Genomic DNA, 144179 nt, shown 5'->3' on the forward strand with positions numbered 1-144179 from the left:
TAAATTTGAAAATTCGGTCCAGCCGTTAGGAGTTCACTAACATACACATGAGCAGGAGAATTATATTATATGGACGGGAATGGGAGTCTAAAGTCTAAACCAATCTCAAATTCACTGGAACACACAAAATAATCATGAAAATCAACCATTCTTGAATCCACCTTCAGACACACAGAAAGTTTCATTAAAATCGGTGCAGCCGTTTAGCAGGCGTTCAGTTACAAGAGACGCACAAAAGAAATATTATATATATTAAGATTTAAAAGTTTTTAGTAGTTTGTTAACTTAAGTATTCTCAAAATGTAAAATATAATGATACAAAAAATTGCTATAAATAATAAAATGTTGCTCTTTCTGTTCTGTTTAATAATTTTATGTCTAAGACCTCATTGTACTGTGACATGTTTTCAAGTTTACCTACCTATTAGTTCTTAAGTTTGTTTTGATGTGTAATAAGCTGTTAAATCTACAATTAGTATTTTTTCATAAGTTACTTTTATGTTTTATTTATATCTGAATAGTTTTCTACTATGTTTCTATTCAATCAAAGAACATTTTACTAAGTTTCAAGATGTATAATATAATATAGTCGCAGAACCAATCAACATAATTATCAAGATTCAAGTGAATATTTGACATAAAGAGTTGAAATAAATTAAAATATAAGTTACTGATATATTTCATTTATTCATTTTATACAAAATAGTAAAATATAAAAAGATATATTAACAAAAACACAGGATAATGAAGTTATTATTTGTAATTATTGCACACATTACATTTTTTACTGTAAGTGCAGACAATGCCAAGAAAAGTAAAGTGAATGAACATTCTTCGATATCCGATAATGAGTTATTTCCATATATGGCAGCCATTTTGAAAAAATCCTCTTACATAAGTGCTGGAGCTCTGATTGATGATAGTTGGATATTGACGGGGGCTGATGCACTGTACACGTAAGTAATTAATAATAATAATAAAGCCTTTATTAATGATTTTCCATTTGATTTCTACATTTTAGTGTTAGTATGTTAGTACGGTTAGTCGACAAACATGATTATTTTATTATTAACTTTTATGTTAGTAAGTTATAATGCATGCACTATGTTAGTTTTCTTGATTATTTTCAAATGGATCCCAGCTGGGTAAAGGCCTCCTCCATTCCTTTCCAGTAATTAACGTCTCATTATCATAACTAATGTAATCGATATTAACTTCGTGAAACACACAAATGATCAAAGAAATGAATACATACAAAACTATCTGCTTGCCGGTTTGTCTGATACAAAAATTAACCGCAAAGTTTACCAAACAAAACATTCTTATTAATCTAATTCAATTTTGGAGAAATCCAGTTCCAAAAAAAGGGCACAGAAAGCATTAATGACAAAATCTTCTTTCAGCTTAAGGGATATTCCGAGACTACTTCGAATCAGACTAGGCAGTTCTAATTATAAAAAAGGAGGAGTACTTTCTCCAGTCAAAATGATTCACATCCACCCACATTTTGATGACAGTAAGCCAGAATTTGATCTGGCATTGGTGAGACTTTCCACAGCAGTGACGTTTTCAATCAATTTGAATCCGATTCGCTTGCTGAAAAAACGAAGAAACTTATTAATGACACATTTCATTGTAACCTCTTGGAGTATAGTTTCACAGGTAAGGTTTTTGACAAGCCGTTGTTCAAGGTACGCCGCCATAGACAAGAGATAGAACGTTACTTTGGTTAGTGGGGCAGAAATTTGAAAATAATGTCCTTATTTGGATTTTTCTTAAATGGTTCTTATATTTTCTAGTCGTAGAAATTTTTAACAAATTCAAGTGAAGTAACGAACTATCTATGGTGTCAGTAACGGCCGTTCTCAATATTCAATCTATCTCTTACTTGAGATTAAAATCGAAACTATCGTTGACTTTTCTGTCCCAATAAACTTATCAACGGTAACTCATCATATCCGTACACGCATCTGTCAATGGGACGACGTATAGCTTATCAGCGATAGAAGTTTGTATGGAAATTGCAATTCACGCGTCCCAATATAAGGCGCTAAGAATGACTTATCGGGTATATTGGGACAGCTTCAGATTATTGACAGCTAATTACTGACAGTAGAAGGTAGTGATTTGTCTCTATCTGTAGATATAATATTGGGAACGGCCCTTAAACGGTTAATGCTAGCTGTTTTCATAACATGGACTTGTACATTGTACTAAAACTTTAGGAAGACCCCAAAACTAACTCACAAGGTCATGAATCTATGGAAGTAGTCAAACGACGTCGTTTGTTGACAAAATCACATTTACATCCGACTGATGCAGAGGAATGCGGCGAACAATTGCAAGAACAAGGAGTAAATGTTATAGAAAGCATGTTATGTCTGGATACATCTGTAGGAATGGATCCTTGTGAGGTGAATATAAGGTTTTTAAATAAATATTTTTCTTGATGCAAGCATTTGATTATGAGTGTTGTAAAGCTTTAGATCTAATAAACTGAAACTCACATTTAATATAACTCGCCCAAGAGAAAATACCAAGTTTTCGGAATGACTAGAACCTGATATAACTTAATATTAATTTAATTTTATGCATAAACATGTCGGTATATTAGACCTAAGTACAAAGGAAATGAAAATAAAAATCAGAAAATCAGTAAATATCTAGGAGACTTAGATCACGAAAACACTGAAAATATTTTGATCCCTTGTTTTGTCCAATTGTCCTCCTATATGTATTACAAAAACACACACAAACATACATACACATACAGCCATGACATGTGTCTCTGTACACATGGCAGTCCGACAAAAGTTCCGACAAGTGCTTTTGCAATGAAAGTTCTGCAGGAACTCTGTCGGTTGGAAAGAAAGCGGTCGGAATAGAAACCCCGCGACATTAGCACGACGGAGGAGCAGTAGCTATTAGAGCCTCCCTCCATGAAGTAATGCCTAGCGGCGATCGTGGGGCAGAAGAGATTGACGCTAGAGAAGGTTTTTTAGTCGGTATGGGTGGAGTATTAACATCGTAAACGACATACCCAGGCAAGCCTACTGATACATAAGAGTATGTTTTGTTCATACATCTGGGAAAAAAGAAACCCCAGACATACACACACATTGTTACTTACTTTTTTACTTTTTATATGATAAATTTCTAGTTATTTAACTAGAAATTTAACAAACTACTTAAAATTTAATTAAAATTTAATTTTTATTTAAAGTTTAATGTTTTACTGTTAATCATAGCTCATCAATCATATCATATTTGATCCCACGATACAGTCTCCGACTCCCCAATTTTTTTTTTATAAATTTGCCGGGTCTGCTAGCTATTTATATAAAATAATGAGCTACCAAGAACTCAGGTCTCATGCATCGGAAAGTGTCTCGATTTTCTTATAGTTCGTCAGTAATGTAAAAAGTTGTAAATATTTTTATTAAATATAAGTATCTTATAGATACTATGATTACTTGGAACATTAATTTCTACGTGTATAGTCTTTATATGATACCTTGCATATTATTATTTTCAACCGTGTCTTATTTTAGCGGGAGACAGGAGCACCAGCTGTCCTCAACGGCGTGCTATGGGGCATTATCTCCTCATGGAAGTCTGAGGACTGCGACACGGTGACTGAGCCCACTTTCGTGACCCTAGTCTCTCATATAAACGTCAGCTCCTGGATTCATGCCACTATACATGGGCACAGATGGACAAGAAAACATGTTGTTGATTATAGAGATAACTTTATATAGACAATTATTTTGTTTTATATAGACCTTAAGTTAACATATTGATACTAAACGCAACAAAAGAAAGTATTATTGAGTTTTTCTCTAATATTAATCTTTAACATAACTCTAATATGAAAAGTTATTTCTTTGTATTGGACATATTATTTAAAGCAAAATATTATAAACCGCCAAAAATGCAACAGTGATTTGAATTGTTCATTGTTAAAGAAAAGTTGTATGTATTTCATAATTGTTTAATGTATTTTGTAATATGCTTTCTTTTCTTTAACATTGAACACGGAACGTGTCGTTTGTAAATATCAACTCAGTTACACCTTTGAAAGAAATATCTGCTTTATTCACCCGTAAATAAGATTCATTTTGAATCATAATTACATATGGTGGACTTGAAATTAGTCCACACATACATCAACTACTGTTCTTAGCAACTTAAGGCTGGGGCGCGCCGAAATAAAGAGAACTCCCCTGTTTGTGGGATAAAACATGCGTTATTATTATAATAATATTTATTTTAATTAAAAGCTTTAGGAGGAACAAACGAGAGTACAGGTCACCCGGTGTTAAGTGATGACCGCTGCCGACATTCTCTTGCAACACCAGAGGAATAACAGGTGGACGCGTTTTTTTGAAGGTACTCATGTTGCATCGTCCCGGAAACACCGCACAAGGAAGCTCATTACACAGCTTTGTAGTACGTGGAAGAATATTCCTTGTTATGCGCACTGTGGAGGACCGCCACACCTCCAGATGGTGGGGATGATATCCTGACTTGTGGCGCGTCGTGCGAAGGTAGGTTTGGCGGTAGGAATCAAGTGAAACAGCAACGACATGCCTTATAAAATTCTTATTATTATTATTATTGGGGATAGTAGCCCTTACCTTACTCAAACGCACGCTCTAGTGATGACTATGCTACGCTTAAAAAAGCGTTACATACAGGATTAATATCCGACTTCAAATAATATTTACGTCCTGGTAGCAGATATCTATCTTAATGTTATGTATCGAATTCGTGGAGTTACACACGTCTTATAAAAGTACACGAGGATTCCACAGGGTAATTAATCTTAAATAGAACATCATCCGTTCAAGAGTGCATCTTTTCTCTTGTGACTATCCTTGTGCTAATTGGGGCGACAGTGCATCATTTATTTTGTGCAAATATAAAAATGAATAATGTGGTATTGCAGGCAGAAAAATTCTTAAATATCCGTCTGTAACGGAACCTGTGCGATAGTAGTGCGATTTATAGAGAGAATCCTTAAACATCTGCTGAATCTGTTACTTAACTACAGACTTAACTTTACAAGAAGGGAACCAACCACCGCAATTTTGAGTAATTGCAAGTCTCTAGATTTAAGGTTCTTTATGATTTTTACTGTTTTGTTTATATTTGAGTATATATGATCAACGGTCATCTGGGATTCCAAAAATGATACAAAATTTGTTTCTCTCTCACTCCTTGTTCCTAGATAAAGATAAATATAATGGTCCAATTATAATTCTGTACAACGGTCATTTTGGACTCCAAAAATAATAACAAATTCGTTCGTTGCCACTCCTAGTTTCTATATAGAAATTTTTAGAAATTTTGAAGATGATACCAAAATCGTTTTCTGCCATTCCTTTTTTCTAGGTAAAGATATATATAATTATCCAATTATAATTTTACACAACGGTCATTTTGGATTCCAAAATGATACCAAATTATTTCTCTACTACTCCTTTTTTTTAGGTAAAGATAAACATAATGTTTGCAATTATAATTTTACTAAACGGTCATCTCAGATTCCAAAAATGATTCCAAATTCGTACTCTGCAACTACTTGTTTCAAGGTAAATTTACATACATAATGTTTGCAATTATAATTATATTCAACTTCATCTTGGATTCCAAAAATGATACTAAATTCATTATCTGCCACTTATTTTTTCTATGTAAAGATATATATACATAATTTTGCAATTATAATTTTACACAATGGTCATCTTAGATTCCAAAATGATACCAAATTCTTTCTCTGCCACTCCTTTTGTCTGAGTAAACATATACATAATGTTGCAATTACAAATTTGTTCAACGGTCATCTAGGATTCCAAAATGATATCAAATTCATTCTCTGCCATTTCTTGTTTAAAGATGTACAAAATATTACAGTTATAATTTTTGTAACGGCCATCATGGATTTCTATCAATCGTCATCTGTCCTACCGAGAGCCTTGGATGCATGATTCAGATTTTTGCAGTTATGTCGCTAATCTATAGATCTTTCCTGGCTGTGGGAAACCAGTGCCTATAAGATGTTTGCTCACGATACCCTCTGATTATTCGAATATTATTTTGTTGACAGCAAAAAGAAACATTGATGTCAATCAAGTGACAATTTCAGTCATAGTGAAAGGAAATTTTGATTAAACCTCTCATCTACAACAACGTTTGATCTTAGAATGTTATTTAGATAATTAAAGTTGTTAAAAGGATTTTTCAATGAATAAAATAAAGTCCGATTAGAGCTAGGATATTCTGGGTAAGAGATTAAGTGAAATATAAGCTTATCTCAATTTACAAGGTGTAGCGTTTTTATAAAATTTTATATTAAAAATTACAAAATTTAAACGAGGAATAAATTGTGATGTTATAGCTATATACATACATTATCCCATTTGCAAAAGTTATACAACCTATACTGAAATTCTATTTAAATTTATATTTATTTTCATTCGTAGGAAATTACTATTTACACCGGTGATTGTTGGATGTCTTGCCTTTCGGCATAGGTCTCCCCCAAACTTTTCTATAATGAGCGGACTCGACCTGCGACCTGCTACTTTTATGTCATATTCCCATTTAAGACGTGGTCTGCCTTTTTTCCTTTAATGTTCTGGCATCATCTTTTTCATTTGTTGCAACACAGTTGACGTAGCCGTTAAAAGTTTTTTATTTAAATAATTTTATGCTTTTTCCGATACCGCATCAATCAAATTGAGAGTGAGTGAGAAGAATAGCTCAAAGTGAGTACAGCATTACCTACAAAATGCCAAGAAGCCATCTATCTACCACATAAGTAGCGAAACACTAACAAAGTAGAGCCCTAACTAGTCCGAGTCATCCACGTCCCCGATCGTCACCCTGGAGACTGCTGCATCCGTGCCGTTGCGCGATCACCAACTTTGTGATGCAGCTGGGCAGAGAATGCCGGGCATAAGGCGAATATTCTGCGCCTCAAAACAGAATCCACTCACTAGGGAGGGTACCCGAACAAAACCGAGACTGCCCGTTGGCTCCGAGGTGGCATCCCCATTAATGGGCTAGGGTATAGGATATAGTGGTAACTAATTGCTTGCTGGAATGTGTGAACGCTAAGTGACGATAGTCGACTAGCTTAAGCAGAAGCAAAAATTCTTAGATACAAACCGAAAATACTCGGCCTTAGTGAAGTTCGCAGAAATGGATTTGGTGAACTGAGAACGTCAAGAGGTCAACACCAATAGTGCAAGTGAGGAGCTCAAGGATGATTTCTTTAGCGCATTAGACACTACACTCAAATAGGTGCAGACAATTTTGGTTGTGAAAGACATAATATGGGCAAATATGGGCTAGTAGTACGCAATGAGAACGGAGAGCGTTTCTTGGAGTTCTGTCAGAACAATGACCCAACCTTTTGGAGGGACTTTGTTTATTCACGGAGACCATCACAAATATACATGGAACTCGCACCCGATGGTATCACTAAGAACCATCTTGACCACCTGGCTATTATCTCTAAATGGAGAACCTAGCCTTTGGATGTGCGTGATCAAAGAGTTGCTGACATTGACAGTGACCACCATCTTGTAGTTGCAAAAGTGCATCTCAAAGTGTCAGCATCACAAACTAATTACGCTACGCCGAAGACATGCCGATGGTTTAATGTTAGCAAACTTAATAATCCAGACATTAGCAACAAATTTAAACTGCAGCTTCGAAATCGCTTTTCGATCCTCGATGCTAACCCCACATCTGTCGATGCTGAGTGAAATCGCATCAAAATGACCTACACAGAGACCAGCTCCGTGTTATTGGACATAAAACTAACACTTAGGCGGAACGGATGTCACAAAGAACTTGGGACCTCAGTGAAAGAAGGAGAGACCTCGACCTGCAACTTATTGCCTCCAATAACGAAAGTGTACATGACGATCTCAGGCAGCAATACCGGCAAATTACAGTACACGCCAGGATGGCCAGGAGGCAGCTACAATGTTGGCAAGAGCACTTTGAGGAACTCTTCCGCATCCCCGTTGACCCTGCAAACAACATCACGCCAACAGATACTCGGACCTCTTAACATTGACTGGTCCCGCCATCCGTACACTTATAAATGGCAAAGCCCCAGGAGCTGATCTCATCACCGCGGAAATGCTTAAAGCGGACATGGTATCAGCCGCAAACGCGCTGACGCCCCTGCTCCGGTGCATCTGGCAAGATGAAGAAATACCTGATGATTGCAGTAAAGGTATTCTTATCACCGTTCTAAAAAAGGGAGACCTCAGCCAATGCAATAACTCGAGAGGCATTACTTTACTATCAATACCCTCCAAGGTGTAATCTAAAGTTCTCATGGATAGGCATTTGACGGTTATCGACCCCCTCATCCGTAGTGAGCAAGCAGGTTTCGGCCCCAATCGATCCTGTACGCACCACATAAAACTTTACGTATCATACTAGAACAGGCATCAGAATGGCAAAGAGAAATGTACCTTACATTCGTGGATTTTGAAAAAGCCTTTGACGCGTTGAAGTGGACCGATGCACGGATCGCCAAAGCACGAGCAACCATCGCACGGCTTCGATCCGTATGGCAATCACGGAAACTTACACGGAGAGTTAAGCTCAAAATATTCCGGTCCAACGTGAAGACCGTATTGATGTATGGATGTAAGGCGTGGAAGGTCACCATGCTCATCTTTCATCAACTTCATGTTTTCGATAACCGATGCCTTCGAAATATCCTCGGTATTTACTGGCCCGACAAAATTTCCAACAATCATCCTTGGCAACGCTGAAGAACCAACATGAAGTCCCAATCGACCAACAAATAAAACGTCGCAAATGGAGCTGGATAGGCCACACACTCCGGAGGGATCCCGACCATATACCGAGGCAAGCCTTAGATTGGAACCCTCAAGGAAAACGCAAACGTGACCGTCCAAAGCAAATCTGGCGGCGGACTGCCATTGACGAAGCGAAAGAAATCGGAAAGACCTGGAGTGAAGTAAAGAGAGATGATCAGGACCGATCGCGATGGAGATGCACTGTGGATGCCCTCTGCCCCAGCTATTACAGGGATACAGGAATTTAATGATTTCCGATACCGAATAATAATGTTGTTTTGCTTTGTATAATGACCTTTAACCATACATCTGCGTCAGAGTGAATGTGCTTTGATAACACAGGTGTTTCAAATATTCTTACTCGACTTACTACGTAGTTCTTTACGTTTACGTTGTTCTTTACGTTAGTTTACTGTAAGTAAAGTACTTTACGTCCATATAAACAATTTTATATTACTCTGTTTAACATATTTTTCAAAGCACAATTTTCATCAAATAAAGCTAAGCTACGAGTTTCATGAACCAGCTCTGTATTTATGTGATGGATCATCACCTATCATCACCTCACAAAGCTATGTACACAGTAATTGTTGCACATATCAGACACGTTACCCTGTATGTATAAAACTAGTTTGTAAGGATAATATGTGTAATGTGGTTGTACTTTATAAATAAATAAATAAATCACCTTCGGATAGCACTGCTTAGTCGTCTTCACAGACAGCAAACTGTTATAAATGCAAAGTGTAAAATAATAACTGCAAAGTGTTATAAATTTCTTTTGGAAGGATTTCAAATTAATAGTTACGATCTGACCATGTGCAAATTTGTTGGCTGCAGTCATAATTAACGGTACCCTGGCAGATTAACGAGCATATTGTATCTGCAATTAACTTATTAAGGAGTAGGTCGTAGTATTGATAATACTCGTCAATATAAAATTTTCAGACTCATGACTTCTCATGTCTACCTCATTTCAAAAATTCTTACCCTACTATATTCTAAAGAAATTTACACAATTGTACAAATAAAGAAAATAAACCCGATTTCCCGAAAGACATAAAAATAAATTAAACCATCCGCCATCAAAATTAGTACTGCATTCCTCGAGTACATACGTAATGTCTACAAAAATATATAATAATCTGCCAGACAAAATTTGAAGTGTGGAAAACAAAAATGAATTTATCAAAATATTAGAAAGCTACTATTCAAAAAGTGCTACTATGCCATTAAATATTTTTTTATCGACTCACAAAAAATATGAATAATATTCCTACTGTAATACTATATAGTATAATCATTTACTCCAAATATTATATTTAAGGAATGTACTCGTATTTATTGAATTACAATAACTTGAAATTGATCCCTGGGAAATTGCTTTGTTGAGAGGAACACAACCAGAAAATTTATTAATGCCCGGAAATCAACAAGTACTTCTTGTCTTGTCGTCTTTTCATCCTCCTGAGCATTCAAGATGTTGCCTGCAACAACAATTTAAACCCTCTTTTTCGGATTTGCTTCTCTGGTGATTATACTATTAATTCACATAAAACGCACCAGTTATTTGTGAGAAGCCTGTGGGGCCCGAAATCAGGAACTATACCATACGAGGTGTTCATATGGACGGAGTGTATAACAAAATAAGGAGTATCAGTTTATCAAGAGATACATCATCTGATCCAACAGCATGTGATTTTAGCTAATTCTTAAATTTATGTTAAAACAATTTTTAAGAACTCAAAATATATTTGGGGAGATAGCGCTATTTTGTGGAATGTTGAGAAATTAAGTATTTATATGATTATATCTTTGGGATTCCTGAGTTGCAGTAGTAGTGTGTACTATCATGTTTAGAAAAGAAAGAAAGAAAAACAAAAGATAATGTATGTACTGAGGTATGCTTATTTATTTTTCCTCATATAACATGATTTTAAAATGTTTGTAATTCTCGACGACTCCGTTATAGACGTCAAGTTTGGATATTTTTGCTTCGTCGCGACAGTACATTTCCTTGTATAAGTTATCCAATGCTGTAATTTTTTTATTTTTTTATTCTTTTTAAAGCGCATAAATGTCAAATTATGATGTAGAAAGGTCTAAGGTATATGATCTATATTAAGTAATTCAAATGGGTTGTATTTTGTCTTTCAGTATAATAAATTAAATAAAAAAAAATATTGTAACGTAACTTTATGAGAAAAATAAGACCCTAATGTTCCCGTCCGTTCTTCTCAGGTCTGAGGCATAAAATATTGCGAGTGTTTAATAAGTGATTTCATATCCTATTTTGAATAAAAATATTTGAATTTGAAGTATGTTCTGAATATAACTTATCAAAGCATGGCTACTGTCGATTGTTACGGAAACGTCAAGAACAAACAATATCGCTCTTATAGTTAGATGGAGTTGGACATACCAGTTGATTTCTGACGGGAATAATATTACGTACGTAAATTGTGAACGACTAAGTAAAGTACCTCCAAAAGTTGGGCTTAACTTTTCCGTTCCGGGAAACTGATCGAGCGGTATACCTCAGATCCGCGTGATTTTGGCGCTCGCACAGAGTTCGGTCAGTGCGTATTATTTTACGTGTATCAATAGATTGCCTATAATTAGGATGATTTTGAGATATTGAAAGCAGCTATAAGACCAAGCAAAATAAACCATCTTATGAACAAAATGAGGTTTTGGTGATGGAATAGTGTGCCATACGGCATTCTCGGTTTACGTGTATCTGAAAAATCTAGTGCCCTGGGAAACTGCCGAATTAGGAAGGTAAAATATGTTTGACTTAACAAATTTTATTCCCTAAATAGATAAATTTATAAAATCACAACTCAGAAGGCACATGACCTTTGCGCTAGTGTCATGGTGAATCTATGCAGCATTCAGCTCTCTCACCGTTAAATGCGTTGCACTGCGCGAAGTTGAATTAAATCTTCTTCTTCATCGCGTTCTTCATTTCTAAAGGTTTCTGTAGGTTGTTGTCTGTAGTTCACGGTTTTCGAAACGTCGGCCGCTAAAGTCTTCCACTCCTTTCGGTCTTGATCTGGTCCGACCAGCTGCTAGGTGATCGCCCTCCTGGTCTTTCACCTTGCTTAAGGTTATTAGTTTGTCTAAATTACTGGAAAGGCAATGTGGCAAAAATACCCCAAGATCTTATGATAGCAAATTGTGAATAGGCTTGCTCGTTCTCTTAGCCGTCCACGGTATGCGAAGCATCTTCCAACACCACATCTCAAGCGCGTCAATCTTTTTCCTCTCTGTCGCATGGATTATCCACGTTTTAAAGCCATAGGGAAAATTTGAGAAGACTAAGGTATTTACGAGTCCCTTTTGAATATATTACAGATCTTCCTGCTTTTCCATATTTTGTTTAGTTTGCTCATCGCACTTTTGACTATGTCAATTGGTCTTCTGATATCGACTTCACTCCCTCGTTTGAAAGTAAAGATCTGAGGTACACAAACTAGCTTACGAATTCCAAATTCGAAAGTACGCCAATCTTGTCAAGTTCACCGGCCCTGTCGATTAACTTTTGTTGACTTGATTATACTACTAATAATACAGGTTGGACTTAGGAATTAAAGATACAAAAATATTATTTCATTCATCTCAAAGATTCACACCTTGGACCATTTAACCACGTCGCCGTGTAACATTAATAAGGAATTATCTTTACACTAAGCCGAAGAACACAAAGCTTAGCGTTGTTCGCCGTATATTATGTTGTATCCTAGTCTTGTTAAAGTAAATTGCGGTTCACCATTTATGACTTTTAAAAAAAAATCTTACTAGATCTCGTTCAAAACAATTATTGGTGGACGTTTGCATGGTAATTAATGTACACCATATATTTTTATTAGTTTTAACATTCTCTTATTTTAGAAGTGACAGGGGGGGGGGGGGGCATTTTACCACTTTGGAATTGTCTCTCGCCTAAACCATGCAGTTTTGAAAAAATATATATTAGAAACCACAATCTTAAAGACCTATCCATAGATACACCACACGAATGAGTAAAAATTTTTGAGTTTCAGTTCTAAGTATGGGGAGCCCCCAAAATTAATTGTTTTTTTCTATTGTTGTATCAAAATCTCAATGAGGTTCACAGAATATGTATTCTGTGAATGAAATGAAGTAGATGTCTACTTACCAAGTTTCAACAATATATATAAATACAGTTCTTATAGTTTCTGAAAAAAGTGGCTGTGACATACGGACGGATAGACAGAAAAACAGACATGATGAATCGATAAGGGTTCTGTTTTTTGCCATTTTTATGCGGAACCCTATAAAAGACAGAAAAGCAAGAATCTCATGCTTATAAAACTTGACAATTTCAAAATAATATAGTCACTCCGGTTTTTTTAACTCGATATTCCGAGACTAGACCACCATGATTGCGCACATCGTGCTGCGAAATAAGTAAGTATCACACAGAATTTTTATATGAAAAATATCCCATGTTACTAAGTGATAATATACCATTCTATTGTTGAAAGCTAATTTAAGATCTTTGAAGTAGTTTTTTTTTAATGAAAAAGAGGCTCGAGATGAGCAGGACGTTCATATAATTGTACGCCCTGCTCATTATTGCGCTCGTCACCTTGAGATATAAAGGTGTCATTTGTCCCAGTAATTTAACTTACTCCGGCGCCCTTCAGACCGAAACACAATATTGCTTACACACATTATTGCTTCACGTTAGAAATAAGCGCCGTTGTGGTATCCATAATCTAGCCGGCATACGGTGACGGCAAAATTAGTTGTAGTTTGCTGAATACGATCATACTTATCTAAATTCAGTAATGACTTATTTAAGACGACTAAATTCAGTCAAGTCTAATAAGCCTGTAACGGCTGAATTCAAATGACTAAATTCAGACAAGTGTCAAGTCAGTGCTTAAGTGTCTTCAACATCCGGCCGCGCTAACATAATTTTTAGTATTATGAAAATCACAGTTATAAGACACGGAAAAGGTCGGAGTTTCTTACTATAGCAAATAATAATGATTTAACACCAGTTTACCGTGACATTAGGAAGCAAAAAGGTAAAATATGCTGTTTTGTATTAAAAAAATGAAGGACGTTGCATCACAAACTCCCACGAAATTTAGGGAAATGAACCCGCAACCAACACAACATAAGACCAAAAAATTGTACGTTTGAATATAATATTATTTATTGTTTTTGTATAAATATATCGTTTTAACGTTATGCCATTATTTCAATATTTGGATATTCGAATATCAGTTTTTTATGAAAATATTTTACCAGATTATTAACCGAATAAGAAGTGAATTAACGGAATTGTACAAAAATATCGTAAATGAGAATTATTTATTTATTTATTCAAGGCTCACCTACACAGAATACACATGACAATTCATAAGGTTTTAACATAAAGTTCAAAAGTCGTGTTCCTGCCATTACAGGTGATCACATCATGCACATAAACATGCAAACAATTTTATTCTCAATTATATAAAAGTAAATTGAAGTTCTATAACGCTAACATGTCAAAACAATATAAAAAGATAAATTAATTCCTCAAATCATTACAAGGTACAATACAGTCACTTCAATATTATCACTAAAATACAATATATTTTGTCAATGCGTTCTTTACTATATATTAGGTCATTACATTACGTTGTTATATATCTGATTATGGGAAACAAACCTGGATAGCTCTTTCTGTAACATTGAAGATGTCGATGATATATCTAAGAGACCGCGAATCTATCAAAGTAATCCGGGGATGACATGCTAGCACAGAAATAATACTCAAGCGAATGACCGTACTCGCTTCGCTCGTGCGTTCAATTTTGCTTTCGTGGGCAATCGACAACTTGTCGCACATACTATTAATAAGGTAATACAAACGCGATGATTTATGTAACTTAAATTATAATTTTATTTATTAAATTAACCTGTCGGACGCGTCAACCTGTCAAACACGTCAACCTCAATTCAGTTTAGATATATCGAAATTTGCGTGTGCCAAGTATAATTTGCATGCGACAAGTAAACATTTCGCTCTCAATGCACGCACGTAATTTAAAAATGGGCAAACGGATATATTTCAACCGCCACAGCGGGCGCCAAGATATTACTTTTTTAATAATCTTGTTAATAATTCTGTGCCTTAAAATGTTCATAAATAAACAGCGACAACCCTAACTTATCTGAATGTCAAATAGAAATTTAATTAGTGGAATAGTACTTGAACTCCTCCATCTCTTTTACAAACGAATTTTGACGCGGCAATCACTGCTGCCTCGATCGTAGTATGACGTGAATTAAATTAATTTAAACAAAGTTTACTTCTCATCGTTTCATGTAAATGTTAATTGAATAGTAGATTAATTAAATAACAGTATATTATTATCTTGTATATATAGATAAGTTGCTCATTATACACAAGACTGTGGGTTGCAGAACGAGCCGCAGGCGAGGGCGTAAATCAGTCGAGTGTCTAGTTGCTCACGAGTTTTATACCCACTTTTTACAATTGGGAGGAAAATATAAACGTGTGTTGTATAGATATGAAAATTTTATTCGCTCAAGTTTCTTTTTGTACACGCGCCAAATGTAAGGAGATTGATAACACATAGCCATACAGGAATACATCACACATATACATCAAAAATATAATTTAAGTAATAAAATGCATATATTTTATAACTAATTACTGTGAAATTTATTATTTCAAAAATATAATGGGATTTTAAAAGCAAAATTACCTCTTTGTTATTACAAAAAAAAAACTATAGGTATTACCCGGTTAAATTGAAAATGCTCTGTTAACTCTCATATAATTTGCAGTTAGGTACCAACTTAACTTACTAGTGTGTAATATTATTGTGCACGTGTGTTGCTAAATTTACGAGCAAGTGTGTTGAAAAAATATAATGAGAAAATATATGATATGCAATAAATTTGTGCATAAATGAGTCATTAAAATATTATGAAGAACTGATGATACTCAACTATGATAGAGATACACAAATAAAATTTGAAGAACAAAATTTTATGAACGATGCAGGACTCGAACCCACGACCTCCGGCGTTCCGTGCCGGTGCTCTAAACAATTGAGGTAACCGGTCGAGTGACGTATCATTATAAAATCTTGTATGCTTTGGATCCTGTAGATGAAGCCACAACCTGAGCGTTGACCAATTTATTTGTGTATTAATCCTAGAAGTGAGGGTTATCACTTTAAAAATATAACAAATTGTTTAGATTTACAAGAGTGACATCTCAAGTCAATTTCTTTATATGCAAATATTGGGGTTGAGCAGGTTATCAACTGTAAAGTGGATCCTGTAGATGAAGCCACAACCTGAGAGTTGAACAAAGCATACAAGATTTTATAACGATATGTCACTCGTACGGTTGGCTCAGTAGGTTAGAGCACCGGCACGGAACGCCGGAGATCGTGGGTTCGAGTCCCACATTGTTCATAAAATTTTGTTTTCCAAATTTTATTTGTGTATTAATCCTAGAAGTGAGGGTTATCACTTTAAAAATATAACAAATTGTTTATGATACAGATATGTAATAATTAAATTATTAGTAATTGTTTGCATATAACTACTGGCAGGTGAACTTGAGCTTTGAGGCGATGATATGTTGTAAGCTTGAATTACTCTATATCATATCAGGACACTGACCAGTATAAGTACTACTGGGGAGGCTGTTCTATATGTTTGACAGCAAATTTTGTGGCTATTTGAAGCGCCACTTGCGAGCATCCGGAGAACTTATTTTGACGTATAATACAAATAACTGCGACACAAGGGTAACTCTGAAGTATTTTTGCATTTTAAATTAATTTCGTTCGTTTTCTGTGATACGTCAGGAATCAATGTAATAACATACACAATTTTTTTGTTTTTGGAAATAGTTTCCCATTATCAATCGATGTTTGTTTAGCTGAGGTGGTCATCACTAGTTTTAGTACCGCAGGCTCTCGCTATGGCCAACAGCGCCAATGGCGAATATCAAACGGGTAAAAAAGCACTTTAACAGCCTCCAGTCCAGTGGAAAATACATATATCAAAAAAGTCTAAGCAAAATGTACTAATTTAAATTTTAGGATGGTTTTTCACATTATCACGTTGTATTTTATTTATAAAATAATATTTTTTATGGGTTGAGGTCTGGCGATTGTGCAGCCCAGGGCAATACCTGGAGGTTCTCCGTTGCCAAGTATTGACTGGTTCGCCGAGCTGTATGTGAACGCGAATTGCCATGCATTAACGTAAAATCGGAGCCAAAGGTTTGTGCAGATGGATGGTCTGAGAATATCCTCAACGTAATTTGTAGCGTTTATGTTTTCATTTACAAAAACGAGCTCAGTTCGCCTGTTCTTCATAATACCCGCCCATACCATAACTGTTGAGCCGCTCGATGGATGAACTTCCTGAATGCACCTGCACCTTTCAGTATTTCTGGGCCAACGGTACACTCGCACGCTTCTTGTATCAGGCCTAAACCCGAATCATGACCCATTGGAAAGTTTTCCATGTTCTTCGTTTTCTACACCATTAATTTCGACGAGCGCGATTCCCGTGACGTATCGGGCACCTAATTGGGCGTCGAGCTCGTAGGCCGTACTCATGCAGTCGATTTCGCACAGTTTGGGGACTTACATCAACACCACTTGAATTTTGAAGCCTCAAACTTATTTCTCGAGCGGTTAACATCGGCTGGCGTCTTGGAGTCAGTTGTATGTACCGGTCTTGCCGAGTGGTTTTACTCCTTTTACGGCCTGTATTATTCTAGCGCTGCCAAAGACGACAAATAACACTTCTATGAATGCCAAAATGCCGAGATACCTGAGATTGACTACTTCTCGCTTGTAACGTCCCTACAGCTCTTTGCATTTCATTTGCTGTCAAATGACGTCGCTCCATGACGTAAAGAATATCTAAAAATTCAATTTTTTCTTACTTTATATAAATGGTTGGTAATATTATAAAGTGAAGACTAAACGTAGCAATAAAAACGCACTTAAATTCAAACAAATTGATTTATCTTTTAATTTTCATTTAATTTTATGAAAAAAAAGCAAAACATAATCGAATTTTTTTTTACAACCAGCCAGTATGTCCTCAATAACAAAAAAGTTTACAAACCTATGCACTTTGAGTGATTAAATATTTAGAAATTAGTTAATATAAATGGTGAATTTGTAATATCATGCATGTTGCTTAGACTTTTTTGATGTGTGTAGTAGAGGTCAGTGCTTCAGGAATACTGCAGTAGTCAGTATGTCGTTTCATGTAATTGCGCAGTCAAATGCCAGACATCAACGTTATGAAGACAAATATTTCACATTTTCCCGTGATGGCAGGTGGTAAAATACTTCTACTGTTATCAATCTGAATGATTTCTCTTACGTAACATATAGCATAGACTATAGAGGGTATAAAAGTAGCCCGTCTTGAAGTCAAGCCAATCGGATTGGCTTGAAGTGAAACATTCCGTCGCCTTATTGAACCAATTGAGGCCAATTTAGCTTTCCTATTCAGATTGCCACGAATGTGAACATCGTTCGATTTATCAATATAGAGTGTTTTTAAATTGAGGGGTTACTTTAGTAGTGAATACACAATTCAGTTTTCTAATTTTGAGATTAAACTTGACTAAACTTAGCGCAACACATTCCAAAACATTACAAAAAACAATTCGATTTTTATAAAAGTTTGTCCCTATTCTCGTCTACATAGAAGAAGATTAGAAACATACCCAGTGCTGTTATCTGCAAGGCAATAATATTTTATAAATGTAGACAACCTTCAGCTGTCATTATCATCATCCACTAAACAACAGTGTACTCAATATTCCTTCTACCGGTAGCTCAGTGGAGATAATTGTAAAACATCATTTGAAATTCCCTCATCACTTTTAAAAACTTGTAACTTGTCTACAGAGATAAGCCCACCTTTAACGTCATTAATAAATCAGTTTTTAGGGTCGGGTGAATTTTATGACCTCCAATACGTGTAGTGATACGATTTAAAAAAAATAGATGCATCTATAGACCCATTGCTCTTCTGTTAGCCATAATTGTTGTAATAACTATGTAGAGAAAAATAATTAATCGGATTTAGAAAAGACTGATCAACTTTATTATCAGATTATACCTTCGTACAGGAAGCACTAGAAAATTTAAGAAACAAAGCATTATTTGAATATTCCTTGATTTAACTAAGGCATTTGATAACGTTGATTTAAAATAATCATTATTTATGTAGAGCTGGTACTCTTGGTAAGGATAACATTTGGTTTCAATCATATTTAAATAAGCTAACTCGCTATGTGCAAATCAAGTATAATAATGATGAAACGGGAATAATAGAAAAAAAACCTGTCACGATTTAAATTGGGCTCCACCCCCCAAGGTAGTGTGCTCCGTCCTATTTTTTATATTCGTAAATCAACTACCTAAATAGCTCGAAACATGTGGGTGCTTTAGGCAGAAATTTTTTTATTACTGTTTTTAGCATCAGATTGTTTTAATGAAAACAATAATTATATCAAATTCAATTAATATCATCATGATTGATTATTACAATTCCCGCAATACAATCAATTATGTCATACACGTTCACATCACATCAGAACAGGGAAACTTGTACGCAATACAATTATTACTTAACTAATACGACAGTATATGGGGAATTGCTCCGAGAGAATATTGAAATATACATTATTCCAATCGTAATTACCTTATCTGAAGGGCGAACACGTTTGACGTCTTGTTATTAATAAACGGGGTGAACATCAGAAGACTTTGTACACCAAATAACAAAGAACGAGCAAAATACAAATATGTTAAGGAGTGTGTTCGCTGATTTTATGAAATGCAGCAAAATAATGGTTTTACTTAAGACAGGAAGTCTTTTCATGCTGCTGAATTTAGGCATTTGCATTGCTCCATAGCAATATACCATAGGACATAGTTCTATGAAAATAACTGAAATCCCAGGTTGTATCCCATGTTGTCAGGTCCATAACTCAGCTACTTATATTATAGAAAATATAATAAAGATGCCGCAAAAATGTATAACACAAGCATTCTATTCAAATGTTAGCTGTGTAATCTGAATCTATGCGGGTGTATTGAGAGCAGCCGTCGCACCAAATGTAATAAAATTACACAAAAAGTTCAACCTGGTCATGATGCTTTTTCTATATTTGATTTTCTGCTGAAGCGGCAGGCTAGTATTAGAAGAGTCAACAACATAATAAGAACAACATAATAACCTTTTGTGAGAAGCAAACATCGCTAAAAGCTTTTGAATGTTTTGCAACAATACTCAAGGCTGCGTCTTTTTAAGTAGAGTTTAACAGTAAAATTATCTGTTTTTTAAGCTATTGCATAGCTTCTATTGCGGGCCTTGAGCGTGGAGACCAAATCCAGAAATTCCGTAACGAAAATAACCTAACACTTACTTACTAGATGTATATAGATATTTCGCCACGGTCATTTCAGTTGCCGTGGAACAGCGGTTATATCTTTTTGTGCAGAAGGTCCCAGGTTCGAGCCTGGGGTACGTCTTGATTTTTATTTAATTTCTTTATTTTTTTTTATCAGGTATTTTTATTTTTATGACATGCATTTTTATTTAGTTTCACCTGTCCCGTTGTGTGTCTGTAATCAAATATTGCAAGTAAAATTTTACTCACTTCCCGTTTGCTTTTTTTTTTGTTAATTAATTTTATTAAAAAAAATACTGCATAAATAAAATAAATAAATAATTATAATTGCATAAGTTGATAAAAAATGCTATGAAATAGCTTTACCGCGGCAGTCCCCGAGTGCCACACGTCTTTTATTTTTTATTTTTGAATAAATAAATAATAAATTTATACTTTGATGTAATAATTCTGTTGCAATTTAACTTAACGTTTGTTATTGTGTTCGTTCGTTAGGAACTGTCTAATATTGCTACTAAAAAATTTATCTTATGTTATTATCAAATGATTGAAATGATAATTTATAATGTTTTAATGCGTTCTTACTTACTAGACTCTAGTTTGGCTTGCTAATATAGATTGTTAATTTTCGTTTTCTAAGCTTTAATTTTGTTCTTTTTTAGTTTCAAAGTTAGCATAAAAAAGTATGTTAACGTTAGATGTACTTTCTTACGTAATAAGGCACTTACTGCCCGTCTGCAAAGCGAATTATCCTGGTGATGCTTGTCGAAGAGAGAAGATTACTTGGGTAAGGTTTTCAACTTAGTCGTGGTTTCATAAACAGACACCGTCTTTCATATATGCAGGATTTTTTACATAGTGATATAACCTCCACTGATTATTTTTATTTGAAATATCCTCTATATAGAAAGAATAGTCCTCTATATATTTAAAAAGTATTTATTATTAGTTCAACTTGCAATATAATGTGCATAGAATCTACGGTGAACAATTTGCTATTGCGTGCAAAATTTTACAAAATATGAATATGAAAATTTTTCATTAATTCAAAATTTTTGCCCACCTTCAAATGTCTCTTTAAACTTATACCATATCCTCCTCGGAATCACATTGGAAATTATATTTATAACCGCAAGGGAAAGCCGTTTATAATTAATGATAATCGAATAACGTAATTATTGAGGTGACAACCTTGACTTTCTTTGTGTGACAAAGGGTGACTTCAAAACTTTGATTTTGACATGTGACACGGGTATTCAATTAAACGTAGATTGTACTCCGTATTGGCTTCTGATGCCTGTGGATTGTTGCGGTTCTATATGTAATACCATCTGACACAAATTTTAGCCCAAAGGCAACTTACACAAAGGTATTTATACAAAATGCTGCCATTTCTCAATTAACATTAATTGCATCTACAAATATCTTTGTCGGGGATCCAGTGCTTTGTGAACGGCTCGATCACCTGGCGTTGCCTAGAGAGGTCGCTTCATTGTGTGTCTTCATTACTACGGGGAGTGTTCCGAAGAGCTGTTTAACCTGATTACTGCCGCCGAATTCCACCTTCGCACGACACGCCACAAGTTAGGATATCAATCCCACCATCTGGATGTGTGGCGGTCCTCCACAGTGTGGTTTTCAAGGAACGTTAATCCACGTACAACAAAGCTCTGAAATGAGCTTCCTTGTGCGGTGTTTGGAGGCGATAAGACATGGATACCTTCAAAAAAAACCACGTGACCCTTCCGTAACGGCCGGCTTCTGTAACTCCTCTGGTGTTGCAAGAGAATATGGGCGGCGGTGATCACTTAACACCAGGTGACTCTGGTTTGTCCTTCTTTTACATAAAAAAATATTCATTTTTTACCCAGAAATTAGTGATAGTAAAAATTTTAATAGAAAATGAATAAATAAAAACGGAGGTAGAATCACTTACCTTCTATTACTCTTAACTACTGACTATTGTCAAGGAGAAACTTTGTAGTTTTCTTAATTCTTCAGTTGCGTAAGTTATGCAAAGTTTTAGTGATCCCTTAAACTTCGCTCGAGCCTTTGAAAGATGAAGTTTTTATATTATTAAGATAGTTTAACTTGTAGTGCTTCTGATATGCTTAGTACTTATAATGTTATTGTTAGATGTTATCACTCTTGTGAAGACAGAAAAATCTGTGGACATGAATTTGTTTCACCGAATGTTCTTTTTGTAAGTAATGACATTATGATTTAGAGCAGGAGCAGATACTATACTGGTCGAAGTATTAAGCGACATTATCTTCGCTTTTTTTATGGAAGAGAGGTCAAACGCGCGTACGGGTCACCTGGTATTAAGTGATCACCGCCGCCACATTCTCTTGCAACACCAGAGGAACCAAAAGAGTGCTGCCAACCCTTTAAAAAAGTGTACGTTATTTTTTGTAGGTACCCATGTCGTATCATTCTGGAAACACCAAACAAGAAAGCTCATTCCACAGCATGATCGTACAACTTGTGACATTTTTCATCATTCAAGGCTACTGGAAACCCAAGCGCTGGCAGCTATTTCGGCCAACGGATCAGCCTTGCTTTCAAACGCGGTAATGCTGCCAGTATTCTTAGTACGCTTCCACGTAATGATAGTTTTAATTTTATGTAGTCGTAATATTGTAAATATAGTTATAAGATTTGTTTTGTTTGAATATTGTTACGTTTACGATTATTGTTATTTTTGGAGTCGGTGTCAGTCAGGTAGGTTTGAAACTACATGTAGTACAATAGGTGAGATGAGACCGAAAAAATAAATTAGTGAGTTTTAATTTCAGATCCGAGAATCAGAATTTTTTGTGCTCTGTGCTCATAGAGAATTACCTAATAGTTAGTAAACCTTCGTGTGATAGGCCTGCGCGTTAGTAGTGCTCTCTGGGTTTCCACGGAAGACCAGCGTTGTGGATTCTTTCGAAACCACTACAATGCTGAGTTGGGGGCCCATTGGCGTCATTATTATTAGTTATTAATTAGAATAGTATAACTTTAAGAACTATTATCAGATTGTATAATGACGTCAATTTTCTTTCTTTTTTTCATTCTTTCTTACTAGTATATAATTTTATCAAGTACACAGATAGTTGCGAGAGACTTAGGTTAGGCTCCAGCAAAGCCATAGGAATCCAGGTTTTTCTACTTCTTTTCTCTAAATAATGTTATGTTAATGTTTCAAAATAATAATAATATTGACACACTTTTACACAAACTATCTTGCCCCAATCTAGGCCTAGCCTATAGGCTAGGCCTGGTTAGTACAGTATGGGTACAAGACAACGATATATTTAATACAATATACTTACATAAACATACATAAATACATATAAAAATCCATGACTCGAACCCGGGACCTCAAGCTTAGTATGCAGGGTCACTAACCACTGAGCCTTATGGGTCGTTAAAATATTCTATTCTAGAATCCTAAAGTTACTGTATATATTCAGGTAGATTATAATACCACATTTTCTGGTGACGAAGGTATTTAACCAGTGTGTGTTGCCAGTGATGACTTACGGTACGCGGACGTGGTGGCTAACTATGGGCCTGTTGAGAATCTTATGGTCGCTCAGAGGGCAATGGAGAGGGCTATGCTTGGAATTTCCCTTCGAGATCGAATCAAAAATAAGAAGATCCGTAGGAGAACCAAAGTTACCGACATAGTACAAATGATTGCGAAACTGGAAGTGGCAGTGGGCAGAGCACATAGTTCTACGGACAGATTGTCGAAAAGTACTCGAATGGTGACCACGTACCGGAAGACGCATTACTGGTAGGCTCCCACAAGATGGACCGACGATCTGGTCAAGATACAGGACCGATCGTCATGAAAATCTTTGGGGGAAGCCTTCGTCCAGCAGTGGACGTCTTTCGGCTGATGATGATAGATAATTGATATAGGAATACAAAAAATCTATATGTAAATGAAAAAATATATGACTTAAAAAGTCTAATCAATTATAAATTTAAGAGCAAAACTAAAAGTGTCGTTAATACGGCTTTATTTCACATTTTCAATATAGGTATCCGTTTCAGCTGTTGCTCAATTTGTTTTGTAGTCTTATCTTTGATGTCGGGAACTGCCATGAGACAGTAGACTGCGGCCAATAAGTTGATACCAGCAAATGTGTAAAACAGTGCATGTACTCCCATCAGGTCCTCGAAATATTTGATGGTGTGAATATGAACCAAGCGGAGTATTTCTGAGTATGTGTAGGTGAATCCTAGAAGCGTTGCGGCGACCTGAAATATAGTTTCAGTTATTTAATTGTATCAGGGTTGTAGAATTAGGTGTAAGTGATCACCGCCGCCCACATTCTCGCACCACACCAGAGGAATCGCAGGAGCGTTGCCGACCTTTAAGGAAGGTATACGCGCTATTGTTAGAGGAACCCATGTCGTATCGTCCCAGAAACATAAGGAAGCTCATTCAGCTCTGTAGTACGTGGAAGAAAGATTATTGAAAATCGCACTGGGAGGACCGCCTTACATCCAGATGGTGGAGATGATATTCTTATTTGTGGCGTGTCGTTTCAGGGATCAGGTGAAACAGCTCTTCGGAACTCTCACTCTCCGTGATAAATGCTTTGGAAGACACACAATTAAGCAACGTCTCTACGCAACGCTAAGTGATCCAGCCGCTATCAGAGCACAGGGTCCCCGACAATTTGAACTGCTCTACGAAGTGATATAGCCGTGATAGACATGCTGCCTTGCAGCAGATTAATAGACTACCAACGAGTAAGTAGTGATTTAGTATAAATTGGAACGGTGGATGTGAAATGTCGCATAAATATGGAGTATTTCCAGAACTTTGGTCAAATTTAACTTCAAGTAGTTATACTTTAAAATTGGATTTAAAATGACTTATTGAATGTACCTACCAACGGAAGCAAGTAATTCTGGGCATATTATTGGTATTATTAAATAAAATATCGTTACAAAACAATATCGTACTTACTACTGAGAGCGGTCACTCCATTTCCACATTTATCTGTGATATTAAGAAAGTGATTTATGTTATAATAACCTTTACCACACAAACGTGTTTAACAATTCTTTTAGGGTATGTTCCGATATGCACTGCGACCACTGTTCAGTGTGACGTCAATTTAGTATACCGTAAAGCCGTTCCTTTATAGCCAGTTATTTTTTTATTTTTTTTTATTTCTTAAATTGAATTTATTATACTGGTTACTATTTAAAACGGAACGCAATCCCGTATACTGTCAGCCACATTTTTTGACGCAGCATTTAAATGAGTGTATTAAAGTTTTCTAGTTCATTAAAGAAAACTGTTGTTGGAGTACTGTCAAATTAAAAATATTTGGGATAAAACTGAAGTATTGTTTATAAAACGTTAGGCACTCGAGTGGTTTTGACTGATCACGTGATCATAGTACTGCGAATACCTTACCTCGAAAACGTTAGTGCTCACAGTAGAAGATGGCGGCGATTTATGTCGTCATATATTTCCCTAGGGTACTGCGGCAGTATACTGGCAGTCCATAACGGAACGAATTTTTGTACAGTGATAGAACTGTGCAGTACTCGCAGTGCATATCGGAACATACTTGCATTTTGTAATACATTCGTACTCGTACATTACGGAACCGATTTTAAAATTTGAATGGAATATGAAAATTTCAACAATAACTGCAGTTTAGTCCAAATTAAGAGATAATATAATAGATTTTATTTCGTTTGATGACAACTTTTATATGAGAAAAATTTATGACGCACAGTTTGACTGTAAAGCTAAAATATTAAAATATTAAAATATTAAAATATTACATGAACAAGGAACAAAATAATTTTCTGTAATGATGTACCTAGTAATTGAAATTTTATTTTTTTTTTGTTTTAACGGGCGTACGGGTCACCTGGTGTTGATTGATCACCGCCGCCCACAATCTCTTGCAACACCAGAGGAATCACAGGAGCCTTGCCGGCCCTTAAAGAAGGTGTACGCGCTTTTTTTGAAGGTACTTATGTCGTATCGTCCCGGAAACCCTGCACAAGGAAGCTCATTCCACAGCGTGTAGAAAGCTCCTTGAAAACCGCTTTGTGGAGGACCGCCACACATCCAGATGGTGGGGATGATATTCTAATTTGTGGCGTGTCGTGCGAAGGTGGAATTCGGCGGCAGGGATCAGGTTAAATAACTCTTCGGAACCACAGGGAGTAGGTAAATGCGGTAGAAGACACACAATGAGGCGACATCTCTGCGCAATGCCAAGTGATCCAGCCTGTGAACTCTGTGAACAGAGCATTGGGTCCCCGACAATTCGAGCTGCTCTACGTTGCACGCGGTCAAATGGATCGAGCTGATACTGGGGTGCGCCAGACCAGAGATGACAGCAATACTCCATGTGTGACCGGACCTGCGCTTTGTAGAGCGCTACAATGTGGGCCTGCTTTGAAGTATTACCGTGCTCTATTAATGATGCCCAGCTTCTTCGAAGCCAATTTGGCTTTGCCCTCCAGATGGCCACGGAATTAGCAATTGCTCAAGATTTCGAGACCCAGTATTCTGATACTAGGCGAGGCTTTAAGGGAAGTATTGTCGAAGAGCGGTGACACGGCAAATGGGGTGTTTTTAGTGATAAACTCGCATACTTGAGTCTTCTGGGGGTTAAATTGGATAAGGTTCAATTTACCCCATTCCGCGAATTTCTCAAGAAAGGCACAGGTTGACGATTTCCCGAGAGAGACCTGCATAGCAATGTATGTTGAAGGTCTCCAACATATCATTGATATGCAGAAGAAACAGCGTGGGATATAGCACACAGCCTTGGGGCACACCAGCGTTGACGGGCTTTGGGTTCGAGCAATATTCATCGACATGTATGCTGCGCCCAGTGAGGAAGCTGGAGGTCCACTTGCATAAGCTCTCGGGAATCCCAAATGGTGGAAGTTTTAAGAGGAGCGCCTTGTGCCATACTTGATCAAAGGCCTTTGCTATATCCAGGCTAACTGCCAGGCCTTCCCCCTTGCTTTCAATAGCCGCCGCCCATCTATATGTTAGGTATACCAGAAGATCACCTGCTGAGCGACCATGGCGAAAGCCGTACTGGCGGTCATTGATCAACTGGTGACCCTCTAGGTATATCAAGAGCTGGCGGTTAATTATTTTTATTGTCTCCTTTTTTTTGGATCGGATGGACAATGGCTGACTTGCATGAGTCAGGGACTACGCCTTTTGAATAAGAGTGCCGGAATAAACTCGTTAGTACCGGCGTCAACTCAGGGGCACACTTTCTAAGCACGATTGGAGAAATGCCATCCGGCCCGCTAGACTTCCTGACGTCCAACGAAAACAGAGCTCGCCGAACAGTTTTCTGTCTGAACTGTACTTGAGGCATTGAGCTGTGACACCGCGGGATGGTCGGCGGTGTGTTTCCGTTGTCGTCAAAAGTCGAGTTGGAGGCGAAAAGAGCGCACAGTAGATCGGCTTTCTCTTTTGCTGTATGGGCCAGGGTGTCATTTCTCATGCGCAAGGGCGGCAGAGACAGCTGGTTGAAGTTACCAAGAGCAGCTAACGACAACGACCAGAACTTGAGTGTTCCAGTCGGGTAACTGGAAAGCTGCTCGCCGATTTTGACAACGTGCTTCGATTTCGCTCGGGCAATTTGCCACTTAAAGAATCTGGAAACACGGGTATATTTCCTCTTTAGAACCTTGCAGTTTGGATCCTTTAAGCTCAGCGCCGCAATCCAAGTTTGATACGCCTGTTTTTTGTTGTCAGATGCTGCTTTGAATGACGCATGGAACCAGGCCTGTGATCTGCCACCGATCTGTACCGCAGAGCTTGGTATAAAAATATCCATGCCCTGCAGTATCACATCGGCGAATAGAATAGAATAGAAACACTTTTTTTTAGGAATAAAAACTCATACCTTCAATTTACAGTATAAATCTTAAAATTATAAATTTAATGAAATGAATAACGAAAATTATTAATCTATAACAAATTTTTACGATGGCTTTTCATAAAACCAGATTTTTGTATTATAAACGGAATAGTATCTGCTGGGTCAGCTAGTTAGTATAAACAGTGCAATATAATCGCGACATGTGAACATACGTATAGAACTACTTAGCCTTATCCATAAAAAATAAATTAAAAATAAAACTACATTATTAATACATCCAAATAAATCAACTTTCCATAACATCATTTCGAAACAACCTGTAAGTAATCTAGTAGCCCCGAAACCTACTTCTTCTACGCCGTAGCCTTCAGAACTCGTAGTTGAATAAACGCCCACATAAGGATGATAAAATTTTTGTTTTGTATAAATCTATAATTTGTTTGCTTGAAGATTTCAATTATTTTATTAGTGATGGTAGTTACGCCCTGCCCATTACAATGCAGTGCCGCTCAGGATTCTTGAAATACCCAAAAAATTCTGAGCGGCACTACAACTCCGCTCGTCACGTTGAGGCTTAAGATGTTAAGTCTCATTTGCCCATAAATTCACTAGCTACGGCGCCCTTCAGACCGAAATACAGTAATGCTTACGAGTTACTGCTTCACGGCAGAAATAAGTGCCTTCTGTATTTTAATATTAAAACAAGGAAATCATATCTAAAATTTACCTCAAAGTTTAGCATTTCAACCATAATTACTATTGGTAGAGCCCACACCATTCCGTAGGCGAAGACCAATATGCCCAATGACGTCACCGGCAGCCATCTTGTTGACGTCACGGTTAGATCAGCTTGCGTGAATACAGCCACCACTCCCATCGAGACAACCATTAGTGCGTAGCCGAAAGTTAGCAAATACTGTATTTGGATAATTAATATGGATTAATTATGTACCTAAAACATTTTGATACGGAGAATTGAATGACCTTGTTTGTTCTGAGCACATTAAGGCTAATCAACAACTTCAAAAAAGCAGCCAAGTGTGAGTTGGACTCGCCCATGAAGGGTTCCGTAGTAACTTTGTTCAATGTTTAAATATTAGTGTATTTTTTGTCAATTAAGTTATTGATATAAGATTTATGAAGCATTAAAAAAAGCTACTCACTAGATCTCGTTCAAACCAATTTTCACTGGAAGTCTGCATGGTAATGTACTTCATATATTTTTTAAGTTTTATTATTCTCTTATTTTAGAAGTTACAGGGGGGACGCACATTTTAGCACTTTGGAAGTTTAGAAAAAAATTATATTATAAACATCAATATCATTTTTGAAAAAACTTGATTGAATTTGTTTTATTTTCTTTTTTTGTGTGAAAATCTTAATGTGGTTCACAGAATACATCTACTTACCAAGTTTTAACAGAATTGAATTTTCCAACTCCCGGAGCACTTTCTCTATTATTTAATAAACAATTTGTAATATTTTAGGGTGATATCCTCACTTCTGGGATTAAATTCACACACAAAATTTATGACAGATCGAATCTCGCATCGACTCGAACCCACCACTCGCATTCCGTGCGAGCGCTCTTCCACTGAGCCAACCGTTCGAGTGACGTATCGTTCATAATTCTTGATATGAACGCCGAAAAGAGGTCTCCGTGCCGCCTATATTGTATGTAGCCTAGTGCTTATAGTTACAAACTTTCTTAGGGTTAGTATCACGATTTTGAATTAGTTCACAAATATAGTTCATAAAAAAATATTTAAATATTTGTAAAACGATTGTGGTTATTTTTATCGCTATATTTTAACAAAAGAATCAAATTTTGATATTTTAAGTAATTTGGCGTTAATTCTCGGATAATATAAAAATGGACCGTAAATTTTTATGATGGGATTTATCTAGCGTTTGTGCCTTAAGTTTGTATGTAAATTATTTTATTTAAAATGAAAGGCTTAGATTAAGGATTGGTCTCCGCTGCGCTCCAAGTAGATACCGTACTACCTAAGAACAATAGCTTTCTTATTACGGCAACTTTATAGTGTAGTGTGTATTGGCTATTTGTAAAGATGCTTGTGTGGGTGACATCTTCCAAATTTTGTAACTTATTAAATAATATTAATTTAACTAATTAATAAACTTTATTAACCTAAGATTCAGTTCAGATGCTTCATAATTAAAAAAATATATATTTAAATAAGCTTATAGTAGAATACTTACTTTTCTCTCAAAAAAATTGATAAGTACCACAGTGGTGGTACCACCAGTAAACATTGAAAGTGGTATCAGAATATTTTTTGGATCAGTCTGTGTTTTAAGTTGGATGAGTGTCTTGTTCTGGTCCAAGAATATGACTTAGTCACAAAGAATGGTAACAGAGTACCGGACGAAACCTATTTTCATTGAGTCGAGCCATATTTTATTTTTCACTGAAAACAAGGTAATTATTACAGAAAATTTTGAATCAATTTATTCTTGGATTTTGCTACTTTTGGAACAATCCTTATAACCAACCGTTAGCTAAAAGTCATCAATAAAGCTGGTTAATTAGTTTTCAAAGTTAAACACAAATCTAAATGTAAATACCTAAGTATGAGAAAAAAAAACACACATTCAAAAAATTATCACGAAAAACATGTGACGTATTCTGTTGATTTTATTTGATTAATTTTTAGTTTATCGCCCCTCGTCCCTCATTCTACGAGAACAATTGGAATTTTACATTGATACATTTATATTATCAATACGTAATGTGTAATTTTTTTATGACGATAAAAGACGAGACGAGCAGGAAGTTCAGCTGGTGGTAATTGATACGCCCTGCCCATTACCGCTGTGGATTCTTGTAAAACCAAAAAACGCTGAACTCTTCACCTTGAGACATAAGATGTTAAGCCTCATTTGCCCAGTAATTTCACTAGATACGGCGCCCTTTAGACCAAAACACAATAATGTGTACACATTACTGCTCCACGGCAGAAATAGGCGCCGTTGTGGTACCCATAATCTAGCCGGCATCCTGTGCAAAGCCAGCTACTGGTAGAATTCATTTATTCCTATTCCACTGAGAGGTTATTATTAAATTGCAAAGCTTATAACGCAGTAAATCTCCTGTTTTCCACTTTACTGAAATCACTCTTTTTCGTAATTAAATGTAGTTAGCAATGAGGTGAACGTAAAATATAATAAAGTTAATGCAGTTTATAATTCATTTTGTTTTGTTTTTAAGCTTAATGTAGGTATAGAGACGCTTGCGATTTTATTAAACGTAAAGATATAAGCAAACGTCACAGACTTACATATTCTCAAGATCGTTAAATTTCCATTTGATTTAGCTCGTTCACTTTCATCTCTCAGTCTGTTCAGTTCATTCAACACGCTGCTGTCTTCTTCAGTGAGACACTTCAATTTCGCAATGTTTATTTTAGCTTTCTACAACAAACATGACTTTATTTGTACAGGGACATAATGGAGTTTTTATTTTCGAACTTCATCAATTTTGATTTATTTTTTGGCGTTCTCGGGGGATCAAAAGTATCAAAATCATTCAAGGCTTAAATTTTAGATTTGTTATCTTGATCCTTTACAGTTAAAAGTAAAACAAAACCGCTGAAGTAAGAGTTAAACGTCCAATGGTTTCATTATACGTAGGTCACACTAAAAGTTTTGCGTTGCTTATAAAAACAACATGTTATAACAGAAATATTATGTTTATTGCTCTTCAAAATACTCTCCCTTACATGATATTCATTTTTTCATGCGATCGAACCATTTTTTTAAACAGGAGGACCACTAATCTGAAGGCATGTTTTCTACGTGCTGATAGAACGCTATCACTGCCTCTTCGGAATGGGAATTCTGTAACTAGATACAACTATATAACTATTAATATTTGTATTCCGTATTAATCCATCTTATGATTTCATTTTTTAAGAGATGTATGCATAAAGAGAAGAAGATGTTATAATATAAGATATACCGTAAGACGCAGCGTTGGTAGGCCACCCACAAGATGGTCCCAATCGCCGGAACACGTTGGATGAGGGCAGCGCAAGACGGATCGTCGTCGAGATCTTTGAGGGAGGCCTTTGTCCAGTAGTGGACGTCTTCCGGCTGCTGATGATGATGCACGAAAACAGAGAGAGGCTGAATGTTAATGTTTCCAAATGTATATTACTGATGGTTAAAGTCACTTAAACATACTACTAAAGTTGCAAATTAATAATTAATAACGACATGCTTACTCATAACAATTTGTTTGTCTGTAGTTGCTTGCCACTTCTTCAAAAGCTGAAACCTTACCGAAGTGGCGGTAAATATGGGAAGAAAAGAAAACATTTAATATTCATAAGTGTCATTTCCTCGACCAACATGAATAAAGCGATTTTGATTTGATTTGATTTTGTATTGATAATGAGAATGAGTAATCCCAAACACTTATTTTAGGTCTCACTGTAGTTTCATTGATTATCAATTTTTCGCGCACCGTCGTCATTAAACGTTCTGTAAGTAATTAGCAATCTATGTAAAATTCACTTGTCGCACGGATGTAGGTACGCAATGAATTTTCACTGTGATAATCCTTTATTTTATCACAATATTGTAATGTATCTACTAACGCGATCAATACTATCGCTATAAAAATCTTATCGTAATGTATTACTTCAGTTTTTTTTTTATGGAATAGGAGGACAAACGAGCGAACGGGTCGGGTCACCTGGTGTTAATTGATCACCGCCGCTCACATTCTCTTGCAACACCAGAGGAATCACAAGAGCGTTGCCGGCCTTTAAGGAAGGTGTACGCGCTTTTTTTGAAGGTACCCATGTCGTATCGTCCCGGAAACACCGCACAAGGAAGCTCATTTCACAGCTTCGTAGTACGAGGGAGAAAGCTCCTTGAAAACCGCACTGTGGAGGACCGACACACATCCAGATGGTGGCGTTATGACCACACACGTTTCAATCGAGACGGAATAATAAAAGGTTTCATGCGAATCACAGGTGTTAAATACTAGAGAGCAAAAAGGTATTTACTTTTTTTGAAATGAAATGAAATTCTTTATTTTGCTTTGGAATAGGGTATGTCCAGATCTTTAATCTTACAATGTGTCCTCTATCCAGCTTATATTAAAAGCATGCAAACACTTAACACTTATTTAAATATTCATTAATACTACACAAATTATTTTCAAGCAGCAATTTAAAGAGTCTTTGTATAAACATTTTCTTTGACAGTATTTTCAAGTTCTCAGGCAATTTTTTATATAATTTTATGCACACGTCATGGCTAGTTGTAAGAAAAAGCGTTGTTTTAGGACAAACTTTCAAAATCAGTATAGGCGGCTATCTTGTTGCTCTAGCATTCACCTCAACAGCTGACGTGAAAAGATATCTGTGGTTATGTATAAATTTGCAATTTTTAAATTAATCAATTCCATTGTTTCGTTTAGATTGAAATAAAGTCTAACGTGTTATTGTTGCGTTCAGAATACTTTGTTGTCATAGCATCTATTTAGGTAGGATTGGTTGAAGATTTAAGATAATGACAGATGAGAAACAGAAAAGATATTGAAAATCAACGATAAAATTCAAATTAAACTCAGTAATGCCACGAGTAAACTCAGTAACAGTAATGCAATCAAAATATTGCTGGAGATTGTGATATCTCCTTGATTGATTCAATATTTATAAACTAATTCTAATTTGTATAGTCAACATAATATAGTAATCCTATATTGAACATACTTAACTAATACTGGAGACACACACAAGCAGCCTGTGTATTGAATGGAGGCTTTTTTGTTGAATAGGAGCGTATTGGACACCAGATTGTAGATGGTCACCACCGCCTTTCAGGTGCACTTTACTTGAAGGTAAGAATGTCGTTTCACTGTCGTCGTTTGAAGGCAGCTCATTCCACGGTTTGGGTTAACGTGGGTGAGAGTTACTTGGAATTTTCTACTAGCTTCAATTCGCCATTTCTTGAGCCAGTTTTCAATTTTGTCTAGTCCACACTGGAGCTTTTAAGAAGCATGGTTGCAATTATTGTTCATTGCAAGGATAGCTTGGATACTGGTGAAGGGTGCAATGTTGGGATTCGGGGGTTTTAGTCTTTCACAGACAGTTCACGGTATTATGGCCTGTTCAATTCTTCACAATACATTTCAATAAAGTATTTTGCTAAGAGATATCATGTCGCCGCCCAAAACGGTCTGTTTGGTTACTTCAAGACATTCTTATAATGCTCGCTCAGGCAAACCATCCCTTACACAAGACTACGACCAATATTTCACCTGTTCGTCCTCCTTGGCATTACTTCTTTAGAGTTTTGGAGTATACACAATGTCAAACCAACATAACTATTTTCTTCTTGATACTACATAAATACACTTCTTGTTGGCTTATATGGAGGAACCGCAGATAATTTTAAATATTGACTATTTATATTATTACAAAAATTACGTGCAAAGTACCACCCGCATCACGTTGACGTCTGGCATTCCACAACCGCGCGTTTTGCAAGAAATTTCTTGCTTCGCATAGCCACATTTTGTAATCAATTACCGGCTGCGGTTTTCCCGGACGGATACGACTTAGCGACTTTCAAGAAAAGAGCACACTCCCACCTTCAAGGCCGGCAACACATCTCTTGACACCTGATGTTGCGGATGTCCATGGGCGGTTGCCTCACCTCTCCCCATCCCGTGAGCCTCTTGCCCAAATAAATATTGACCGTCTACGACGTGCGTCAACCGAAATATTACCATTACTTGTCAAGACGGATGATCAATGATAGTAAAATATTTAGTGTATAAACGAAATGAAATTTATTTATTTGTTTGAGTCGTGGTAACATAGTTCTTAACGATTGCTAGATACACGGCACAATTTGCATAACGGCATACAAATGATTGATTGATACAATTATTATATTTATTCGTTTTGAGAAACGCCCGAGAAGAAACCCGCAGATGCGTTGGTACGACGATATCAAAAGACTGGCGGGATTCAATAATATAATATAAAATAAACATTAGTTTGAAGATACTACTGCCTAATAATTACTTTTATATATTATTGTTTATTTTCGGCTAAAAAATATTTTAAACTGTAGAAGCATTTATTTTTGTCATATTTTAATTTTTTATGCATTATAGTTTTAGGTAACATTCTAAGATTTTTTTGAAAGATGTTTAAAGACCTTTATACACATTACATTTGCTTTGTTTTGATGAAGCGCTGTTTTATAGTATGGCTTCAAATGGCGAGTTAGATCTCTTAATCCTAATACTCGTATGTAATATTCCTGCTGGGTAAAAACTTTACAATTATTGAACATACTAATTTCTAATATACAAAGACTAGGCAAACAAAGCCTATTTATAAATGAATTACAATTTTTAACTTCAAACATTTAATAGCACTTTACTTACTTTAGCATAATTTACCAGTGGGAGGCCTCTTTGCACAGGATGCCGGCTAGATTATGAGTAGGTACCACAACGGCGCCTATTTCTGCCGTAAAGTAGTAATGTGTAAACTTTACTGTGTTTCGGTCTGAAGGGCGCCGTAGCTAGTGAAATTACTGGGCAAATGAGACTTAACATCTTATGTCTCAAGGTGACGAGCGCAATTGTAGTGCCACTCAGAATTTTGGGGCTTATCAAGAATACTGAGCGGCATTGCATTGTAATGGGCAGGGCGAATCAATTACCATCAGCTGAACGTCCTACTCGTCTCGTCCCATATTTTCATTAAAAAAAAGCATGAAATCAAGTATCGTATGTTGTATCCTTAATTAAATATTCACACATATGTAAATGACTTTTCGACTGCTTCAGTGTCACTATTCAAATTAAATAATGTTTAGGTACTTAATTAACTTTTTCTTTATGTCAGTTTCATTCTGTATTACATCATGACTGGTTTACAGTAGGTAGTTCTCGCACGTTTAGCAAAGAACTGAGTATCTTTAAGTAACTTCGAATAGATGAAAATAAATATAGCTGTTGAAATGCAAGGACATACAAACTATCAGTGGATATATGCAGGCGTTGGTAAGATTTATATTTTGTTGTATAAACTATGAAGGTCTGTAGCTTCTGTACCGCTTGAGTTATAAAATAATCATACCTCGATGTAGTGCCACGCATGAGAAGATATATTACAGCATATTACCGAAGGTCACACAGGTATTTTTATAGGGTATAAATAAAAAATAAAATTGTCTGTTTGTTATATTGAAATGAGCGTTTTTTACTACATGTATATGATATGAATATAAATAAAGGGTACATACACCAAATTTTTTTTTTTACAATTTTTGTCTTTGTGTCTGTCTGTCTGTTCCGGCTAATCTCTGAAATGGCTGGATCGTTTTTGATGGGACTTTTATTGGCAGTTAGCTGATGTAATAAGGAGTAACTTAGGCTACGTTTATTTTAGATAAATAAAGTAATGTTGCAATGTCCAAAAAACGGTCTAACTCTAAAAATAATTTATATGGCAAAACAACGGTTGCCGGGTCAGCCAGTGTAACATACAATTATATAGTATTATATCGTATCATGGGTACATTCTCTTTATTTTTATTCCAGTTTTTTTAAGGAAGAGGAGGCACGGATCGACTGAAGTTAAGTGATCACCGCCGCATTACATTAAGCTGCGACAGCAGAGGAATCACAGGAGCGTTGCAAGCCATTTAGGAACCTTCCTACAAAACTATGCAAAATATGCACTTTTTTTTTTGGTATCCACGTTGTATATTCCTGGAATCATTGCTAGAAAGCTCATCTACGGTTTGGTCGTAAGTGGGAGAAAGTTCCTTGAAAACCGCGCTGTGGAAGAACGGCATACATCCAAATTGGTGAGGATGATAACCAAGGTAGTAATTTTCATATCAAAGATGCACCTCACTCTGGTAACCCCGGATAATATAATGGACGCCATTTTTAAAAGGTGGAGTAAGATTTGCATATATGCAGTTTTTACCATATTTGGAAAAAGTTCGATATTTGATTGCGACAAGCTCGCTGTAAGAAAACTAATGACCCTGTACTTATTTTTGATTATTTACGAGAGCGGCACTGAAAATTTCGGGAATCAAGGAAGTGACACAACATTACTATTTAAAAATGTATTTATTGCTTTTTGAAGTATTCTTCACGAAATTTGACACATTTTTCCATACGATGGAACCAATAATTAAAGCAACCATTCCATTCGGAAGTTGGGGTCTCCAAAATGGCGGTTTTGTAGGCGTCCACAGTTTCTTCAGGTGATGAAAATCTCTGACCACGCAATTTATTCTTTATTTTAGGGAAAGTATAGAAATCATTAGGGCTTAGATCGGGGTTGTACGCGGATGGTCTAATAACTCTATGTTTTCTTGCTCTAAAAACTCTTTTGTTCTGCGCACGGTGTGAGAACTCGCATTGTCGTGATGGAGGATGATGCGGCGGTTGCAGTTCTATTTACGGAGTTCAGAAACGACCTGTGGCAAACAAATGCTAGCATACCATTCTGCATTAACCGTTCTTTGTCTCTCAAGAGGAATAGTCGCAATATGGCCGGTTTTGGAGACAAACGTGGCCACCATTTTTTTTGCAACACTCCGTGAACGTACATTTTTTGTTGGCCTTAACTCATTTTCGAACACACAAACTCGAGACTGGTTTTTTGTTTCGGGTTCGTGCGCATATATCCAGGATTCGTCACCTGATACGATGTTTAATACAGCATTTGAGGATCCTGCGTGGAATCTTTCGAGAGTTCTGACGCACCAAGTAACGCTTTTTTCTCTTCACAGAGCAAATGCGGTATCCATCGGGAAAACAACTTTTTGCATCTAATTGTTCATGCAAGATTATTTGTATTTGACTCATGCCAATGCCTAAAGTGGCCTGAATTTCGCGGTATGTCACATGTCAATCTTTCTCAATCAGCTTTCGCACAGCATCAACGTTTTCTTTGGTGACTGCAGTTTTTGGACGACCTTGACGGGGATCATCACTGAGCTTGACACGTCCACGTTGAAATTCAGCAAACCAGCGATAAATTGTGGTTTTGGATGGGGCTTCATCACCAAATGCAGAAATCGTCCGGCCAACACACTGTTTTTGTGTTAAACCACTTCGAAAGTCATAAAAAATCATCGCTCTAGAATTTTCTCGTATCACTTCCATTTTCTCAACGACTAAACAAGATTGAAAAGACCTTGTGACAAGACCGAGAATCTTTTTTAAATCGATTTTTAAAACCAAGGAGATTTCAATTGAAAAAGATTTTAATATGACAGGAACAGTGGAAATATTCCCGATACTTTTAGTGCAGCCTATGTATTGAAAGGTAAAGAAGCCCGATAGTTTTTGGAGAGATTAGTGCGACAAGAAAAAAAGTAGAGGAAAATGGTCAGTCAGGCTTTAGAGAATTTGGCAAAACCCGAATTGGGTAACTCAAAATAAGGTAATGCTATGTGTAGAATGGGTTTAGAAAGGCATTGTTTATTTTTTTTTCCTTTATAAATTTGGATCACTACTGCCAAAACCTGATGAGATGAAGGATGAAGTTGAGAGATCGCACTTGGAATTGATTATCAATCAACAATAAATAGACAGTCTTTCATCACTTTAACGTGTTCAACGTTGACACAAATATCTTTAGCCACTCATTAGAAATTATAAAAGTTAAACTAGGAGTCCTGCCTTTGCGTCTTCAGATATTATTATATTACACCTTTGATCTCTTCAGAATTCTTTAGGCTGTGTCAGGTGAGCATCAAGAGAAGACTACCAAAACTGTTTCCTATTTTTATCAGAAGCCTCAAAGTTTCTACAGAAACAGTATCATGTCAATCCAAACGTGATCAAAGAAAATGGAACAAAATATATAATATTGTAATAAAAATCAAATTAGAATTGAAACCTTTGACTGTAGTCAACATGAACGACACGTCCTTTTCGATTATGTTTCCTTTTTTATCACGGGGAGTTTTCCGAAGAGCTGTTTCACCTAATTCCTGCTGCCGAATTCAACCTTCGCACAAACACGCCACAAATTAGGATATCATCCCCACCATCTGGATGCGTGCCACGGTGCGGTTTTCAAGGAACTTTCTACCACGTTCGACCACGCTGTGGAATGAGTTTCCTTGTGCTGTATTTCCACGATACGACATGGGTACCTACTTTTTAAAGGGCTGGCAACGCTTTTGTGACTCCTCTGGCGTTGCAAGAGAATGTGGGCCGTGGTGATCACTTAACACAAGGTGACGCGTACGCCGTAAAAAATATAAATATTTGTATCCTTTCACGTAAGCTTCCATTGGATTCTTGCTGTACGGAATGGAAGCCGGCTGGTTATCTCCAATAACGAAGTCACTCCAATCGGAACACTCTCCGCTGGGGTACCCGCTGTCCAATTCAACCATATCACTGTGTGCTAGCGTCACGGCTATCTCATCGGCAATTACCGTCCCTCTGTACTCCTACCTGGTCGATAAATATGGACGGAAGTGGATTATCTTTGCTATTACTATTCCACAAGCGGTGAGTACTGTAGGTATATAAATGTCATTAAAACTGATTTATATTACTGCAATAAACAGCTTTAGTTATGTATTATTGGATGTAGAAAAAATAATATCCACCGAAGATGACCTCTCTAAGGTGACCAAACAATGGCAGTGACCGAATAAATTATATCGTCGCCGCCATTTGCAACTGCACCGAGTTTATTCGATTCTATAAAGATAAAATTCTATGATTCTGGGATTACGCCATTTTTTATGAAAATAAGGGACGATACGAGCAGGTCGTTCAGCTGATGGTAATTGATACTCCCTGCCCATTTAATGCAGCCGTTCAGTTCTTGAAAATCCTTTTGGGATTTTCAAAAATTCAGCGCGGCTCTACAATTGCGCTCGACACCTTCAGTCATAAGATGTTAAGTCTCATTTGCCCAGTAATTTCACTAGCTACGCCGCCCTTCATATTAAAACACAATAAAGTTTACTCATTAATACTTCACGGCAGAAAAAGACGCCGTTGTGGTAACCATAATTTACCCGGCATCCTGTGCAAAGGAGCCTTCCACTGGTAGATATTTAATGTGAATGCTGTAATAAAATATAACTTAATGTAAGAGAACAGGAAGTCATCCTACAGTTTTGCCTGAACTTGCAGGCTAGACAAAACTGTAGGAGGCGTGTCTTTCCATCACCAGTCGAGTTTGAAGCAAAGAGTAGTATCTGGAAAATGTAATCCTTTTTCTTTTCCACATAGAATCGCAAGTCTTTCGCCATACATTGACCAGGATTGCGTTCCGCCAACGATCGGCTAAAGTTAAAAATATAAAATAGGTTAAAGGTAAACAGGTCTTGATTTCAATATGACATATGCTCCTCCTAAGCTGTAACGATATAAAGTAATGTACCTAACAATTTTTTATGTCTTTCCAGCTGTCCATTCTAATTAGAATAATGTTCCCAAACGTTGTAGTACTCTTGATAGCCAGGTCTGCCGCTGGTGTCTCCGCTAGCGGGATTTTCACTATATGCACGATATACACTCGAGAAATCAGCCAGTCAAACATGATCGGAAGGCTGGGGTCGCTCCAAGTTGTGCTCCAGTTCACAGGATATTTGATAATTTACCTCATCGGAGCATTCTTTGAATATTTCACAGTATTATGGATATTTCTGGCTTTTCCAATTACAATGGCAGTTTTGATGATCAGCGCGCCCGAAGCGCCGGCTTATTTGGTGAAGAGAGGAAAGATTGATGTAAGTTTATGTTATACTATAAAGTAAATTTAAAATTATACATATTACATTTTATACCAGCCTATTCATTAATATTTAAAAAAATATTGCATTAAGCATTATTTTGCGAAAATCCAAAATTATGTAATGAGCAATCTTAAGTGAGTGAGTTAACGAGAGTATCGTCGCCCACTCGAGTTTGGCGAGTAAACAACTCCCATGATACCTCGCGTAGCGGGCATCTCCTAGGATGCCTCGCGTAAAGGGCATCTCCCAGAATGCCTCGCGTTACGGACATCTCCTATGATGCCTCGCGTAAAGGACATCTCCCAGGATGCCTCGTGTAAAGGCGAAACACGTATCGAATTGATTAAAGCAAAGTCTAACGTTTCCTATTTACCCAGTCCTTCAGTCGGGATTTCAGCGTGGGCTATAAGTTATTACCCCAAACTCTAACTAAGCCCTGCTGCGGCTGGGCTTTAGGTGAATTCTAAGACTCACTAATATTTTTCTAATCTATAATATAAATGTACGTACTTATTATTTTATTATTTATTTATATTTATTATAATTTATATATTTATCTTAGCGCCTCTATTGAAATGGCCTGAAATGATGAAGTCCTTTCTGAAAGCACCTCGAAGTACTACAAAATGAGAAAAATATTTTCCTTAAACGGTTAACCCGTCTGCGTAACAATTACGAGTATGCCGTAGGTGGAGGTCTACTAACGAAATTACTTGCTTTCTCGAAGTCTTCGAGAGCTGGAGAAACTCAAGTGAATTGAATCTTTGAATTTCAGGATGCTTACAAAACAGTCGCTTTCCTGAGAGGTGTAAAGACTGATGACATGGTCGTTGTGAATGAAATAGATGAAATGCAAAAACAAGAAGAAGAATTCAGGTCTTTGTCCAAAATTGGAATGAGAACTATTAGTAAGTAAACATTCGAGTGAAAGTGTCTTGAATTTGCTCAATTAAAATTGATATTCTATGATTTTTTTAATATAATTGATATGCCCTGCCCATTACAATGCAGTACCACTCAGGATTATTGAAAAATCCTAAAATTCTGAGTGGTACTAAAATTGCGCATGTCACCTTGAGACATAAGATGTTAAGGCATATTTGACCGAAACACAATAATGCTTACACATTACTTCTTCACGGAAGAAATAGTCGCCGTTGTGGAACCCATAATCTAACCGGCATTAAATAATCAAGAAAATGCCCTTAGACGCCATTACGACATGATATGCTAACGGGCGTTCCCAATATTCAGTCTATCTCCGGTTGTGCCCTACTTGAGATAAAAATCGTAACTATCGTTGACTTTTCTGTTCCAATAAACTTATCAACGGTAACTTACCTTATCCGTACACGCTGCCTGTCAATGGGAGGACGTTTAGCTTACAAGCGATAGAAGTTTGTATGGAAATTGCAATTCACGCGTCCCAATATAAGGCGATAATAATGACTTATCGGGTATATTGGGACTCCTTCGGATTATTGACAGCTAATTACTGACAGTAGAAGGTAGTAATTTATCTTTATCTGTAGATAGTATATTGGGAACGGCCGTTAATGTGTCAATTTCACTTCTCCGATTACAGTAAGAGACAAATCTTGGCGACGAGGACTCATCATCATGCTTGCCACCTTCACACTTTACTCGTGGAACGGAGCTTTCGCAATTCTTACTTATGCGTCCGCCATTTTGTCGTCGACCGGAAACGTGTTTGACATAAGTCCACAGTTACAGACCATAAGCTTTCCTATCGTGATGATCATTGCATCGTTATCACTGACGGGCGTCGCTGAAAGATTTGGACGAAGGGTGAGTATTAAGAGTGAAAGATGTGAGCTAGCTGTTAACGTCGCTCCAGGCAGCGCGCTTCGACTCCTAAGTGTCCGTTTAACAGAACGGCTCGGAAAGCATCGGCCGGCGTTCTACTTTTCACACAGACTCGCGCGAGTTATATAATATATATACTAGCTGACCCAGCAAACAAACGTGGTATTGCCATATAAAGTAATAAAAAAAAAATTTGGCTCATAAAAAAACGATGCAACCGATTCTCAGACCTACCTCATATATCGTAATACAAATTATTATTGTATTCGACTGCCATCTTGCAACGCTATAGCGGATTTGTGGATGGATATAAAAATTGCGATACAGAAAAGTTGTAGATTGTAGAAGGGCGAAAATTTGAAGATCAATGTAATTTTCAATGCAAAAAATAAATATAAAATATTTAGGGGTGGGTCACCCTTATCATTTAGAGGTATGAAAAATAGATGGTTTCTATGTGCTTTGATAAATAAAACAAATGGAAAAGGATACACAAAAAATCAATTTATGATATATTTATTAAGCTAACCGGTAGATTAACTAAAGTGATTTAATAGCTGAAAGCAGATAAGAGACAGCATCTTGAGTGAAGGAAATGCACCAACGCCTTTTTTCCGTGTTCTGTTTATTTACTGTCGATAACTGAGTGGTGCATGTTATATTCGTTCACTGTTCTGGAACCTTTCATGAAAGTGCTTAATTTATTATGGTTTTAGTTTTTTTATGTAATTAAGGGACGCGACGAATAGGACGATCAGCTGTTAATTGATACGCCATGCCCATTACAAAGCAGTGCCGCTCAGGATTATTGAAAAACCCAAAAATTATGAGCGGCACTACAACTGCGCTCATCACCTTAAGACATAAAATATTACGTCTCATTTGCTCGGTAATTTCACTAGCTACGGCGCCCTTTAAACCTAAACACAGTAATGCTTCTACATTACTGCTTCACGGCAGAAATAGGCGACGTTATGGTACCAATAATCTAGCCGGCATCCTGTGCAAAGGATCCTCCCACTGGTAAAACCAGTGGTTAGTTACCTGGGTACTAAATATACCTACTTTTGTTTTTTTTTTCCTTTATTGTTCACAATTAAAAGTATTACAGAGAAAATACATATAAAGTCACCCACAAGAAACCATTTAAGGTTTATCCGTGGGGACGAGATCGCTCTTAATTACTTACATTATTATATTAAATTCTTATACCAATTATATTAACACGCCTTATAATATACGTAATAACATTAAAAATTGTGTGTTTAATAAATAATTTGTTTAAATGAAGGTTTTGTTAGCTGCCGGCTTCTTGTTTTCGGGGCTCGCTCTTACAGCACTGGGTGTTGCCATGTTACTGAAGCAGCATGGCCACGTGGTACCAAGCTGGCTACCGATCACATCCATGCTGGTGGCCGTGGCGATGTACGCGGGGAGTGTGCGACCGCTGCCCTATATCATTTCAACTGAGATGTTCAATTTTCAAGTACGTATGTTTCATTATTTTAGTTACAATGCATGAAAATTATACTTTATTATTTCGAGACGACCGTCAATGACGTCTGCCCACCGCATGAGTTTTTTTGTTCTAAACGAAGCTTTTCCGCTCAAAGTCACGCGTTGCAAGTGTAAGTACCTACTATTACATTTGGCTCGGGACCGACTTCAAACTTATCAATAGGTAGAACATACAAATAATAGTAATTTATTAATATTAAAGGTAGTAATTAGGTTTGCATGAAAGATGTATTAAATTAAATCCTTATAAAGTTATTTTACACTTTTAAGTTTTTGAAGTCGGTTCTTTAAACGTAGTCATTTTATTATATTATAATGTTGGATTTTAGAGAATCTATCACCACTTCGATAAGATACTATGCCTCAGAGGTGAGAAGTAGCTTTCCAGCTACCCGACCGGGACACGCAAGTTCTGGTCGTTGTCGAAAGCTGCTCTTGGTATCTTCAACCAGCCGTCCATGCCGCCGTTGCACATGAGGAATGACACCCTGGCCCATACGGCAAAAGAGAAAGCCGATCTCCTGTGCATTCTTTTTGCCTCCAACTCGACTCTTGACGACAACGGAAAAACACCGCCGACCATCCCGCGGTGTCAGAGCTCCATGCCTGAAGTACGGTTCCGACAGAAGACTTAGGCGAGCTCTGTTTTCGTTGGACGTCAGGAAATCGAGCGGGCCGGATGGCATTTCTCCAATCGTGCTTAGAACGTGTGCCCCTGAGTTGACGCCGGTGCTAACGCGTTTATTCCGGCACTCTTATTCAAAAGGCGTAGTCCCTGATTCATGGAAGTCAGTCCTTGTTTATCCGATCCCAAAAAAAGGAGACAGTTCGGATCCGGCAAACTACAGGCCTATTGCTATTACCTCCCTACTCTCCAAAATCATGGAGAGCATAATTAACCGCCAGCTCTTGGTAAACCTTGAGGGTCACCAGTTGATCAACGACCGGCAGAACGGCTTTCGCCATGGTCGGTCGACTGGCGATCTTCTGGTATACCTAACACATTGATGGGCGGCGGCTATTGAAAGCAAGGGGGAAGGCCTGGCAGTTGGTCTGGATATAGCGAAGGCCTTTGATCGTGTATGGCACAAGGTGCTCCTCGCAAAACTTCCATCATTTGGGCTTCCCGAGAGCTTATGCAAGTGGACCTCCAGCTTCCTCACTGGGCGCAGCATACAGGTCGTTGTCGACGGTTATTGCTCGAATCCCAAGCCCGTGAACGCTGGAGTGCCCCAAGGCAGTGTGCTATCTCCCACGCTGTTTCTTCTGCACATCAATGATATGTTGGACACCGCCAACATGCATTGCTATGCAGACGACAGCACTGGTGATGCCGTATACACGGGTCATGCAGGTCTCTCTCGTGAAAACGTCGAGTAGTGCCGGGAGAAACTTGTGTCTTCTATCGAGTCCTCTCTCGAGAAGGTCGCGGAATGGGGTAAGTTGAACCTTGTCCAATTTAACCCCCAGAAGACTCAAGTTTGCGCGTTTACCACTAAAAAAACCACATTTGCCGTATCGCCGCTCTTCGAGAACACTTCCCTTAAAGCCTCGCTTAGTATCGGAATACTGGGTCTCGAAATCTCGAGCGATTGCCAATTCCGTGGCCATCTGGAGGGCAAAGCCAAATTGGCTTCGAAGAAACTGGGCGTCATAAATAGAGCACGGCAATACTTAAAGCCGGCCCACATTCTAGCGCTCTACAAAGCGCAGGTCCGGCCTCACATGGAGTATTGCTGTCATCTCTGGTCTGGCGCACTCCAGTATCAGCTCGGTCCATTTGACCGCGTGTAATGCAGAGCAGCTCGAATTGTCGGGGACCTAGCGCTCTGTGAACGGCTGGATCACTTGGCGTTGCGTAGAGACGTCGCTTCATTGTGTGTCTTCTACCGCATTTATCACGGGGAGTGTTCTGAAGAGCTGTTCAACCTGATTCCTGCCACCGAATTTCACCTTCGCACGACAGGCCACAAGTTACGATATCATCCCCACCATCTGGATGTGTGGCGGTTCTCCACAGTGCGGTTTTCAAGGAGCTTTCTTCCTCGCACTACGAAGCTGTGGAATGAGCTTCCTTGTGCGGTGTTTCCGGGACGATACGACATGGGTACATTCAAGAAAAGCGCGTACACCTTCCTTAAAGGCCGGCAACGCTCCTGTGATTCCTCTGGTGTTTCAAGAGAGTGTGGGCGGCGGTGATCACTTAACACCAGGTGACCCGTACGCTCGTTTGTCCTCCTATTCCATAAAAAAAAAAAAAAACATACGAGTGCAAGTACCCTAGCGGGCTTTTCAAATAGATAAAATTGGATAATAATAATAATATTTATTTAATTATATACTCGTTGTGTTAGAAGGCCCCTACAAGATGGACCGATGATCTGGTCGAGATCGCCGAAATAGAATGGACGAGGACAGCGAGGAGCGATCGTCATGGAAATTGGGGGAGGCCTTTGTCCCGCACTTAAAAGATGATGTACTTATGATAGGTATTTAATTTCAGGTCCGTGCCAAAGTTATGGGCAGCATCGTCACGTACGGTTGGGTCATCGTCGCCACACAACTGTTTGCTTACGGACCCCTGACCGACACGTGTGGCTTGCACGTCACTTTCATCTGCTATGGAGTCATTAACTCCCTCGGTGTTATTATGTGTTACATCATGCCTGAGACGAAAGGGAGGACAGATCAGGAAATAAGACAAGCGTTGGCACACCCAAAAACCAAAACTGTTCGTAAGCCCACGTAGCGTTTATTGCCTTCATCAACACGAGTACCACACATTTTTTTTTCTATCATATAACCGATAACACGTTATTCCTCAATTTTGCAATCAATCGACAATGACGACGAGGATGTAACACGCCAAGCTGCAGATGCTTCTCTGAACTGATACCATCTCACAACTAAAATCTAGATATTGTTAAAATGTCTACTTTGTCAGGATTTAAAGAGCATTTAACATTCCCCACGTAGCACTCTAGTATGCCATGTAGATTTAGAAATAGGTGTAAAGTACAGGAGAAATGGCGAACGAGATTTTTACTCATTTGGCATTTGCAATCTCGGAAGAACTTCATTCTTAACGCTCCTCCCCTGAAGCCATTAAAGCAGTACTTGTGCACATTTGCAAAATTCTTTGGAAATTTTGGAGCAAACGGGGCTACAAATAACCTCGGAAACAATCATAAATTAATTGCTGTGACATCCAGCAGTGTGGACACTTCGTGTATTTTAAATTTCAATAGATAGCATTTTCCTCACCTTTTTTACTGTCTAGGTACTCATTTGTGCTTATTTTATGTCACGTGGTAACATAACATAGCACAATTCTAATAGAACACAACTACTATTGGACGTAATTCCAGAAAAACGTTTGCAACCTCAACCATGTCGAAATTGAGTTAAGAACACAAAACTGGTCACGTGATTCATATTAAAGGACTGACAAAAATGGCAGCCCTACTGTCTCTCTTTAAATGACATCATGACTTGTAGCCCAACCCACATGTACGGAATACACTAATACTTATTAAACTTTGAACACGAATTCCCTAAAATGTGATGTTTGTGGCTTGGAACGTTTTTCAGGAACTACCGTCTTAATTCTTAAACAATACAAATATGGAGAGCTTGAACAGTAAATATTGTGTTTGAGAATTCATCAGCAATAATATTATTCTTACCAGATCCAAGTTAAAACTGATATCGAAATCTTGAGTTGGATAACATTAAAGCAATATGATAAAGTAGGTCTTATTACTTAGTCTTAGTCTTTATGAGCGAACTGAACTAGCTGACCCGGCAAACGTTGTATTGCCATATAAATTTTTTTAGAGTTAGACCGTTTCTTGGACATTGCAACATTACTTTATTTTTCTAAAAATTTTATTATTTATTTTATTCTAGAAATTTACAAAAATAAACGCAGCCTATGTTACTCCTTTATTTTTCTTTAGAAAATTTAATTATCTTATCTTAAAGAAATATTAAAAGGCAACTATAGCCTGCATATGAAAAAAATTGTGATTGAGTTGTATTATGCCATGCCTGCTATATGGCTGTCAAACCTGGGCATTCACAAAAGAAATAGAACAAAAAATAGAAAAGACACAAAAAGCAATGGAGAGAAGCATATTGCGGATCAGAAAACTACAAAAAGTACGTAGTGAGGACATTAGAAAGAAAACCAAGCTTACCGATGCACTAAGACACGCGCTAACATTGAAATGGCAATGGGCTGGCCACATTGCACGCTTCACAGATAGAAGGTGGACAATAGAGACCACCAAATGGAAAGGACCACCAGGTAAAAGATGCTCTGGTAGACCAAAGCAGAGATGGGCAGATGACATCGTGCAGTCGGTGGGGAGAAACTGGATCGATCAGGCCAAGGATAGGGAAAAATGGAAAAAGTTGAGGGAGGCCTATACCCAAAATGGGGTCCATAACCAAAGTTATATAGAATAAATAATTAAACTGGTCACTCTAAATAAAATTAACACTAGATTTTAAGAACTTTAAATTACTAACATTTGTTTGTATATTATGGGTTATGGAATAAATGGCTTATTATTATATGTTACTCCTTATTACATCAGCTACCTGCCAATAAAAATCCCGTCAAAATCGGTCCAGCCATTTCAGAGGAACAAACAGACAGACAAAAATGGTAAAAAATGTTTTTTGGTGTATGTACCATAAAAATATTCATATACATGTAGTAAAAAACCGGTTATTTCAATATTACAAACAGACACTCCAATTTAATTTATATGTATGTATAGATAATACCTAATGACATGTATTTCGACCATCGGGAACATGGACAGGATGGGGTTAAGATCTTTATTCGATTCCATTATTCCAACAATAGTGACAGGCTATATATATTATTTGGCAGGGGAAGTAGAACCGTAGAGTTAAGCTGTATTCCAGTCCAACTTTATTACATGTTTAAACCTATGAGTACCACAACGGCAGCTATTTCCACCGTGAAGCAGTAATGTGTAAGCATTACTATGTTTCGGTCTGAAGGGCGTCGTATAGTGAAGTTAATGTGCAAATGAGACTTGACATCTTCTGTCTCAAGGTGTCGAGCGCAGTTGCCACTCAGAATTTTTAGGATTTTAAATAATCTTGAGCGACACTGCATTGTAATGGGCAGGGCGTATCAATTACTATCAATTGAACGTTCTGCTCGTCTAATCCCTTATTTTCATTTAAAAAAAACAAAGATAGGACTTGGAGTGAAGTGAAACGTTCAGCTCTTGACCAGCCAAGAATACGGAGCACTGTCCTATCTTCTTGCCTATCTTCTGCCCGAACTAGGGGATACAGGGTCCAGATTCAAATAAGTCAAAGAGCTTGCAGCTCATCTGAAGATATCACCCATCTCCAAACCTTCCACAATCAAAGGATAAGAAAAAACGTTGCTGATCTTTAAAAAACAATTAATCATGTCCTCCATTTATACCAAACAGCGCCCTTTCCGCGAATTGTACTTAAAAATAATTTCAGTAAGTACTCGGAAAATCCCAAGAGATTGAATCAAGCTGTTGAAACCAAAAGTTGAGCACATTGTGAACTCGTAATGAAGTTACTCTTCAAGGGTCAAGTTACGCTAAACTTTGTGAAGATAAGTTCTAATAATGAGAAGTCCGCAATGTTCTACTCCTTCATAGTAACTGTAAATTTTTATTGCATCATCTTGTATAAATTATGTGAATGTTTTACAATAATATTCTGATTGATTTGACGACCCATATAGCCGAAAGGTTAGTCACCCTGACTACTAAGCTAGAGGTCCCGGGTTCGAATTCCGGTAGGTGCAATCAATTATATGATGAATTTGGATGTTTGTTTCCGAGTCATGGATGTTTATATGTATTTATGTATGTTTAAGTAAGTATATTGTATTTAATATATCGTTGTCTTGGACCCATAGAACAGGCTATGCCTAGTTTGGGGCAAGATAATTTGTGTAAAAGTGTGTCTATTTTATTATTATTTAAGAATGTGACACTGAGTTTCTTAGCAATTTTCTCATGAAAGTTTAACTTTTTACAAATGGTGGTATTGATGGTTAAATTTTTGGATACACCCACTTTGATTTAAAAGATGATTTTTGATAGAAGAATTGATTTATTATCTTTCTGCTTTATCTATAATTAAATATGACAATATGTGCTCACGAGAATTGATAATTGGCGGTTGGTTGATAAAACGTCCTTTCAAGCCCAAACAAGCAGATGCGTAGAAACGTCGCTTCAATGTGTGTCTTCTACCGCAATTTATCACTAATATTATAACTTTCTTCCACGCAAAACCAAGGTGTGGAAGAAAGAGAAAGAAAGTTCCTTAAAAGTCTCACTGTTATTCCTCCACATCCACATTGTGAAGATGATATCCTAATTTGTGGAATTTGAAGACAGGAATCAGGTCAAGCAGTTCTTCGAAACACTCCCCGTGATAAATAAGCTTCCTTGTGCGGTGTCTCCAAGACAATACGACTTGAGTACCTTAAAAGCAAGCGCACCCTTTTTTTAAAGGCCAGCAATGCTCCTGTAATTCCACTGGTATTGCAAAAGAATGTGTTCAGCGGTGATCACTTAACACCAGGTGACTTGTACCTCGTTGGTCCTCCTCTTCAATAAAAAAAGCTGTATTAGTTCAACAGTTAATTTTTATACTCAATCGCAGTTTTTTTTTATCAGATAAGGGACGAGACGAGCGGGACGTTCAGCTGATGGTAATTGATACGCCCTGCCCATTACAATGCAGTGCCACTCAGGATTCTTAAAAAATCAAAAATTCTGAGCGACTCTGCAAACGCGCTCGTCACACGAGACGTAAGACGTTAACTCTCATTTGGCCAGGTATTTCACTAGCTACGGCGCCCTTCAGACCGAAAAACAGTAATGTTAGACATTAGTTCTAAATTGGCGATGATAACGACGAGATTAATATTTTAACCCATTTTCTGCTTATGATATTTGAATAAACTTATTATTGGCTGTTTGGTGATCACTATTACAACTTTCTGTGGACTATTACTATGAATATTTTTTTATACAAATGGGGGAGCAAGAGACTCACGTGGTGGAAAGTGTTGAGGTGACCGCCCATGGTCATCTCTAACACCAGGGGTCACGAGATGATTCGGTCGGTCTCCAAGTTTTGTTTCTCTAAGTTACAGATAAGCATTGTCTACGTGTATTTGGAAAAAAAATACCTCGGGTCGAATTCTATTTACGATTGAATGACGGATGGCAAATAATCTGGATTATTTAGAATCCGTCGTGTACTTTCCAGAACTCTTTTGTTAGAAATACACACATTATTACTTGCAATATAGTCTACCAATGTATTAAATATTATTAATTGTATTATCCATTATATATTTTTTAGGTTTTCAATATTGTTATAGAGAATATAATATAAAATAGATGCTACCCTAGTGGCAATCATACGTAAAGTAAATTAACTTTATTATTTCTTCCTTCGAGTTTTAAAAGGGTAAGAGGAAAAAAAAAAAGCGGAATTTTTTTCTTTCAATAATTATGTATATGATGAATATGGATGTTTGTATGTATTTATGTATGTTTAGTAAGTATATTGTATTAAATATATACAGGCTGTGCCTAGTTTAGGGCGAGATAATTTGTGTAAAAGTGTGTCAATATTATTATTATTTTTATATTTGGTAATTTTTGTCAGCCTTTAGCTGGTTTGTTTGCATTTATGGGTCAAAAACCAAGTAAATGCAGCGTGTGGTGTGTTAAATAATGTATTTGGTGGAATGTCTTGTTCGTCAATTTGCAAGAACTTACTTACAATTCGGCATGTATTTAAGATGACGGCTCTTTGTTAGGCGATGTAAAAAGTGGTTTGATATAACACTTGTGGTGGAAAGGACTATTGGAATTACATATACCTACTTTATTTGGTTCCAGATTCTAGTCACTTAATCCTTTAGTTATTATTATTATTATCTACATTCTATTCCAAATCTAAAAGTACCCGGTTCACTTTATTTCGGGAAAGCTGAAGAAACTAACCAAAACAGGAGTTGTTTACTAGACTTGTATGCCCCACTTTGAGGTAAATAATAGCGTAGGTTACAGTCACAATAGAAGGTCATAAGCTTTGATATTTATGAGCTTACTATTGATGTGTTATTTTAGGGAACTTTTCCACAGATCGGTTACTGGAAAATATGCTTTCTGAGTCTTAAGTCAAATAAAATGAATTTAACTTCATTTCACCAAATGAAGCAATGATATTAATTCGGCACTTGGCTATTTGGTTACACAATAATTGTACTTCTCAAAAATTGTAGACAATATTAAAACTAAATTAAATTACTTAATATATTATTATATGACCGCTATAGCCCAGTGGTTAGTGAACCTGCCTACTGAGCTAGAGGACCTGAATCCCGGTAGGTGCAAACATTTATATATAATGAATATGAATGTTTGTTTCCGAGTCATTGATCTTTATAAGTATTTTGTATGTTTAAGTAAGTATATTGTATTAATTATATTATCGTTGTCTTGTACCCACGGTACTACTTTGGGGCAAGATAATATTTTGTGTAAAAGTGTGTCAACAGTTATTGTGACAGTAGGTATGTATTTCTCTTTGTGAAACCACGCGCTTTTCTCATTCATTTTAATTAAAGTGTTCTTGATTACCGATTTCAATCTATTAAAGGGCAATTCTTGCAGGCAAATTGGTATTTTATTATAAATGCGGAAACCCATACCCACAAAAGAAGAATGTACTTTTTGCAGACTGTAATAGTCAGTAACAAGTTTATCTTGTACGCCTCAATTTTTTTTTTATGGAATAGGAGGACAAACGAGCGTACGGGTCACCTGGTGTTAAGTGATCACCGCCGCCCACATTCTCTTGCAACACCAGAGGAATCACAAGAGCGTTGCCGGCCTTTAAGGAAGGTGGAGGCGCTTTTTTTGAAGGTACCCATGGAATTTGATATGACTATACCATCGAGAGAATTGCCTGAAGGTTAGGTTAGAAATGCCTTCAATACTCGATCAAACGCCTTTTCTTATGAAAATAAGGGACAAGACGAGTAGGAAGTTCAGCTTATGTTAATTGATACGCACTGCAATTACAATGCAATGCCGCTCAGGATTCTTGAAAATCCCCAAAAATTCTGAGCGGCACTACAGCTGCACTCGTCACCTTGAGACATCAGATGTTAAGTCTCATTTGTTCAGTAATTTCACTAGCTATGGCGCCTTTCAGACCGAAACACAGCAATGCTTACATATTACTGCTTCACGGCAGAAATAGGCGCCGTTGTGGTACCTATAATCTAGCGGGCATCCCATGCAAAGGAGCCTCCCACTGGTCTTCGATATATCCAGTCTAACTGCCAGGATTTATTACTTCCGCATAGTATTTTCTTTGATTGACGCAAGTGTGACACAATTATAATAATATAGAAATAAGAATCATCTGCAAAATTTAAGGAAATTGACATCTTGACTGTTGCATCTCAATATATTTTTGATAATGTAACGTATGTTCATAGGCACATAAGTGAATGTGCCAGAAACTGACATAACCATAATGTTAACACCAGGAACAGACATAAACGACGTAATTGACCGCGTGTAACGTAGAGCAGCTCGAATTGTCGGGGACCCAATGCTCTGTTGACAGAGTTCACAGGCTGGATCATATGGCGTTGCGTAGAGACGTCGCTTCATTGTGTGTCTTCTACCGCATTTATCACGGGGAGTGTTCCGAAGAGCTGTTTAACCTGATTCCTGCCGCCGAATTCCACCTTCGCACGACACGCCACAAGTTAGGATATCATCCCCACCATCTGGATGTGTGGCGGTCCTCCACAGTGCGGTTTTCAAGAAGCTTTCTTCCTCGTCCTACAAAGCTGTGGAATGAGCTTCCTTGTGCGGTGTTTCCGGGACGATACGACATGGGTACCTTCAAAAAAAGCGTGTACACCTTCCTTAAAGGCCGGTAACGCTCTTGTGATTCATCTGGTGTTGCAAGAGAACGTGGGCGGGGGTGATCACTTAACACCAGGTTTACGCTCGTTTGTCCTCCTATTCCATAAAAAAAAAACTTTAATGCCTACTACTCGGCTAATTCGAGTTAGTGAGTCTTTTGTGGGGCGATCTATATGCTTTTACAACAAGATCCCAGAAAATTTTCAAAACAAATGTATTACAATATTCTAAAGTTACTATAAGATAAATGACTTTCTTAATGATACCACTGATTGGGAATGGAGCGACCGCACTCAGGCTATTAAGTTATAAGTTTAATTGTACGATTTTACTTTGTAACCATATTTTTTATGAAAACAAAAGTTGCCCGATGAGTTTGTTGCACCCGTTCCTCTCAGGTCTGAGGCATACTTTTTAGATTGGGTGGTAGTTTTGACTTTCAACTAGTTACATCACATCCTTTTTTGAATAAAAATATTTAAATTTAAATTTTGAATATACTATTTAAAGGAGGCGTTTTTTTCATTTGCTTTTGCATAAGCTCATAACAAAAATATAACGTAAATAACTTATGTAAAAATACAGCTACAAGAACAGGTATTGTTATCCTTACAGGAGTATTTTATATAAAATATTCTTTGATTACAACCTCCAAAGACCAACTTCCAACTTGCGGTGGCGTCGTCTACCGGGTCGTCTCCTTCTCTCATTATTTATTTCTGAATTATATATATATTATTTATTCTCAATTATTTTGAACGGCACTGGCGCATGGGAAACATATATAAAAAATTTCGTCAGACATGGGAAGCAATAACATCGTCGACATTAACAGAAAACACCTTTATCAACAAAACTTAAGGGTGACAATGTTATATGATAACGTTGCTGTATATAGTGTTGTGTTAAACCTCCTGGAGATGCAGGTGTAACGGCCGTTCCCAATATACTATCTACAGATAGAGATAAATTAATACCTTCTACTGTCAGTAGTTAGCTGTCAACAATCTGAAGCTGTCCCAATATACCCGATAAGTCATTCTTATCGACTTATATTGGGACGCGTGAATTGTAATTTCCATTCAAACTTCTATCGTTGGTAAGCTATACGTCATCCCATTGACAGACAGCGTATATGGATAATACGTAACTCACCTTGAGTTACCGTCGATAAGTTTATTGGGACAGAAAAGTTGATATGAAATGATAGTTACGATTTTTATCTCAAGTAAGAGATAGACTGAATTGGGAACGGCCGTAAATTATTTGACAGCATAAAACAAGCCTTAGTGACGTGAGCTCACCTGAATGTATGCGGTAGCTCGCTTTAATAAACCTACTTTTACATCCTTTGACCCAGATACTACGTCTAACTATAATTTAATCCTTGATGCGCTAGAAAAGTTGTTTGAATTAATTTATACAGCATTTAGTGACGGCAAAGAATTTGTATTATTGAATAAACGCAAATTTAATAACAAAAATTCAATAAAAAGAACTGATTTACTTACAAAAATAACAATTTCAACAATTGTTTTTTAAAAACTTTTTATTTGGTTTATTTTTATGAAAATAAGGGACGGTGATTGATACGTCCTGCCCATTACATTACATCCCGAAAATTCTGAGCGGCACTATAACTCCGTTCGTCACCTTGAGACATAAGATATCAAGTCTCATTTGCCCAGTAATTTCACTAGCGGCACCCTTCAGAGCGAAACACAGTAATGTTTACACATTACTGCTTCACGGTAGAAATAGGCACCGTTATAGTACCCATAATCTATCCGGCATCCGGTGCAAAGGAGCCTCCCACTGGTAACTCACTGGTAGTCTCATTTAAGGCGACACTAAATGCCAGCGACCTTGAGCGATTTGAGTTCACGGCTTCCGGCCGCCATCTTTGTAACAAAGCCAATATTTTCAAAATTCTTGGGTAGAAAACAGTTTATATGCTTACAATCCTCGTTATTCATTACTAATCTGAATAAATATACCTACACAAAAAAGTACAAGCTATAAGAATAAGAGTTGTACTAAAAAAATGAGTCATGCCATGCCAAAAAACTTGTTTAACTGCAAGGAAAAGTGGTAGTTCAAAAAGGCTCTGGAGTGTTAAGTATAACCAACAGCAAGCATTAGCAACCTACACATAAGACTTAATGATATGTCCAAAAGGATTAAGTAGTGTTCATAACTCGAAATGCTATATTTTCACCAAAAAACTTGTCTGAAAACACCTTGTTTGCGTGTTTTCTGTTTACTCTTCGCCTTAAGGTGATTGTAGGGCGAGTGGTTTGGATCTCATTATTAAATAAATGTTTTTTCCCCTATATAATCTAACCTGCATTTCACAATTATAATAAGTATACATATAACGGCTTCAACTTAAATAAAAAAGACTAAAATAAATGTCGAAATATATTATGTACAATTAATGTCATTATGTCCAAAGCATAGTGTTTTAAAAACGCGTTTGATCCTCAATAAAACCTTCACAAATAAATTAAAATCCATTTTCACTAAGCACATTGCACATAAACCTATTTTCTCCCACTGGTAATAAATGCTTAATGTGTTTTTCAGAGATTTCAGCACAATACTGTGCAGTAAACATTCGAGGATGCTTAAAATTTTACTTAAGATCTAAACTGAAAACAAAACATTTTTAGTCCTATAATGGTACATTAATTACCATGAAGAGAAACATAGCGATTTCTATTAGGGCCACAATACGCCTACTGGAACCGTCCTTTTTTTATTTATTATTTTTTTAAGTAGCATAAAATTTGTATAAATATTGCTATAATATGTTAATTGCGATCTAATCACTATGTACTTCAAGCCTACCCTGATACACTCGAGATTAATTTGATAGAACAAAAATACAAATTAAAATAGTGAGTAAAATTTATGAACGATGCGGGACTCCAACCCGCGACCGACCGAATCCGAGCGCTCTTACCAAGCGAGCCATTGCAAAAGACTGGAGTTAGGCTTCAGCTAAGCCAGAGGCTATATCCTAGGTTTTTCTATTTCAGACGATACATTTCATTGTTTTTCAAATTCAAAGGTATTATCATCAGCCGGAAGACGTCCACTGCTGGATAAAGACCTCCCCCAAAGATTTCCACGACGATCGGTCCAGTACTGACCTCATCCAACGTAGTCCGGCGATCTTGACCAGATCGTCGGTCCATCTTGTGGGGGACCTACCAACACTTCGTCTTCCGGTACGTGGTCGCCATTCGAGGACTTTACTGCCCCAATGGTCATCTGTCCGACGAACTATGTGCCCTGCCCACTGCCACTTCAGTTTCGCAATAATTTGGAACTATGTCGGTAACTTTGGTTCTCCTGCGGATTTCCTAATGTCTGATAGTATATATAGCCCTCTCCATTGCCCTTTGAGTGACCATGAGCTTTCTCATAATGCCCATAGTTAGCGACCACGTCTGGGTACCGTAAATCATCAATGGCAACACACACTGGTTGAAAACCTTCGTCTTTAAACACTGTGGTAAAAACAGGAGATTTTACGGAGTTTCCCGAACGCTGCCCATCCGACTTGGGTTCGACGAGTGACGTACTCGTCGACAATTTCGAGAGTATAGTTCCCTATTATTATGGGAGTAGGTGTGATATGGACATTTGACATGATCGTCGTCTTGTCCATGTTCATTTTGAGACTTACTCCTGTGGAAGCTGTATTGAGGCCATCGAGCATATGGCTTAAGTCTTCCATGGTCAGCCATAAAAACGATTTCGTCTGCGAATCGAAGGTGAGTGATGTATTCGCCGTTGATGTTGATGCCCAGTCCATTCCAGTCCAGGAGCTTCAAGACATCTTCCAACATTTTTCAGAGGCATAATCTTTTATTATATTATGTAATTAATGTTATTTTTATGTTTCAAAATATTATATCTAATCCTTAAGTTGCTGCTGTATTCAGGTAGATAATTTTTTTATGAAATTAAGGAATGAGACGAGCTGGACGTTCAACTAATGGTAATTGATACGCCCTGCCCATAACAACGCAGTCCTGCTCAGGATTCTCGTAAATCCCAAAAACTTTGAGTGTAACTACAACTGCACCCGTCACCTAGAGACATAAGATGTTAAGTCTCATTTTCCTAGTAATTTCACTAGCTACGGCGCGCTTCAGACAGAAACAATAATGCTTACACATTACTGTTACACAGCAGAAAAAGATTATAATATCTATACCAACTGATTTGAATGATTCTTTCAGTGTTGGGTAGTCCATTTATCGAGGAAGGCTATAGGCTATGTTTTTTTTTTCAAAATTAGGGATCCGTAATATAATCGCTATTTTGTAACACAAGGTGTACAATCGAAAACCTATTTTTGCGTGCGCTGCAAAAACTATTGACAATAGAACAAAATGATGTACAGGCTATAATTACTTACTTATTATTACTTATAAAACTATCGCGTGAATTATACTTTATATGGCAAAACAACGTTTGCCGGGTCAGCTAGTATTAACATAAAAGATAATAATAGGAATAAAAAAAATATATTTGTAAATGATAAAATATATGACTTAAATAATCTAATCAGTTATAAATTTAAGAGCAAAACTAAAAGTGTCGTTAATACGGCTTTATTTTACATTTTCAATATAGGTATCCTTTTCAGCTGTTGTTCAATTTGTTTTGTAGACTTATCTTTGATGTCAGGAACAGCCATGACACAATACACCGCAGCCAACAAGTTGATACCAGCAAATGTGTAAAACAGTGCATGTACGCCCATCAGGTCCTCGAAATATTTGATGGTATGAATATGAACCAAGCGGAGTATTTCTGAGTATGTGTAGGTGAATCCTAGAAGCGTTGCAGCGACCTGAAATATAGTTTCAGTTATTTAATTGTATCAGGGTTGTAGAATTAGGTGTGAGTGATCACCGCCGCCGTACGTGGAAGAAAGATCATTGAAAATCGCACTGGGAGGACCGCCTTACATCCAGATGGTGGAGATGATATTCTTATTTGTGGCGTGTCGTTTCAGGGATCAGGTGAAACAGCTCTTCGGAACTCTCACTCTCCGTGATAAATGCTCTGGAAGACACACAATTAAGCAACGTCTCTACGCAACGCTAAGTGATCCAGCCGCTATCAGAGCACTGGGTCCCCGACAATTTGAGCTGCTCTACGAAGTGATATAGCCGTGATAGACATGTTGCCTTGCAGCAGATTACTAGTACCAACGAGTAAGTAGTGATTTAGTATTAATTGGAACGGCGGATGTGAAATAACGCATAAATATTGAGTATTTCCTGAACTTTAGTCAAATTAACCTTAAAAAAGTTATACTTTAAAATTGGATTTAAAATGACTTATTGAATGTAAAACCTATCAACGGAAGCAAGTAATTCTGGGCATATTATTCGTATTAATGGATAAAATATCGTTACAAAACAATATCGTAGAATAAAATTTATTAACCTGAGAGCGGTCACTCCATTTGTTATCTGTGGTATTAAGAAAGTCATTTATGTTATAGTAACCTTTACCACACACATGTTTAACAATTCTTTTAGGATATGTTCCGATATGCACTGCGACCACTGTACAGGGTGACGGCGCGTACACATAGAACATCCGTTTTACAGGTCCGTTTAAACGTATATGTTATTAGCGTATGTAGTTGTATGAGCGAGTTCATACAGAATAGAGTATTCCGGATCCAGTAAAAAATACTGATCCGACAAAATAAGCAGCAATCCGTTTTACAGGTCCGTTTAAACGTATATGTTATTAGCGTATGTAGTTGTATGAGCCAGTTCACACAGTATTCCGGATCCAGTAATACTATACTAATCCGTTTTATCGGATTGAAACCGCACGAGGCTTTGCACGGGGGTGCGCGGGGTGCGATGTGCTACACACAGCCGCCATTTGCCGGTTTCATTCCTAGAGTAGTGCACGTGTCCAGTGCTATCATAATCATGGCAAGCAAGGCGTTTGAAAAATATGTTGAGCAAGAAGTTTTGATAAATTGTGTTGAAAGTAGACCAGTTCTTTGGGACAAAACACTGGAGATTTATAAAGATAAAATTGCAAAAACCGCAGCTTGGCGCGAAATATGCGGTATTCTAAAGGAGGATTTTGAAGCTATGGAACAAAAAGAAAGACAAGAATTTGGTAAGTATTTATTTTATATTGTAATGGAGACATTGTTTTTTATTTTAAATAGCTTCATTCTGCCAAGAAACTGACCCAGATTCGGACACGAAATAGTTTTCGAATTCCGTTCGAACTGAATTTGCAGTTCGACCACCTCGTAGCGTTTCATCATCAGGTAGGCTATTGAAATGAAATGCTTCAGATTCGGATGTGTTGCCATCCTTTAAGCCCTCTTTTTCCCTTATAAAGTTGTGTAGAACGGTACATGCCTTAACTATCCATATAGCTGTTGTTTTGTTGACGTCTAGAGGCCGGTGGAATACTCTCCACTTATTAGCAAGAATACCAAATGCACATTCAACGTATCGTCTAGCTCTGGTCAAACGATAGTTATATATTCGCTTATTTACGTCTAAATGCGTCCCGCTAAATGGCCTCATTAAATTTTCGTGTAAACCGAAACCTTCATCGCCGATTATGACGTAGGGAACTCTCGTTTCTGAGCCTGTTATTAATGGGCAAGGTTCTGGTATTTGTAAACTGCCATCTAGCATCATTTTCCAAAATGTCGACTCCTTGAATATTGATGAATCGCATTTTTTTCCATACGACCCAATACTAACATATAGAAAACGATAGTCAGAGTCTACGATCGCTAATAATATGATGGAAAAAAAGTCTTTGTAATTTAGGTACATTGAGCCACTTTTTGCTGGTTTTCGAAGTCTGATGTGTTTACCGTCCACTGCTCCTAAACAGTGGGGAAAATTTGCTTTTGTGTCGAATCCATTTGATATATGCTCCCATTCACTCACTGTTGTAGGAAGTCGCATAAACTCGTCATTCAAGTTGTTCCATATGCATCGTGTAACTTCCTTAATAATGTTGCTTATAGTTGACACACCGACACGAAAGACGTAATGAAGTTCTTGAAATGTACACCCAGACGCTGCATACCTAAAAAAAATAAATTAATCAATTACTATATTATTACACATATATTGACTTCCCATACAAAGTAACGTTAGTGACTGTAAGGGTTTAGTTTTAGTTAATTTTGTCTATTACTGATTATGTATATGTCTATGTTTCGTAGAGGTACTTCTCTATGGTCAGACTATTAAAGATGGCTTGATGAATAAGTCTTGTTTTATTATAAAACTATAAAATATTATAGTGACCAACAAATTTTGTATGGAAAGTCGAAATTTTTATGAGAGTTTTTAGCAAAGTCGTAAATCAAAACTCATACTTATACAGGGTGTTTTTGACGTCATAACGCAAACTTCGCGAAAAGGCTACACTTAATGCCACTAATCAAATTGTGAAAGTCATTCATCTCGCTAATGATCGGTTACAGAAATTGTCATTTTCGAGCGCGCAATGTATTGTGAACACCGCGATTTCAACGCGCGATAACGTACCTTTGACCACAGAACAATAATGGACTAAGCAGAATAGCGGCTTCTTTTGAGAAAGCGCGCGCAATCCAAAATGTTCATAGTGGCGCAAAATGAAGTAATAATAAGTATTGTTTAGATTTTAGCTAGAGGCGGTACGAATAAAGCGCACGGCTCGCGACTTTTGTAAAAGTTCAAATGAAAGGTCATCGTTCTGGGGTACGATGACCTTTCATTTGAACTTTTATAAACAGCTGAGAAGACACCATTTCTAGTTTTATTTACATTGCTACTTTTAGTGAAAGTAGTGAATTAATTACTTTTTTATTAAAAATCTCATTGGGTTAGGTAAGAATAACGATTATGAAGAGTCTAAAGTAAAAAAAACTCCAAAAAAAATGAAAAAATTAGGAAAAAACCGACGAAAAATTCCAACACGGGGGGGTCCAGAATCATGTCCTGGAGCCATGGTATCCGTTTGTGCGTCGACGTGCCTAACACCCTGTATATATAGTACATAAATAAAATAAAATTAAACTGAACTGAACTAAATTATAAAATTACCTAATTAAAATAAATTGATTTAAACATTAGTAATACTTTTTTGCTTCCCATTATTTACTGACCGATTAGTTCTTGCACTGTCAATTTGACTTATCCACTGACCAATATGGTAATTAATTACTGACAAGTCTATTCTACTTTCTTATTCGCCTTTCACTTACTAAGCTATTGACAACCATCTTATATTATTATTTACTTGCTTCAGGAAAATATGTTATAAAAAAATGGAATTCGACTAGAGATGCCTGGATACGAACATTGAGTGAGAAAAAGAAATTGAAGAAATCTGGAGCTGCTGCCTCAAATACCAAGCCTTACAAATATCACAATCAAATGTTATTTTTGAAAAAAGTTGTCACCCCAGGTGATACACACGAGAACGTCCCTGCTAATGACAACATCACGGAAACAGTAGAAAGTAATAAAGACAACGAAGATGAACCTGATCAGATTATGGAACAAAGTGGTAGTGACAGACAAAAGGAAAGACAAAATTTAGCCCCGCCGCAACGCAAGGCAATCAAAAGAAATGTGAATGAAGTAGACGCCAAAATGATTGAATACGTGAATGATCAGTTAAAAAAAAGTAAAAATGAGTTTGAAGATCCCAATTTATCGTTCTTCAAAGGTATTTTGCCGCAACTGGCTTCACTTAATGGCGATCAAATTTTAGAATTTCAGTCTGGAGTGATAAACCTTTTACAAAATATTAAAAGTAGAAGATATGGTCAGTCAAACTACGAGTGGCCTCCATATTCACAAAGTTCTAGCACTCCTCACTACCACACCCAAGGTTATTTTAGTAGGCCACATCATCTTGACTCTACATCAGTAGAAGGTTCGCCATCAGTAGAATCTACATTCAGCCAGGAGTCAGACTTGCCAGATCTGTCTATGTTTTGAAATAAATCTTCATTTTTGTAAACCTTTTTGTCATTTTAAATTTTAATTGATAATAACAAAAATTAAAGTTCTTACCTTAAAAATATCGCTAGTTTTACTTCAGGGCACAAGCTTTTCCTCCAGTTTGTGTCTTTCTTTTTTAAATCCTTTTCTAATCGTTTAAGAAGGTCATCAAAAGTAGACGTCGTCATTCGGAAATAAGTAAAAAATTTAGATTCGTCTTCTTTCAGCTGACGCACAACAGCACCACGACAAAATCTTTGCCTTAATAGTGGATGTATCCAATAACGCCGGGGCTTCCTCCGCCGCAGACGACGATAGTACCAATACAACACGACAACGTCCATTCTCGTAGAAAGTAGGCGATACACTGAAGAACGAAAGTCCAGTAGCGTCGGATCTGTTAAAATCGGTCCTGTAAATGCTGTGTGAATATTACCTCCAGTAGCGTCGGATCTGTTAAAATCGGTCCTGTAAATGCTGTGTGAATATTACCTCCAGTAACGACGGATCAGTTAAAAAGGATCCTGTAAAACGGATGTTCTATGTGTACGCGCCCTGACGTCAATTTAGTATACTGTAAAGCCGTTCCTTTATAGCGTTTATACTGGTTACTATTTAAAACGGAACGCATTCCGTATACGGAACAGTATACTGTCGGCCGCATTTTTTGACGCATCATTCAAATGAGTGTATTAAAGTTTTCTAGTTCATTAGAGACAACTGTTGTTGGAGTACTGTCAAATTAAAAATATTTGGGATAAAACTGAAGTATTGTTTATAAAACGTTAGGCACTCGAGTGGTTTTGACTGATTACGTGATCAAAGTACTGCGAATACCTTACCTCGAAAACGCAAGTGCTCACAGTAGAATATGGTGGCGATTTATGACGTCATATATTTCCCTAGGTTATTGCGGCAGTATACTGCCAGTCCATAACGGAACGAATTTTTCTACAGTGATAGAACTGTGCAGTACTCGCAGTGCATATCGGAACATAACCTTGAGTTTTGTAATACATTCGTACTCGTACATTACGGAACCGATTTTAAAATTTGAATGGAATATGAAAATTTCAACTGCAGTTTAGTCCAAATTAAGAGATATAATAGTTTTTATTTCATTTGATGACAACTTTTCTATGAGAAAAATTTATAACGCACAGTTTGACCGTATAGCTACAATATTAAAATATTACATAAACAGGGAACAAAATAATTTACTGTAATGATGTACTTAACAATTGAAATTTAAAAAAAAATGGTTTTTAATAAACATGATATATTTCCGAGAGATGAAGATGTATAAATTCACCATTATAAAAGAAAAGACAATGTAATAACGCCTTTTAGTGTCTAATGTAGTAGATATTGTCATTCAGAAATAGGCTTTTAGTATATTTCTTACGTCTTTCATAGGTTTAGATATTAGAATAGATTTTTCACCTGTATCACCTGGTGTTGAGTGATCACCACCGCCCGCAATCTCTTGCAACACCAGAGGAATCACAGGACCCTTGCCGGCCCTTAAAGAAGGTGTACGCGCTTATTTTGAAGGTACTCATGTCGTATCGTCCCGGAAACCCTGCACTAGGAAGCTCATTCCACGGCTTTGTAGTACGTGGAAGAAAGCTCCTTGAAAACCGCTTTGTGGAGAACCGCCACCAATCCAGATGGTGGGGATGATATCCTAACTTGTGGCGTGTCGTGCGAAGGTGGAATTCGGCGGCAGGGAGCAGGTTAAATAGCTCTTCAGAATACTCCCCGTGCTAAATGCGGTAGAAGACAAACAATGAGGCGACATCTCTACGCAATGCCATGTGATCCAGCCTGTGAACTCTGTCAACAGAGCATTGGGTCCCCGACAATTCGAGCTGCTTTACGTTGCACGTGGTCAAATGGATCGAGCTGATACTGGGACTTGCGCTTTGTAGAGCGCTACAATGTGGGCCGGCTTGAAGTATTGCCGTGCTTTATTAATGACGCCCAGCTTTTTCGAAGCCAATTAGGCTTTGCCCTCCAGATGGCCACAGAATTTGCAATTGCTCAAGATTTCGAGATCCAGTATTCTGATACTAGGCGAGGCTTTAAGGGAAGTGTTGTCGAAGAGCGGTGACACGGCAAATGGGGTGTTTTTAGTGATAAATCGTAAACTTGAGTCTTCTGGGGGTTAAATTGGACAAGGTTCAATTTACCCCATTCCGCGAACTTCTGAAGAAAGGACTCGATAGAAGACACAAGTTTCTCCCGGCACAGGTCGACGATTTCCCGAGAGAGACTTGCATAGCAATGTATGGTGAAGGTCTCCAACATATCATTCATTCGAGTAATATCAATCGACATGTATGCTGCGCCCAGTGAGGAAGCTGGAGGTCCACTTGCGTAAGCCCTCGGGAAGCCCAAATGATGGAATTTTTAAGAGGAGCGCCTTGTGCCATACTTAATCAAAGGCCATCGCTATATCCAGGCTAACTGCCAGGCCTTCCCCCTTGCTTTCAATAGCCGCCGCCCATCTATGTGTTAGGTATACCAGAAGATCACCTGCTGACCAACCATGGCGAAAGCCGTATTGTCGGTCGTTGATCAACTGGTGACCCTCTAGGTATATCAAGAGCTGGCGGTTATTATTCTCTAGATTGATTTTTGAGAGCAGGGAGGTTAAAGCAATAGGCCTGTAGTTTGCCGGATCCGAACTGTCTCCTTTTTTTGGATCGGATGGACAAGGGTTGACTTCAATGAGTCAGGGACTACGCCTTTTGAATAAGAGTGCCGGAATAAACGCATTAGTTTTGGCGTCAACTCAGGGGGACACGTTCTAACAGAGCTCGCCGAAAAATTTTTTGTCTGAACTGTTCTTCAGGCATTGAGCTCTGACACCGTGGGATGGTTCTTCCTCTTTAGAATTTTGCAGTTCCCTTAAGCCCAGCGCCGCAACCCAAGTTTGATACGCCTGTGTTTTGCATTCAGATGCTGCTTTGACTGACGCATCGAACCAGGGTTGTGATCTGCCACCGATCGGTACTACAGAGCTTGGTATAAAAATATCCATGCCCTGCAGTATGACATCGGCGAATAGAATAGAATAGAAACACTTTATTAGCAATAAAAACACATACCTTCAATTTACAGTATAAATCTTAAAATTATAAATTAAATTAAATAAATAACGAAAATTATTAATCTATAAAAAAAATTCACGATGGGTTTTCATAAAACGAGCTTTTTGTATTATAAACAGAATTATGTCTGCTGGGTCAGCTAGTTAGTATAAACAGCGCAATATAATCGCGACATGTGAACATACGTATAAAACTACTTAGCCTTATCCATAAAAAATAAATTAAAAATAAAACTACATTATTAATACATCCAAATAAATCCACTTTCCATAACATCATGTCGGAACAACCTGTAAGTAATCTACTAGCCCTGAGTTAACGTAGGCATAGAGACCTACTTCTTCTACGCCGTAGCCTTCAGAACTCGTAGGTGAATAAACGCCCACATAAGAATTATAAAAAAAATTGTTTTGTATAAATCTATATTTTGTTTGCTTGAAAATTTCAATTATTTTATTTTTAAATTTAGTACAATTGTTAACCGACTTTTTTTTGTATGAAAATAAGGGACGAGACGAGCAGGACGTTTAGCTGATGGTAATTACGCCCTGCCCATTACAATGTAGTGCCGCTCAGGTTTCTTGAAATATCCAAAAAATTCTGAGCTCTGAGACCGGTAATACAACTCCGCTCGTCACCTTGAGACATAAGATGTTAAGTCTCATTTGCCCATAAATTCACTAGCTACGGCGCCTTTCAGACTGAAATACAGTAATGCTTACGAGTTACTGCTTCACGGCAGAAATAGATGCCTTCTGTTTTTAATATTAAAACAAGGAAATCGTATCTAAAATTTACCTCAAAGTTTAGCATTTCAACCATAATTACTATCGGTAGAGCCCACACCATTCCGTAGGCGAAGACCAATATGCCCAATGACGTCACCGGCAGCCATCTTGTTGACGTCACGGTTAGATCAGCTTGCGTGAATACAGCCAACACTCCCATCGAGAGAACCATTAGTGCGTAGCCGAAAGTTAGCAGATACTGTATTGGGATAGTTAATATGGATTAATTATGTACCTAAAACATTTTGATACGGAGAATTGAATGACCTTGTTTGTTCAGAGTACATTAAGGCTAATCAACAACTTCAAAAAAGCAGCCAAGTGCGAGTTGTACTCGCCTTGCTTTGCTTGGTAATGTACTTCATATATTTTTTAATTTTTATCATTATCTTATTTGAGAAGTTACAGGGGGGACGTACATTTTAGCACTTTGCAAGTTTAGAAAAAATTATATTATAAACATCAATATAATTTTAAAAAAAACTTGATTTTCAGTTCTAAGTATGGGGAGCCCCTAAAATTTGTTTTATTTTCTTTTTTTGTGTGAAAATCTTAATATGGTTCACAGAATACATGTACTTACCAAGTTTTAACAGTATAGTTCTTATAGTTTCGGAAAAAAGTGGCTGTGACATACGGACACACAGACAGACAGACACGACGAATCTAAAAAGGTTCCGTTTTTTGCCATTTTGCCCTAACCCTAAACGTATAACGTAACTTAAAGTTACGTAACGTAACGCAACGTATTAATTATTGATAAAGCTCCTAAAAATATGAGCGATGGCAAATTCGTTTTGGAATGACGTATACTCGTAGAAACATGTATCGAAAGTATGTATAAAACATTGTAATTGTTATTAATATATTAAGATGAAAAAAAGTATTTAGTTTTTTCGTTGATAACCCAAAAATACTATTAATATATAAGAAATAAATCTTAGAAGGAATAAAAATTGAATTTTCCAACTCCCGGAGCACTTTCTTTATTATTTATAATTATAAAGAATTTGTAATATTTTAAGGTGATGATAACCCTCACTTCTGGGATTAAATTCATACCCAAAATTTATGACCGATGCGAGACTCGAACCCAACACTTGCGTTCCGTGCAAGCGCTCTTCCACTGAGCCAACCGTTCAAGTGATGAATCGTTCATAATTCTAACGCTAATAATGAACGCCGAAAACAAGTCTCCGTGCCGCCTATATTGTTGTGTAGCCTAGTGCCTATAGTTACAAACTTTCTTAGGGTTAGTATCACTATTTTGAATTAGTTCACAAATATAGTTCATAAAAAAATATTTCAATATTTATAAGAGGATTGTGGTTATTTTCATCGCTATATTTTAACAAAAGAATCAAATTTTGATATTTTAAGTAATTTGGTGTTAATTCTCAGATAAAATAAAAATTTACCGTATAATTTTTATGATAGGATTTATCTAGCATGACTGCTTTAAGTTTGTGTGTAATATTTTATTTAAAATGAAAGGCTTAGATGGTCTCCGCTACGCTCCAAGTAGATACCGTACTACCTAAGAGCAATTTTCTTTAGCTTTCTTATTACGGCAACTTTATATTAATAGATATTCATTTAGGTTATTAATAAAATTTATTAACCTAAGATTCATAAAAAAATATATATTTAAATAAGCTTATAGTAGAATACTTACTTTTCTCTCAAAAAATTTGATAAGTACCACAGTGGTGGTACCACCAGTAAACATTGAAAGTGGTATCAGAATATTTTTTGGATCAGTCTGTGTTTTAAGTTGGATGAGTGTCTTGTTCTGGTCCAAGAATATGACTGAGCCACAAAGTATGGTAACAGAGTACAGGACGAAACCTATTTTCATTGAGTCGAGCCATATTTTATTTTTCACTGAAAACAAGGTAATTATTACAGAAAAAGTTTGAATCAATTTATTCTTGGATTTTGCTACTTTTGGAACAATCCTTATAACCAACCGTTAGCTAAAAGTTATCAATAAAGCTGGTTAATTAGTTTTCAAAGTTAATCACAACATCTAAATGTAAATACCTAAGTATGAGAAAAAAAAACACACATTCAAAAAATTATCAAGGAAAACATGTGATATTTTTTGTTGATTTTATTTGATTAATTTTGATTAATTTTTAGTTTATCGCCCCTCGTCCCTCATTCTATGAGAACAATTGGAATTTTACATTGATACATTTATATTATCAATACGTAATGTGTCATTTTTTTATGACAATAAAGGACGAGACAAGCAGGAAGTTCAGCTGGTGGTAATTGATACGCCCTGCCCATTACCGCTATGGATTCTTGTTAAACCAAAAAACTCTGAACTCTTCACCTTGAGACATAAGATGTTAAGCCTCATTTGTCCAGTAATTTCACTAGATACGGCGCCCTTTAGACCAAAACACAATAATGTTTACACATTACTGCTTCACGGCAGAAATAGGCGCCGTTGTGGTACCCATAATCTAGCTGGCATCCTGTGCAAAGCCACTGGTAGAATTCACTTATTCCTATTCCACTGGGAGGTCATTATTAAAGGCAGGATAATTTGCAAAGCTTATAACGCAGTAAATCTCCTGTTTTCCACTTAACTGAAATCACTGTATCTCCCGACCTCTTTTTGGTATTTAAATGTAGTTAGAAATGAGGTGAATGTAAAATATAATAAAGTTAATGCAGTTTATAATTCAATTTGTTTTGTTTTTAAGCTTAATTTAGGTATAGAGACGCTTGCGATTTTATTAAACGTAAAGATATAAGCAAACGTTGTCACAGACTTACATATTCTCAAGATCGTTAAATTTCCATTTGATTTAGCTCGTTCACTTTCATCTCTCAGTCTGTTCAGTTCATTCAACACACTGCTGTCTTCTTCAGTGAGACACTTCAATTTCGCAATGTTTATTTTAGCTTTCTACAACAAACATGACTTTATTTGTACAGGGACATAATTGAGTTTTTATTTTCGAACTTCATCAATTTTGATTTATTTTTTGGCGTTCTCGTGAGATCAAAAGTATCAAAATCACTCAAGGCTTAAATTTTAAATTTGTTATCTTGACCTTTTACAGTTAAAAGTAAAACAAACCCGCTGAAGTGAGAGTCGAACTTCCAATGGTTTCATTATACGTAGGTCACACGAAAAGTTTTGCGTTGCTTAAAAAAATAACATGTTATAACCAAAATATTATGTTTATTGCTCTTCAAAATACTCTCCCTTACATGTTCAGCATTTTTTCATGCGATCGAACCATTTTTTAAAACAGGAGGACCACTGATCTGAAGGCATGTTTTCTACGTGCTGATAGAACGCTATCACTGCCTCTTCGGAATTGGTAAAAGTGAAACCTCTCATCAAATCTTTGATTTTGGGGAAAATAATGAAATCACAGGGTGCTCGGTCGGGGCTATGTGCAGGATGGGTGATGAGTTGTATTTTTCGGAAGCTAAAAATGACTTAGTTTTGTTGGCCGTGTGTGAAGAAGCGTTGTCATGATGTAGGAGAACGTTGCGTGTTCGCGAATTTTTTTTAACACCCTGGGTAAACACATGGTAGAATACCATTCGGCATTAACACTTTTTTGATCTTCAAGTGGAATCGTGCCGATGGGACCCGTAGCTGAGAAAAAAATGCAATCATTTTTTTACCAACGTTTCTCACCTGCCTCACTTTTGTGTACATGATTGCTGCTTTTTTCGGGTTCAAAATAAATCCACGTTTCGTCTTCTGTGACAATGTCATAGACAACATTAGAATGTCTGTGGTCGTACTTTATTAGCATCTGTGATCACCATTTCACGCGAGACCGCTTCTGCTCCGCTGTCAGTTCATTAGGGATCCAACGACAACAAAGTTTCCAAACTTTCAATTCTTCATGTAAAAATTTCTGAATTTGGCTCATACCAATCCCCAATAGTCCTCAAATTATCTCATATGATATTGGCGGGTTTTCTTCAATTAGCCGCTTACCAGTAGCCACATTATTTTCATTGGCGGCAGTTGAAGGACGCCCTTTACGAAATTCGTCATGTTAAGAAACCCAACCTCTCTCAAATTCAGCAAACCATCGCCTCACGGTGCGGCACAGTCTTGCGGAAAGAGAGAACTTTTAAAATCATAACAAATCATCACACTAAAATCTTTTCGACTTCCATTTTCATTGCGTACGTAGAACTTTGATGTGTGATAAAAAACAATTGACAAATGATTTCTCGCCATTTTTTTTATTACTAAGATGGTTGCAAAATTTCGAAAAATATAACATTCGAAATTTAAATATTTCCGATTAGCTAGAAGTGCAAAACTTTTAGTGTGCCCCATGTAGTATATGATATAACATTACGTACTTTTTAACTTTTTTTGTTAAATATAATTTTATAGTTTGCATGGCGTTAATTAAAGAATATTTTAGTTTCTACTATACCATATTTGAAAGCAGCAAAAAAAATAAACACAATCAGTAAAAATTTTAGTCCTCTAACTTTTGTAGTTGATTCCGTTGAGAGACAGCGGACCATAAAAAATCACACTTGAGATTGACTCCATTTTTATGTCAGAGCAGTTTATAATAATAATAATAAATCATTTATTTCAGGCATTTTACCCATAAATCTACAAACAATCTTAACTTAAATTACATTTTACTTTGATTTTAATTAAATTACAGATAAAAAAGAAAAGTTAATATATTATGTCATAATTACAATTAAAAAAGAAAATAATTAAATTATAGAAATAAAAATAAAAAAATTGATATAGTCTAATACAATTCAATGATGTTTAATTTAATTTCAGTTCTTACATTATTAAAAAAAATATATATTATGTCAAATATATAACATAAATAAATTGTCACAGGTCACAGATATCATATTTACAACAGTCATACACAGAATTAATTATTATATTACAGCATTTTCTAATGCGGTCCATAAAGGAAGCGGCTCTTTTTCTTAACACGGCATAGAAATCGTCAACCCTATTCTCCGCAAACATGCCCGACGCGCTAAAGCGCCACGGTAGTTTAAGCATTGCTCTAAAAGCGTTATTGTACTGCACACGTAGCGTATGGTAAGCTCGTTTTGTATAGTTTTTCCACAAGTAACTGGTATAGAACGACTGGCAATAAGCGCCGAATAAGGTTATTTTGACAGGTACACTACACCTAGCGAATCTGCGGGATGAATGTTACTTGTGGCGGCAATGGACCTCCTTTGTCTTTCAATGTCATCATCATCCTTCAAGTTATTTCTTATGATGTGCCCCAGGTTTTTAAATTGAGAAACAATTTTGAGCTGAGATCCCGCCAAAGTAATAGCTGGGTTTGAAATCTGCGACCCGTCGTGCCTGAATACCATAATTTCCGTCTTATCTACTTTATACTTTAAACCATGAGTTGAGGCGTACTGTTCACAAATATTTATAAGTTTCCGTAAGCCCTTTATAAAGGGACTCAGCAGGACCATGTCCTCCGCGTAACTCAAGTTATTGACAGGTTGATTACACATATAACAGCAGACTTTGGACCCGCTTATAAAGCAATGATCTAGATTGCTAGATATTGTACTTCAAAATATTATTATTTCTAATCTCATCTTAATCACAGGGCACAGTACCGCGCATGACCGCGCATGACCACGAACAAACGAGGCAGTAACACCACGGCACCCCGCTCCACACTCAACGTGGACTGTTGCAATATCAGGGGAATTCACTCCAACTTAAACGCCGTCAACCACCACCTTGAGACGGCGAAGCCGGCCTTCCTTACGGAGACGCAGATAAGTCGACCTAGCGATACGTCATATTTAACGTACCCCGGGTACAAAATTGAGCATAATTTTTGCCTCATGCTGGGGTATGTGTGTACGTTAGGGAGGATATCTGCTGTCGCCGTCTCGGCAATTTTGAGGGTCCTGTCCACTCTCTGGCTCCGCGTAGATTTAGAGGACCGCGTCCGCATCTATGCGTGTGTCTACAGGTCCCATAGTGGTAACGCAGAAACCGATCATCTCTAGGCTGCGTTCAAGCGGCAATTGACGACGTGCTTGCACAGATCCCCTCCGCTGAAATCGTAGTCTTGGGTGATTTCAACGGGCACAATGCCGAATGGCTTGGATCACGTACCACAGACTACGCAGGGCGATCTGTGCATAATTTTGCATTGGCGTACGATCTGTCCCAATTGGTTGAGTCGCCAACGCGGCTCCCGGATGTGGATAGCCACATGCCGTCCTTATTAGATCTTCTGCTGACTAAACATCCCGATGGTTACCAGGTCATTGTCGACGCCCCTCTCGGTACGTCCGACCATTGCCTGGTCAGGAGTGTAGTGCCTATCCGACGCCCACGTCGCAGACCACCAGCGACCCGCCGCGTTTGGCACTACAAGTCAGCAGATTGGGATAGGATGCGTTCCTTTTTTGCATCCTACCCTTGGAGCAGGGTTTGTTTCCCTTCGGATGATCCTAGTGCCTGCGCCGTTGCAGTAGCCGATGTGATACTACAGGGCGTGGATATTTTTATACCAAGCTCTGTAGTACCGATCGGTGGCAGATCACAGCCCTGGTTCGATGCGTCAGTTAAAGCAGCATCTGACTGCAAAAAACAGGCATATCGAACTTGGGTTGCGGCGCGGGGCACAAAGGATCCGAACTGCATAGTTCTTAAGAGGAAATACAACCGTGCTTCCAGATTTTTTAAGCGGCAAATCGCCCGTGCAAAGTCAAAACACGTTGTCAAAATCGGCGAGCAGCTTTTCAGTTACCCGACCGGAACACGCAAGTTCTGGTCGTTGTCGAAAGCTGCCCTTGCTAACATCAGCCAGCCGTCCATGCCGCCGTTGCAGATGAGGAATGACATCCTGGCCCATACGGCAAAAGAGAAAGCCGATCTCCTGTGCGCTCTTTTCGCCTCCAACTCGACTTTTGACGACAACGGAAAAACACCGCCGACCATCCCGCGGTGTCAGAGCTCCATGCCTGAAGTATAGTTCAGACAGAAAACTGTTAGGCGAGCTCTGTTTTCGTTGGACGTCAGGAAGTCGAGCGGGCCGGATGGCATTTCTCCAATCATGCTTAGAACGTGTGCCCCTGAGTTGACGCCGGTGCTAACGCGTTTATTCCGGCACTCTTATTCCAAAGGCGTAGTCCCTGACTCATGGAAGTCAGCCCTTGTCCATCCAATCCAAAAAAAAAGGAGACAGTTCGGATCCGGCAAACTACAGGCCTATTGCTATTACCTCCCTGCTCTCCAAAATCATGAAGAGCATAATTAGCCGTCAGCTCTTGGTATACCTAGAGGGTCACCGGTTGATCAAGGACCGACAATACGGGTTTCACCATGGTCGGTCGGCAGGTGATCTTCTGGTATACCTAACACATAGATGGGCTGCGGCTATTGAAAGCAAGGGGGAAGGCCTGGCAGTTAGCCTGGATATAGCGAAGGCCTTTGATCGTGTATGGCACAAGGCGCTCCTCTCTAAACTTCCATCATTTGGGCTTCCCGAGAGCTTGTGCAAGTGGACCTCCAGCTTCCTCACTGGGCGCAGCATACAGGTCGTTATCGACGGACATTGCTCGAACCCAAAGCCCGTGAATGCTGGAGTGCCCCAAGGCTGTGTGCTATCTACTACGCTGTTTCTTCTGCATATCAATGATATGTTGGACACCTCCAACATTCATTGCTATGCAGATGACAGCACTGGTGATGCCGTATACACGGGCCATGCACGTCTCTCTCGGGAAATCGTCGACCAGTGCCGGGAGAAACTTGTGTCTTCTATCGAGTCCTCTCTTGAGAAGGTCGCGGAATGGGGTAAATTGAACCTTGTCCAATTTAATCCCCAGAAGACTCAAGTTTGCGCGTTTACCACTAAAAAACCCCATTTGTCGCATCACCGCTTTTCGACAACACTTCCCTAAAAGCTTCGCCTAGTATCGGAATACTGGGTCTCGAAATCTCGAGCGATTGCCAATTCCGTGGCCATCTGGAGGGCAAAGCCAAATTGGCTTCAAAGAAACTGGGCGTCATTAATAGAGCACGGCAATACTTCAAGCCGGCCCACATTCTAGCGCTGTACAAAGCGCAGGTCCGGCCACACATGGAGTTTTGCTGTCATCTCTGGTCTGGCGCACCCCAGTATCAGCTCGATCCATTTGACCGCGTGCAACGCAGAGCAGCGCGAATTGTCGGGGACCCAGTACTCTGTGAACGGCTGGATCACTTGGCGTTGCGTAGAGACGTCGCTTCATTGTGTGTCTTCTACCGCATTTATCACGGGGAGTGTTCCGAAGAGCTGTTTTACCTAATTCCTGCCGCCGAATTCCACCTTCGCACGACACGCCACAAGTTAGGATATCATCCTCACCATCTGGATGTGTGGCGGTCCTCCACAGTGCGGTTTACAAGGAGCTTTCTTCCACATACTACAAAGCTGTGGAATGAACTTCCTTGTGTGGTGTTTCCGGGACGATACGACATGGGTACCTTCAAAAAAAGCGCGTACACCTTCCTTAAAGGCCGGAAACGCTCCTGTGATTCCTCTGGTGGCAAGAGAATGTGGGCGGCGGTGATCACTTAACAACAGGTGACCCGTACGCTCGTTTGTTCTCCTATTCCATAAAAAAAAATCGCCAAAGTATATTTAACAATAATAATATACCTTCATCATATTTTTAAAAAACATTCCTAAATAAATAATACGGTAATTATATTTATTTATATGATAAAGTGATGCAAATTTATGTCATTCATATTTTATTTACGAAGAAATATCTGTTCCGGGTAGCCTAACGGCCGTTCCCAATATTCAGTCTAACTCTTACTTGAGATAAAAATTGTAACTATCGTTGACTTTTCTGTCCCAATAAACTTATCGACGATAATTCACCTTATTAGTACACGCTGTCTGTCAATGGGACGACGTATAGCTTACCAGCGATAGAAGTTTGAATGGAAATTGCAATTCACGCGTCCCAATATAAGGCAATAAGAATTACTTATCGGGTATATTGAGACATCTTCAGATTATTGACAGCGAATTACTGACAGTAGAAGGTAATAATTTGTCTCTATCTGTAGATAGTATATTTGGAAAGGCCGCTTAACATTTCGATATTTTGCTTTTGCCGATTGTGTAGAGCCTTTCACTACGACCTTCATCTTGATTCTACAGGCAATTGTATAACTATGGCATTCGTGAAGGTATCTCAGTCAGAATTGGAGCTCTTCTGTCATACTGTATTTTTTTTTATGATAATAAGAGACGAGACGAGTAGGACGTTCAGCTGATGGTAATTGATAAACCCTGCCCATTACAATGCAGGTCGCTCAGGATTCTAAAAAAACCCAAAAACTCTGATCGGCACTGCAATTGCGCTCGTCACTTTGAGACATAAGATTTTAAGTCTCATTTGCCCAGTAATTTCACTAGCTACGGCGCCTTTCAGACCGAAACACAGTAATGCTTACACATTACTACTTCACGGCAGAAATAGGCACCGTTGTGGTACCCATAATCTAGCCGACATCCTGTGCAAAGGGGCCTCTCACTGGCAGACATAATATATTAGTATCTACAAATTTAAGCATACAAAGAACAGTGCGTGTTTCCAACTTTTAAAGGAAATTGTCAACGAAGAAGGTATAGATAGCAATAATTCCTTCTGAACAAAGTCAATAAAAGTCATAACAAGACTTTAAGTATCTCTAAATGGATTCCGTTGGAATTTTTATATTAGTTACATTACTATCAATTAATTAAAAAAATACATATTTAAGAAATGGTTGAAGTCCAATATTCGACTATTCCGTAATAATATTAAAAGTCGAGTCATTTTTTAATAAAGCTTTTAAACATAAGTTAAGGATTGGTCTCCGCTAGATCCAACTAGATACCGCAATACCTAAGAACAATATAGCTTTTTTATTACGGCAACTATTAACTTTCAAATTTTGTAACATACGCTTCGTGTTACTTTTCATTGAAATTCAATTGAAATTAATAAAATACAAAATACTTACTGATGATATATGATCCCAGTGTCTTTCTTATTTCTTGTACAATACAGACGTACGTCATTGTTCTTGTAGTAATATTTTTACAAAGTTTTACTACGCTCAGAACATGGTGCTCGTCAACGTCATACATTGTTCGAGACTGCGGTATCTACTTGGATAGCAGTGGAGACCAAACATTACTCTGAGCAATTAAATTTAGAGATCTAGATGATGTATTAACATAACATAGGCTAGGGCTTTGCACTGCAATACAAATAAAATATAGACATCTCACCTCTAGCTTACCAGCCTTTACCAAATAACTCGGTGATTCAATCACCAGAAATACTGATACTAACTCCATCAATACCAGCGCTGTCATTGTGTACATCATCTCTTCTTTATTCAACACCAGCCTCGACAAGTAACCGAGTGGTATCAACATCATCATCAGTGATACCATTGAACCCCGCGATTGCTTTGGTGATATTTCCTTCACATATACTGGTATGATGATGAATAATCCAGCTTGTGTAATTCCGGCTAGGAAGTGAAGGATGATGAAAGCGACTTCGTTTGGTGTCAAGAGTAGAGGAATACAGCAAATCTGAAAAATTATTGCTTTGCTTAACTAACTAACTAAGCTTTAACTTTTATAGAATTCAACAATATTTAAGGATCATTAGTAATTAGTAACTAAGTAAAGACTACCCATCTTACTTTATCAAGAGTTATTGATATATTATATATGACGACCTGTATAGCCGAGTGGTTAGCGATCCTACCTACTAAGCTAGAGGTCCCGGGTTCGAATCCCGGTAGGTGCAAGCATTTATATAATGAATATGGATGTTTGTTTCCGAGTCATGGATGTTTAAATGTATTTATGTATGTTAAATGTATGTTAATATGAATTCATGTATGTTTAAGTAAGTATATTGTATTAAATATATCATTGTCTTGTAACCCATAACACAGGCTATGCTTAACTTGGGGCAAGATAATTTGTGTGAAAAGTGTGTCAATATTATATTATATCCTTAGATAATTTATGCGTCTAGATAGAGTCTCTTGCTATTAGATAACCGATAAAAACCGGCCAGGAATATTAGTTTAGTGTGTATGACAAACTACGTCTGACACTCGCGATTTGTACGACACTTTGTGTTAGTGTGCGTGGATTGCTCTAAATAGAGGTTAAGTTCTAAAAATGTTTTTTTTGACATTTTCGCAGCTGTCAAAGTCTATCTAGACGTATAAATCGTCTTAGTTTATACCTTGAAGAAAATGAGTGATTTTTTTAAATCGGAAGTGTCACTTTGTTTTGAATCCATGAGTGATTGGCGGAATTCTTAAAATTGTACATGCAGTGTTTTTAGTTTCTTTACACGGCTAATATCATTTGGTATAGCGAAAATCATGGAGAAGACTACAAATGCAAATGGAACTTTTTATCAAATCAATAGCAAATTTTTAGGGATCTAATGATAAAAAAATCCAGCTGATCTGATGAAGTCGGAAGAAAGTCAAAGGAACTCCTTACTAAAACTGTGTCCAAGTCGTATACGGGCTTAATGCAATAGTGATTCATATTGTTACGTTCTAGTTTCGACCCACATGCATACTTAAAAAGAGAAATGTATATCTCCTTTCAGAAAAAAAACTTCAAAGATATAATATATAAAATCTAGATTTAATCTTGGTTACTAAATATAAGTAGTCTGTAAAACCTTCTAACATTGTAAGTAAGTACAACTATCATTCGTTATATACAGGTTGTCCCAAAGTTATGGGACATTAAGGGAAAGTACCTTAAATATCGAAGATAGGCAATAGCCTAAAAATATTACTGAAAGAAGACTTAATGTTATTTTTAAAAGTTAGTACTTCTGCATTCAAAGATTTACTAAGAATTACTTGCCTAGTCTGGGCATCGAATCGAATGAAATGTAAAAAAAAACACCCCTACTTTTATAATTCCAATCGAAAGAATGGCCAAAAACTAATAACTCTTCTTAAGTAACATAGTATTTTAAAAGAAAGGAACAACGTAAAATAAATGTTTTCCTACTTGAATTGGTACGAATGGACCGATTAGATGGCCGGCCAGATCCACGGACTTTACACCATTAGATTTCTTCTTTTGAGGATACGTGATAGATATGCTATCCTAAAAACGATACGAGAACGTGGGCGAGTTACAAACAGAATTGTGCCATATCATATCGAGTATTCACCATAAAATGATAAGAAAATCAACAGGCAGAGGACTCATTAAAAGATTGGCGATTTGCGTAAGACAAGAAGGATCACATTTTGAGCATTTAATTAATTAATTTACAAGAAAATACCCACTTAATTGACTACTTTCTTTTAAAATACTATGTTACTTATGAAGAGTTATTAGTTTTTGGTCATTCTTTCGATTGGCATCATAAAGAGTAGGGGTGTTTTTTTTTTACATTTAAGTTGGTTCGATTCCCAGACGAGGCAAGTAATTTTTAGAAAATCTTTGAATGCAGATTTACTAACTTTTAAAAATAACATAAAGTCTTCTTTCAGTAAAATAGCCTATCTTCGATATTTAAGGTACTTTCCCTTCATGTCCCATAACTTTGGAACAACCTGTATATAGTGATACGTTATATTCAAATTGAAATTCAAATATTTTTATTCAAAATAGGATGTGACATCACTTATTGAAAGTCAAAAACTACCACCCATTCCAAATTGAATGCCTCAGACCTGAGAAGAATGGGCGCAACAAACTCAGCGGGCTTTTTGTTTTCATCGAAAAAATATGTTTACAAAGTAATATTGTACAATTAAACTATTATTATTAATTAATTATTATCTAATAGCTTGAGGGTGGTCACTCCATTTCCAATATGTGGTATCAATAAGAAAGTCATTTATGTTATAGTAACCTTTACCACACAAACGTTTTTTAACAATTCTTTTGAATGACGTAGTATCTTTGTTTTGAACATCTTCTGGGATTTTGTTGTAAAAGCATATGCATCGCCCTACAAAAGACTTACTAACTCGACTTAGGCGAGTAGTAGGAATTATAAGTTTATGTCTATTCCTGGTGTAAACATTATGGTCATGAAAGTTTCTAGCAAATTTACTTATGTGCCTATAAACATACATTACATTATTAAGAATATATTGAGAAGCAACAGTCAAGATGTTAATTTCTTAGAATTTTGCTCTCAACTCTCGATTCTTTAGGACCTAGGTTATAAATAGCGCGAATAGCCCTCTTCTGCAGCACAAATATTGTATAGGCAGCATTGCCCCATAGCAATATACCATAGGACATAATACTATGCAAATAACTAAAGTATACTAGTCACGCCGTATCTATGTCAGTTAATTGTCTAATCTTTTTAACCGCGTATGCTGCAAAACTAACTCTGTTCGCCAATCCTTCAATATGGAGGCCCATTGTAATTTGGAATCTAGAGTTATGGTGGAGGACCTATACCTAGGTAACACTGAAAACGTTTAGAAAATGGTAAACGGCTTAATGTAGAAATTTGCCAATACTTTTATTGTTTTTCGAAGTAATCTCCGTTCCTCTCTACACATCGTCGCATTTGATGGAACTTCTTCTATTGCATTTTCGTACGCTTTCACCGCATCTTCAGGGATCGTAAAGCGAATACCTCCAATTTCATCTTAAGTTCTTGGGAATAAATAAAAGTCGCAGGGCCCCAGGAAAGGACTGTATGGCGGATGACTCACTATCTCGACACCTGCCCTAGTCAAATATTCAACAGTTAGTTTTGCGGAGTGAAGTGAAGCATTGTCGTGGTGAAAGAGGATCCTGCATCGAGGGCGCTGCTGTCGAATTTTTTCCAAGACAACAGGCAAACAGCGATTGACATACCAGTCTGCAGTAACTGTCCTTCCATCTTCTAGCACAACAGTCGCGAAATGACCTTTCCAACCAAAGAATGAGGCAATCACCTTTTTTCCTTGACTTCTTCACTTCTTTACCTGAGTTGGCTGTTCCTCGAAAACATCCACTGAGCTGGTTGTCTTTTGGTTTCGGGTTCGTAGCAATATATCCAGCTTTCATGACCTGTGACGATGTCAAATACAGCATTTGAGTCACCGCCGTTGAACTTATCTAACATTTGGCGATACTAGTCCATGCGAAGGTGTTTCTGGTCGTCGGTTAAAGTATGGGGAATCCATCTGGTACAAAGCTTCCTGACACCTACAATAATGTTTTATGCTCGTGTTATATTTTTTGAACTTGACTCATACCAATGCCTAGGCCTGCCCGTATCTGCTGATAGGTCTCTCTTATCTTCCTCTATCATGCGTCGCACAGTACTGATGTTATCTTCAGTAGTCGCTGTTAAAGGACGTCCCTCATTGAGATTGCTACATGCATCGAACAGCACCAAAGACTATTGTTCGTCACTCCATGGTAAGTGCTCCAGAGCCCACGAAAGCCGCCGACCGCGATTGGCACGTCGCAATGCTGGAAGCTAAAAAGACGTAGCTGTCTAGGAGCACGAAGACCCACTTCATGCAACCTCCTACGCACAGTTTGGTCGCTCACCAGCAGCAGGTGGTCCGCCTGGAGCCTTTGTACTAGTTGCATCGCTGTGATATTGGGTTGTCTTCTGGCAGTCATTTGAAGAAAGCGATCCTGTCTCTGCGTAGTAGCACGATATCTATCCGTGTGAAAATCAGCCACATCCCCAGTACTGCGATAACGTGACCACAACCTTGATATCAAGTTTTGGCTGGTGTGTAGAGCCTCAGCCACAATGCGTTGAATAGCACCATTTTCTAACATGCCCACTGCTCGTAACATTTCATCTCGACTCAAATGGCGTCGTGACATGACTCTAAAAACTCCCACGGTACGTTACATTCAAAAATAAAAACAATAAAATCCCTTTTTATCAATTAAATTATTAAAACAGGTTTAATTTTCTATAACGTAACGAACTACAAACAGTTTTGCCGCCGTGTTTTTTCTTCATGGTTTTTTATTTTTAAATTTTAAAAATAGAATAAAAAAGGTTTCAATGTGTATATAAACTTTTTGGAGACTTATAAAAAATATAAAGTCGTAAATAATTTAGAACTAAGATATCCCTAGATTCTGTTGATGTGTGTATACGGTACGTACACCAAAATAAATTTTTTTTCAATTTTGGTCTGTCTGTCTGTTCCGGTTTATCTTTGAAATGGCTCGTGGCAGGTAGCTTATGTAATAAGAAGTAACTAAGGCTACGTTTATTTTAGAAACATTAAGTAATGTTGCAATGTCCAAGAAACGGTCCAACTCTAAAAATATTTTGTATGGCAAAACTACGTTTGCAAGGTCAGCTAGTATTATATATAACTCCAGTGTCCTGATGTTTGTTCCCAGTGAAGTCCTAAACTAATGAACGGATTTTAATGGGGATTACTTCATGGAGTGCAGTTTAGTCCAACTTGAGAGATAGGATAGTTTTTATTTCGATTTGGGACCCATATTTATTTTTATTTTCAATATTTGTTTTGTATGGACATATTTTCTATGAGAGAATTAAGTGACGCACGGCTTAACAGTTCCACTGTGAAACAATTTCATTATAGCAACAAGGAGCATTTTTTACGAAATAATTCTTGATGTTTTGAAATATTTTTTGCAAATTCCTATAAAACAGTATTTTTTTACTATCTACAGAATAACGTCTGTTGGGTCAGCCAGTAAAATATAAAATATATAAGTTTCTGTTCATTAGTGTTATATTTCATTTTTATGTCAAAAACAATTTTTTTATGTAATATTTCTTCGGGATTTTGTTAAAGGCTTGTTAGTTCACTAAGCATTGCAGTGGTTCACGTGTCTTCACAAATAAAAAAAAATACCAGTGGGAGGCTCCTTTGCATAGGATACTGGTTAGATTATGGGTCCCTCAATGGCACCTTCTTCGGCCGTGAAGCCCTAAGGTGTAAGCATTAATGCGATTCGGTCTGAAGTGGGCCGTAGCTAGTGAAATTACTAGGTAAGTGACACTTGGTGAGACTTAACAGTGCTTAGAATTTTTGAGTTTCTCAAAAATCCTGAGCAGCACTGCATTGTTATTGGCAGGGCGTATCAAAAACCATCAGCTGAACGCCCATAAAAAAATTATATGCCCATTGTGATAAAGCGCTCTACGAATGAGATACATACTGCGATATTTCTTTCAAGAGTTTCTTGCGCCGCTTCTTCTCTCTCAGAGCGCCATTTGTTTCCAAAGCGGTAGTAGTATCTAGTAGTTATTAGAAATGTCATCAAAAAGAATTCTAAATGAATCAATTTTGAGAAAATATATGCCTTTTATGCCTTTTAATATTTAACTAAAATGGTATTTTTATTCATATTAAAACTTTATTAAAGAGTGTTCAATACATACCGTTATATTATAGGAAGATGGTATCAATTAATATCTTAGAAACATGTACTGACCCGGCAAACGTCGTCTGTCCATATTTATCAAGTACCCCGGGCGCGCTCATTGTATGAATTGACATAAGTGATGCATTGACTGAATGATTATATTTGTATTGCGCATAGGTATTCCTAAGTTTAAAATATAGATTCCGGATAAGTTATCATCAAATTTAAATTCAGATATTTTTATTCAAAATAGGATGTGATATCACTTATTGAAAGTCAAAAACTACCACACATTCCACAAAGTATATCTCAGACCTGAGAAGAACGGGTGCAAAAAACTCAGCAGGCTTCTTTTTTTATTAAAAAAAAATATTGTTACAAAGTAATATCGTACAATTAAACTAATTATTTTAAAGCCTGAGGGCGGTCGCTCCGTTCGGAATCTGTGGTATTATTAAGAAAGTAATTTATGTTGTAGGAACCTTTACCACATTAACATTATCTATATTAATTAATTGCTAATATTTATAACCACGTATGCTGCAAAACAAAGTCTGATCGCTAATCCTTCAATATGGGGGCCACGCTGTAATTTGGAATTGACGTGACCCCGTGGATAGAGTAATGTCAAGAAGTATAGCAGATTCTCTCTGCTCTCCGTTCAACAAAACACTTGCATATTTTGACATTCTTAGCGCTAAACCAGTCAGGTAGAATATGATTTACTTGGTAATATATTAATTGGTTTCTTTTCAATTTAAATATCAGTGAAGTGTAGTCCGCAAACAATACTATCATATGTTTTTTTCGGAGGAGAAGAGGAGCGGTCCCTGAATAGAGCCTTGTGGTATCCCCATACTGAGAGGAGTTCCAGGAGACCTCCTGTCTTTCACGTCGACCATCTCAATTCTATTGTTTAGATATAAAATCAGAAGATCGAGTGCAGTTCCTTTTATGCCATAGCGACATAGCTTCCTGACCAGCCTTGAATGTTGAACCCGATCAAAAGCCTTAGCCATCAGCATATCATATACTTAAGCCCTCTCAGAAACACGCTGCATTTATGGTATAAGTATTATTCCGATCTGTTTCTGTTTCTGCAGTATACCAGAATGAAAGAAATTCATTATTAGTATAGATTCTATCATATAATACTCAGTAACTATACTAAAGAAATGGCAATAAATAAGAACATGTTTTGAAAATAATACAAGATAATTTAACAATAAGCAAAATGTCTCACTTATCGTCTCAGCAGATAAAAGTGATTCACAGCTTATACAAGCAGTGAGTTTACTATTTACATAGTTCATGATGTCAAGAATACAATATGCTTTGTCAGAATTCATAAAGGAAACAATCTTATTTCTGTTATTTTACATGTGAGTACAGATTAATACGGTTCGATTTTATTTGATCAAATACTAAATCGCATATTATCATATACAGAACTATTTAAGGCGGATGAAAAGAGATACAAAGATTTATTGAATAAAGTTGCCTCCAGCAGTAGATTTGCAGTTATATCGGTTATTTGGAAAATATTTTGTCATAAGCACCTGTTGCTATTACATATGTCGTAATATTGATAGATTTTATTATCGGAAGCACAAAACGATGTCAAAGTTTTAAAGCCCGAGAACGGAACCAAAAATAGTACAATAATATCGCGGGTAATATTCCCATTTAAACTGTAAACAGATGAGAATTTATTTCTTAAGAAATCTCAAGAGCAATCTGCAGCTAATTAGATTGATGATAGCTAGATAGATGACCAGACAATTTAAGCTAATGTAAGACGTTATTTTTGTACTTTGCCAAGCCTCATATAAATATATACATACAAATCTGATTAGGGTTAAATAAAGTGATAGAGATGATGCCTGGGTTTTGTTGTTTTTTTTATAAGTTGTAGAAATTTAAGATACAAATACTTATTTTCGCACTCGTTTCAATGAGAAACAGGAAAAGTTTTCTAGAAGCTCTATCGTCATAAATAATATATTTGATAAAGTGGGGATCGCCCATTTATGAAACTTATATATCATAGATCGATTAATTTCAAGAATTGAATAAGCTAATGAATATATACAAACCCCTTGCAACATAATAATGGTATAAATACCAAACTTTCTTCCGAGCCGGTCGAGACTCCAGGAGTGTATTGGGGCGCTGATGGCGGCTCCGAGGACCAAAAGCGTGGTGCTGAGTGGAACGTCATAGTAAGAGGTGAAGTGTCCTGAGTGAGAGGATATTGTCAGGGTGTTGGCCTCGACTCCGTGATTAATGAATGGTAGACTAACTGAAACAATAATTTACGAGTTTAGCCAGCACATGTTGCCTGGAAGAAATCGCTTTTAAGTGACAAGATACAATTGATTTATGTTATATTTGATTATTTTGTGGTGTGCAACATAATATTAACAACATTTTAACGTGTAATTTTACTTTTGTCCTATTGTTAATGAGATAAATTGACGAAACTATTAAAAAGTTCGCTGATGGTAAGTATTACGCCCATAGCAGTGTAGTGCGCTTTGGATTATTGATTGAACTCAAAATTCTGTTGTGACATGTTCACATTAAATGGACCAAAATAACCAACATTAACCGCAATCGCCAAAAAATGGTTATTAAAAAAAAATACAAAAAAAGCAACCGCCTTCAAAAACTATTCCAAAACAATAGATTTAATGTGCACTAAAAAGTATAAAAATAATTGCGTATTTTTATACAATCTAATTAATTAATCTTATTCTACTACTATTCTTCTATTACGATCATTGTAATTTTTGGAATCGGTGTCCTTCCGCCGCAACCCGCTCTCGCCTCTCGCCTCCTCACGACTCAAGCACATCTCACCTATAACTATGTATGTAGTAACAAACCTATCTTGGATGACACCGACTCCAAAAAATACAATAATCGTAACTAGAATACATTAATTAATTAGATTGTATAAAAATACGCAATTATTTTAATACTTTTTAGTGCACATTATTGTGCACACTATTGTTTTTGAAGGCATTTTTTTTTTGTTAATTTTTTTTTAATTTATAATTTTTAGTGATTTTGAAGTACACTAACTAACAATTTGTCTAAATATGTGTAAATATACAAAATTTTTCAATGCAACTATGAACGTAAGTACTTTGCAATTTGATTACAGACAGTGTTCCGTTACTTTGTCATGGATTCCGTAATCAGAACCAAATCAAACTCTCACCAAACTATCTTTGAAGTATATCCTTTCCAAATTTTAAAAAATAATCGTCGAAATCGGTTGGAGCGATATTGAGTTATTCGTAAATTTATCCCCCACTTAGCTATACATATGTTTAGCAAAATTTAAGACTTTTATAGTTGTCTCGTGGATTGCACTATCAGATCTGGACCAAATTACAATGGGACCACTCGGGAAGCACCAGCTTTCAAATAAAAAAATATTATCAAAATCGGTTCACCCAGTCGAAAGTTTTGAGGTAACAAACATAAAAAAAAATACCGATGAATTGATAACCTCCTCCTTTTTTGAAGTCGGTTAAAAAATGGAGGAAATCTGCTTTATTTGTTTGATGCCCATAATTTCTAAAGAAAATGTGTTAGACTTTTTTCTGATTTTTCTGACGATGTTTATCACTTGCCCTATAGTCACGTTTCTGCTTAACGTTAAATTTTGGAATACCCTGTATGTATATTCTAGCGCCATTTACAGTACGTTCACTTACTTTTTGAGAGGAAAGTGGCAATTGACAGTTGAGTACTCAAAGTTGCATCATCGTGTTTGAAGTGTCCTCTCTTATAGGCTATATACTACCGTCTTACTCATAATAAATCGCTTATCGTAGGTATATAGTACTTATAATAGTTAAAACGTCTTTTAAACGTATCGATGGATCGATAAAATGCTTTATTCATAATAGTTTGTTGATCCTCCGTTAACTAATATGGGTCTATCGTAATAGAACGTTTCCATTTCAGAGAAAAAAAACGTGATTTTAATCTATTTATCGAGGTTTTGTCTCTGAACATAAACAAATCTCCATATCAAAAGGCAGCAAAAATTATTCATATTTCAAATTTACGCGGGCAATTTCATCAAACGCTGGGGCCATATGGGGTATTAACGGTGATGTTAGGATCATTTTATGAGGTTCTATATGTTCGAGTTACATGGTTCAATTCCGATTTTTGTTTTTATTGATATTAATTTTTCTTTAGGCGTTAAGTTTATGTAGCTCCAGCATAAGCTAACTAACACCGAAAAACAAACGTTAAATACGTCACTTATGAATGACGACGTCCGCCATTTTTACTTATCGAGGGCTTATAGCAAGTTTCTCAAAGACTCCTAGCTTCTATAAGATACATGAACCCATAAAGGGTGAGATTATGATTGTTTAAATACAATGCAATGTTTAATACAATTCTTAACAAGCATATATTAACGTTTCGTGCCTCCGATAGGTAATTACGAATCAGACAAAATATCTTTGCGTCACATATAGAATTTTACCCTCCCAGGTTATCTATGATTAGATTACGCAATACCGTATAATAAAATAAAATCATAATAAAATAATGTTGTAACTATCTTAAAACCGTGTCTAAAAGAGACTTGTGGGAGGCTCCTCTGCACAGGATGCTTGCTAGACTATGGGTACCACAACGGCTCCTATTTCACCCGTGAAGCAGTAATGTGTAATCATAACTGTGTTTCCGTCTGAAGGGCGCGTAGCTAGTGAAATTACAAATGAGAATGAAATCCTGAAATGTAATGTCTCAAAATGGCGAGCGCATTTGTAGTGCCGCTCGGAATTTTTAGGCTTTTCAAGAATCCTGAGCGTCACTGCATGGGCAGGGCTTATTAGCTGAATGCCTTGCTCGTTTCGTCCCGTATTTTTATAAAAGAAAAGACAGCAATTCACTTGATCATGGAATACGGACCTTAGTGATCTGATTCGATTAAAAGTAAAAATATATATAAAAAAGTATAATGTATTCTTATATTAAACACTTGTTGCCCTCGGTGGCATAAATCGTCTGTACGGTAGAGATGTCGTGTACTTATATGTCAATCACTAATCGATTTCCCGTTGAATAAAGAAAATACATCTGCATTCAAATTGACTACTTATAGCGATAGAGTGTATATTTTGCTTAATGGGTGTAATTTAATTATTCTTAAAAACATATCATTTAAATAAGTTCAATGACTTTTTTTTTTTTTTTGAGAGGAGGAAATCCTGTTACGTATTTACGCCCCGGAACGGGGCGTAATATGTCAGACTCGATTGTCCGCGTAAGCGGACACCCCATACCGACTAAAACCTCCTCTGTGCTGTTAGCAACCCTGGCTTTCACAGCGAAGTAGGACGTGGGCCCTGGAGGCCGCAAAGACTACGCAACAACAGCCGCAGGGCGTCTCCTAAGGAGACTCGAACCTCAGACCGGCTGTGTGCTTGTGGGAAAGTTCAATGACATAGGCTGCAAAACTTGTAATTTATCTTAAAAAATAATAATAACGGGTTGCAGTCCGGGAGTACCGGCAGAGTTGTAAACTTGAACATTAACGTTGTGCATTTTAACTTTGTGAATAATTTCGCACGAATTGCTTTATTTATCAATATGAAAGTACTTCGACTCCGCAATCACAATGCTTCAATTACTGGTCCAATGACCGTACGATTATTAAGTTGAAATAGCCGAACTATAATTAGTTAGGCTAGGGTTACTATGGATGCGAGTTCTGACGAAAATTTGTCCTGACGAGTAGGTACGTCCGACGTACGACGTCGTGCATGTTCTGACGCGTTCGTCGTTGCCAGTGTAAACACTGTCATTGGATACCAGGCATTTTTAGAAGTATAAATCTCTCATCCATAATTTTCAACTACTGTAACCCATATTTTTATATAAGAAAGACCGCTGAGTTTCTTGCGCCCGTTCTTCTGAGGGAGTCTATTTTGAATGGGTGGTTTTTGAAGTTCAATTAGTGATTTTGAATCCTATTTCAAATTTTGTCGGTGACCCAGTGCTCTGTGAACGGCTAAATAACATGCCATTACGTAGAGACGTCTCTACATTGTGTGTTTTCTACGGCAATTATCGCGAGGAGTGTTCTGAAAAGCTCTTTCACCTGATTGCTGCCGCCGAATTCCACCTTCGCACGACACGCCACAAATTAGGATATCATCCCCACCATCTGGATATGTGGCAATCCTCCATAGTGCGGTTTTCAAGTAACTTTCTTCCACGTACAACCAAGTTGCGGAATGAGCTTCCTTGTGCGGTGTTTCGAGGACGATACGACATGGGTACCTCAAAAAGAGCGCGTATATTTTTTTTAAAAGGCCGGCAAAGCTCTTGTGATGCCTCTGGTGTTGCAAGAGAATGTGGGCAGCGGTGATCACTTAACGTCAGGTATGACCTGATATTTAAGTGCTCACTTATACAGTCCATGCTCTCTCGTAATACCACTAGAATTACCAGAGCGTTCCAGCCAATTACATTATCATATTGAGCTGAAAATACCGCCCAAGTAACTTCGTTTCAAATATTGTAAGTAAACATAAAGCTCAGAAACAATACAAAATAATTTCGTCCATAATTCCCAGTAATCGTCTGCCGACCTTTCACTGTTGATACTTTTCAAATGGGCCATTTAACAACATCGTTTAAAAGTTCAACCATTAAATACATTGGCTTGTTAATTCAGAAAGTGTTATGACACAAAAGCGAATAACTCCATGCTTTCTACCGTGAAATTCCTTCAAATTGAAATGAATTATAAAAATAAATGATGATATCTTGGGATCAGCGCATCAAATAATTTATTAATTATTTAAGAAAAAATTTAGTATTTTCGCTATGGACAATAGAGTATTGGGCCAAATAAGGTTAGGTTTTAAATACTTTAACAAAAAGTAGCTTATTATAATTACTTACGTATTTGATCATGATAATGCAGTGTAGGAAAGTATAATGAACTAAGTTGAATGACATAATTACAATACGTGTAACAATATTAGATTAAACAAGACATTTGCAAATAGGTATCAATCCAGTAGTAATGAACTGGTACCCTATCAATAGAAAATTAAATCGAGGCAGGCCTAATAAGAGATGACATAGTAGAAACACCAGGAAAGATGTGGACAAGAATTGTAAGAGATAGGAACGAATGGAAAAAATGGAGAAGGCTTTTACCGCTAAAGGTGGTCCTTATATCGAAAATAATAAGTAACAATACCAACAAATACTTTTATAAAGAAAATCTACGTTAAAAAAAACCGACTTCAAAAACCGAAAAGTTTAAAATAACTTAATAAAGATTTAAATTAATGAAATGAAATGAAATGAAATGAAATGATGTATTTGTATGAATCGTGGTAACATAGTTGTTAACAATTAATTGGTGTACAGCACAATTCGCCAATATATCGGCATACAAATATTTGATTGTCAATATTGGAATATCATATTTAATTAATACTTATACGTTCTTAATACACATTACATAGCTTTAATTCAATGAGATAATATAAAATAAACATTAGTTTGTGGGTACCTCTCAAAAATTACATTTGAATACTATTATTTTTGGCTAAAGAATTCTTTTAAACTATAAAAGCATTTATCTATTAGCCATAATTTTAATTTTTTATGCATTAATGTTTTAGGCATCTCTCTTTGGAAGGTGGTTAAATACCCTAATACACATAACATTTGCGTTATTTTGATGAAGCGCTGTTCTACAGTATGGCATCAGAAGGCGAGTTGGATCTCTTAATCCCAATATGGAATAGTCCTTTGCTGGTTTAAAAAGTTCACCATGTTTTTTAATGAACATACAAATTTCTAATATATATAGACCAGTAAGCGTTAACAGACGGTGCTTTTTGAATAATGGTCTACACGATTCTAGAGGACTGACATTGCATAAAGCTCTTATACATTTTTTTTGTGCCAGAAAAACATTTGAAATATTAGTGGAGTTTCCCCATAGTATTAACCCGTACCGTAAAACTGACGCAATATAACCGTGGTATGCAGTAAGTGCAGCATTAAAGGATACAGTTTGTCTGAGCCTTCTTAAAGCGAAAACGAACTTATTTATTTTGCCTGCCACTGTATCACATTGAGCTTTCCAGTTACAATTGCAATCTAATATAATGCTTAAAAATTTTATTGTGTTTGTTTCTTTAATCGTTAGGTCACTGTGTGTTATATTTAGAGATTTATGTATTGTTTTATAATTAGAAAATTGTATATATTTAGTTTTTGTCATATTAGCGAGTAAATTATTCTCATTAAACCATGTCAATATAGTTTCTAAATTTTTATTAATAGTCATATTATAATTATTTATCGCTTTATGCTCGTCAGGAATAATTATGGATATGTCATCTGCAAATAATACACAGTTATAGTCAACCACATCGGGTAAATCATTCAAATAAATTAAAAACAGTAAGGGTCCCATAAGACTTCTTTGAGGAACTCCAAATTTACTAATTAAATAGGGTGACTTGTATGTAGTCATCTCCAGTTTCTCATTTATGTTATTTATTTCTACAATTTGTTGTCTATCGGCTAAATAACTTTCAATCCATTTTAGAGCAGGGCCTCTTATACCATATTTTTCACATTTATATATTAAGATATGATGATCAACAAAATCGAATGCTTTTGACATATCAAAAAAGGTTGATATTACAGGTACTTTCTTGTTAATACATGTAGTTATTTCTTCAATTAAGTAATAAGCAGCCAAAGTAGTTGATTTGTTAGCTTGAAATCCAGTTTGTTCTTTTTTTATAATATTATGTTTATTTAGAAAATGCATTATTCTTACATACATTGCTTTTTCCATTATCTTTGAGAAAATAGATATAAGAGTAATTGGCCGATAATTATTGATATCGGTTTTAGTACCCTTTTTGAGTAAAGGCTTAATAACAGATAACTTTAAGCTTTCTGGAAAGACACCCTGTGAAAAGGATATATTAATTAAGTAAGTCAAAATATGAGAGATATTGTGCTTGCAGTGTTTGAGTTTATGTGTAGATATGGAATCATAACCTGTTGCCTTTGTATTTTTAAGAGAATTTATTATCTTTATTACTTCGTTTTCGGAACATGGAGAGAGAAATATACTATTATTGATTGCATTTATTTTGTATTTATATTGATTATTCCAATTATGATTACAATTTTTAGTCAAATCAATAAAGGAATTATTAAATGTTTTTGCAATGTCTGATGGATTTGTTATATCAACGTCGTTATAATGAATTAGGTCAATACAATTTTTAGCTATCATATTATTATGACTACCTTTTTTCTTTATTATATCCCATGTAGCTTTAGTTTTATTTTTTGAGTTTTGTATATATTGATTATTTAGGTGTCTCTTAGAGCAGTCAATACAAGACCGTAATATTTTGCTATATTTTTTTAACTTTATCTTACTTTCATGAGACTTTGATTTGTAGTGATTAAATCTCAACTGTCTTTTCTTAATACAAGCTACCTTAATACCTTTTGATATCCATTTATTATTGCCAACATAATTGGACATTTTCTTATTATATATGGGAAAGCAAAGATCGTATAACAGGCAGAAAAAATCATGAAAATTTTTGAAGGCTGTATTGGCATTTGACTCATTTAATACATCGATCCAATTTAGAGATTGTAAGTACATATTAAATTTATGTATATTCTCTTGACAATAATCCCTAATTTTTATAGACCAATTTTTCGGTTTATTTATAAATATTTTCGGTAAACTTACTAGTTGGCATGATTCATGATCCGATAGAAAAAGTTTAATTACTTTGCCTTCCGCTGTAGGAATATTTGTCGCTATTATATCTAGGCATGCTTGTTGTCGAGTTGGTTCCGTTATATTTATATTAATATTGAAATTACTTAATAGATTTTGAAATAATTTTGATATCTGATTTTCTTTTAATATATCAATGTTAAAGTCTCCGGCTAATATAATCTTTTTATTATTATTGATGGTTAATTTATGGAGAAGTAGTTCTAATTTTTCAAAAAATAAAGTAATATTTGAGTTTGGTGTCCTGTATATACAAACAATGTAGCAATTTATCGCTCTTACTTCAACAGCACAACATTCAAATATTTTTTCGGTTGAGTATTCAGTACACTGATCGAGAATCTTATAATCTAGAGATTTCTCCAATAAAATACAACTACCTCCTCGTCTTTCATTCAATCTACAAAACGTCGAAACGACATCATAATTTTGCAGTATGAGATTAGAGTCTTCTCCCCTTTTTATAAAAGTTTCAGTCAGACAAATGATACTTATATCTACTTCTATTTCAGACAACGCTAGCTCAATCCATTCTAGCTTATTTAAAACACCAGCAATACATCTGTTATGCAAACATTTACCTTTAATATTAATAACATACTATCTATTGATAGGATGTAAGTCGGTTTCTCGGGTTGTTTGGTTTTAGACGAATCTATCCCGCTCAAAGTCACGCATGGCGAGTGTAGGTACCTGCTATTACACTTGCTTGGACCGTTAGGTTGGCGCTTGAGCAAGAAAATTAATATTGCTACTTTAATTTCTTGTTTGTCTGCAACCGTAGATATATTATACTATATTTGATTATCTTCATATGTAAAATTATACATATTATGACGAAAAAATTTTTATATTGTGAATCATAGTATTTTCATTGATTAACTCGAGTGTTACACATTTAAATAAAACACTTTTAAAGGATTAAAACGCGTGTAATTGTAACGGTTTTACATTAGATTTTATGCGTAAAAGTTACATTTTTATTTTAGTTAACCCGACGTTTCAAGACCCTTCCAGATCTCGTTTTCAGGGGCACTGCTGTGAATCATGTCTTTAATGGAATGAAAATTAATGAATGAAATTATTAATACTAATGACATTATTTAAAAGTAACTAAAGTATAAAACGGACTGCTGTGTTTTGGTGTCCAATGGGTGTGACGAATAATGACAATGAGATCAATGATGCGACACTTCTACAGTTCAAGGAAAACTACAAAGGTACTTCCTAATTACACAGAATTTATCAAATTATAATATGACTCAATTAAATATTTTTTATGGGTTAAAGGGCGTGTAATTGTAACTGTGTTTACAAATTAGGTGCTTGCGCATTGCGCATTTTATTATTATTTATTTAAACTTTGCAGGATCAGGTTTTCAGGGAGCTGCTGTTGACTTGAGTTGAGATGAGAATTTTAAAATATTTTACTTAAATAAATATACTAAATATGGCTGGCGGTATTTTGAACAGAAAAAGATAGAATGTACGTACAGTGTCTACTATGCAATTCAGTCATTACCCGCAGCGATAAAATCCCCAGTCCAAATGTGTGAGCATACATTATAAACAACATTTCATCAGTATTAGATTAAGAAATTAATTACATGAAATAGTATTACGACCCCAACATCTTTGGTCCTTCGAGCCGGATATTAACTAGTGACTAATGATTGCATTATTTTTATGAGAGTATTTCAAAATCATCCATTGAACATCAAAATGTATCACCCATTTGAAAGAGATATAACTCAGACCTGAAAAGACCGGGGCATTCATTCTACGGCCTTTTTTATCCAAAAAAAAAATTTAATAATAAAATTCATTGATGAAAATCCTGGACTCTATTTTTTATGGCAATAAGGGAGGAGACGAGCAAGACGTTCAGCCGATGGTAATTGATACACCCTGCCCATTACAATCCAGTGCCATGTGCTGGGTTTCGTTAAGAACATTTAATGCTCTAGTAAGCTTTATTATACAAACATATGGTGTAATAGTAAAGCTTAATTAAAGACTCACTAATATGATTAAAACGAGTAGTCGACAAAACAAGCTTATGTTTATTTCTAGTTATAACATTATGATTATCAGAGTTTCTAGAACAACATACTTTCTGTCATGAAAACAAACAGTATGAGAATAATATTAAAAAAACACATACGTATAAGTGGTAGAGCATACTGCTTCCAGCTACAGGTTCGGTCCTCTTCAACACTCTTAGTTTTTGTATCCTCCATCCTTCACACAACACGCTGCTTCCGAATCTGTCTGAAACTGAGCACAGTATCAATCCGCCATTATAAAAACTCGTTATTATTTATTTTACAAAAAATGTAATTGTAATTAAGAGATAAAACAGCCTTACTGTGCTATAATTAACAGATAAACAGTTGTTTGGTTGAACAATTTAACAGTAGGTTATGATGCTCAGATTAAAAATATATAGATGGAACGCGAAGCCAATTTTGTAAATCGAGATAAAAAATAAACTAAAAAAAAATATTTTTACATTTGTCTATGATTTCATCTTCAAATGTATCTATACTGTTTGAAAACTACTCTCATCGTGTAGCAACTAATAATTGAAATAAAATTGTATATACATAAATACATATTAAGTATACATAATTATTAGTATGACTATCGAGACACTAACAATATTAATTGAGAGTAATCGGTACATTAGTCTTTGTTTTAAATATGTAATAAAATATGGTGCTTATTTCTTTTTAACAAATTTCTCTATAAGTAAATTAAGTTTGGATACACCATAAGCTTACGATAGTTAAGCGCAAGCACCAACAGGTCAAAGTGTCCACCATTACGCTTTGTACTTCCGCGCCCTTCGATTACCATGTGATTTGTGACCATGCATTACGTAATAAATATTAATAATCACGTTAAGATCAATATATAGGTTTAATCAAAACAAATCTTATAACAATATTTATAATACTACGACTACATAAAATTAAAACTATCATTACGTGGAAGCGTACCAAGAATACTGGCAGCATTACCGCGTTGGATAGCAAGGCTGATCCGTTGACCGAAATAGCTGCCAGCGCTTGGGTTTCCAGTAGCCTTATTGAGGCGCGAAGATAGTATTTTGAACATTCTCCGCGCTTCTGGGCCCCACGGGCCAAGTGTCTCGACACCAAACGGCACAAATATGTATGACTCACTGAGACCAACATATTTGCGACGCTTGCTGTCTTCGGCAGTCGAAGCAGCAGCCCCAGCACCAACTGACGTAACTTGGACATGAGAAGGAGCCAGAGTGTCGACGCAAGTAGCGTCCCACACCAGCGCCCTTCCCCGTGCCCAAGCCACCAGCGTCATTCCATCAGGACGCTTGCCATCGCGGCGGGTAATACCATTTGGCTCTAAAACAGCTGGTATATTAAGAGCGGCAAATGCCCTGCGGATGACTTCATTAATGCTGGTGTGACGACTGATACGGCCTGCCGATTTTAGGCAGGATAACCCGTGGCGTCCAAGAGCATCTACCTGAACGCCACATCTACATTGATGTGGTTCATTCAGTTTTATACCTAGCCGGAGTGATACGCATATTGACAATGTCATATTGTCAAGTAGCGTTCCAATCGGCACAGAAGGCAAGGCTTGTAACCAAAATCCCGACTCATTTTCTGTCACGGCCAAAAGACGAGCACGCTCTGTTATGTCAGTAGATGAGATCAAATGATCATCAAAGGCTGACTTACAAAGAAGTGCGTCCCATGCTTTTTGACACTTTAAAACGTCTGGAAAATTTTGAATGTTTGCAATATTTAGCCAAGCATTGTTAGCTTCGTTCAAATACACAATCTCTGAGTTACCTGGTACATGATTTACAATTCTAGTAACCAAAGGCTGAACTGAAGATAGAAATGCTGGTAAGGCAACGCCCGAAACTTTGCGAGTACCCAAACCACCAAACCGTATCGGTAAAGAGGCTTGAGACCATGCACGATCTGTAAACGCGCAATTCAAAACGGTTTCTAAAATATTTTAAGTGAAATATCAATCACATCAAGCAAATTTGGAAATTTCCATAACGGGCTAGACCTTAAGAGGTACGTATCACGTTAAGTGAATAATTTTAAAATAGTTTAAAGTTAATAATTTAGTTTGCTAATTAACTATTTAATAAATATTAATTCAATTAATTCTGGTGGGCTGGTAGCAAAATTATTCACTAATTAATAAAAAATTGTAAGCCCAGATTTTTAGTAACTGTAAGTGTCCTATTATTATTTAGTGAAGCATATTAAAGGAAAGTAAGCGATTATTAATAATAATAATAATAATAACAGAGCGTATTGACAAAACTATAAAAAAGCGCCTATTTCTGCCGTGAAGCAGTAATGTGTAAGCAAGTATCACGTCAAATCACCAGTAAGTATTTTGTATTTTATTAATTTCAATGTAAAGAAGCGTATGTTACAAACCAATCCTTAATCTAAGGCAATATAATAATAATAATAATAATATTGACACACTTTTTACACAAATTATTTTGCCCCAAGTTAAGCATATTTAGCCTGTGTTATGGGTTACAAGACAATGATATATTTAATACAATATACTTACTTAAACATACATACATTCATGTAAACATACATAAATACATTTAAACATCCATGACTCGGAAACAAACATCCATAGTCATCATACAAATGCTTGCACCTACCGCGATTCGAACCCGGGACCTGTAGCTTAGTAGGTAGGATCGCTAACCACTCGGCTATTCAGGTCGTCTTATTTATATAGTTATTTATTTATTTTAATATAATTTTCCTGTTTACATATATCAAACTTCAGTTGTTAAGATGTTTAAAACGGAAATGAGTTTTAATATTAAACGCTTACAATAGCAAACAATGTGTGTTTTCCTTTTTGAAATAAAATAAAATTAGTATTAAGAAAAATATAAAGCTAATTTCAAGTCTCAGCATATGTTACAAATCTTCAATAAGTTTAATAGGGGCTTGTAGAAGAAAGGTCTTATTTGTTAAATGAATAATTATTATTACATTAAATTTTAAGTAAATATATTAGACCTGTGTTATCCCGATATTTTAATACTTTCTAAATATATCAATATAATATTTCCAATTATTATATATTAATTTAATTTATCAAAAAAAAAAATCATCATTCGATGATTTTTTTTTTATTCCCTCGTAAATATTTTATCATTATTGCATGAAATTACGTTTATTATCCAGTTGGAGTACACTGACTATCAAATATATCCAGACTTATTAGATCGTACGAAAACTCATTAAAATAACAAAAATACCTTAGTACTTACTTGAGTACAGCTATATTTACAATATACAGCTAAGTACTGCAAACAGCGTAATAAAAATAATCATTTTCACAATTAGCACACAAAATAAATAAACTATAAACACTCCGTCTATGTATTTTAGTCCGAATTTCAGTTGTAAAAGATAAAACCGGTTGTTAAAATATAAAAATGTATCGGAGTCAGCACACAGTACGTGAGAGCTGTGGCGTACTTGATAAATACTCCGACGCTGTTTCGTAGACGGCTGCCTACTTGCTCCCGCGCTTGGTCGTCCTTCACACCGATTGATCTGTTTACGAATGCATGTTTGATCAAGATCAAACTAGGGTTGTCAACAGATTTTTATTTCTAAATATATATTCTAAAATAGTAAACTTGCATTCTGTAGGTTGATTTGGTCAACTTAAAGTATACATTGTACGTATGTTACCGAAACCAAAAAAAATATCTTATTATTAAAAATAACATTTAGTGTTTATTTCACTCCAATTGTATCCTACTATTTTCTTAAATAAATGTATGAAAATGAATAATAATATTTAAAAAAGTTATGTGTCATGAAAATTATAATTTTCTGTATGTGGTCATAATCACACGCCCACACGCAAAAACACACACTTACATACACTTGCGAGGGTAATAAGAACACTTTTTTTTTAATATTACATTTTATAGAAAAGATAGCAATGGCTCCCACTCAACCTTAGGGAGGAAGGGATGGCTGAATAACAGCGCTGCAAGGAAACATAAATCCATGATTCCATGTCAGGTGAAGCTGAGCCTATTCCTTTTGCCTATTGTATCATCCCGTAGCCTAATATAATTTTATATTTGTTCCTGGTGTTAACATTATTATTATGACAGTTTCTAGCAAATTCACATATTATGTAGGGAGGTAGGAGGAGTACATAACATTTTAATGAATATATTTTACAACATTTGGATAATTTCTACTACTAATGTCGCTCTGCTGCAGCCGTGGGAGCCGTGTAGCCGTACCAGTGGGAGGCTCCTTTGCACTGGAAGCCGGCCAGATTATGTGTACCACAACGGCGTCTATTTTTGCCGTGAAGCAGTGTGTTTTGGTCTGAAGGGTGCCGTAGCTAGTGAAATTACTGAGAAAATGAGACTTAACATCTTATGTCTCAAGGTGACGAGCGCAATTGTAGTGCGGCTCAGAAACTTTGGGTTTTTCAAGATTCCTGAGTGGCACTGCATTCTTATGGGTAGGGCGTATGAATAACCATCAGCTGAACGTCCTGCTCGTCTTGTCCCTTATTTTCATAAAAATAATATCTTTAACGAATCTGCAACCGTTTCTTATTTCGATAATAGATAATTTTTAGTCTCGCAATTTTTCATTTATTTTGTGCTTCTCAGTTTGTCAACCCTAATTAAAATGAAAATTATTAAGGTTAGTTTATTTTATTTCTGCAATATGTTAATGTATATTATTTTGAATAAATGACTTCTAGTTGTCAGATTGTATGATTAACTGATCCGTTTGATTCAGTGTTTGATCATTTTATAGCATTTTACATTGTGAAAGTTAACTAAGGAGAGCATCATTCGAGAATAGTTTTATTTTTACTTCTACCTTATTCTATTACTTAAAAAAACTACATTTGTAAAAAGCGACATTAAAAACTCAAAAGTATAAAATAACTTTTTTTTATAGAAAAAGGACAAACGTGAGTACGGGTCAGCTGGTGTTAAGTGATCACCGCCGCCCACATTCTCTTACAACACCAGGGGAATCACAGGAGCGTGGCCGGCCTTTAAGGAAGGTGTACTCGCTTTTATTGAAGGTACCCATGTCGTATCGTCCCGGAAACACCGCACAAGGAAGTTCATTCCACAGCTTTGTAGAACGTGGAAGAAAGCTCCTTGAAAACCACACTGTGGAGGACCGCCAGTCATCCAGATGGTGGGGATGATATCCTAACTTGTGGCGTGTCGTGCGAAGGTGGAATTCGACGGCAGGAATCAGCTGAAACATCTCTTCCGAACACTCCCCGTGATAAATGCGGTAGAGGACACACAATGAGGCGATGTCTCTACGCAACGCCAAGTGATCCAGCCGTTCACAGAGCACTGGGTCCCCAACAATTCGAGCTGCTCTGCGTTGCACGCGGCCAAATGGATGAACCTGATACTGGGCTGCGCCAGACCAGAGATGACAGCAATACTCCATATGTGGCCGGACCTGCGCTTTGTACAGCGCTAGAATGTGGGCCGGCAATTAATAGAGATTTAATTTAATACACCTCTTATGCAAATCTTATACATTTAATATTGATAAAATACTATTATTTTTATGTGCTACCTATTGATATTGACACGGGAGTGGGTCAGGGATTGGAAATAATTCTCCGCTTATAGGAACGAGTCTTTATTTGCGTTCACTTTTTCTGAACTTGCACTTCGCCGGTCTGCCGCTGTTCCTCTTGGCGGTACCTTCAACGCGTCACACCGCACCGAACACTAAGTCTCTTCTATCTTCTTCTTCTTGGAACACTTCCACTTTTCACTACTTCTTCTTTTCTTCTTCTTCTTCTTTACACTTTCGAGTCATAACTAGAACTGTCGTAGGCCACGCCTAGTACGGCTTATATACCCCCGGATCGGTTCTATTTTCAAAATGATTCTCCCATTCCATCTTTAAATTTAAATTGTACTAGAAAATTCTTTTAACTATTTTAATCCTGCTTACACATTTTCCATCCCTTTTTTTCTGTTCGATTGATTCTGAACTTACTAGAAATTTCCATTAACTTTACAAAACCCAAAAAAGCTCCATACACTGGTAGGTGTATCGAACCCGGGTCTACAGCGTCTAAAGTAAACACTTTTCCGCTAAAGCTATGAGTATTGCTGACGGAGCTGTTAAAATTATCAATGTCTTGAAGTTTGACAACTCTCGTCATGTACGTTGCTGCACGATATGACGTTTGACAACTCTCGTCATATACGTCGTAGCGTTGCTACGCGACAATATGGTTTACGTCGGATTACCCGCTTGGGTTGTTTGGTTCTAGATGAATCTATCCCGCTCAAAGTCACGCGTGGCGAGTGTAGGTACCTGCTATTACATTTTGGCTTGGCATCTACTTCATTAGTGGCTTTGCTCACTTTGTGACTATGCCTGCGGTATCTAGTTGACGTAGGTATACGATATACATTTCTCTATTATCATAGGAATTAATGATCTTATATTTTGTAAACTGAGACGCCTTGTGATGACTTCAAGTCATAAAGTCTCACTGCACAAGAAGAGGTAGATACCACTAGCAAAATATACTCTACAGATTTTGATATTTTATTAGTTAAAAATTTTATTTTGAATGTGATCGCCACCTATATTGCTACATTTTTCTACTACATCTTCAAGAAACGGCAAGACAATTTACATAATATATTATAAAAGCATCTGTGGCGCAATAGGTAAAATCGTTGACTCGCTCACTGTAACCCGTTTCTATCTTCGCCAATCATTCCATCCATTTCAGCTGGAATACGTCCACTGCTGGATAAAGGCCTCCCCCTAAGATCACCATGTAGATCGGTCCTGCGCTGCCCTCACCCTACCAATTCAGGCGATCTTGACCAGATCATCGGTCAATTTTTTGGGGCTACCAACACTACGTCTTCCGGAAAGTGGTCGCCGTTCGAAGACTTTACTGGCCCAACGGCCATCTATCCGTCGAGCTATATGCATTGCCCACTGCCACTTCAGCTTAGCAACTGGGCTATGTCGGTAACTTTGATTCCCCTACGGATTTTCTCATTTCTCTCCATTGCCCCCTGAGCGACAATGAGCTTTTCATAAGCTTTTAATCGATCTTCGCTTGCCAGGTGCCAATTTGTTTGCGGTTTTCGAATTCATACGTACCTTTATTCGACGCTTCATAACGTCGGCAACGCTCCTGTGATTCCTATGGTGTTACAGGAGAGTATTGGCCGCGGGGATCACATACCATAAGTGATCGTCATGTACGCTCGTTTGTCCTCCTCAACCATAAAAAAAGCGGCCTCGTGCGACTCGGATTCGCCCATGAAGAGTTCCGTAGCAGCAAGTAGCATAATATAAAAGTTATATCGAAAGGAAAATGATAATTAATTTATTTGAAAATGATATTAGGTTAAAACCAGTTATTTATCTTTTCAGCATTAAAATTAGCTTACCTTTAAAAATAAATCAGCTTAAAGCTCCTGTGATTCCTCTGGTATTACAAGAGAATGTGGGTGGCGGTGATCACTTAAAACCAGGTGACCCGTACGCTCTTTTGTTGGAGGACGAGGAGGAGAAGGAGGAAGAGTCTTCTATAAAAAAAAATCATTATATTTAATTAAAAAGTAAATTATGGTTAATGATAAATTACTATCTATGATAAAAATATAATACGATGGTAGGTATGTGTAACATTTTATCCCGATGTTTCCAGTGATTATCCAAAACAATATAATTTTAACCGCAACCGCAAATAGGACGCCATGTCCGGATATCTTCATTTAGCTCATTGACGACGCCCAAACAACATGTTCGCCTTGAAGCTAAATAGCTGCTACATCTTGAAATTATTGTTTAATTTATTTTTAACTTCCCGCTAAGAGTATTGGAAATTTTCAAAAATTCGGGATGATTTTTTTTACCCCGTTTTTCTAAAATCGAGTTTACCTCAAACCTTGACGTTTTAGGGTCCTAGGAAGCTCCAGTGACTATTCCCGCGATGGTGTCCGTACGTCTGTATGCATGTATGTGTGTGGGTGTATGTATAGATGTATGTAAACCTTTTATCACTTTTGAACGGCTCGGCCGATTTCATCGCGGTTACCGCCATTCGAAAGGGCTTGACTAAACTTAGATTTTGATATAATTTGGACCGATTTGGATCGATAGATTTAAAATATCTCAAAAAACTACGATATTCTTTGTTTTAAATTATTTCGTAAAATATGCTCCCTGTTGTTATAATGAAATTGTTTCACAGCGGAATTGTAAAACCGTGCGTCAAATTCTCTCACAGAAAATATATCCATACAAAAAATATTGGAAATAAAAGTAATTATGGGTCCCAAATCGAAATATAAACTTTCATATCTCTCAAGTTGGATTAGACTACACTCCATGAAGTAATTCAAATCTGTTCATTAGTTTAGGAGTTCACTGGAAACAAACTGATACTGGATTTATATAATATATATTAAGATTTGTGATAGTGTATCGATGTTAAAGGGCGTGTGGTAGCTTTCTTACATCTCGAGTGTACCCTAGTTTAAAAGACCATGAAGATGCATTGAAATTACAATGCTACTGGTATAATTTATTTTTACTTTCATATCAAGAAGTCAGTTAATTTCATTATAATAATAATATTTTATGTTATGAGTGGCCACAGATGCTTTTATTTTATTAGTGTTGATTAAAACTAAGCTGTCCAGCTCGGTTTATATGTAACTAGTAGAGCTAAAATGGTACGGAACCTATTTGTGGACTGCTTAAGAGCACTGTCCGACACACTCTGAGAAAAAAACGTCAACAAGAAGCACTTAAACGCTGGAACAACTCAACAGGCCTAAAATATTCCAAAGCACTGACTATGGCATTCAACAATAGATACGCGAATGAAGTCCAATCATTGAACAGGAAAAATCTATACATACTTACTAGGATGCTAACTGGGTACTGTCACCTAAGCAAGCACCTCAGTGTGGTCAGAATAAAAAGCGATAAAACATGCTGATTTTGCCTTGAGGTTGATGAAACGCCTCTTCACATCCTCTGTGACTGCGGCCCACTAATGCATAAGCATAACACTATCATTGGTAACTACACCCTGCTCCGAGGTGCTGTTTGTAATACTCGCGTCAAGAATATACTGCGGTTCGTAAGGGCGGCAGGGCTTGACGACGAAAAGCGCGAACTCCTTCCTTACAGACCCGCAACGCTCTTGTGATTCCTCTGGTGATACAAGAGAATCTGGGCGGCTGTGATCACTTAACACCAGGCGACCCGTACGCTCGTTTGTCCTAATCCATCAAAAAAAACTATGCTGGCCTTTGAGGAAGGTGTCTTCTTAGTTGGACACTCTTATCAGAGTGGCCGTGGTTGCGCTGCCGAGGTACACGGGTGGGGTGTTCGGTGAGTCGATATCCTTTCTGAGGGTAGCTCTCCTGGCGATGTGCTTCTATTTCTGAACGTTAGAGGCGCTGCGAGTACACTGGAGCATGGTGGACTCAGTAGCCTTTGTGATGGCGTCTATCCAGCGGGTTGGCGATCGACCGCGTGCTCACTTGCCTTCCACCTGGCCCTGAACCACCAGTCTCTCCATCGAGTTCTCATTTCTGGAGACATGACCAAAGAACATCTGTATTCTTAGTTGCACTATTGACGATAGTCTGTCTTTAATACGAAGCTCTTTGATGATGGATACATTGTACAAAATGCCATCCACGGGATCCTTATGAGGCGTCTGAAGTCTGATGGAAGGTGTACGTGCTTTTTTATAGCCAGCAAGTATGTACATTCAGTGCGTTGTTTTCGTTCTCAATTCGTATGATTGATGCGTATTCTAAATTTAAAATGTTATTAGTCACTCAGTGACGGTAAGAGACTTTTATACACTGTTATCGGTGAATCAAATGCATTTTTTCGTGTGACATTGGTAAAAATTATTAATATCAAAGCAGTCCAAATACTGTGTGCTGTATTTATACAATATTATTGTATTGTGTATCCTTTATCTTCACACCTCGTGCACTCCGTATTAGACGTCTGAACTACATCGTTAAAACAAACGCTTATGTCTGCAATATTTTACCCAAGTAATGGTGCAAGAAGTCTCGAGTTTCTTAAGTCTTAAGAGTACCTCGTGAATGTTGTGAGTATGGTGATTATTATAACACAGGGTAAATTTCAAGGTCTTTATTGTTATAAGGTGACAACCATATTCTTCTTCTTCGTGTGCCTCTCCTTTGCTAGAGGTCAGCAGTAAATTCTTGAAATTATACTTCTGTAGGCGCATTATAAAAAAATAATGACAGTGAAATTTTAAGATGCGCGCCCATCACTGTAACACAAAAGTAACAGGTTGAAGTTGGTTCCTAAAATTTTCTGACGTTTGAGTCATTCGTTATTTTTTTTTTTGGTTTCTTCGTCCATTATTAGGACAGGCAAAGGGTTCAAGCCCATACAGCCGTTATTATTACTTAAATTGTTCACTGAAATTGTTCTTTCTAAAAACGTAGAATATCACGAGGAATAAATCATTTTAATGATTTGTGCTTCGTTTGGCCAAAGAAGTATAACTTCTTGCATGCATACATAAGTACACACACACTTTTTTTTAAACTTCTCCTTGTCCATGCCTAGGCGGAATAGTTCTTCGACTGTCTTGAAGCCAGTCCACTCCCTTATGTTTTTGAGACCAGACTTCTTTCTTCTTCATACAATCATATTATAGAAATGTGAAATATCTTCAAAATGACATACAAACATCGAGTACGGGGAACGAAATATGTCGGGAAGTGGACTATAACGAAACCATTAGGACTATACGTACTAGAAAAGCTATTCCGACCAAATTTTCAGTGTGGACAAGCCTAGCTAATATTGTTAATGCGAATGTGAGATTGTCGGTATCTTATGTTGCGATTATGGTAAATTCAGTACTTTAAAAGAAATATTTTTATGACGATTCAAAAGCGCTTAATTTAAGCCCAATTAAATAAAGAACAATGGCGAACCTCCATACAAATTTTTGTTAACTTATTTTTAAGCGTATTGGTATGAAAAATATGTAATAATATAGAGCTTGTATTGCTCAGTTGATTGACGCTAAGAATAAGACTGTAGCAAGTCTAGAAATAAATATATTCCAGTTTGAAGTTTTTGAGGTTATGCCTGACCAAATAGCATCATATGAAATAAAACAAAATATACACAGTATTTTAGATATATAATAATCTAAAGAGTTTATAGAAGCAACCAGGCGACTTGTTCGATTTGTACTTGAAGTGAGTTAATACTTGCCATTTCCATTAAATCTTACTTTTAGGGAATCATGAGTGTAAGTATTATAATTAAATGGGGGCTCGTATACTGAACGAGAAGGTGGACAGTTGACTGCGATTATAAAGCCATTTTATATACTAGTTGAAGAGATGAGTGTGTGTATTTGTATAAATAAGTGTTGTGAAAGGCACATACGGGCACCGGTTTTTAAGTCTTTAAATAAAACAAGAATGGTACAAGCACTTGTGATAGTCAATGAAGGTTCGAAGATTATTTCTAGCTAATGAAACGTCGGTTCACAAACCCTAAGCGGACGATGTTATAACAATAATCGGCAAAAAACCAGTTTCTCTTAGTTTAATTCTCTCTTATGTATAAAAGTTTACTACCTATAGTGGGTTAAAAAAAACAAAGTTGTTACTATTATATTTTTTTATTCTTCATCTTCTCTTATCACAATATCATCAAGAAATTCTGCAGGTGCTGTAATATTTTGTTGATGTCTGGCCCAAACAAGTGTCATAGTATGCGCACAACAGCCCACGGTCCGTCTACCAACTAAGCAACTACAGCAATATTCTACTATTCCTGCTCGTCCAGCCAGATTTGTTGACTTTGACTTTTAACGTCGACTTTGACTTTTGACTTTGATTTAAAAAAAAACTATTGAACTGATCATCAGGAATATTTGAAACACATTGTCAGGGTTACAAAAATTGTCATAAGGATACAGTAAATCAAGAAAATCAAAATTCTTTCCCAGTCACAAAAAATTGAAATAACATCTTGACAATTTGCCGGAATATTTCGGAAATTTATATGAACCACAGAGTAGGAGAGGATACCTACATTGTGAACATTTCTTACTTGATAACGGATTAAACACCATCTACGATAGCAAAGACACTAAACATAATATAAGTCTAAGTAATGAGCATAGGTTATATGAGAATAACTTTGTGTTTTTTCATGTATTTCAGGGGCGATCGGGTTGGAGCGTGTGGCAGCTTTGGTCGTGCTTGCGATCGACCGTATGGTGCGTAGAGTAAAACTCGCGGGCGGGGCCATAATATATTAATAACAATTAAAAAGGTTGTCGAACAAGACTTATATACTTAGAGTTAGTTTATCACGACTTGTTTTTTGATCGATATGGTTATGAAGTGATATGTACTTCTTTTATTTATTTTGGTCAATATTTTAACATATTATATCCTGCCAGATTTCCTAGAATATTATATGGGAATCCCAAAAGAATAAAATGCTATTTGGAAGCCAGGGTTCCAAATAGCTATGCCATATTCAAGATTGCTTCTAACTTTTTTTACTAGCTGTATTTTACGGACGTGGATGACAACCGAGCGTTCGGATCACCTGATGTTTAGTAATGGCCGCCGCCCACATTCTACTACAGGGGCGTTGCCAGGCTTCTTATAAAAGCGTATGCATTTTTTTAAAGTAAGTTATCCATTGTCTCTTCCTGGTAAAACTGTACAAGAAAGCTCATTGAATAGTTTTGTTGTATATGGAAGATAGTTTCTTTTAAATTGCACTTTAGAGGAGCGCCAGATATCCAGATGGTGTGGATAGTATTGTAATTTCTACAATGTTATCCGAAGGTGAAATTCGGTCCCATCAGGTCAGTCGGTCAAATCCCATGATAAATAATTTCTACGCTATCGACAAGACAACGGTGTCTGTGTAAGACAATATCTTACACAGACACCGTTTTTCTTATAGGTACAAGGGAAAGATACCAAACCATATAGATTTTATAATATTATCTATAAGATAAATAACATGAATTTAAGATCACTTCAAAATTTCGTAAATATTTCAATCGTTAGAACTGTTTTACTGTAGCAGTTAATGGAATACGTAAATTTTGCAACAATCTCGTCAATTAAAATTTTATAGCCCTTAAAACGATTTTATATTTCTTTTAAAAGACGTTGAGAGAAATTATGAAAGAAAATCAAAGTCGTTTATTGTCAAATTTTGCGCTTATACGTATACTAAATAACGTATTAAGTTTTTATTTACAGCGAGTAATAGTATGTATATACACAAATAAAATTTTAAAACTAAATTTCATGAACGATGCGGGACTCGAACCCACGCCCCCTTATTTGTGTATCAATCCCAGAAGTGAGAGTCATCACTTTAAAACATAACAAATTGTTTAGTATCTTTATGAATATAGTAATATATATTTTAAAGGATTCGTTTGTCGAAGCACAAACGAAAATTTCTTTACGCGTAATACGACATCCCATTTAATACGCCTCTAATACGCCAATAACAGAAGTCAAGGACTCCTGTGATACGGCAGGGGTTTCCTGGATATTCTTCCATTGATGACAATGTGGCAACCTACGAAATTAAATCAATTGAAGATCTTATTGAGAATGTGAAAAACACACAAAAAGGAGTCCTAAATGAGAATGATAAAGACGGTCAACTCCGATTTTGTCAATCGCCCAAACATTATCAGCTATTAGTGATATAAGACGCCCTGCAGCTTCTTGAAATCAAAGCGAAGACGCACTGCAAATGTTAAATTATGTTGAAAATCTTGTAATTCCTAATGCATCAAAATTGTTAAACCAAAATCTTTAAACGAGCAATTCTTGTATATATATATATATATAATCTGAATCTCGGAAACGGCTCCAACGATTTTCATAAAATTAAGTATGCAGGGGATTTCGGGGGTGATAAATCGATCTAGCTAGGTTTCAATTTAAAAAAAATGGTTTTATCCATGTTTGAATGAGAAACAGCTACAATAACATTAGAATACAAAGGTAAATTTCGCCACTATATACAAGACTATTATAGCTCAGATGGGACATTGGGTGATCCGGAAAGCAGAAGACCCCGGTTCGAATCCAGATGTCCTATTAGTTTTTTTTTGTTCAAGTTTTGTACATTCTTAAAAATCCGAGCAAGGCTCGGTCGTCCGGATATTATATATAATGAAACATGAGCTTTAGGTTAACAGCTTTGAGCAATTATACCTAGGTAAAACTGAAAATGTTTAGAAAATGAAAAATGACACCAGCCCATGCACCTTCGTATTTTTTCCGGTCGTCGGTTAAAGTATGGGGAATCTATCTGGTACAAAGCTTCCTGACGCCTAAACTTGACTCATACGAATGCTTAGGCTTGCCCGTATCTGCTGATAGGTCACTCTCTCTCTTCCTCTATCATGCGTAGCACAGCACAGTTGTTATCTTCAGTAGTCGCTGTTAAAGGACGTCCCTCTCGCGGATCATCATTGAGATTGCTACGTCCACGCTTAAACTCGTTAAACCAATTGTCAAAAAATGCTAATCGCAGCCTATCATAGCTTTGTTGTTGAGTAAGCCCACATCGAAAGTCATAATAAATCATTGAGAGAAAATTTTCTCGAGTTAGGTTCATTTTCACGTGTAACAAGAGTTTTAGATTTGCCGCCAATTCACAAAAACAAATGACAAATGAATGCAATATAGGGTACATTAGGTTACCAAAGAATTCTTAAATTGAAATTCAAAAAAAGATTTCATTAGCAATGTTTCTAACTGGCCAGTTCTAAAGATTTACATCTCATAAGTATTATGTATGTTTTTGAAGTTGATCTTATCATCACCTTCAAAAGTTTTGATAGACCGAGGATTAGGATAATTATTAATTATATGACAAAATTTTGTGTTTTATTATTAATACGATAGTATAAGCCAATAAGATACAGTTTCATTATCGCTTGAGGACAGGTGCAAGGTTATCTTTTTCCTTAATAACATAGTTCATGGTACGATCGGCAGTATAGAGCTAACAGAATTATTTTTACAATTACAAGTGCCATCAGTTCGCACTAGACATACGTCTCTTTTTCAAATCCCACTGAGTCACACCAATTATTATGAAAATTAGCCAGTTCCGCGGTCATCTGGAGGGTAAAACCAAATTTGCTTCGCAAAACCAATAGCAAATACTTCAGGCCGGCCCACATTCTAGCGCTGTACAAAGCGCAGGTCCGGCCACATATGGAGTATTGCTGTCATCTCCGGTCTGGTGCACCCCAGTATCAGCTCGATCCATTTCACCGCGTGTAACGCAGAGCAGCTCGAATTGTCGGGGACCCAGTGCTCTGTGAACGGCTGGATCACTTGGCGTTGCGTAGAGACGTCGCTGCATTGTATGTCTTCTACCGCATTTATCACGGGTAGTGTTTTGAAGATCTGTTTCACCTGATTCTTACTGCCCAATTCCACCTCCTCACGACACGCCACAAATTAGGACATCGTTTCCCCCAGTGCGGTTTTCAAACTTTCTTCCACGTGCTACAAAGCTGTGGAATGAGCTTCCTTGTGCACACCGCACGACGTGCACACGTCCGGGACGGTACGACATGGTTACCTCAAATAAAACGCGTACAAGGTGTACGCGATTTATTTGAGGTACGGTAACGTTCCTGTGATTCCTCTGGTGTTGCAAGAGAATGTGGGCGGCTGTGATAGCTTAACACCAGGTGAACCGTGTACTCGTTTGTCCTCCTTTTCTATAAAAAAAAATCGGTAATCTTTTGCACTCTATGCAACTATATTACGCAATTTAACACTACTGTACTTTTTAATAACAGTAAACGTTGCTTTATAAGGACTGTAAATAAAATTAAAAGGTAGGGTATAAATTACTAGTAATTCACAAACACACACACACACACAACCAAACTCGCACAAGTATTTCTACAATAATATTATTATAATTTAAGCTCTGTGGATTTTGTGATGTAATAAATAAATAAAGACTAATTTTAGTGAGTGAAATAGACACGATTATGACAGACAACGAACCTAATTTTGTATCCGATCAGAAATTCTTATAAACCTATTTATAATTTTATTTGTAGCACTGTAGAGAAACTGTATTAAACACTGTAAATGTTTGTAATTTTAATCATAATTTTATATTAATAAATGTAATTTTTTATGTTTACCCTAAAGGACTTGTGTCCAAAGCCGTTAATAAATTTAAAAAGAAAATCATATTAATAGCGCATACACCTTCCTTTAGGGCCGGCAACGCTCATGTGATTCCTCTGGTGTTGCAAGAGAATGTGGGCGGCGATAATCACTTAACACTACCATAAAACCCGTACAAAAAATATTTGATATTATGTTAGCTCAAAACAGCATCTTTTGTCAAATAAGGAAATAATTATTTGACAAAGGCCCCTTTGAAATTATTCCATTTGGTTCTATCTTAACCCATCGGTACCACTTTTCGCCAGCTATTGCTATCATTTCATCTTCTAATCTTTTGTATTATCCGCCACGTCTTCTTTTCAGGGTACAACATCATTGTCTTGTTCCATTTCTCTACGGGGTTTTAAGGGGATTTTAATTATATCTCAATATCCTAGATTAAGGATTGGTCTCCGCTGCGCTCCAACTAAATATCGCACTAGCAGCTTCTTAACAGCTTTTTATTACGGCAACTATTAGATGCTTGTGTGCGTGGCATCTTGACACTCAATGGCATCTTTCAAATTTTGTAACATACGCTTCGTGTTATTTAACATTGAAATTAATAAAACACAAAATACTTAAAGTAGAGTATTATGCAGAAATCCATAATCATTATTAAAGTACGTGTTTCGCCTCGAATTGTTTAAAGACGAATATTGGCGGAATTAACACTCAAGAAAACTCAAAACATAAACAAAAAAATTAAAAATACTTACTGATGTTAAGTGATCCCAATGTCATTATTTCTTGTATTATGTATTATCTATTATTTTTACAAAGTTTTACTACGCAATCCGATATTTTAGTTTCAATTATTAGCAAAGTTTAACAGAACATGTTGCACGTCAACGTCACGCATTGTTCGAGGCTGGCTGGAATAGGTACGCCCAGTTGAGCGTAGTATTCGTTGCCGCAGTTTACGACTACGCCTGCGGTATCTAGTTGAAGCGCAGTGGAGACCAATCCTTGCTTGCAATGCATTAAGCATTAATCTTAATCTTAATATATATAAATTACGTGACACGTTGTTTGTCCGCGATGAGTCTAAACTAATGAACGGAATTTAATGGGGATTATTACTTCATGGAGTGCAGTTTAGTCCATTTTGAGAGACAGGACAGTTTTTATATCGATTTTGAACCCATCGTTATTTTAATTTACAATATTTGTCTATGTATGGAAATATTTTCTATGAAAAAAATTTTTGAACAGTTTGACAGTTCTGCTGGAAAACAATTTAATTATAGCACAGATAAATATTTTACGTAATTCTTGATTTTATGAAATATTATTGACAAATTCATAAAAACAGAATTCTATTTATTATGTACAGAACGTCTGGCGGGTCAGCTAGTATTATAATATATATATATATAATATTGTGTACTCAAATGCAGTTTTTCTGTAAATTTTGAAACTACCATTCCGACAAACATTTTTGATTTTGTTTTGGTGAAATATCTATGCATCATAAATTTCTAAGCATCTAAGATTGTAAAATTAATTGATGTTAATACGTCATCCAGGAAAATGAATATTTTACAGAATTAATGTCTTATATATTTCATTTAAATCTCTATAGATATATAATATGTAACCAGATTGTTATGTTATACATTTTTGCAGCGCTTTAAAATTAAAATTGTATTCTAATATCGAGATTCATCAAAGGTACCTTGCTTAATTGAGTAACGGGGGAATATAGTTGAGCAGATCATAATTATATTGAGCGTAACACGACTAACGAAACAAGCTTGAAATAGAAGCACGTAAGTCGGAAAATCTGCGCTGAGAGGAAATTGAATAACTTCCTACTAACCAACTTACGTACGTATAAATTGGTACTCACTACGTTTAAACGGATTTTTTTTTAATATTACTAAAATGTTTCATTTAAAATCGTATCAGCTGTTATTTTAACATTTATGACGCTACAGATATCTAAAAGAAAATTAATCAAATTTAATTTGTGTAATTAATGCCAGAACTGAAGGTTATCCCTTTAAAAAAAACAACAAAATGTTTTCATTTGAAAGAGCGACATTTCAAGTCAATTTCCTAATATACAAATATTGGGGTGAATAGGTTATCAACTGTAAATGAAGATGTAGATGTAGCCACAACATGAAATTTATATCACACTAATGATTGGCTCAGTGGAAGAGCGCTCGCACGGAATGCGAGAGGTCGCGTGTCTCGCATCGTTCATAAATATATATATATAATCGTTTTCAAATATAATTTGTGTACAGATATCAACAGATACCTAAATACAAACTATATGTACGGCACGCTATGATGGCCTCTTTGACGTTTGTCCACTCATGAAGTTTCGTATTTTTTCGAAATTATTTCATTAAATAAATTGAAATTCCTTCAAAATAACGAGATATTTGAAAAATAATGCAGTTGTACCCACCCGGCGCGGCCTCTCGTTTCAAGGTTTGACATATGGCCGGCGGAAGCGTCGTGCTTATAAAAACTATCACAACGAGGAAATATACTATAATTATTATACCTTGAAAGAAAACAGCTTGGACAAAGAAGACTAGTTATAGAGTGAGATGGAAAAAATTTTTTGAGGATACCTAGGTATTAAAATTTTTAAACTTTGTTCCACTAGCCCTCCCAAACCGGCAGTGCCCCAGGGCACTCTTCTTCGGCGTTACACTCTTGTCAGAGTGGTCGTGGTCGTCACGTCGAGGTTAGTGGCCTGTTTCACAATGCGACGCCACTCGTCGCGAACTGCCGCTCTTCTCGTACATTCATGCAGAGTATCGTCGACAGCTTGCCTCACTGACAGGTGGCCCGTCCACCTCATCGGGGACCTGGCTCGTAGTCTAGTGCCCTCGACTTTATCTGCACTATTAAGCGTTCTATGGAGTCGCTTCCACGTCGTGATACATGCCCGAAGAAAGTGAGAATGCGAGCTTGTACGGTAGTAGATAGTCTCTGTTTGATGCCGAGCTCCCGAAGAACGGACTCATTGGTTCGGAATTCCGTCCACGATATACCGAGCATTCTTCTCCAGCACCACATCTCAAGAGCATTGATCTTTTTCTTCTCACTTTGTCGTAGGGTCCATGTCTAAGCAGCGTAGAGGAATATGGGGAATATGAGAGCCCTAACAAGTCGTATTTTGGTGGTTTTGGTGATATGGCGATCCTTCCATATTTTCCTCAATTTATCCAAAGCCGATTTGGAGATTGCCATGTCGTTTGATTTCGTCTATGTAGCCCCTATTATTTGCCATCGAATATATATTGCCATATTGAAATCAGTGCCCCCAGGTATATGTAAGTAGGCGCTACCTCGCACTTTGCTACTTTCTTAACATCTGGCGAGTTGTTCTTATCACGGTCGACAATCATTACTTTGGTCTTGCTGCGATTTATTCTGAGGCCAAAATCAAGACTAACGTTTTCCAGTCTGTGTAATAGCTCTTCTATATCAGGGATGCTACTTGCGGAGAGGGTGGTATCATCCGCGTAGCGTAAGTTCGATATTTTTTGTCCTCCAATAGTGATACCGTCTGTCCAACCTTCCAAAGCAATTCTCATAATCAGTTCTGTGTAGATGTTAAACAGTAATGGAGAAATTATACATCCTTGTCGGACTCCTAGGAGCACTGGGGTGGAAACTATTGGATAGATTCTCATCGGTTCTTACTGAGGCCGTACTATCTTCGTAATGGTGCCTAAGAAGTGATACAAGATGTTTTGGGGTACCCATTTCTAGGAGAGTATTCCAGAACTTCGACCACTTGACAGAGTCGAATGCCTTGGAGAAATCAACAATAGAGATATATGTAGGTATATTGAATTCTCGCGATTTTTCGATTATCTGGCGTACGGACAGTATCTGCTCCCATGTACCCTTTCCTTTTACGAACCCAGCCTGCTCTAGCGATATTTCTCTCGGAAAGGATTTCAGACGCTCATTGACGATGTGAAGAAGGATTTTGCTAGCATGATATATTTATTTCTTATAAACAAATCACATATTATAGGTAACAAAATTATTGTACATACACAAACACATTCGAGTTTTACCGTGTACAATAAGGTCTACGGAATACATTTAATATTATTTAAATTTAAAGTTTATTACTTAATTAACTACTTAAATTAAATTACTTATTTTAAAAGAAAAGCATAAACATTTAGTTGATAAGAAATTTTGTGAACAACAAACATTACAAACTAAATAATTTACAAATACCCTCAATACACTACAAGTATTGTTGCCTTATATACAGAGTTATTATTTTATTTACAAACAATACAACACTATAAGAACGACGAGGTGGGTTTAAAATATTTTTTTATTTCTATATGAATTAAAACATTACTTAGTTGAGTTTTGACATAAGATATTGATTTAATTTAAATTTCAGGTTTTTCACTGTCAGGTCCTGCTTAACGACTTTGGGCAGTTCATTTATAAGGTTAGGAACTAGATACTTGAGCCTGTTCTTATCATATATATTTGAAAATCTTGGTAAGAGTTATTTAGAGTCTGCCATACTACGAGTACATAATATATTGCTTTCGTCTTTCTTTTTAAGTACTTTGAGGATCTCATTATAGTACTCTTCCTTTAGTAGTGTCATTTTTATTTTTTCGTGACAAGGTAGGATTTTGCAATATTCAAATAGTTTATGGTAATTATTGGAGATTTTTTTTGCGCCCAAGCGCAGGTCCTCCATATGTTGCTGCACAGCGCGTGGAAGATTTGTAAACCATACTCTCTTGACGCCTTAATTGTCTCTATAGGGATAGAATCTCTTCCTATTGCCTTGCGATTTTTGAGATGTTTAATGGCTGCTCTTACTTCATCTTCCAGTATGTCAGGCTCCAGTTCATCGGTATTAGGCTCAGTTGAAGGAAAATATTGCGACTGCGGATCACTAAACAGAGACTGACAGTAGGCAATAACGTCCAGTTCTGTTACCTTTTTTCCCCGGGCGTTCTCTATAGCCCATGTTTTGGACGAGAGGGTTTTCGTGATGGACTTGATCTTGTGGTGGAGGTCTCTGGATTCGTGCTTATCAGCATGAGCTTCGACTTCGGTACATATTTTTTGAAGATGAATGTTCTTATCTCTCCTGCATGCCTCCTGAATACGTGCTGACTTTGCGTTAAGGTCTCTCACGTTAGCTCCTGAAGCCTTCATCAACCTTCTTTCGTCAACAAGGGCTAAAGTACTGTCACTCATCCAGTGCTGTCGTTTACGTATCCCCGCAGGTGTTTTTGATTCCTTGACAGCTTTGGATATGAGAGCTTTCACCTGATCCCAACGTATGTCTGAGCTCTCTGTATATGGATTCAACTGAGTCCATTGACTCCACTTTCTACTGTTAATCGCCTTTGATTGGATGGTTTTCGAGCTGCTCTTAGTTACAGCTTTATTTTAGAGATCAATAGTTGGTGGTCTGATCCACAGTCAGCTCCAGGAAGCGTGGGCACTAGATTGCATCAAAACCGAGTGTGCCGTACGGAACCCTACTCCCTCACCAAGTTCTGACCCTTATTTTGTTTTTAAGATGGTTTATGGTTTTTTTGCATGGTCTTATAGCTTGTTTCAATAAATAAATTTTAGATATATTTACTCAAATAATACGCATTGACAGAACGCTGCGCGAGCGCCAAACTCATGCCGATCGAAGGTATACTGCGCGATTAGAATTTCCCAGAAAGGAAAGGCTAGAATTGTAGGCAGAAATATATGTATAAATCTATCTTTAGCAGTGGCACATCAAATAGCAAGAATTTAATCGCACACAGTCGCTTCACCGTAGAACATCAACACTAAGAAAGTAATCATTCGCTACAGACAATATTCGCTAAGCTGAGTAAAGTTGATTTATTTCTTTTCGCATTGCCTGTCGCCGGTAGCAAAAATAGATTATTTTTGATCTACCATAGGGAGTGAATAACATAACATATTGCAACAACGGTTAGTAAACGTCATCAAGCTACATCAGTTCGTAAAGGGGCTCTGATATGGGGAGAGAAACAGAAAAGAAACTCCCAGCCCATCTTACTCGTATAAATCATATAACAACTTAGCCTACTTATAATATTATACAATTTTAGGTGACCAGATTACCAGACAAGAACCATACATCATTATCCTCTATATAATTTACTATACGATATTACAATTAACTTCTAATTAAAGCCTACTTACATCCGGAACTGTGTAGTCAGTCCCACACTCACACATATGAAAGCTGTATATCAATCCAGCTTAACCATAACCAAATACTCTCAGGACGTTGAAGTAGACAATAATTTGATTAACTCAATGCTATTACACCTATTTGACATTTTTGTTTGGTTATATTTTCCATTCGAGATTGGACATAGAGTTTTATATTGAACTGAATTTCTGAATGCGTTTTTATTCAGTCAATAGGAAATAGCCAAGCGAATGAAACGTTAGTGCGCCAATAGATTAGATCTTAAAAGCTTTTAATTGTTTTCTATAACTGACATTGTAAGGGAATTACTTAGCGAGTTTTTGAACTTTTCTCTATAGAAAAGGAGAACAATCGATAGGAATCACAGGAGTGTTGCCAGCCATTAAAGAAGGTGTACGCACTTTTTTTGAAGGTACACATGTCATATCACATCCACAGATTTGTGGTACGTGGAAGAAAGGTCCTTGAAAACAAATGGTGAGGATAATATCCTAATTTGTGGCATGTCGTGCGACGGTGGAATAAGACTGCCAAAATCAGGTGAAACAGCTCTTCGGAACACTTCCTGTGAGAAATGCGGTAGAAGACACACAATGAAGCGACGTCCCTACGCAAGGCCAGGTTATCGAGCCATTCACAGAGCACTGGGTCACAATCCGACGACCTCTGCGTTACACGCGGTCAAATAGTTGGAGTTGATATTGTTAGTAATCCGTACATTCAATATTATTAAAAAGAATTATTGATGTTTTTTCTACAAACAATGCCAAAGGCAAAAATCTATGCATAGGAAAAACAAAAAGTTGTGAATAGAATAAATTATACTTTTAAAAGATCATGAACAAGATTCCGAGACAACATAAAGCCTACAATATAATCTTACAAGATGCAGCTTTCGTATATTTAATTTTTTATAGCGTTCACACCAACGATGTCGCGGGCAGTAGCTAGTAATAAAGATAAACTGAGTGCTACTCTTTCAATCTACATCGGAACAATTATATTATTTTGAACTTTACAAAGCTATGATAAATATCAACATGTATGTCAGAATTTCTAAATAATATTGAAAATAAATTACTGTAATAAAATATTTAAAACTATACAACTTATAGAAAATCAAAACTCATAATTTTTATAGCAAATTTAAACGGGTTATAAGCATATAAAACATTAAGCTTGTACTGTTCGGCTTGGTGCATAAAATATGAATTCTTATTAATCTATTATAACAGCGGTTCAGTTAACGGTTGGGTCCAAATCATTAAGCGATTGCTGCTATGTACATTATTTTCCGAGAAACGTATCAGCATTGATACCATTGAAATCTAAGTATAAAAATTATAGAAATGTTATAACTTGACATATATACATGACATTACTATATATTATTCGCTTGCAACGCTTCGGATATAGAGGGATGTGTGCAGCAATGTTGAACAAAATGACGGCAATACGAATAGATTAAGAATCGCAAAGTATAATGATCGGCATGAGTATTTTATTTAATTTAAACACCTATTCGCTGGTGGTCTTTAAGTAAATTGTAAGGCTACATTTTCATTTATCACTTCTAGTCCATTCTTATTACATTTCTATGACGGAAACCATAGAAAATTTTTCTTGTTATTTTTGCTACAATAGAATGACGATTACTTCATAAAGACATAACTATACATTTATTTGTTCTTTCTTGCAACGAGAGCAATGACTCAATATAATAAGATGTCTTTATTAATTAAATCGCAACAAAACGCTACAGCTTTTAATTTAAGGCATTATAGCATTTTTATCTCTCACCTAGAATATCCTAGCTCTAATCGGTCTTTATGGTCTTAACAAGACAAGTTTAACGTTCGTTTATTACTTTTGTAATATATTTCAAAAATATTGTGTTAAGTGCGAAATATTATAACGATTTATAAATTTATGTAAGTATAGAAGGCTTACCTATTAGATAACTTATAATACAATATATTCTATGACCTATAATTTAACATTTCTTATATTTATAAATATAAGTAATAGATATGCACACCAATAAAATAATTTAATTAAATAAAATATATTTATATTATAACACTTTTTACACTAATTATCTTGCCCCAAACTAGGCAATGCGCGAGCTATGGTTGCAAAACAACGATATAATCTATATATATAAAAATGAATTGCTGTTCGTTAGTCTCGCTAAAACTCGATAACGGCTGGACCGATTTGGCTAATTTTGGTCTTGAATTATTTGTGGAAGTCCAGGGAAGTTTTAAAAGGTGAATAAATAGGAAAATGCTGCCAAATTAAATAAAAACATTATTTTATTTATTATATACAGAACAACATCTGTCGGGTCAGCTAGTATTTAATACAGTATACTTACTTAAACAAACATATACATATCCAAACTCCTCATAAAAATGTTTACATATACCGGGATTCGAACCCGGGATCTCTTGCTCAGTTGGCAAGGTCACAAGCCACTGGGCTATATAGGTCGTCTATACATATAATGTATATAATATATTATATATATTTATTTCTCTCGTCAAATTTTTTTCGCGTTTATATCTGTTTTTGTTTTCATCATAAATGATGTGGAGAAACCAGCAAATGACACCTGTAGGTTTACGTCTGCGATACCAGAGAGACATAGGTGAAGTGTGCTCTGACCTTCAAGGCAGGGTCTTACAAGTTTCAAAATACTGTAACTGGTATATGATGTATCGATACTCTCACGTCCAGGCTACTTCAGGTGGTGCTGGGGCTTTTTTTTAATGAAAATAAGGGACGAGGCGAGCAAGACGTCCAGCTGATAGTAATTGATACGCCTTGCCCATTACAATGCAGTGCCGCTCAGGATTCTTGAAAAACCCCAAAAATTCTAAGCGGCACTACAACTACGCTCGTCACCTTGAGACATAAGATGTTAAGTCTCATTTGCCCAGTAATTTCACTAGCTACGGCGCCCTTCAGACTGAAAGACGGTAATGCTTACACATTACTGCTTCAAGGTAGAAATAGACTCAGTTGTGGTACCCATAATCTAGCCGGCATCCTGTGCAAAGAAGCCTCCCACGGTGAGCACTACTGTATCAGCTTTCGAATGCAGCAATCTTCACAAATATGCGAGTTACAGTATATTTGTGACAGTTGGGTAAATAAATTAAAAAGGACATACTCAAAGGCGCTAATAGCGATTGGTATTCCTGTTATACTTTCGAGGTGGCACAAACAGTTTTTACATGTCAAGTCAAGGGAACTGAGTTGAGCAAACATTCTCCCTCTCCTCTATCTCCACCCAGCGTTAGCAACTTAGAAATTTTCGACTTTACGCCTTGTAGTCCAACATTAAACGTCGTATAACTCTTAAAGTACGGACATTAGAAAAAATTGTTGTAAACAAAAGTTATCAGCCGAGTTATCGGCCCTAATTCGTAAATATTAAGTTCTACAAAAGTTTTAGTCCTAATGTGCATAGTTTCCGAGATATCGCCCAAAAACATTTTTCTCACAAGCTCTACTTGGATCGTTTTGTGATTTTATGCTCACCAAGGCTTACAAAAAAAATGGATCAAAAATTTTGTGCCACGTTAAAATCTACTTTTACTGTCCAACTTGATTTAAACCGCTTTTGTTGTTTTTTTCTTTGTAACTAGACTTCACACGTACCGCAATTTCATGGGGGATGTTACTGTTATAATTACTGTTACTGCAAGTTATTCCATAATAATTTCCTTTCATCAAATTGCTTGATTTTTTTTAAGAATTCTAATAATACCCTCTCTTGTTAATTACTGTATTGACGATTATAAGTAGTTTTTTTTTCGTAATGAATCTTCTACGACGGAAATCAAAAATATATTATGGCGAATAAACAAACAAGTTGGATTGTAAAAAAACTTCAAATCTTGGAAAAGGTAATTTGTCGCAGAGAAGTAAAATAATATGTTAGAAGCGATGGAAAATATGGTCTTAAGATCTAGGCTGATATAAATTACTAAAGCCTTGTTATTCAGTTATATAGTTAGAAGAGTTTTCACTTCAATAGTATGCATATTTCTGTCTCATTCTTTGCCGGGTTCATCCTACACATTTTGTGTCTCTTACCTGTCGTTTTCTCCGTTGCATCCGGTTTGAAATCACAACGATTCTAAAGAAGTTTCACTTCAAAATTACAAATAATTTCATTATCAACGGAGTCCTAAGTCACATTTTTAGAAAATTAAAAAAATAGATTTAACAAATACATAAGCACACTAACTTATTAAAATATGCTAAGTGCTTAGTACCTCTAATATAGTAATGTTATAAGTGCAATAAATCAACGTAGATTGGCTGAGCCACAGTTGAGGCAGTACGTACTCAGCACTTACTCAACTGTCAGTCTGTAGTACTTGAAGTGAGGTTGCAACTGAGCCCGTTCATCTTCATATAAATCTATGCAAATTTGTTATAACACAGATTGCATAGACCTACAAAGCAAATGTGTGGGTATATGAGTATATTACATGATCAGTTTCGGAATGTAATGAAAAAGGCATAAAAGGCATTCATTTTCTCAAAATTGAATCTTTTAGAATTCTTTTTGATGTCATTTCTAATATACTAGATACAACTACCGCTTCGGAAGCAAATGGCGCTCTGAGAGAGAAGAAGCGGCGCAAGAAACTCTCCCAGCATTCTTTTTTGCGCTCTTTTCAATAAAAATATACAAAATTGTAGTCATTTCTATCGCTACAAAATAATCACAATCTAGTCCCAGGCTGTCCGATCATTTAGATATTCAGCTGTGGATTAATAGGATTTACGACAAAGCCATTTTTCTACAAAACATTTAAATTTATTTATAGATAACGCCTGAACAGTGGCTGGGACTTTATTAAAGCTTTTATGTATCTTATGAAGCCTACTAGAATTAGTTAAAAGCAATCCCTTATTTCTAGTGTTATAATAATGAAAATCACTATTAATATCAAAGAGGTGACAATTTTTGTGAACGTATAGTAAATTTTCATAAATGTACTGAAAATGATCAGTCATAATATTTATTTATTTATTTTTTTCTTTGAGAGACTGTCTATAACCAAGCTGATATATAGCATGAACAGCTCTCTTTTGCAGAGCAAACACTATATCAATGTCAGCAGCATGACCCCTAGTAAAATACCGTAATTCATGATGCTGTGAAAATTACTGAAGTACACTAATCAAGCGGTTGCAACACTCGTGTACTCTCTAATCTTTCTAACGGCATGAAAATGGGAAACAGGTTAATAATGCTAAAATAAATAGAGGACTTGCGAGCTATAGTTTTTAGTATTCAGAAACTGGTATTTTTCTGAATTTGGCTGAACAATCTGAGGCATAATAGGTAGAGTCGCTAACTGCCACCCTGGTGCTCCCGGTTCAATCCTTACCACGGACCAATGTGTTTTCTGTTTTCGAAATTCATAATGGGTGTGGTATGGGCTGCGGTGATCACATACCATCACTAATCCTAAATATGAATGCTTGTTATTGCCCTTTTTTTAAATTGTTCCCTCTCTAATTAATCCCACCATGGATACTAACAAATACAGTCTCAGTGTTTACTGCTTTCTTAGTCAATTAGTGAAAAGTCAGTAGATGAGACATGATTAATTAATTGTACGCGAATTGACTTGATTGGTTGGTGCTTGCTGTTGGACCCAAGGCTCGAAACATGTTTTAAGCTTACCTGTTAAAGTGAGTCTACCATTAAGTTCCGTAGTAGTAGTAATGAGATGAGCATATTAACCACTATAAGACTTGAAAACTCGCTTCTTGCTGTGTAGGTGATAGGTGCTGAGACTGTTGCTTCGGAGCGTTAGAACACCTAGCATATCAACATGAAGCAGACGCTTGCGTTGTATAAGTCGTAGCTGATCCAACGTAATGCGGAGTTGGTAATTGATTTGAGGAACGGGGGGGGAGAAGTATTCTGCATTTAATTACATCAAAACACTCGAGAGAAGTGCACTCTAATACGCCCGAGCGTTGTGAGACGTACAAAATTATTCACTAGCGAGCATTAACATGGATAGGCGTAAACAGTGAACAGCATCCGCATCTCCCCGCACGACCTGCGCCTCCACTCGCCAACTGGTTCAAGATTTTGACAGTTGGTCCTGGTCCTTCGAGCCGGATTCATAGGTCGCTGGTCTGGCTCGAAGGAACGAATTGGACGGGCCTGTAATTTGTAAGAAGAGACTCCTTGGCTATGATAAGACTTATAATTTTACAATAGGTATGTGATATCTTGGAACAACGTTAAACGACGCTGAAGCATTGCTGGATTGTCTGCCCGGTGAGTGGTACCTGCGTCTCCCCTCGCGCCTTTTCCCTTCGCTCGCTAAATGGTTTAAGACTTGAATAATTAACTTAAACATTTACTAAATAACTTTTAATGAAACTTTCAACCGAGCTTTCTCTAAGTCTTTGCCATTAATAAATTGCGCAGTGCACTATATATTCAAAAAAATTTTTGGGTTGTAAAAAGTAGATGCAACCGATTCTCAAACCTACCAAATTTATCGTATTACAATTATTGTAAGTATTGATCCATTGCCATCTTGCAATCCGCTATAGGATTTGTGGATGGAACAGAATAATATATAAAAATCGCGATACAAAAATAGGAGTTGATCGTAGAGAGTTGAAAATTTCTGGTTGTGTGTATTTTTTAATGTTGTATCATAAAATAATAAAAACAAAAAAAGTACGCACAAAAAAGTTTAAAAATATTTAGGACCACCTTTAATATTTATGGAGATGAAAAATAGATAGTAGCCGATTCTCAGACCTACTGAATATGCATATTAAATTTGGTAAAAATCAGTAAAGCCGTTTTGGAGGAGTAAGGTAACTAACATTGTGACACGAGAATTTTACATATAAGATTATATTAATAGATAATTTGATTTCGTTTGCTGTAATATGTTTGTAAACTAAATATTGAACATTTTCCTATTAAATAAATATTCGTAAAACTACAAATTACCTTAGTTCATCGTCACAGTGGTCGCACGTTCTTGAGACAGTGACAAGTGTTTTTATGTAGGTATATTATAAACAAGTTTAGTGTGAGCCACGCAAATATTAAACTACCTTCAATATTGAAACCATTTTTAGTTTGCTTATTTTATGCTTAAGATTAGTTTATTTAAGTATTTATGTTTGTTAAATATGTAAGCATTCTTATCCGTTGGAAAGAGAGGTCTTCCCTAACACAGGTTCACCAATAAAATCGACGACCTCTGGCGTTCCGTGCCAGTGACAGGTTGTGGCGTTAGAGACCTGAGGGCCTGCCATCAACTTTTAATAAGCGATGCGATTCCGATGCAGTTTGGTTAAGGTACCGAAACTGAATCGCTAAAACTCGTACCATGAAGTGCCTTTTACTGAATGACGTTTGGATCGCTTATGAAGAATGAACGAAATAAATTTTGTCTGTGGTCCGCGATGTGAGAAAGAGATTACGAATTAAATGTTTGCTTAGGTGTTTTCGTAAAAATAACGAGTTATGAACGCACCTCCAATGATGTTTGTTTTGACAGGAGCACAGAGTACATTTTTTTTAATTCGTTCTCCCGAACAGGCTATAGCCCGGGCCCTTACTGCCTTGTCCTTAGTATTTTTATTTTATTATTTATTTTCAGAATTTTGTTTTACAAAAAAGTCCAATAAAGTATTGTCATCTCATCTTTCAACAATAAAATTTTCCTTTTTTGTATGTTTTCACTATTTTTAAAAGTTATTAACAACACGATTCACTAAGGAAGTAGCAACTTTGATCGAATCGCTCACTTTGACACACTTTCTATCCAGTTTAGTTTGAAATATTACCTCATGATACGAATGAATGAACGAACTAAATCAGTTTGCGATTCAATTGACATCATTTTTGACATTCAATTGACATCATTGCAATTTAATCAGTTGATCTGACGTCAACCCTAAATAGATAGCTCTAATCACGTCGTGGTACGAAATAGCAAAGCAGTTAATTTTAGGTCGTCAATTGAATCGCAATTAGAGTTCATGGTAGGCCCGCTGAGAGTTGAACAAAGCATACAAGATTTTATTACGATACGTCACTCGAACGGTTAGCTCAGTTGGTTAGGGCACTGGCACGGAACGCCAGAAGTTCGAGACCCGCATCGTTCATAAAATTTTGTTTTTCAAATTTTATTTGTGTATTAATTCTATAAGTGAGCTTAATCACCTTTAAAACATAACAAATTGTTAAGATTTACAAGAGCGACATCTCAAGTTAATTTTCTAATATGAAAATATTGGGGTTGAGCAGGTTATCAAGTGTAAAGTAGATCCTGTAGATGAAGCCACAACCTGAGAGTTGAACAAAGCATACAAGATGACGATACTCGAAAAAAAAAGAAAATTAATGCCACAAATTCTTATAAAATGATCTATTAAATGTAAATATTTCATGTTTCAACACGACTTTTTGGTGGTGTACGAGACTTCCACTGAAACCTGCCATTCGCGTTTTATTTGTGAATGAAACCTAAAAGTGAGCGCTATCACTTTAAAAACAAAAAAATGTTTGCCACAGGTTCTGCGAAATTAAAATGAAAGTCCTTCAAATTCTTTTTACTAAAATGCTAAATAAATAACTTTTTGATTTTTTGAGTATTTGTTTCAATACCAAATTATTAAAGTCTAATCAGGATTTTAATAACCTGAACCTTGCATCAATCAAACGCTATCTTGCATAATTAACTAAATATACAACTTACATAATTAACATACGAAATACGCAAATGTTGAGTCTCATAAAACTGTCATTTTATAGCACTTAAGACATTGAATATATTCCCTCCAGTTGTTCTAAAGTATTTTTTGGTTTTGGCCCTTATATCTGTAAATACCACATTAGGCTTTTATTTGTAGTCACAAAATAGTTTTATGTGGAATGTGCTTGATAAAAATGGTTTTTATGTTATATGAGGAATGTTTTATTAAAGATAAAACGTGTCCTCAAAATTATAGCCTAAGCAATGTCGTGGATATTAAAATTGTGATGATAAAAAGACAAAAGATGATTGAAAACAAGAAGGTCAAGGTTTTTATTAACTTCTAATATTATCTACATAAAAATAAATTGCCATTTGTTTTCTTCACACTTTACAGGTTTATTTACTGTCATAAGTTCTGTTTTATATTTATTTAATTCACTACATATTATGAAACAAAGTCCCCTGCCGCATCTGTCTGTCTGTTCGCAATAAATTCAGAAACTACAGCAACGATTTTCATTCTGTTTTCACCAATGGATAACGTTTTCGAGATAGGTATATATTTTTTTAATTTTCGTTTACATTTTTTACATATTATCTATATTTGTTGGAAATGTCTTGCCGAAAAATAAGCCGTCTGGGAGCTTTCAACAAAAACGCTGTCTAAACTCTTTGAGATATAACAAAATAATGTATTGTGGAATTGTGTATCTTATATAGGTCTACAGAAAATTCGGAGATGGTATATGCCTATCTCATAAGGATAGCCCACTTGGTGAAGCGTCAATGCCTTATTGAAAATATATAAAAATAATTTTGATAAATATTCGTTTATTTGCATATTGTTGATGATAGCTTATCAGGAATCCATAGGTATTATTGACTCAGAAATACATACCTATAAATCCACAATACAAATAATTCTTTCAATGACATTTCATTACATAATATGAAAATTTTTACAAGGAGCGGGCGCGGGCTACTTTATTTATATGGCAATACAATGTTTGCCTGGTCAGCCCTGGTATATATAAAAACGAAAGCGTCATCGGCTTAGCAAAAGAAATTTCCTTCGGCAAGTAAATTATTCTAAGCGCGGCCAGAATCTGATACATCGTCTGAAAACACAAGAGGGATTTTAAGTGTAATATTGAAATATAAAAACCTTCTCCTTCATGAAGTCTCACTAACTTTTCATTTCCTTGAAAAATTCAATTAATGTAACAAATTCTCACCGTGTACGTTCGTAAAATATCTTTACTTTTTAAAATATCTTTCTAATGTTTTCAAATACGAAACTCGCAGTCGTATGTATGGTTTAGAGCTGAGACATATTACATAGAAACTGGTTAAAATTTACAAAATAACGTGGAGGCTTTTATGAAAACAAGAGAAATAATGAAGGTTTTATTGTAACATATGTTTCTGTAAATGTTTAACAATAGATTGTTTTTGAGTTAATTTCAGCGGACAAATGTCAAATGTCATATGGTTTATCACCGGTATGTATTCTACGATTTCTCTTCAAAGTACTAGACACATTGAAAGTCATCCCACATACATTACATGGGTAAGGTGTATCACCGGTATGTATTCTACCATGCCTCTTTAAAGCTCTAGACACATTGAAACTCTTACCACATACATTGCACGGGTAAGGTTTATCACCGGTATGTATTCCACTGTGTGTCTTTAAAGAACTAGCCACATTGAAACTCTTACCACATACATTGCACGGGTAAGGTTTATCACCGGTATGCCTTCCACTGTGTGTCTTTAAAGAACTAGACACATTGAAACTCTTACCACATACATTGCACGGGTAAGGTTTATCACCGGTATGTATTCTACTATGTCTTTTCAAATACTAGACACATTGAAACTCTTATCACATACATTGCACGGGTAAGGTTTATCACCGGTATGTATTCTACCATGTCTCTTTAAAGCACTAGACACATTGAATTTCTTACCACACACATGGGTAAGGTTTATCACTGGTATGTAACCAGTGATAAACCTTACCCGTCTACTATGTCTATTCAAATGACTGGACACATTGAAACTCTTATCACATACATACACATGGGTAAGGTTTATCACCGGTATGAATTCTACTATGTCTCTTCAAAGCACTAGACTCATTGAAACTTTTACCACATACATTGCATGGGTAAGGTTTATCACCGGTATGTATTCTACTATGTCTCTTCAAAGTACTAGACACTTTGAAACTCTTACCACATACATTGCATGGGTAAGGTTTATCACCGGTATGTATTCTACTATGTCTCTCCAAAGCACTAGACACATTGAAACTCTTTCTACATACATCACATGGGTAAGGCTTATCGCCAGTATGTACTCTTTTGTGATTTGTCAAATGACCAGATTCAATAATTCTCTGACTACAATCAGCGCGTGAGTATGGTTTTTCACCATTGTTTTGACCTGTACGTTGCCTTAAATAACTGCATTCATTGGACGTTCACAGTCTCGCATCAAAGAGTGTACAAGTTAGACGTGTTGCAAATTATTTTTAAAATTTTTATTAGTGTGACAATTTAACTTCATCCTTATTACAACTGCCGTAATCATAAACTCAATTGTATAATACTGTGTCAGTTACGCTTATCATATTTTACGTATGATCAGTCTGCACTCTAGCTAACTGATGGGATGATGGCATTGTTGACATCATCTATAACTACACAAAAGGAAAGCTCCTCTAAATTAGCGAATGATATTGCAAATATAAAAGATCAAATGTTAGATATCAAGTGTGGTATTGGCAAGACAGAGAAAAAGCTAATAACTATAGCTACAGAACACGAAAAAATAAAAGCTGATGTAGAAAATATTAATGGTCTTACGCTTACAATAGAAACAAAAATAGCATCATTGGAGTGTGATCTGCAGAAATTGAAAATATCACCAAATGAAGTGCATAGGACTGCTGAAGAATCATATGGAGATATACTAGCAAAAATAACAGACCAGACTCTGTGAAAGAAAAATATTATAATAACTGGCATATCCGAACTAAAAACCACCGACATTAGAGACCGACAGAAAAAAGATAAAGTTGAGGTGATGAAAATTATAAAATGTATTTCAAAAGACAGCCTCGAACCTATCAAAATCATAAGGATCGGGAAATACAAAGCTAATGAAAACCATCCCATTAAAGCCTGCTTTGAGTCAGAACACACGACAAAGATTATACTTCGAAATAGAAATAAGATGAAAAACGACGCAATAAGAATCTTTTCAGATCAAACACCATTTCAACAAACACGGTTTCAAAAACTCAGAGATGAGGTGAAACACCGGACTGCAAATGGGGAAGACAGCCTGCGAATCAAGTATATCAAAGGCATGCCTAAAATTGTCAGCTCTCTTCCAAAAAACGACATTTTGTAACTAATCGCAATAAAAAAGATAAAACCACTACATACCAAGTCCTAAACAATTATGATGGCTTAATAACAAATAAAAAATCACTGAAATGTCTATATGCTAACGCATGGAGCATAGTTAAACCTGGAAAGCTTGACGAGCTACGATGTATAGTGGATTCATTTAAAACTGCAGTGCATCTTATAATTTTATCAGAAACCTGGATTAAAAGCGACGAAGAGGCCAAAAGACTTCATATACCGGGTTACACTCACTACTATCACTACAGAAAAACTACAATTGGAGTAGGAGTCTCTATTTTTGCTAGCAACAAATTGAAACATTATCTAATTGAAGAACTTTTGCAGGATAATAACCACTTCTTGTGGATACATTTGGAAAAGCTATCCGTGGATATTGGTGCCATATATAAACCTGGTCGAACAAATGTCAAAAACTTTCTAGACACTCTCTCAATACAAATAAATAACAAGAAAAGAGCAGTAGTTTTTGGTGACTTTAATTTTGATTTACTGTCCCCCGACAACTTAGTAGAAGATTATAAGGATACACTTAAAGAAAATGGTTTCAAAATTATCAACAAGGTCAACTATGAACACTGTACTCGTGAAACACCACAAAAGAAAACCCTGCTAGACCATGTATCAACTAATCTCAAGGGTCACCAGTTTCATATGGCTATCATTGAATCCTCAATGTCAGACCATAAACATATATTCTTCGAAATAGATAAATTTGAACCAGAACCAAAACAAAAAATAGAATATGAAACCATTGATGATGATTATCATGATTATACTAAACTCAATAAAATTGTAGGAATTCATAACAACGAGAATGGCAATGATAATTATGCACAATTTGAAAACAGATTGAAACAAACTATTCAGTACTGCAAAGTAAAAAAAACTAAGATACTGAATCCTCCAAAACAGGACTGGGTAAATAAAAGCATATTACATAAAATAAATCAAAAGAACATACTCTGGAAACAACATAAAAGCAATCCAAAAGATGAGGAAATTGAGAAAAAGTTTGTAAAAGAAAGAAAAGCCGTTTCAGAAGAAATACAAACTATGAAGAGTAATTACTATTATAAAAGATTCTCTGAATGTAACAAGAAACCAAAGAAGATGTGGGACCTAATAGATAGCTTAACTAACAATAATATAAGGGAGGTCTCAATACCAGCTAAACTGAAAAAAGGGGATAAGGAATTGAAAGATGGACAGGAAATTTGCGAATATTTTAATGAATTTTTTTCGACTGTTGGTTTATTGCTAGCGGAGGCCATTCATGCAAAGTACCATAATAACAAAATCTATACTGATGCAACACCTACCGATATCAATCCTAATTTTGGCCTCAGTAAACTAAATTTCACGACAAAAAAAGAAATCATTAAAATAATAAATAACTTAGATGTGAATACTAGCTCCGGAATCGATTACATAAATACAAAAACTTTAAAATCTATTAAAAACTCTATAGCTGACGAACTTAGTCGGTGCGTAAATATTTATTTAGAAAGTGGTAGTTTCCCTGCGTCTCTCAAAATAGCCAAAGTGACTCCTATTTATAAATCAGGAACCAAAACAGATCCTGGTAATTATCGACCCATTTCTGTACTCCCAGTATTATCCAAAATCTTTGAGAAAATTATATACAATCGGCTAGAATCCTACTTGGGCTCCATTGATTATCTATACCCTAAAGAATACGGATTTAGATCAAAATCCAATACATTATCTGCCACTGTTGACTTAGTTACTAAAATAAAAAATAATATAGACGGCAGAAAAATTGCTCTGGGCATATTCATAGATCTAAAAAAAGCCTTCGACACGGTTAGCCACAAAATTCTCCTGGACAAATTAAAAGATATAGGTATCACCGATTACGCTCACAAAATCTTTGAATCATATCTAACTGACCGTTTTCAAGTGGTGAAGATCGGTGAATACCAAAGCAAACAAAAATTAATAACTTATGGAGTTCCTCAAGGCTCGATTCTTGGATACATATTATTCCTGGTTTATATAAACAATATAAGTAAACTAGCCCTTAAAGGAGAACTGTCGCTATATGCCGATGATACCACCTTGTTTTATTATGGAAATAAAATTGAAGACATAATTCGAGACGCCCAAAATGATCTTAACATACTTAATATCTGGTTTCAATGTAATTTGCTTACCCTTAATATAAACAAAACCCACTATGTAATATTTTCACCTAAAAATAAAAAAATTAATTACTTTGAACAGCTAAAAATAAATAATATTACTATAAGTAGGTCCGATTCCGAAAAATATTTAGGTTTAAGTTTAGATAATAGGCTTACATGGAAACCACATATTAAAAATATTAAAACAAAATTAGTATCTCTAACTGGAGCCCTTCGCAGTATTGTACGTTGCCTGCCACATAAAGTTCGTTATTTAATCTATAACTCCCTTATAAAGCCACACTTAGTTTACCTAATCCAAGTCTGGGGATCAGCAGCTGATACCAATCTTAAAGTACTACAAACGGCGCAAAACAAATTGATCAAAGTATTATTTAACTATGATTTCTTAACATCATCAGAAAAAATATATAAAGAAACAAAATTAATGAACATAACTAATACCTACAAATACTACACTTGTATCTTAATCCGAAAATTATTATCAAAAGAAATACATTCAAACATAACCTTAATAATAAAAAATAAATATCCCCAATTACAACGATTAAGAAGTGCCAATAATTTAATCTTATGCCAACCCAGAACTAATTATGGTAAACGAAATATAACTTTTGAAAGTGTTGAACTGTATAATAAGCTTCCTAAAAATATTAAAGAATGCAATAGTATGCACATTTTTAAAAAACTCCTAAAGGCCCATTTAAGCAATAAAACTGAAACATAAATAGAAATATCTTGAAATTAATTGTCAACCCATTGAATAGAAATAATATTTCCTGTTGAGACTTCTAGTAACTCGTTATCGATGAATCTACGTAATCTAGTGTAGTGAGTTGTGACTCAACCTTGGCTCGCGTCGACTGTTGACGTCGACCGGCCCGGGTCGGTATGATTTTGATGCGATGGTGTTTTAAAACTACCCACTAGTATTATAATTTTTATTTAATATTTGTATTAGAAATTAAAAATGTATATAAGCTATACTTAACTAATTAGCCTATTTTAATTACTTTATAATTTCCTGTACGCTGTAAGGTGCAATTTTGTTACCCACTTTTTATAAAATAGCCTGTAAGTTCCATTTAAGTGGAAATTCCTTTATGGAACAATAAATGTCTTAAACCATATGTATTCTACTGTGTGTCTTCAAATGACCAGACTTACTGAAACTCTTACCACATACATTGCACGGGTAAGGTTTATCACCGGTATGTATTCCACTGTGTGTCTTTAAAGAACTAGCCACATTGAAACTCTTACCACATACATTGCACGGGTAAGGTTTATCACCGGTATGTATTCTACTATGTCTTTTCAAAATACTAGACACATTGAAACTCTTACCACATACATTGCACGGGAAAGGTTTATTACCGGTATGTATTCTACTATGCGTCTTCAAATGACCAGATTCATTGAAACTCTTACCACATACATTGCACGGGTAAGGTTTATCACCGGTATGTATTCTACTATGTCTCTCCAAAGCACTAGACACATTGAAACTCTTTCTACATACATCACATGGGTAAGGCTTATCGCCAGTATGTACTCTTTTGTGATTTGTCAAATGACCAGATTCAGTAATACTCTGACTACAATCAGCGCGTGAGTATGGTTTTTCACAATTGTTTTGACCTGAACGTTGCCTTAAATAACCGCATTCATTGGACGTTTTTCCGCTAACTTTACTGGATTCAGTCATATCACATGTATTATGTTCCGGTGAAGCATCACGTTCGTTGGGTGTTGTTCGAGTAATATTATCCGATTGAGACTTTTTACCTCTATATATTGTGTTAAGTTCTTTCAATTCAAAAGATTGATTGTTTTTTCACTTACGATACTGATATTAGACTTAATAACTGAATGTATTTTATTAGTTCTCTTCGAAGTAATACTTTGATTGTGCGTTGGTCCATAGACATTCCTCGAATTCGACTTTTTAACTGGAATAATTTTCTTTTTTTTTTCTTCAAATCAACAGATTGCTTCAACGTAGTTCCACTCTTATTACATGGATTGATCAGTTCTGCATACATTTTAACGTACTGCTCATAACAAGCTGCTAGTCGTTTATCTGTAAAGTACAAAATTATATTGAATAAAAAAAAATCATACTTCGTTGTTACCTATGTCATCGTATATTACTTTGGATGGGCTACTTAGTAAGTTATTTGCAAGTACTATTTGGTTTAGTGTCTAAAAAATAATAATGTACTAAGGTACGATAGGACAGATAACCTTCATTCACATAAAGTACGTGGAGGGCGCATCAGTTCACCAGAAGCTTATTTTAGGAAATTTTTCATAGGCCATTTTAATGTGATTTTATTTTTTTATGGATGAGAAGGAAAAACGAATGGTTTAGCTGCTGATTGCAAGTAATTACCACCGCCTTTACTATCTAGCTTTTAACATCAGATACATACAACTTACCGTTCTTTTAAGTTAGGGGACGCGCTATTCTGAAGATATATGTGTATGTTGTGAAATATAGCGCTATCACTTTATATCACAAACTCAATGAAGCGAAGTCTCTACACGATGCCAAAACATTCGAGCCGTTCACAAAGTATTCGCTCCCCGACGATTCGTGCAGGTAATTTTGGTTAGATTAAGTAAAGTGGATTGACAATATTTGGGCCCAGCTATTACAGAAATAAAATATAGCGATCAATATTCTTTATTTTATAATGAACTAAAATCACTAAAAAATTATAAATTTTAGAATAAGAAGATTTTGAAATGTATGTGTTTTTGTTGGAATCGAGAAATTTATAACATACTAGCAATTCTAGCATAGAGCCATTCATTTTGGAATAGGTGGTAGTTTTTTGACTTTCAATAAGTGATTTCACATCCTATTTTGAATAAAAATATTTGAATTTGAATTCGAATGCCCCGCGGTTCCACTCGCTTAGATAAAGATCTCACTGTAGTGGAAAGTCTAGTAAGTCGGACTATACATTTATTTTTGCTAACATAAATGTTTTATTTCAGTTAGTTATTATTTTATTAATGCATAATTTTCTTTATTGCAGAGGTGTGAATAATATGGTTTTATTAGTGCAGGCACTTATATGATCTTTTAAAATGTAAATGCTAGTTATAGTGGCATAACCACAGTAGTTGGACATATGGTATCACGGACTTTTTTGTAGATACTGGTACATTCTATAATACTGTTCAACACTTTTTTGTTCTATCATCAATACTTTCCGCAGCACACGCGATGACAGAGTTTTATGACTTTTTTTTTACACCTTGGGTTATATTATTGAATTTTTATTAGGGATCCCTATTTTTTTTTTGCAAAATGTAATAATGCCTATGTCACTCAGTGAAGATGCAGCTTTCTAATGGTCAAAGAATTTTTGAAATTGGTCCAGCAGTTGTTGTGTGAAAATATTACAAACATTCATACAAAAACACAAATGTTTCCTCTTTATTATATTAGTTTAGAAGTTTATACAATGGCTGAAGGGGCAATTAGTTAGTCTAACACTTTAATTCATGTCAATGTAACAGCAGTTGATGGTTCTTGTTTTGGTTGACATGACAGGCAAGGGGTTCGAGTCCATACAGCCAGTTGGCGGTTCTTATTCTCATTCGCTCTGTTTTTATAGTTTCTACTCAGGAGAATGTGGTATTTCTACGAGTTGGACTGCATCACGGAAACTGACGAGTCTTGCTTTCACGAAGTTTATTTTGAAATTTTTAAAGGTATATTATATATAAGTAGGTAGGTACCGAACAGTGACGTAGTTTTAACTTGACTATGCTATACTCTACTTGAAAAAAGAAGACAACTCAAAAACTATATGGATTAAGGCCGAAGCTCAATTACAGCCACTGTGGAATGAATGAATTTCTGGATTTTCGTAACTATACTTATAATAATACTTAAAATACTTTACAGCATACAAAAGTGTAATAATTTATATAAGAGTACCAAACATACTAAAATTAATAAAATACCATACTTAAGCCAATAACTAAAATAAACCAAAGTATAAATCACTACAGAAATAATAGTATGATGCTTAATATACAATTAAAGATTTACACCTATTATAACAAAAACACCTTTAATGGATAATAATACAATAACTCTGTTGGAAGATTTAGATAGCCTGACAAATAACATCACAGCTCAACAATGTTCTATTGAGTATTTTAGTAAAAAGACTCCGAGGGAAGCTTTATTCCTCTCCGTCGTAACCCAAAATATAAGAAGCTTTTATAACACATCGAACTTAGATGACTTAGATATTAATATAAGTATGCTAAAAAGAAATACTGACGTAATAGTTTTAACTGAATGCAGAATAAATCCCTAAAAACCAGTTCCACAGAAACCCTACTATTTTACTTATAACACTGATAGAAAAGTAAACCGAAATGATGGTGTTGTGGTATTTGTAGAAAAAACATTAGAACATAGTGTCAAAGAAGTTGCTTTGGATGGAGCTTCCTGCCTTGAGATCGTATTGCGAAGCCCTGTATCTAGAGTGACACTAATTTGTATATACCGGCCGCCAGTAGAAAAGAAACCCGATAATTTTATAACTTCATTAAACGCCTATCTAGATTCATCCCATCTAAAATCTAATGTCATAATTACAGGAGATATAAATATAAATATTATTGAAGGGTACAGTGACAAATACTTTTATTCATATTTAGATGCATTGGCTTCACATAGGTAGTCATAAATTTGATACCAGAAAAAATAGTTGTTTAGACCATATAATATATTAACCTTCCTTCCCGATTTAATACTTTTATAGGAGTTCTAAACACTACAATTACGGACCATAAAATGACTATTATTTATCTATATCGAAAACAAATAAAAGATTGTACCACGTCTAAAATGAAATCTGTTATCAATTATGAAGAATCACTTCAGACCCTGCAAGAAAAATATAATCCAGATATATTAAAAATAAAAGACCCTAATACATTTACACAAGAATTACTCAAATACAAACAATATGGTCTTAACAAAAATACAAAATTGGTAAGAATTTCGAGTAACAAAAAAATAATAAAACCTTGGATAACACCAGGCATTTTAAAATGCATTAGAACCAAAAATAAATTACAGCAACAGCTAAGAAGTGATGAATGAAATACTCAGAATAACTTACCGACGATAATTTAGCTTTTAACTTTAGCAATAATTTAGTGAAGCAACTAAGACGTAAATACGAAAGCGAAATACTTAATAAATCTTAATCTAACAATAAGTCACTTTGGAATAGTATCAAAATTATAACTAATTTAAATAAACAAACAACAAAATATAGAACTTACACAGTTAAAACCTACTCCCACTGAATCAGCTTGCTTTCTAAACAATTATTTCGTTAACGTTGGAAAATCTTTAGCTATTGGAATCTAAACACCTCCTCATATTGTACAGCAATATTTTAACCAACTTCCATCACAAGCAAATACAATTGGAATACTAGAACCCGAGCCATCAGAAGTAGCAACAATTATATCAAACTTAAAACCAGAGACTGCCTCGGGCTATGGCAATATCCCAAGCAAGTTTATTAAAATGGCGAACTTACTCCTATAATCACACAACTTTGTTCACTCTCACTCGCTCAAGGTATTTTTCCACAAGAACTAAATGCTCCATTGTACATCCTGTACATAAGGGTGGGTCTAAAGAGGATGTTAATAACTATCGGCCTTTTTCCGTCTTAACAGTTCTCTCTGAAATATTAGAAAAGATTATAAATACCAGAATAATCAAATACTTAAATACGTATGGTTTGTTGTCTACATCCCAGTATGGCTATCGTGAGGGAGTCAGCACTGAGGATGCTATTCAAGATCTTACTCAAGAGGTAACAAAATATGTGGATGGAATTAAAAAAACTCTAAGTATTTTTCTTGACCTAAAAAAGGCTTTGGCACCGTTTCTATTCCCCTACTTTTGCGTAAAATTGAAAAAATTATATATAAGTAAAGTAGGTATAAGAGGTAACTTTTTAAATTTACTGACTGATTACCTTTATAATCGAGCACAACGTGAAAAATTAATAAAAAAATTTTTAGTTCTGTTAAATATTCTACATCATACGGCATTCCTCAGGGTAGTGTTCTCGGACCTACGCTATTTTTAATGTATATTACGACGAACGACCTTACAAATTTAAAAATATAAAATGGACAAGTTTTCTCTTATGCCGACGACACTGCCTTGCATTTCATGGAAACAGTTGGGCGGAGGTCTTTTCTTTGTCAGAGAAAGGACTACTCTTAGTACAAAACTGGCTTAAAATTAACATTCTTACTTTAAATTTAACGAAAACAAATTATATTACATTTTCAATAAAAGATTCTACTCAACCTAATAAAATTTTTACCTTATCTGTTCATACATGTGACATGGCATATATAGAAAACTGTCTGTGCACTAAACTTGAAAGAGTAAACACCACCAAATACCTAGGAATAATTATAGACAAAAATTTATCATGGTATCCTCAGTTAAATGTAGTTGTCAATAGAGCCAGAAAATTGATCTGGATATTCAAACGCCTACGTAACGTCTGTGATATCAAACTTATTAAGTATATATACATCTCTGATACAATCTATCCTTCTATATTGTATAAGAATCTGGGGGGATACCTTAAAAACTCAATTCATCAAGCATAGAACGAGCACAGAGAGCAATAATTAAATATATGCTAAGCAAAAATCGTCTGTATGATACCACAAAATTATATGAAGATGCGGACCTTTTATCCGTAAGAAAATTATATATATTGCAATGCATACTAAAAATACACAAAAGTAAATCTATAGATCCTTTGATTTTAAATAAACGTAAAAAATATATAGTAATTAAATGTAAATTTAGTAAAACTAAATTTTCGTCTAAACAATTTGATGCACAGGCTACTAAATTATACAATACCGCAAATAAAATCTTAAATATATATACAAAGACATGTAGGGAATGTAAAACTAGCGTTACGAAATGGCTGAAAACTCTTAATTATTTAGAAACTGAAAACTTGCTAAGTTAATTATAATATGATTAAAATTGTGTAAAAGTGTGTTCTAAAAATATATATTAATTTAATTTTTGTTGTAATTATAGTATAGTATATCATATGAATAGATAATTAAACTTCGCTTGCTGTAATTTGATTGTTATCTAAATATCGTACTTTGAACATTTTACTATTAAATAGAGGGAAGTCCTTCAAATACTATTTACTAAAACGCTAAATAAATAAATTTTTGATTTTTGATTTTGATGCTATGCATTCGCATTGAGTTACTAACAGATCAAGCACGGTTGTGGATTTTCTTTTATTATTATTAGTCGTGAGGTTCTGTATAAATTATGTAATGCAAAATATCAGATTAAATAATACACATTCATTTACATAACCTAACTTAAGTTTAGTGCCCATATCTTTATTATGCAATTGTCAATAAGACTAAAATATTTTTTTTGATATTTTATTTATTCAAGTCTGTGTTTTGGTGTTGTTTTTATTGGAAGCTGGTGATCCATTTGCAATCTCGCGGAGAGCAGAATACTTTATTTATAATATCTATTGGATATATACTGAGTAGGTGGCATGAAGAAAAGAGACTAATACATCATCAACATCATCATCATATCCGCCGGAAGTCATCCACTGCTGGACAAAGGCCTCCCCCAAAGATCTTTACGATGATCGGTCCTGCACTACCCCCCTCCAACGTGTCACCTCATCCCTAGAAGTGAGGGATCATAGAAAATATCAACGAAATATGTTTAGTAGGTATTTACAAACATTAGGAGTAAGTTTCTCATATTTATCCATTTAATTTTTTTATGTAACTGTATTGTATTATACTACGTTTTGAAACATAAGATAATTGGATTTAATTACCAAATTACGTCTACAGGTGAGTTATATCGACCGATATCGACGTGCAGGCGATGTGCGAACTCACTCCCGTAGTACACCATCAGCTCCGTATTGCGGGGAATAGTTCTGATTGTGCTAAAATATTTAAATAGAAATTAACTATTCTTAAAGAAAGCAGTCAATTAAAATAATAAAAAAATAAAAAATCTAAGTATCCTTATCTATAACCTTCGTATTCTGTCGTGCTGTATCTCAGAGGGCGAAAAGTGGAATGCCAAAAGCTGTTTCGCCGCCTAAGAAATAACATAACATGTCACATTACTTTCTTACACAAATATTGAAAGGAAATTTAATGATTAACATAATATGCATATTAACTCGTTTAAATTAAATCGTTTAAATAAAAAGTAAGTACTTTGCAATTAAATGTGAACCATCAACTGAATGAGTGTCTTACGAACGCTGCCATGACGGCTCACTAGGACCTACTCTATCTTTTCGCTGTATATCTTAGTAAATTAAACAGAGCCCTTCAAAATATCCAATCACGGTATTTACAAAGTGATCAAATAGGATAATATCCGATCATCAATAGTGTCAGGAAAATACTAAGATAATTAGCACTAACAATGATGTTAGGACAACAAGAATATTACAAAGTACAATTGTCACTGTGCTAAAATAAAATAAAAATAATCGGTTGCCTCAACAATTTTGCCAAGTTTTCGCTTGAAATTAATGAATACCATATAAAAAATAAATAGAAATTAAAAACAAGTTACATTTGAAGTATTAGTTGTTATTTATTTGTTATAAGTTTGGGACTTCACGGGTGGGAACGACTTTTTGGGTCGAGCCCCTCCTAAGACGTCGACAATATTTTTTCATGTTCCTGTGTTTTTGCACAGTTGCATCGAGTCTATTCCAGCAATATCTGATATATCGTCAGTCCACTGTCTTTCTGGTCTGCCAACTTTTCTTTTAATCTCTAATTCTTGCCTTCCACTATACTTACAGTCCACCAACCATCTGTTAGTCGAGCTATATGACAGCCCATTGATATTTTAACTGTAAGTCCTTTGTGAGTGCATCTGTTCCCGTAGTCATATTTCAAATTGAACAGCTCCAAATTTTTTGTATTTCACCAACATTTAAAATGCTTCTTTCTTGTGCTCTTGATTCAAGTTTAACTTTTTTTTGTTCCTATTTACCATAGGTGTAATTTTTTCATAATATTATCTATGTTTGTGCTGCCGATATTTAATAGTTTCAGTGCATTCCATGTGGCGAAATGACTAAAACTCTCGAAGGCTCTGCTCGATAAAAGCTATGTACACCTATGTATGTAACTGATGAACTTAAACTTAAAACCAACCTGCGCAAGGAGTATGAATATACTCGCCGTTAGACTTATAGCTCTGAATTTTCCTATGTCTTGTGGATTCCCTTTTTTGTGCGGCTCTTTTATTTCCAGTATTATAATATTAAACAGTTGTGTCATGTAACGTAAGCACAGGTGCTCCTCGTTTAAGTTTTCATTAGTTATTCCAACAAGATGAAGAAGACCTTTCTGCCCTTAGTATCTTTATATGAACGTAAACTTCTAGATCAAAAATAAATTGGTTCAGGTACTTGGCGGCTTGCAAGATAGTTTATTTTCTTCTTCCTTTACGTTTTTTTTATTAAGTTAGTTGGTTGTTTGTTCTATATAATCACGTCTTCTATTTGTGATATTATGTTTACGTTGTAGATTGTAGATAAAGAATATTTAATACTTTTTTTATATGTATATCTTCTCTATATTTACTTCAGTTTTATTATGTGATTTATTATAAGTTTCGATGTTAATTTGCTTAATTCTGCTTTCATAACTTTGACTTCTAATTGAGTTCTAGTCGTCTTTTAAGTAGGGCTAAATGGCTTCTACCCCCTGTTTCTTCCTGCAGACTTTGAGAGAGCAGTTTATGAACCGTATCCAATTGGAGTTGTTCCCGTCTGCGGCGTCCACCATGTGCGAGGGTTTGTGGTCTTTGTCGTAGATCTAAGGATGTAGAAGAGGACACTTTACATCAAATAACAAAATAGACATGACGCGATAAATAAATTTTTCAAACATTTTTTACTATACAAGTTTAAAAACAGCTTCCATATACATTGTTATTGATATATAATTATTTTAATCACACCCGCCATATGGCATGCATGTTATGTTTGAAGTCAGTTTTGTTTGATTTTTTTAACATTCAGCTTGAAGCTTGGAATTGGCGGCAGAAGTAAAAACTAAAAAAAATACAACTGTCCACTACGGGCTCACTTTTATATTGGGTAAGTAAAAGTACATGCATAATAATATAATATTGAAGCAAAACCTGTAGTTATCGTCGTAGCTTAGTAGAAAATGGTGTTTTAATTTGTGGCGTGTTATACAATTTTGGATATTGGTTGCAGAAAGCAGTAAATACAAAGTTGAGTACTGTTACGTCAGCCAGCGTACTGTTATCGTAGCGTGGAAATGAAGGTTTTTGGTTTTAAAAAAAAACATAGGTGAGGCTACCCTTAATTTCGATAGCCTGTTCCAATTATTGTGTCAGGAAAATCGAAACCGCTAGTTAATAAAACAAGGATAAGGATATTTAGTAATTTATTTACTTGTATTAGTAGACTCACCTGCCAGCAGAAGTTTGAAGCAGCGTCCGTACTACGTACTCCTCAGTACGGTCCAAACATAACATGGTTGTTAAAATTATGCCTTTTTAGATAAATAACAAAAGATTTACAATAAGAAGTAATCTATATATTATTATATTAAAGAGATTTACAATTTATTCTACTTCTTTCTTCATTTCAATCTACTTATTGACAAGCGGTTGACTTATCATACTTACCTCTAATAGTGGATACATTTAAATGCAGAAATACTCTTGGTACGGTCAGGGCTGCCCTCGGCACTATCGGAGGGAGGTTTGTTACGGCAGGGTCCTGAACGTCATAAACTTATATTTGTTTTGCAAAAGGGTTTTTTATAGAATAGGACAAATAAAAGTGATCATGGTTGCAACACTAGAAGAATAGCGAATGTTAGTCCATGCGTCGTGCTCACGAGCGCTGTTTAGAGTGAGTCGATAACCATGTCGAAGAGAATCCTTTTATTTATCTTAAGCATTAAATTCACATGACACAATGTATACATAATAGTTTAATTTATTATTTATAGTGTCTTCTATTACCGTATTTATCATGGGAAGTGCTCAGAGGAGCTGTTCGGGTGATTCCATCGGCTGCATTTCACCACCAGACTTTACGTCAAAATGCAAAATACCACCTGCATTACGTTGACGTCTGATTACAATTACTGGTCACAACCGCGTGTTTTAAATGAAATTTCTTGCCTCGCACAGCCAATTTGGGGAATCAATTACCGACTGCTGTTTTCCCCAACAGATACGACTTAAGGACCTTCCGGAAAAGAGCATACTCACTTCAGCTTCCTTCCTTAAAGGCTGGCAACGTATCTCTTGACTCCTGGTTTTGGGTAGTCACCTCACCACTTCCTATAATGTGAGTCTCTTGCCCGTTTGTCTCCTCTCATATAAAAAACTGTGTAGACTATTACACCTTCCGTCCTAATAACTCGATTTTTGTTTTTTCTTAATACTTATTTATATTTTTTACTGACCCAATTTAAATAAATGATAAAGTGTAGATACATACGAGTATATCTATTGAATCACTTTGAATTTGAATCCTAGTTAATAATAATTAACAGGTTTATTTGGTTCAAATAGCTTACAGAAATCTTATATTTAATAA

The 144179-nt window shown here is 36.1% G+C and overlaps 4 protein-coding genes across 6 annotated transcripts; 2 read left to right on the top strand and 2 right to left on the bottom strand.

Moving 5' to 3' along the window:
- The first annotated feature begins 696 nt into the window (after positions 1 to 696).
- Positions 697 to 3824, top strand: LOC126967663 (trypsin-3-like). The gene is made up of 4 exons (XM_050812246.1): positions 697 to 956; positions 1404 to 1662; positions 2226 to 2414; positions 3552 to 3824. Exons 1-4 carry the CDS (start codon positions 745 to 747, stop codon positions 3756 to 3758), a joined length of 867 nt encoding a protein of 288 aa, XP_050668203.1. The 5' UTR covers positions 697 to 744; the 3' UTR covers positions 3759 to 3824.
- A 20488-nt stretch (positions 3825 to 24312) lies between these two features.
- On the bottom strand, positions 24313 to 99126 carry LOC126967649 (putative metabolite transport protein YwtG). 3 transcript variants are annotated; one of them, XM_050812220.1, is made up of 9 exons: positions 98853 to 99123; positions 95694 to 95806; positions 85776 to 85981; positions 77575 to 77886; positions 70061 to 70193; positions 68946 to 69154; positions 67281 to 67469; positions 58994 to 59213; positions 24313 to 24350 (listed from the first exon to the last, which is right to left on the bottom strand). In XM_050812220.1, the coding sequence occupies exons 2-9, from the start codon at positions 95767 to 95769 to the stop codon at positions 24334 to 24336; spliced, it is 1362 nt and encodes a 453-aa protein (XP_050668177.1). In that variant the 5' UTR covers positions 95770 to 95806; positions 98853 to 99123; the 3' UTR covers positions 24313 to 24333. The 3 variants fall into 3 exon arrangements, with proteins under 3 accessions (XP_050668177.1, XP_050668178.1, XP_050668179.1); XM_050812221.1 differs by lacking the exon at positions 24313 to 24350 and having other exon boundaries at positions 58890 to 59213; positions 95694 to 95800; positions 98853 to 99120; XM_050812222.1 differs by lacking the exons at positions 24313 to 24350; positions 85776 to 85981 and having other exon boundaries at positions 58890 to 59213; positions 98853 to 99126.
- LOC126967647 (facilitated trehalose transporter Tret1-like) lies at positions 36115 to 48917 on the top strand. Its single transcript, XM_050812218.1, has 7 exons — positions 36115 to 36264; positions 39524 to 39753; positions 40665 to 40988; positions 41770 to 41902; positions 42580 to 42803; positions 44113 to 44307; positions 46843 to 48917. Exons 1-7 carry the CDS (start codon positions 36198 to 36200, stop codon positions 47086 to 47088), a joined length of 1419 nt encoding a protein of 472 aa, XP_050668175.1. The 5' UTR covers positions 36115 to 36197; the 3' UTR covers positions 47089 to 48917.
- Positions 60509 to 63938, bottom strand: LOC126967657 (uncharacterized). The gene is made up of 2 exons (XM_050812237.1): positions 63439 to 63938; positions 60509 to 61453 (listed from the first exon to the last, which is right to left on the bottom strand). The coding sequence occupies exons 1-2, from the start codon at positions 63708 to 63710 to the stop codon at positions 60559 to 60561; spliced, it is 1167 nt and encodes a 388-aa protein (XP_050668194.1). The 5' UTR covers positions 63711 to 63938; the 3' UTR covers positions 60509 to 60558.
- Positions 99127 to 144179: the final 45053 nt, after the last annotated feature.

Source organism: Leptidea sinapis, chromosome 13, assembly GCF_905404315.1.
Source record: "Leptidea sinapis chromosome 13, ilLepSina1.1, whole genome shotgun sequence".
NCBI lineage: Eukaryota > Metazoa > Arthropoda > Insecta > Lepidoptera > Pieridae > Leptidea > Leptidea sinapis.

What these genes read in the sequence shown, in the direction of transcription:
- LOC126967663 (XM_050812246.1), top strand. Translation starts at nt 745, where the DNA reads ATGAAGTTATTATTTGTAATTATTGCACACATTACATTTTTTACTGTA. An exon ending in GGGGCTGATGCACTGTACAC is followed by an intron (nt 957 to 1,403) that starts GTAAGTAATTAA and finishes ATCTTCTTTCAG; the next exon opens with CTTAAGGGATATTCCGAGAC. An exon ending in TAGGAATGGATCCTTGTGAG is followed by an intron (nt 2,415 to 3,551) that starts GTGAATATAAGG and finishes GTCTTATTTTAG; the next exon opens with CGGGAGACAGGAGCACCAGC.
- LOC126967647 (XM_050812218.1), top strand. Translation starts at nt 36,198, where the DNA reads ATGAAAATAAATATAGCTGTTGAAATGCAAGGACATACAAACTATCAG. An exon ending in CTATTACTATTCCACAAGCG is followed by an intron (nt 39,754 to 40,664) that starts GTGAGTACTGTA and finishes ATGTCTTTCCAG; the next exon opens with CTGTCCATTCTAATTAGAAT. An exon ending in AATTGGAATGAGAACTATTA is followed by an intron (nt 41,903 to 42,579) that starts GTAAGTAAACAT and finishes CTCCGATTACAG; the next exon opens with TAAGAGACAAATCTTGGCGA.
- LOC126967657 (XM_050812237.1), bottom strand. Translation starts at nt 63,710, where the DNA reads ATGGACGTTGTCGTGTTGTATTGGTACTATCGTCGTCTGCGGCGGAGG. An exon ending in AAACTAGCGATATTTTTAAG is followed by an intron (nt 61,454 to 63,438) that starts GTAAGAACTTTA and finishes TATTTTTTTTAG; the next exon opens with GTATGCAGCGTCTGGGTGTA.
- LOC126967649 (XM_050812220.1), bottom strand. Translation starts at nt 95,769, where the DNA reads ATGGAGGATACAAAAACTAAGAGTGTTGAAGAGGACCGAACCTGTAGC. An exon ending in TTTAACGATCTTGAGAATAT is followed by an intron (nt 69,155 to 70,060) that starts GTAAGTCTGTGA and finishes CCTTGTTTTCAG; the next exon opens with TGAAAAATAAAATATGGCTC. An exon ending in TTGAAATGCTAAACTTTGAG is followed by an intron (nt 59,214 to 67,280) that starts GTAAATTTTAGA and finishes ACTATATTTCAG; the next exon opens with GTCGCTGCAACGCTTCTAGG.